General features: G+C 35.9%; 9 protein-coding genes and 1 non-coding gene across 15 annotated transcripts; 5 read left to right on the top strand and 5 right to left on the bottom strand.

The window, feature by feature from the left end:
• The first annotated feature begins 24,391 nt into the window (after positions 1 to 24,391).
• On the top strand, positions 24,392 to 25,671 carry LOC107624390 (large ribosomal subunit protein bL27c-like). Its single transcript, XM_016326888.3, has 3 exons — positions 24,392 to 24,740; positions 25,150 to 25,251; positions 25,343 to 25,671. Exons 1-3 carry the CDS (start codon positions 24,456 to 24,458, stop codon positions 25,517 to 25,519), a joined length of 564 nt encoding a protein of 187 aa, XP_016182374.1. The 5' UTR covers positions 24,392 to 24,455; the 3' UTR covers positions 25,520 to 25,671.
• A 1,111-nt stretch (positions 25,672 to 26,782) lies between these two features.
• LOC148581483 (uncharacterized) lies at positions 26,783 to 27,538 on the top strand. The gene is made up of 2 exons (XM_088492388.1): positions 26,783 to 26,994; positions 27,415 to 27,538. Exons 1-2 carry the CDS (start codon positions 26,783 to 26,785, stop codon positions 27,536 to 27,538), a joined length of 336 nt encoding a protein of 111 aa, XP_088348514.1.
• An 8,011-nt stretch (positions 27,539 to 35,549) lies between these two features.
• Positions 35,550 to 36,059, bottom strand: LOC107621823 (uncharacterized). Its single transcript, XM_088491163.1, has one exon. It carries the CDS (start codon positions 36,057 to 36,059, stop codon positions 35,550 to 35,552), a length of 510 nt encoding a protein of 169 aa, XP_088347289.1.
• A 1,711-nt stretch (positions 36,060 to 37,770) lies between these two features.
• On the top strand, positions 37,771 to 43,655 carry LOC107620976 (uncharacterized). 2 transcript variants are annotated; one of them, XM_021113843.2, is made up of 7 exons: positions 37,771 to 38,755; positions 40,541 to 40,659; positions 40,750 to 41,091; positions 41,322 to 41,368; positions 41,750 to 41,812; positions 41,939 to 42,071; positions 43,230 to 43,655. In XM_021113843.2, the coding sequence occupies exons 2-7, from the start codon at positions 40,581 to 40,583 to the stop codon at positions 43,244 to 43,246; spliced, it is 681 nt and encodes a 226-aa protein (XP_020969502.1). In that variant the 5' UTR covers positions 37,771 to 38,755; positions 40,541 to 40,580; the 3' UTR covers positions 43,247 to 43,655. The 2 variants fall into 2 exon arrangements, with proteins under 2 accessions (XP_020969502.1, XP_016178529.1); XM_016323043.3 differs by having other exon boundaries at positions 37,773 to 38,755; positions 40,551 to 40,659.
• Positions 43,656 to 45,478: 1,823 nt separating this feature from the next.
• Positions 45,479 to 47,051, bottom strand: LOC107623668 (mediator of RNA polymerase II transcription subunit 21-like). Its single transcript, XM_016326015.3, has 4 exons — positions 46,566 to 47,051; positions 46,384 to 46,461; positions 46,181 to 46,232; positions 45,479 to 45,779 (listed from the first exon to the last, which is right to left on the bottom strand). The coding sequence occupies exons 1-4, from the start codon at positions 46,770 to 46,772 to the stop codon at positions 45,703 to 45,705; spliced, it is 414 nt and encodes a 137-aa protein (XP_016181501.1). The 5' UTR covers positions 46,773 to 47,051; the 3' UTR covers positions 45,479 to 45,702.
• A 1,361-nt stretch (positions 47,052 to 48,412) lies between these two features.
• Positions 48,413 to 55,555, top strand: LOC107624232 (uncharacterized). 3 transcript variants are annotated; one of them, XR_015907605.1, is made up of 8 exons: positions 48,413 to 49,476; positions 49,649 to 49,819; positions 49,937 to 50,171; positions 50,314 to 50,536; positions 50,697 to 50,841; positions 51,022 to 51,290; positions 51,831 to 52,898; positions 53,038 to 55,555. XR_015907605.1 is itself a non-coding variant. In XM_016326713.3 (6 exons), the coding sequence occupies exons 1-5, from the start codon at positions 49,108 to 49,110 to the stop codon at positions 50,803 to 50,805; spliced, it is 1,107 nt and encodes a 368-aa protein (XP_016182199.1). In that variant the 5' UTR covers positions 48,413 to 49,107; the 3' UTR covers positions 50,806 to 50,841; positions 51,022 to 51,418. The 3 variants fall into 3 exon arrangements, 1 of the variants encoding a protein (XP_016182199.1); XR_015907604.1 differs by having other exon boundaries at positions 51,022 to 51,286; XM_016326713.3 differs by lacking the exons at positions 51,831 to 52,898; positions 53,038 to 55,555 and having other exon boundaries at positions 51,022 to 51,418.
• LOC107623945 (uncharacterized) lies at positions 51,791 to 55,445 on the bottom strand. The gene is made up of 6 exons (XM_016326354.3): positions 55,071 to 55,445; positions 54,769 to 54,983; positions 52,976 to 54,583; positions 52,747 to 52,879; positions 52,297 to 52,649; positions 51,791 to 52,207 (listed from the first exon to the last, which is right to left on the bottom strand). The coding sequence occupies exons 1-6, from the start codon at positions 55,339 to 55,341 to the stop codon at positions 51,983 to 51,985; spliced, it is 2,805 nt and encodes a 934-aa protein (XP_016181840.1). The 5' UTR covers positions 55,342 to 55,445; the 3' UTR covers positions 51,791 to 51,982.
• Positions 55,556 to 55,911: 356 nt separating the features above from the next.
• Positions 55,912 to 57,854, bottom strand: LOC107621562 (uncharacterized). 3 transcript variants are annotated; one of them, XM_016323592.3, is made up of 4 exons: positions 57,559 to 57,854; positions 57,050 to 57,155; positions 56,335 to 56,483; positions 55,912 to 56,208 (listed from the first exon to the last, which is right to left on the bottom strand). In XM_016323592.3, the coding sequence occupies exons 1-4, from the start codon at positions 57,697 to 57,699 to the stop codon at positions 56,194 to 56,196; spliced, it is 411 nt and encodes a 136-aa protein (XP_016179078.1). In that variant the 5' UTR covers positions 57,700 to 57,854; the 3' UTR covers positions 55,912 to 56,193. The 3 variants fall into 3 exon arrangements, with proteins under 3 accessions (XP_016179078.1, XP_016179077.1, XP_088365883.1); XM_016323591.3 differs by having other exon boundaries at positions 55,912 to 56,246; positions 57,559 to 57,844; XM_088509757.1 differs by having other exon boundaries at positions 55,912 to 56,249; positions 57,559 to 57,844.
• Positions 57,855 to 71,818: 13,964 nt separating this feature from the next.
• LOC148581484 (uncharacterized) lies at positions 71,819 to 73,324 on the bottom strand. Its single transcript, XM_088502241.1, has one exon. It carries the CDS (start codon positions 73,322 to 73,324, stop codon positions 71,819 to 71,821), a length of 1,506 nt encoding a protein of 501 aa, XP_088358367.1.
• A 638-nt stretch (positions 73,325 to 73,962) lies between these two features.
• LOC148581485 (small nucleolar RNA R71) lies at positions 73,963 to 74,071 on the top strand. Its single transcript, XR_015894706.1, has one exon. It is a non-coding gene; the product is annotated as a small nucleolar RNA R71 (small nucleolar RNA).
• The last annotated feature ends 70,108 nt before the right edge of the window (positions 74,072 to 144,179 follow it).

Below are 144,179 nucleotides of genomic sequence, written 5' to 3' on the forward strand. Positions count from 1 at the left end.
AAGTAGCCATTGACAACGGTGATGCCCAACATAAAGCTTGCCATGGAAAGGAGTATGAATGATTAGAAGAAGGCAATAGGAAAGCAGAGGTTCAGAAGGAACAAAGCATCTTCATACGCTTATCTGAAATTCCTACCAATGAATTACATAAGTATCTCTATCTTTATTTTATGTTTTATTCATCTTTTAATTATCAATTATCCATAACCATTTGAATCCGCCTAACTGAGATTTACAAGATGACCATAGCTTGCTTCAAGCCGACAATCTCCGTGGGATCGACCCTTACTCAGGTAAGGTTTATTACTTGGACGACCCAGTGCACTTGCTGGTTAGTTGTGTGAAGTTGTGAAAAAGAACTAAGATTATGAATGTGCGTATTAAGTTTTTAGCGCCGTTACTAAGGAATGAACGATCACAATTTCGTGCACCATTACACTATACATAACCACTTACTTTCCTTCTTGTGTGCATTATTCTCTTCCTATGATTGTAATCCTTGATTTGTTTGATTCTTTATGTCCATTATTTTGTGTATACATGCAAATACATGATTGAGGCCATTGTTCAAATAGCTCACTTACCCAAATAGCCTACCTTTTATCTTCCATTGTTAGCCAATTTTGAGCCTATGCTTAACCCATTTGTTCTTAATTGTAGCACATTACAAGCCTAATAAATGTCCCTTGTTTGGAACTTTGATTAGCTTAGGCTAGTGAGAGTGTGATAAACCACTATTTTATGGTTTATCTTATGCTCAATTGAGTGGATTTTATCAACTCTTTACCCACTAATTCATACTATTCGCATGATTTACGTTTTCCTTTCTAATTTTGTGCTATGATTGAAAACATGTTTCTTTGATCTTAATTTAGCTAATTTTAATCCTCTCTTATTATCATTCGATGCCTTGATATGTGTGTTAAGTATTTTCAGAGATTGCAGGGCAGGAATGGCTTGGAGGATGGAAAGGAAGCATGCAAAAGTGGAAGGAATACAAGAAACTGAAGGAACTGCTAAAGCTGTCCAGCCCGACCTCCTGGCACTCAAACGACCATAACTTGAGCTACAGAGGTCCAAATGACACGGTTCTAGTTGCATTGGAAAGCTAACGTCTGGCGCTTTAATTTGATATATAATTTGCCATAGCTGCCCCGAAGCCAGGTGACGCGAACGCGTGGATCACGCGGACGCGTGACCTGGCAGAAACGCAATCCACGCAAACGCGTGGACGACGCTTCCGCGTCACTTTTCCGCGACCTGTACGTACCAGAATACGCTGGGGGCAATTTCTGGGCTGTTTTTGACCCAGTTTTTGGCCTAAAAAACACAGATTAGAGGCTATAAAGTGGGGGAATGCATCCATTCATCATATCAGCTCATAATTCATAATTTTTAGTTTTAGATGTAGTTTTTAGAGAGAGAGGTTCTCTCCTCTCTCTTAGGATTTAGGATTAGGATTCCTCTTAAAGGAATTAGGCTTTCAACTTTATTATTTCAACTTATTATTTCAACTTCTTCTCAGGTTTAATATTCCTTTTATTTATTTTTCCAATTTAATTTATGAACTTTTCCATGTTAGATTTGAATATTCTATTTAATATAATTTGAGGTATTTCAGTTATAAGATTGTTTTATTTATGCTATGAATGCTTTCGATTTATCCAAATTATTTTCATTCGAGTAGATTCTCTTCCCTTTTGGCTCTGGTTAAGTAATTGGTGACGCTTGAGTTATCAAATAAAGCAGTGGTTGAAATTGGCAGATTAATAATTGATCTAGATCGCTCTAAAGCTAGTCTTTCCACTGGGATTGACTAGGACTTGAGGATCAAGCTAATTAGTCCACTTGATTTACCTTCATAGTTAGAGGTTAACAAAGTGGTAGAAAAATCCAATTCTCATCACAATTGATAAGGATAACTAGGATAGGACTTCCAGTTCTTATACCTTGCCAAGAGTTTTATTATTTATTTAAATTAATTCCTTACAATTTACTTTCTTGCCATTTACTATTCTTGCTTTTTGTCTTATACATTAAAAACCTAAAATTCTACCTTTTTCATAGCTAATAATAAGTCATACCTCCCTGCAATTCCTTGAGAAGACGACCCGAGGTTTAAATACTCGGTTATCAATTTTATTGGGTTTGCTTAAGTGACAAACAAAACTTTTGTAAGAAAGGAATTATTGTCGGTCTAGAAGTTATACTTACAACGCGAATTTATTGTGAAAATTCTAGATCGCGCGAGAGTTTCGTTCTTCAAAATGGCGCCGTTGCCGGGGAATGGCAAACGTGTGCCTTATTATTGGTTATTGTAAATATTTGCTTTTTACTTGTTTATTTGTTTTTATTTTTGCTTTTTCATAAATTAAGAGGTTATTGGTTTTTAATTAGTTATTAAAAATTTTTTTCAAAAAAATTGTTCTTCGTGTTCATCTTGACCTTCAAGTTGTTCTTAGTTGTTTTCTTCGTTTTGATCTAAAAATTTTAAGTTTGGTGTCATTTTATTGTTTTTCTCTTTCCTCATTAAATTCAAAAATATCTCTTCTCTTTATTTTAATTGGATTTTCGAATTTTTCTTTTTAAAAAAAATTCAGATTTTTATTTTAAAATTTTTTATCTTATCTTATCTTAGTTTTAAATTTCAAAATTCAAATCTTTTTCAAAAATTATATCTTTTTCAAAATCTTATCTTATCTTATTTCAAAATCAAATTTCAAATTTCAATATTTAAATTTCAAAATTCAAATTTCAAAATTCAAATTTTAAATTTTAAAAATCAAACCTTTTCAAAATTTAAATCTTTTTCAAAACTTTATCTTATATTGTTGACTTTTACAAAATTCAAATTTCAAAATTTAAAATTCAAAATTCAAAATTTAATTTTTTAAATTCAAAATTTAAATTTCAATAACCTTTTAATTTAAAATTGTTTTTATTTTTATTTTTAATTTTTATTTGTTACTATGAACTCTCACCCCTTTGGCTGAGTCTGGTTACAATTATGTTGCAGGAAGAGGAGATTACAATGAGAACAAGCATCAAGGTTGGAACAATCAAAGATGGGAGGAGCCACAAGGCTTTGATCAACCCTCTTGGCAACAACCCCCTCCAATGCACTATAACCAACAACCATTCTGTGATGCGTACCAAGATGATGACTATGGTGGACCCCCTTGTAGTTACCGACAAGCCCCGCCATATGCTTATGAACCACCTCCTCAACACAACTCTGGACCACCATACTCACAAGCCCCCTACTACCAAACATCATCACATGATTCTGATCCTTATCCACCATACCAACCACCTTATGAGCCATATGAACCATACATAAAACCACCCCAATTTTCCATTTTATGAGCGCAACAAGAATCAAGGGAGCAACTCGAGGAAACATTTGAAAAATTTCATGCCACACTTCACCAATTGAATCAAGCGATAAATAGACTACCTTCCCGACGTTCAGACACTCAAGGAACCCCCATGGCTTCATGTGGGTAATCTAATGAAGAACGCAGCATGAAGGAGAGACTAGAAACCCCACTGGACAGTAAGGAACATGACTTTGTACTGGAACAAGTGGAGGAAGCTGAAATTATCGAAGAAGAAGAAGAAGAAGTGATTGAAGACTTAGGAGATGCTGAACCCCATGGGAAAGTCAAGTTATAAAGCCTCCTTCAAAGATGTTTGAAATTGATGTTGAGGAGGGTGTACAACCTCCAATGCATATCATGGTTGAAGACTTTGAAGGGGATGATCAAGAGATGGATTCAATCATTGATGAATTCTTATCTGTATTTGAATCCTCTCCCATTGAACTTAACATGGATATTAAAGAAGAAAAAGCACAACCTCCCATGCCCTTGGTGAACAATGAAGAAGAGATCGAATTAGAAGAAAGCTACCAAGAGGAAGAGGTTGATATTGAAGACGCTTGCAAAGAGGTAGAAGTTGTCAAAGAAGAGCCCAAGGGAATGGAGCTGGAAATCACCTTGCCAAAGCTGTTGGAGACCTCTTTCCCAAAGCCATCACCATCCATTCCTTCATTCAAGTGGGTAAATCTCTCATCTCTAAGCTTAATTAGCTCACTTGAATATGCTTTGCTTGAGACAGATGGTCAACTTAGAGCTCTTTGTGGCATTAAGAGTAAGAGGAAGATGGTCAGTGGTAAGAATTATCCTGCAAGGTTCATTATGGTTGGAAGCTTTAAGTTTAAACGCAAAGGTTGGTGTAAAGCTCAACTGAATGGGTCTAGAAAGTTGTTTGGCCACTTTAGTGAGAATTCAGATTGCTTGCTACCCGGATAGAATCATAATGATCAACAAGAAGACGGGTGCAAAAGCAAGGTTTGGGACCCCGGAATTCAGTCTAGAAATCAACACTCTTGGGGCCTTGTCACTTGCTTTAACTTACTTGAAGGCTTTCTGCGCCTAGTTTGGGACCCCGGAGGCCATTGGAATCACAAACATTGGTGGAGATTCCTAGATGAGTTCAAGCACAAGCCACCATAACAAAGGACTCTCCAAATGTCCAACTTAAGGACAATAACTAAAAGTGCTAGGTGGGAGACAACCCACCATGGTATGATCGTTCCTTTTTCATTTTTTATTTAATTTTATTTATTTTCGAGTTTTATTTTATTTTATTGTATTGAACCTGGAGTTTTGCATAACATTCATATTAGCATTGCATTATGTATACTGCATTATTAAAAAAAAAAAAAAGAAACACGCACGCGACGCGGAAGCGTCGCTGACGCGTCCGCGTCACCAGTGCGTTGTAAAGAAAAGAAAGTAAACAAAGAGTCACGCGAAAGCGTGGCTGGAGGCGCGCTTTAGGAACAAACATGCCCACGCATCCGCGTGACCCATGCGGCCACGTCATTTGGAAAAATAGCCTCCCACGCGTCCGCGTCATTCACGCGAATGCGTGCTCCAACAAATCGACGTAAAAGGGGTGCATGGCTGAAAGTTGTGCTGGAGTAGGGCTGGATTGGCGCTAGACGCACAAGCCTTACCACGCGAACGCGTGCCCCACGCGTCCGCGTCATCCTCCAATCTTGGCCATTCACGCGATCGCGTCCACCATGCAAACGCGTCACCTCGAAAATTGGCAACAATGAGTTTTGAACAGAGAGTTGTGCAGGCGCGAGGCTGCCCTCGCGCCAGTAGCACAGAACGAGTCACACGTCTGCGTGACCGACGCGTCTGCGTCGATTCCTATAAGCGCAATTCGCGCGAACGTGTACCCCGCGCGTCCGCGTCGCTAGCGTTGCACAACCTATCCAGATCAGTGCCAATTATCTTATCTTTTCTTCTCCAATCCTAATTTTTCCTCCCTCCTTTCTTACTTACTTCTTCTTCCCTCCTTTCCCTTCTCATTCTTCTTATCTTTCATTTTATTTTACTTAATTCATTTGCATATTTCATTCATTGCATCTTAATTTTGTGCATATTTTTATTTTCTTTTTCCTTTGGTGTTAAAATTTTCTTATTTAACTGTTGCATCTTTTCTTGAATTATTTTAGGTGCTTAGAGACTTGTTTTATTCTGGTTAGATAATATTATTTAAATCAATGCCAATCTTTTATACCTGTATTAATTTTGCATTGACATGAATTTACATTACCTCTCCTTACCCACACTCTCCCTCATTGTTGCAAAATTTTGCACCACTGGTATGCCATGTGCTTCTATTGTTTTCTCACTTGCATGTTGTAGCTACCATATAATTGAGACCCTCATTATTTGGCATTAACTAACCCACGTTTTATTTGTTTTTTATCTTTGTTTTGGGGTTACTTTTCTTCCCTTTTTCTTTTAGGATGGCCACCAGGAAGAGAACCGGAAGACGTTTACATGGGAGAGACAAACAAGTTCCTACGCACATTCCTTGATAAGAAAAGCGTCAGTTGAAGCAACCCGTCCACTTGCACATCTTAGCATGCACCGAGGACGGTGCAATCTTTAAGTGTGGGGAGGTCGATACCGATCTCCATGGGTTAGTTATTTTCTTCTCAACACCAATACTCTATTTTCTTTGTTTGTTCATTGTTGCATTTGCATATTTAATTGCATGTTTGTTTAATTTTACGCATTTAATTACTACTTGGTTGAAGTAATATTTTCTTTTTCAAGAAATTTTTATAGTATTTCACTAATTTAAATTAAAACTTTTGTGTTAAATTTGTTTGAAGTTGTATTTGGAACATGGTTTTTGAGCTAAAGAACACAACCTGTGAGATTTTGAGCTTATTTATATGGTTACATTATTTAACCATAAATTTTTATTCTTGTGTGTTTACTTCTCTATGATTATGATCTATACTTTGTTCCATTCTATATGTCCACTATTTAGTGTATTTACATGCTTGCATATGATTGAGGCCATTATTTGAATTTTTACTCACTTATCCCAAATAAGCCTACCCTTTCAATCACATTTATTTGCCACCTTGAGCCTTTTAATCCCATTTATTCTATATTTTATCACATCACTAGCCTTAAGCAGAAAAACAAATTAAATACCCCAATTGAATCTTTGGTTAGCTTAAGATAGAGATTGTATATCAACTAAGTGTGGGAAAATTATGGGAACATGGGTTAACAAGGGAATGTATCATGTTTCTAATTTATTTGAATATTGGGAATTTGGGTACCTACTCATGTGAGACCAAAAAAAAATTAATTAAAAATCCATGTGCATTGATAAGTTATTTTTATTTTTCAAAAAAAAATAAAAAATAAAAAAAATAAGTAAATAAATAAGGGGACAAAATTACCTCAATGCTAAGTTAATAAAAAGATCAATGCACATGTGATAAAAGTAAAGAAATATAAAAAATTTGGTACATGAGTATGGGAATCATACAAAAGTGGGAATTATGGGTAGCTAGGCATGAATTTAAAAGTATATAGAGTATATGTATATTAGGTGAGAGCTTAGGTTAGTCAAAGATTCATATTATAGCTCACTTGGCCATACATGTACCCTTACCTTTACCTCAGCCCCATTACAACCCTGAAAAGACCTCATGATGTTTGTATTAATATACTAAATATTTGTTGATTGGTTAGATGAAGAACAAAGTTTAGAAAGCATGATTAGAGAATAGTAGAGTGATTAACCCTAGACACTTGAGAGATTAGAGTGATATACACTACCAGTGAGGGTTCAGTGCTTAATTCTATGTTCCCTGCTTTCACGAGCTATCTTCTTACAAGTTTACCTGTCTTTTATTGTATAATTTGAATTAGTGAAATCTGATTTATGTATGTTCTTGGAAGATTTATTTACTTTTAACCAAGTAGGTAGAAACATTCTGCATGTAGTTGCATTCATATAGATAGGTTGCATTTCATACATTCTATCATTGCTCTTCACCCCTTTATAGCTTCTCTTGAGCTTAGCATGAGGACATGCTAATGTTTAAGTGTGGGGAGGTTGATAAACCACTATTTTATGGTTTATCTTGTGCTCAATTGAGTGGATTTTATCAACTCTTTACCCACTTATTCATACTATTCGCATGTTTTACGTTTTCCTTCCTGATCTTGTGCTATTATTGAAAACATGTTTCTTTGATCTTAATTTAGCTAATTTTAATCCTCTCTTATTACCATTCGATGCCTTGATATGTGTGTTAAGTGTTTTCAGAGATTTCAGGGCAGGAATGGCTTGGAGGATGGAAAAGAAGCATGCAAAAGTGGAAGGAATACAAGAAATTGAAGGAACTGCTAAAGCTGTCCACCCCGACCTCCTGGCACTCAAACGACTATAACTTGAGCTACAGAGGTCCAAATGACGCGGTTTTAGTTGCGTTGGAAAGCTAACGTCCAGAGCTTTGATTTGATATATAATTTGCCATAGCTGCCCCAAAGCCAGGCGATGCAAACGCGTGGACGACGCTTCCGCGTCACTTTTCCGCGACCTGTGCGTACCAGAATACGCTGGAGGTGATTTCTGGGCTGTTTTTTACCCAATTTTTGGCCCGGAAAACACATATTAGAGGCTATAAAGTGGGAGAATGCATCCATTCATCATAATCATCTCAATTCATAATTTTTATTTTTAGATGTAGTTTTTAGAGAGAGAGGTTCTCTCCTCTCTTTTAGGATTTAGGATTAGGATTCCTCTTAAAGGAATTAGGATTTCAACTTTATTATTTCAACTTATTATTTCAACTTCTTCTCAGGTTTAATATTCCTTTTATTTATTTTTCCAATTTAATTTATGAACTTTTTCATGTTAGATTTGAATATTCTATTTAATATAATTTGAGGTATTTCAGTTATAAGATTGTTTTATTTATGCTATGAATGCTTTCAATTTATCCAAATTATTTTCATTCGAGTAGATTCTCTTCCCTTTTGGCTCTGGTTAAGTAATTGGTGACGCTTGAGTTATCAAATAAAGCAGTGGTTGAAATTGGCAGATTATTAATTGATCTAGATCGCTCTAAAGCTAGTCTTCCCACAGGGATTGACTAGGACTTGAGGATCAAGCTAATTAGTCCACTTGATTTACCTTCATAGTTAGATGTTAACAAAGTGGGAGAAAAATCCATTTCTCATCACAATTGATAAGGATAACTAGGATAGGACTTCCAGTTCTTATACCTTGCCAAGAGTTTTATTATTTATTTAAATTAATTCCTTACAATTTACTTTCTTGCCATTTACTATTCTTGCTTTTTATCTTATACATTAAAAATCCAAAATTCTACATTTTTCATAGCTAATAATAAGTCATACCTCCCTGCAATTCCTTGAGAAGACGACCCGAGGTTTAAATACTCGATTATCAATTTTATTGGGTTTGCTTAAGTGACAAACAAAACTTTTGTAAGAAATGAATTCTTGTTGGTCTAGAAAATATACTTACAACGCGAATTTATTGTAAAAATTCTAGATCGCGCGAGAGTTTTGTTCTTCAGAGTGTCCATCATTTTATTTTGGGGAAGTCGGGAATAGTGGGTAGAGATAAAAGTGTGTTTACGTTTTTGTTGAAAAATCATGGGAATTGGGTACATACTCATGTATTAATCATGTGTAAACCATATGCATTGATGTTCTTGTATATATTTTAGTTTGAAAAAAAAAAAGAAAATAAATAATAGAAATAGAAAAAGAAAGACAAAGAATTGCAATAAAAAGGGGACAAAATGCCCAAAGTGAAGTTCAATAATAAGCAATGCATATGTATGATGATCAAAAGGGAATGCATAAGTGTGTGAAAAAGTGAAGAATGGATAGCTAGGTTTGTTTAGAATTGTATAGGTTGTCATAAGTTAGGTGGGATGTTTAAGTTGATCAAAGATTCAAATCTCTAGCTCACTTGACCATATGCATCCTACCTTGACCCTAGCCCCATTACAACCTATGGGAAAGTCCTCATGATATTTGTATGCATGCATGAAATAATTGTTGATTGTTAGATGAAAAACAAATCTTGGAAAACATGATTAGGGGAGAATTGAGTGAATCGACCCCATACACTTGAGTGACTAGAGCGGATACACATCCGGTGAGGGTTCGATTGCTCAATTACATGTTTCCACCCATGATCATCTCTTTTCTTGCAAGTTTGTAAAATCCCTTTAATAATTCAATTCAATTATGGGTTTGATTTGACTGCTATGGCTTTAGCCCTTGTACTTAAATATGTTTTCTTGGAAGTTGACTTATTTTGACCAAGTAGTTGCATTCATGTAGATAGATTGCATATAAATAGGTGTATATAAATAGATTGTATTTAGTTAGTTTGCATTGAATAAATGTTGATACCCTTTGCTTCCTTCTTGATTTTAGCATGAGGACATGCTTAGTTTAAATGTGGGAAGATTTGAAAAACCCCGGTTTCGTAGTTTATCTTGTGCTTATTTTAGGGGATTTTATCACCTTTTTTCACATTTATTCAATGAAATAGTATGGTTTTATAATTCTCCCTTGAATTGTGCTTAAGTGTAAAAACATGCTTTTTAGGCCCTTAAATTGATGATTTTAATTCACTTTAATTCTATTCGATGCCTTGATGTGTTTGTTGAGTGATTTCAGGTTCATAAGGCAAGTATTGGATGGAAGAAATGAGGAGAAAAGCATACAAAGTGGAGAATGCATGAAGAAACAAAGATTAAGAATGCATCAATGGGCGCGCACGCGTACAAGGCACGCGCGCGCAAAAGTGGTTTTGCATAGAGACGCGCACGCGTACAAGACGCGTCCGCGCGGGTGAAGAAACAGCCAATCGACGCGCACGCACACATGGCACGTACGCGCCGATACTAGCATGTGACCCACTTAAAGGCAAAACGTTGGGGGCAATTTCTGAGCTGTTCAGGCCCAAATCTAACTTGTTTCTGAGTGTATTTCATGCAGAATTGAAGTCCAAGCAAAGGGGGAGCAATTGTTTGAAGTTTTTTTCATCATGTAGCTTAGTTTCTAGAGAGAGAAGCTCCCTCTTCTCTCTAGAATTAGGGTTCTTAGGATTAATTGCATCATAGATCCATGTTTAATTCCTTGCTTTCATCTTGTTTCTTCTACATTTTCATGCTCTAGTGATGTAATCTTCTTGTTCCCTCTTGTTAATTTTCCTTTTCATGCCTCTTTGTTTAGGATTGATGAACACATGTTGGATTTGGATTTTCTATTAATGTAATTGATGTTTGATGTCTTTTATTGTGAATTTGAGTTGTTGATCTTGTCTCCTTGCAATTTGTAGTTGGTAAATTTTACTATTTTTTGTCATTTATTATGCTTTCCTTTTATGCCTTCCAAGTGTTTGACAAAATGCTTGGTTGGATGTTAGAGTAGATTTTGAGCATTCTTGGCTTGGAAAGAGTAATTAGGCAATCTTGAGTCATGAAAACCCAACTTATGTTGGTGATCTAGAGTTGTTAGCTAGTATGATTTCCATTGACTCTAATCTCTTGCTAATCCAATTAGTGAGTTGATTAGGACATTTGGATTGAGATTAGCTAGTCTTGTTAGACTTTCTCTCATGGAAGATAACCTATATCTTCTTCCATCATTGGAGATGACGTAATAAGATAAATTCTTGTTAATTATTGTTATTAGTGACTAGGATGGAAGGCCTATGATCTCAATTCTTGCCATGAATGTCTCTCTTTATTAATTGCTTTTCTTTATTTTGTTTTCTTTAATTGATTGCTTGATTTACTTTTCTTGCCATTTATTTTCTGCCCCCTATAAATCAAACCCCATTGTTCCTTCATAGCTAATAAGCATACACTTCATTGCAATTCCTCGTGAGATGACTCGGAGTCCAAATACTCCGGTTAATTCTTATTTGGGGTTTGTACATGTGACAACCAAAATTTTTTATGTGAGAATTGCTTGTTGGTTTGGAGCTATGCTTACAATGAAGTAATTCCTTTCTTTAGGAAGAAAGTCTAGACCGATACGACAAATTCTCGTCTATCAAAAATCATATTAGACATTTAGTTCAAGGTATTGGATTCTAGATCCACCAATTTCATAGGAAAATTTTAAGAAGGATCTAAACTTTATCAAGGATTTTATATACCTAACAATACTATAATAGCAATGTTATTTTTTATTAGTGTTTTGCTTAAGCTCCAAATTATTCGATGTCATTTTGGGTGTTTTTGCCTGCCTTGTATTTTTCAAAGGAAAACAAAAATGGTCATTAAACATATATTTCTATCGTATAGTAATTTGGTATAACTGTATAATACTTCACAAAAAATGACTTAATCTTAAGATTTTTGATAGAAAAAGGTTAAACAATTAGAAATATTTTTCTGTGATAATAAATGTTGATTGGCACATAGTTTTTTTTTCTTTTTTTCCCCCTTAAAAAATCAAGTATTAATGTGTGTTTGATATAATTTATTGATAAAGTGTTTGTATTTAATTTTCAATTAAGAAAAATGTGGAACAACTCCAGACTACGTTTTTGTTAAGCAAAAATTTTATGTATCTCATATTAGTAGAAGTAATCAACTTCATAAGTCTGATTGTTAGAGAGAGAATTATTGCCTTTCAATCTTGATTAGTCCGTTAATGTAATCACTTTACCAACTTATTTAAGGGTTTTAATAATTGGTAGAAAGAGAGGACAATTGAGAGGAGAGAGAGGGGGAGTGGAAGATCGGTATAATTTTGTAATATGTCTCATAACAAATTCCTATAATAATATTAACATTATCAACTTTTAATACAGCATAATTAAATGTCAATTTGATAGAGTGGCTACAACAACCTCGTCGAGATGAAGAATTTAATAACTTAACAAAGGCTTTTATATATATACCCCTTGAAGAAATTAAAACATCGAGTGACCAATATTTACACACGAATAACGTTAACAAAAGTGAACGCCATTTACTAAAGTAGAATGTATATATATACATAGTTTTCAAAATAACATACATAATAATCATTTGTCTCGATCCGCAAAAATAAAGTTGGATAGAAAATATTATAAAACCAGAAGTACAAAAATACAATCCTGTTTCTCCAAAATAAAATCTCTACGAGGAAAGTATACAAATACATGTTCAACAGTAGAGAAATATGCTAAGTACAGAATAAACTTTAAAAATAAGCTCTTTTTCGCTTCGCCAACGAGTCTCGTACTCTCAGCGAGATGCGTCACGTCCTGTTATCTGAAAAATTAATAATTTTCACAACGGTGAGAACCCGAAAGTTTTCAGTAGGGTAATAGTTCTATATAGAGACTATGTAAAATTATATGGACCTACTAGGCAATCTTAGTCTCCAAACTCACAAAATTCAATCCTAGGATTTTTTCTAATCCAAACAGGGTTAAGTTACTAAGTCTCAGCCTTTGTCAACCGTCTCTAACCTCAATTCTTTCTAGCACTAAGTTATTATTTCTCACAATATCATTATTGTTCGTTTCAGTATCAATCCCTTTCGATCTCATCAGTCTCAAACAGTTATCATTAACAACGTTCAATCTCAACGGTATCAAATTATCATCATTATTATATTATTCACCGTTTTTAGTCTCATAAGTTTCAATAATCTCATTAGTCTCAGTAAATCTCAACAGTCTCAATAGTCTCAATACATTATCGGATTCTTATATTTCCACTCTCAAGTTCTTAATAGAATCAAATACAAACAAAACAAATAAGTCAATCACAACAGAGTGCAATTAATTCAAGTAGTACAAGTAGCAGATAGGTGAACAAGTAGGCAAACCAAACAATTATATACACCCAAATGACTGCAAACAAATGCACATGATACATGCCTATCCTACTGGCCATGAGCTCACGTGTTGGTTAAACTGCCAGAACCTGACACATTTGGTAGCTAACCTGGATATTGTCTCTCTGTTATGTATCCACACTCTTGGGATAAAGTACCCGCCACACTCTTGGGATATAATGCCTACCACACTCTTGGGATATAGTACCCGATACCTTTTCTGGGATATAGTGCTCTTACACTCTTGGGATATAGTGTCCGCCACACTCTTAGGATATAGTTTCCGCCACACTTCCCAAACAGAGAAAAACCGTGATGCAGTAAGTGTAAGACCCGGTTAATTAACGGCTAATTAACCCATAAATGAGAATTTATTCTAGAAAGCCAAAAATGTTATTTTTATGGCTTAATATGATAGAGGATATTGGGACGAGAATTTCGGTACCAATTTTATAGAAATCGGACCAAGATTGGACCGAACGTGCCAAACCGGGCCAACCGGACCCAAAGTGGGCCCTTGGCCCAACATAACTAAACCCTAAAATCCTCATTTCAGCACTCTCTCTCCTCATTTGAGACACTAAATACGCTGAAATGGAGGCCATGGAGGGAAGAACACTCTCTCAAGTTCTTTCTCTCATTTGATCTTCAAACCACCATAACTTTTGATCTAGAGCTCCGATCATCGCACCGTTTGCGGCCACGCGTTCATCGCGGAGAGCTCTACAAAACCCATGCAATCAATCTTGAGGTAAGCCACGTTTTGCTCTTCGAAATTCCAACCCTTGTTTTCGAGTTTCATGGATGAAATATTGAGATTTTGGGCTCTTTGATGTTATAGGACCCAACTCTCTTGAAGAAGAAGGTTAACCTTGTCTCCTTGGACCTTGGGTGTAGTAAGATTCTCAACCCTAGTGTAATTTGTTGTTCTATGATGTTTGGGTATTGAGATGTTGTGTATGGGTATGATGATTGTGGCTTAGGTTATGTGTATGTGAATATTGGAGCTTGATTGGTGATTTTGGAAAGCTTGGGAGGGAGTTTTGTGTGATAAAATCTGTTCTTGGAGGTGTTGAGACCTTGAGAGCTTGTGGACAAGTGGTTTGGAAGTGCTCCGGTTGAGCTTGGGAAATCGGCTAAGGTATAGTTTCGGTTACTCGTATCTAATATATAATGTGGTAGGAAATACTTAGGCTAGAGGCCCTAAGATAGGCATTGAATTGATGATGTTGTTGATTGGTTGAGATATATGATGTGATCATATATGTGATTATGAATATTGATGCCTTGGTTGTGTGATGTATGAGAAAATGCATGTTGTGATATATGCTTGATGAATGATTAAGGTTGAATTGGTGGGTGGTACCATGTTGATGGTGAGTATGATGATGATTATGTATAATGATGGTTGATTGGAAATGGTATTATTGGAAATTGGGATGAGGAAGGATGTATGATATGATATTGTGTTTGTTCTTTAGCCATTTGATTGAGAAGTGTTAAAATGGTTGGATGTGGTTTTGGAAATTTTTGGTAAAGTGTCAATGTGTGAGTTGAGGATGGCTTGATGTTGATTTTGGTACATTTTTATTGATTTCAAAGAAAAGGGATGAAATTGGCATGTTTTGATTGATTTTGAAAAGAGTTGAAAGCGGCTTGTTTTGAAAATGGCACTTTGTGGTTTTGTATGAAAACATGGTTTTTGGGCATACTTTGACGGGACATAACTTGGACTACGGATCTCTGTTTTGTGCCAAATTTGTTTAAAAATAAAATTTGGATCCGGGATGTCCATTCCGTTCGAAGAACGGGTGAAAAACGATTTAAAATGAGAAAATTATGTCCGTCGGAAGATTGGGGGTTGAATCTGTAAATTCTGCAGCTTTTAACTTAGAAAATTTTTAGCAGAAGGACCCTCCGCGCGTAGGCGCACTTGGCGCGTACGCGCTGTTCTTCAAGAAAGCACCATCCACGCGTGCGCGTGGTGTGCGCGGGCGTGTCGATGCGCTGCACCAAATGCCCAGCTATTTTCCCGAGAGTTGTGCCAGAGTTATGCCAGTTTTGTGCCTGGGGCGCAAGAGCACCCACGCGTACGCGTGGTTGACGCTCGCGCGTCGTTTGGCTATTTTTCAAACCGCGCGTCCGTGCGTATGACGCTTGTGCGTCGATGAGTTTCTGTGGCCATCCACGCGTGCGCGTGGAGTGCGCATACGCGTGGCCCTGTTTTCATCTCCAAAGTTGATTTTTGAGTTTTAAAAGCCAAATTTCATACTTCTAAGCCTCCGATCTCACCACTTATGTCTTAAATCATTATGATATGCCTAGAAATGAGAAAAGGGGCTAGTGAATGTGGTAACTTGCGAGTGAAGCAAGGGAAAATGGATGATCATTGAGGATCAAAGATGATTAAGTGAGATGCGGAGGATGGCGGTGGAAGTGCTTGTTATGCCATGGGCCGAAGTGCCGTAATTGTTAATGAAATGGCTGGTTATGGATTTAACCGTGAGCCGGATAGCTGGATTATTGCTGTGTTACAGTGGAGCCATGATTATGGCTAAGTGAAAATACATATATGCTGTTGAATGAATTGTGAATGTTTGCACTTCCACCATCGGAGATGAGGGTTTCCCTGGGAGGAAGCAGTGGCTAGCCACCACGTGCTCCAGGTGGAGACTTGAAGCTCTTTCGACCCTATGTCGTAAGTGTGGCCGGGCACTGTGAAAGGCCCGGATGAGCTCGCCCCCGTAAATATTCACCAGTGAGGGTGATGGATATGGATCATGATTATGATCAAGTTTATGATGAGTATAACTCGAGTTGGGGATGCGCGACAGAGGGACAGTCCAATGGTTAGCTACCAGGACTTGTCGGGTTGGCTCTATAACCGACAGATGATATCATCAGCCACTAGGGACAAGCATTCATCATATGCATACTATATGAATTGTCTGAGATTGCCTATGTGACTGCATATTACTTGCTAATTGTCTAAATGCCTTATCTGTTCCTATTTGTAAATCTCTTGTCTGATATAACTGTTTTTGCTATATTATACTCCTGCTGGTGGTTGGGAGGTCTGAAGGAATTGGAAAGATAAGTATTAGTTAGATTGAAGGATCTTTAGTCAGTTGCCACTTACAGTTTAGCTTGTTTATAAGCTTTGATATTATCTGGAGGAAGTTCTAGGATTGCCTTCGGCTTTTCTCTATTATTATGTATTATATATGTGGAAGCTGTTACCATGCTGGGGACCTCTGGTTCTCACCCATGCGGATTTTGTGGCTTTCAGATGCAGGACGCGAGGCTTCTCGTTGAGGCATGCTGGAGACTTCTGGATTAGCGAAGATCCTTGTTCTCGGGACTCTGTTTTGGTTTATATATCTTGTTTAGATACTTTTATCTCCATTAAATAATACAACTGTGATGACTCCTCTTATGGGAGATTTTTGGAGAATAGGTTCTCTGTTTTCGTGTCCCTTTGGGTTTCTTTTGGGGTTTCCTTGTTTTATTATATGTATATATTACTATGCTCGGACCGGTTATCTTCGCAACCGGATTTTGAGTCTTGATATTCCCGTTTTTGACACTCTTTGTATATATATGATCTCGCGTTAGCTTATCCCTGTTCGTTACGTTATCGATCGGAGTGTTGCGCGTTCAAGTTACGGTTTTTGTTTACCCCTTTTTCCACAAAGGCTCCTAGTTATAATCCTTATTCACACTACTATACGTACTAGATTTTTATTTTAGAGGTCGTAATACCTTGTCATCTCTGGATTATGACTTAAGCATAAGACTCTGTATGGTAGGGTGTTACAGTAAGAAAGAAAACCCTAAACCTAACTCGTCCACACTACTGCCAGAAATTGAATAGAAGGGAATCCTCAACCTTCCATCCAATTTTCCGATGTAACAAGAAAGGGAATCCTCAACTTCGCTTGTCCACCGCAACAAGAGAGGGAATCCTCAACCTCAGCTTGTCTATCCGTGAGGGAGATCAAACCACCATCCTCTCTGTGGGCAGGACGAACTACCATCTCCACAACATCAATCTTAATGTCTTTTCAATTAATATCACAACACAAGAGAAGAAATTCTCAACATCAACTTGTCTATTGCAGCAAGAGAGGGAATTTCCAACCTCAACTTTTCTATCTACTCTGGGATACAGTACCCGCCACACTTTTAAATCATAGTTTTCATCATAAATCTCATATAAATCCTCGCTTTTGATCTAAGCCTCAAGTCAATTCAATTCAATTCAATCCTAGTCATAATCTTAACCAGCCTCGTAAAACACAACTCATCATAACCCAGTTCACATACAAATATATGCACAACCAGAGGGAATTCTTAACCTCCCCAATACATGAGCAGGATTAAACCTCCGTCCTCACATCATACCGCAATTACAAAACAAGCGGGATAAAACCACCGTCCTTGCCTGGTGTAGGTGCCAAAATAATTATCAAATCAATACGCAAGTGGGATAACACCCAGATCTTACCAACCTAGCCATTCAGGCTAAAATTAATCAATATCAATGTCTTTTAGCACTTTTATAAATTATCAAATGCACTTATCCCAATTCATTATCAATTTTTCACACTTAGATTCATTAATTCCAATTCCTTATCAATTTATCAATTCCATTCTCTAGTGAGCGAGATAACACCACTGTCCTCACCGTGGATAGGATAAAACCACCATCCTCGCAGAGTAGTTTACGCACTGAGTAAGTGGGATGATACCACCGTCCTTGCCAGGCAAGAAATCAAGATCACATATTAAACCAATTTACAATTCCGTCCAGTCTGAAAAGATTCAGCATATAACCCCATTCATTTATTAGCTACTTCAATCTCATTATTCCGTGAGCAAGATGAGACCACCATTCTCACCGCGAGAGGGACAAAGCCACCATTCCCACAATATTTTATCCGATTAACTAAGTGTTTATCCAGGAATAGTTCAATTTAATTTGTCATATCACTCTCCAGTGTATTCAAGGCTTAATTATCGGTTATTCAACTCCATACAGAAGTTAAAGAGTGTTATAACCACGCTGGAAAGGAAGAACAGTCAAAAATAGAGTTTTGGAGAAAACAGGGTTCATGCGTACGCACGATTTGGAACACTCGTTATGAGTGGTGCTGGTGCGCACGCACAACTCTGTGCGTGTGCACACTAGTTAGTTTTGCTGATTTTCTACAAAGTCTGCAATTTCAAATTTTAACTTTTGCTACAAAATTTTGTTTTCCTCCGTTCTTAAATAGTTTTAAATCTCTCATTATCATCTTTAATTAAAGACAAAATTCACTCAATTTCGAGCTTCGAGTGCCAAGTTATGGCCCGTCGAAGTTGGTCAAAAATCCAATTTTATCAAAATTCTGCATAATGTTCATTTTGCTATTTTCTCAATTCATTTCCTTTCTAAACCAACACAAACCAATCTTTACACACCCTCTACACTCAAAATTCTCCTCCACCTCAATCTCAACAATTTTACCATCCAACCTTATATCCATCTATAATTACCTCATTTTCATTCTCAACCATATTTAACAACATAAACATCAACATGTAAATCATCACAATACCAACTACACAATTTAAGGCATCCGGCCAACATAACTCCATAATCAAACAATCAATCAATGAATTTTTCCACAAAATTATTCACCAACAATCAATTACCCAACAAATTCTCATCATCCCAACAACAAATCACATATGGCAAATGTCATCAACTTACCATAACTTACCAACTAGGGGATACTTACCCTATCACGGTCTCCGACCTATTTTCATATATTAATAGGTAATTAACATAACCTCTATCAATTCAATCATGCATACATACATCACAACACCATCAATTTTTACCAAGCATACCAAAATTTCAATTCTCAAATTCACAACATATCACATCATTCACACAATCATACACACTAAACCACATACCATCATCCACAATCATCATTCAACACTATCCTAGAGCATTTAACCTAGGTTTTCACATAATCTTACATAATATCTACCTGAAACTAAAAATCGTACCTCTTTGATGGCGGTTTCCTAACACTTGAGTTCTTTCCTCTCTAGATGGACCCAAGCTTTGGTCAATCCTTCAAGTTTCTACCAAGTGACCCAAAATTAGCCCAAGCGCTAATTCAAGCCTTAACAAAAGCTCCACAACCACACCAAATACCCAATACACACTAAAATCAACTAAGCAACTCTAATTTTACCAAATTTTACATATATTTAAACTAGGATTCACACGTATAGGAGAAGATTCAAAGAAAAAGAGTTTTTTTACCTTGAACCACGAAACCTTGGGTCAAAACCACTCTAGGACCCGAGGTAAGCCTCCCCTAAACACCAAAATGATAATGTTTTAACATTCACCTAACTAAAACTCGAATTTGAGGGAAAAAACAAAAATGAGGTAGATTTCTTGGGAGTACTCACCGCAAAAGTGGTATAGAATCAAAGAGAAATTCGAGAGCGACGCGTAGCCGCAAACAGTTCTTCGATCGGAGTTACAGTTTGAAAGTTATGTGAGATTGAAGATGGTGATGAGTAGTAAAAGTTAGGGCATCTCACTCTCCTTCTCTTCTCTTCATCATGACTCTCTCTCAATAATGGGGGGTGAGTGGCTGAATTGTATTAAGTGAGGTGCTTATGTATCATGGGCTTGAACCCAATGTGGGTTCGTTTGTGGTTCTTAGCCCTTTAGCCCTATCGTGGGCCAAAATCATTAAAATATGTGTTTGAATTTCTATCCCACAAACGTTTTCATCCCTGACCATTTGAAATTACTTTTAAATCTCTGACCTCTTAAAAAATTAGACATATGAATCCCTCCATTCATGTGGGTCCGTCAGACCTAATGAAAAAGTCTGATGTGACTCCCGTTGTACTGACTTAGCCGTTGCGAATGCACACGTGACGAAAAAGTTTTTAAAATGGGACAAATTAGTCCCTCTTCTTCGTCACTCTGTTTAGTGCAGGGCACTCGAACTCTACTTCCATGTTGCTCTCGAGCGCATGCCGACTTCCCATAGCACAAACCTCTCCTCTGAGTCACCAATCTCCAACGCACTCATGGTGGCACTGAAGTGTGCACAGGCACACCAGCGTCGCGGGTACCTCGAGCAACAGCAGCAGGCGTTCTTCACCATCAAAGTCAAGCTCAAGCAGCTCATTATATCCATCCTCGATGACTCAAGCGTCAGCAGAGTCATGCGCGAAGCAACCTTTTCCAGCCCCACGGTGTGTCCTCGCTCTTCGCCTTCTTCAAAGAACCTTTCTTCCCTTTCCTCAATAAACACCAAATCCTATCTCTTCCTATCTCTCTTTTCTTCCTTTCAAAAATAAAAAATTAAATCTCAACTATTCCCATTCTTCAATCTGTTATTTCTCCTTAGCAAAAATTGAAGTGCCACTTGGACGAAATCGTGGAGTGCCTTTACGCCGCCACTACCACGCCTCCTCGGTGTCTGAATTGCAAAGCAAATGCTGACGAAGTACACAATAGACAAAATAAATAGTCAAAGGACGAGGATTTGGATCCTTTGGAGGCTTATTCGATGATGAACAAAAGAAGATTCTAGAAATTAAGCACCAACTTGAAGATCCTCACCATATGTCGCTCTTGAAATTAAGAGGAATGCGAATCAGTTAAGGAAGCATTCCTCCACTGAAGTTCGCAGATTGGTGAAGCTTCTTGTCTAGTTTTGTTTTTTAAGTACATATGCTGAAGAATGAACGTTCATTCATGTAACAGATGAGTTGAGTCTTAGTTAACTTTTTTCCTTTTGTTTGCTTTGGATAAGAAATGGAAGGAATGTGCCTCTGACTCGGCCAAGTTCTCCCAAAAAGTGCCAAAAGGTTCATGCTTTATGTTTCCATGTTTGATTCGCTTTCAATTGTTATTATGTAAAGTCAACTATCATGTAACCTTGTGTCATGAATTATTCAGGATTCAAGAAATTGTTCATGGTGAATGGATTATAATCACAGTTTTGATTTATTTTGATTCGATTCAATATTGCTATCTATTTGCTTTATTTTGATTTGATAAGAATGTTTGTTGTTATTATTATTTAAAGAAGAACAAGAAGAAGAAACGGTAAAGAGGTGGAAGAAAAATAAAAATGATGGTATGTGAATGGAGGTGGAAGAAAGGAGAAGAAGGATTTATGTGTCTTATTATTTTGACAAAGAGGGACTAATTTATCCCGTTTTGAAAACTCTCCCGCCACATGTGCATCCGTACCACATACACATTAAAATTGTGCCAAACAACCTATGTATGAATTGTAATCTAAGTGTTTCTAAACCAAACACCATTAAAGTTTACAAAACTTGAAGCTTTACTTAATGGATAATGGAGTCTGTTCTGCTCTATATACACAGTATGAATCAACATAAACTTGATAATAACAATTTGCAAAGTAAATCAAATAAAATAAGATGAGAGATTAGTTACTTTAGCTCCGAAGTTGGCGCATAATCTAGAGGCACGAATGCCACCACTACTAGCTCCAATAACAAACAAGTCAAAGTCAAAATTAGTCGCCTTTTCTTCTAATGCACCAGTTGGTTCACCACCGATCAGCATCTTTCTGAGTTCTGACCATAGCTATATAAATCAATTAATCAATCTGCATCACCAACATCGTCGTTACGACTTAAAATAACAAGCTCAAATATTCTTTTTGGAAAAAAAATGTATATACTATTTTTAAAAGGTGAAGTGAAGTGAAATGGAAGAACTGCATACATCTAGAAAGAGTGTGTGAGGTAGATCGGAGATAGAAATGGGAAGTAAAACGCCGACTACATCTAAAAAGAGTGTGTGAGTTAGATCGGAGATAGAAATGAAAAGTAAAACGCCGACTGAGGTGTGTGTATGAAGAGAGTGAGCGATTGAGTTAGGTATGGCATGAGACTCATAAGTGGAACAGCAACATGAAAAGAGAAGAAAGAGAAAACACATCATATAATATGATTAAGTGGAACAGCAACATAAAAAGAGAAGAAAGAGAAAACACATCATATAATATGATTGATTACAAAAGCAAAAACTGTATTAAATGTAAAGAACCATTTTTTATTTTATAGAAAATATAAAATAAATATTACTTTATTTTTAGAATTTTTTTATAGATTATGCATTAGAAAAATAAAAAATAGTTAATATATAATTTAACGTACTCTTTAGTCTTTAGTCAAATTCTTAAATTAAAAGGTTTGACTAACAACTAGTTAAGGAAATAATAGAAAATATTTTATTAAAAATATTTTTTTAATTCTAATACATTTTTAATATATTAGATGTGTTAAAAGGTTTAACAATTACTTTATTATTCTTAAGATAGTTATTAATAAATTAAATAAATGTGATATTCAAGTGATTCAGATCATTTTTAAGTTTGGTGTATAATCCAAAACGATGAAATAATGAATGATAAGTTGATAACAAAGAAAATGAGAGAATATGAGTATATGAATCATAAAATTCCTGGAAAAATAGGTCTACCAAATTTGGCTTCAAACCCTTAATAAGTTAGGTACATTATTTCAGGTTTCGGAGTGACACTATTTAAGTTTTTCTTTCTTATTGGAGGTTATTTAGTGTTTTTCACAGTTTTTTTTAATTGATGTATTTTACATGTATGAAAAAATATAATTCATGAATGATGTTTTGTCAAAAAAAAAATTCAAAAAGTATAATCTGTGAGTGATATTTTAGAGAAAATACTCATTTTGGTCCCTAAAGTTACACTCGAACCTTAATTTAGTTATTGAAATTTTAATTGTCTCAATTTAGTCTCTAAACTTTTCAATTGACTCTGTGACAGAAATCACCGTAGAGACTAACGTGATTAAAATTTAAAAAATTTAGGGACTAAATTAAAGAAATTGAAATTTTAAGAGCTAAATTAAAGTTTGAGTATAACCAGTGGGCGGAGCTTGAAACAAAATTTTGGGGGGCCAGATAGAAGATAATTGTCAAGATGCTTTTGATATGGACTCCGTTTAAGATAAGCTCGTCTAACCTCATCTCTCTGATTTGGGTGATATTGTCAAATTTAAAGCCGTTTTCCAGGGTCTTGTTCCAAAGAATTAAGGTCAAACTCATCAGATGCAATTATTTGAACTTTTGGAGGTTGTATCTCACTTTTTTCGTGATTCATTAAAGTAGAAAAACCATCTACAGGTGTTGATATTATAAAAGTTATATGTTTTCCTTCTTAAATATTAGCCTTCCTCTTAAAAAATGCATCAATTTTTTTATTTTTCATGATTATTTTATATAAAAATTTGAATATATATCCTGTAAAATAGGTAAAAAAGAAGTTAGAATGACAAATAATAAAATTTATAATATTTATTAAATTTTTTTATCAATTTATACAAATATAATAATATCAATACTTATTGAATATTCTAATATTTTTTATGATATAAAAAATTAAATTAGATAAACAATAAAATGTAAAATGTAAAATAATACTAAATTACATAAATAAAAAATACCTAGCTAATTTTTTATATTTGAACTCAAAAGTAGAGAAAGTGTTGCTTATTGAATAGAGAAGAGCTGCGAAATACGAATACACTTAGTTAAGTCCAAATCTAACATGTTTTGAATATTTAAAACTAAAAATTATTGTGCAATAAAAACAAAGAGTTAAATCTCAATTTGGCCCCTAAAATTTAGTCCGATACTCAAAATGACCCTACAATTTTGTTTGCCTCAATTAGAACCCCAAATTTATAATTGTAGCTCCAACTTGCCCCTATAATCATCCCCGTCACCAGAATGCTGATTTACAATTTTTGAGAATTATACCTCCTCCTGATCCAATATTTAAAAAAATATTAAATCATAAAATATAAATGTAACGGATATATTAGCGTGTACACTGTATCAAATTATATTACTTATATATTTTGAAAAATACATAATTTAAAAAATTACATGCTTTAACAAAAATACTTATATATTATATTTTCTTGATAGTTAGAAATATATGAATGTTTTAAGTTTGATTACAGTTTTATTTATAATTTTTTTGGTCATTTTAGCAAACGTGAATGGACTTTGATGTAATTTTAACTTTTCCTTATCTTCTTCTTGGCTTAAATTGTGTGTGACTTGTGAGGTAATAATACAGTGTGGTGAGAACAGAGAAGAGAACCTGTGGCTGAACGATGGCGGTGAGTTTCAACCTGGCAACAGCATTCAAAGGCCTTTCTCTGTCGTCGTCTTCTTCTTCCTATGCTTCTGCTTCGCAGCTTCCCTCCTTTGTATCTCTCCCTCGCACACACATTCAGATTCGGCCTCCTCTCCCTCTCACCATCCAGAACGCCCACAAGAAGGGAGCTGGCAGCACCAAGAACGGCCGTGATTCCCCCGGCCAACGCCTCGGCGTCAAGATCTACGGTGATCAAGTCGCCAAACCCGGTTCCATCATCGTTCGCCAACGTGGTACTAAGGTACTATTGATTCCAATTTTCATTCTCTGTTTTTTGAATATGCACTCTATCTATTTGTTCTATTGCCTAAGCTGACTGAGGGGTTCGAATAGTGTTTATTATGTTTCATTTTTTTGCTATGTTTGATTGTTTGCTTTCTTCCTTACATAAACATTTGTATTTTATACAGAACCTTTCAAGTTTCAAGTGAATAGGTAGTACTATAGCTTGCTTACCACTGCAAAATCATGCTTCCTTAAACTTTGAAGCTTGATTATATATAAAAATTTGACCATTACCACGTTTTTGGCATTTAGAAATTTACGAGTAATATAAAATGTGTAGCATACTATCACTTCGAAGAAGAAGGAAAAAAAAAGACCATACAGGGTCATCTAAGTTTTGATTTTGTTTTGGACAATACTTTTAGTTTCATGCAGGAAAGAATGTGGGGCTTGGCAAAGACTATACCATCTTTTCCTTGATTGATGGAGTTGTGAAATTTGAGAAATTTGGGCCTGACAGGAAAAAGGTTAAGTGAAGCTTTTTACACCTTATGTTACTTAGAAAAATTATAGAGAGTACAAATTGAAGCTTAATTATTATGATTTCTTCTACTTCAGGTGAGTGTTTACCCACGAGAAGTGCAACCTGAGAACCCCAACAGCTATAGAGCAAGGAAGAGGGAGTATTTCAGGATGAGGCGCGAACGCAGAAAGGCTAGAGAAGCAGCAGTACTTCAACACCAAATGGTGCTAGCTTCTGTTCTTGATATTGCCATCACTAATCCAGTGTGCTGATACATGTGAAAAATTCCCCCTGTATCTGTGATTCCCTTATAGCATTGTATTCAGTTTTGTTTTGATTTTGAAATAGAAAACTAAATATGATTGTATGTGTTATTCACTTATTCTTGACATTTCTTTTTGTTCAATAATTTTCTGTTTGATGATGAGTTGTCATACTTCCCACCTTCACAAGCTAAGCTAGATTGATATACATTGATATCACTGAATCATTCTCCCGTCCCGTCTTTTCATTTTTTTCCCCTTCCCCCGGCGCCGGAACTTTGCATCGTGAAAAGATATATATTCTGAAATATATATAAAACTTATGAAATATGCACAAAAGTTAAGCTTATAGTACATTTATAATTTTTTATTAGTTTGCGACACATTATTTAAAAAATTCAAGTCACACATTATTTAGCCAATGAACTTCATATATTGCTAAAAGAATTATAAATACTCATGTATTGTATTAACTTTTATGTTTAGTTCTAAATAATTTAAAAAAGGAAGATGTTTAGCAATTTTGAACATGACATGTGCCAAAAAAAAAAAAAAACGAAGAAAAGACGCCCCTTATGTGGAGCTGTGGACTCTGGACAGATTATATTTTAATGGTTTGAGCAAGTTGCAAACGAAGAAGAATTCCGTTAGGAACCAATGGAATATTTGTACAATGTATACAATGGATTATAAGTTAAAAAATGAATATTAACCATCGGGTACCAGGGATAATAAATATCTCATGTCATGAAATCACTTATCCAAAAAGCTTAAGTTGATTTTTTGGGGTTTACCAGGATTTACCAAAGATTAAACTCTTAACCTTTCGAATCTAAAACTCTAATATCATGTTATGAAACCACCACTCATCCCAAAAGTTTAAGCTGATAGAAAAAATGTAACACTAATGGTTATATCTCTGATACTGAATCGGACATCCCTAAACCTCCATTATACACATTATATAAATATTCCATGAGCTCTTCATACTTCCTCACCGGAAAAACCTACCCCTTTTACAATTCCAAATTTTTAGAATAAATTATTATTTTTTATTATAAAATAAATTTAAATGTTTACATTTTAACCTCAAAATATTTAAACTAACTCATACACATAAAAATTGAATTAGTTCCATGAAATTACCCACAGATTATACTTTTTTTTTTCATTACAAATACACTTCTCTCTCTCTCTCTCTCATACATATCTAGTAGTTTTATCATTAAATCAATAAAGATGAAATTAAAGCTGCACCGTTAGCAACAAATGATGAGTTCATCGGCAAGAAAGGAAGAAGGATATGATGACGACGATGCATGCATGTATGCGATGTTGTTGTCAACTTTTCAAGTGTTCCCTTTCATATTGAATGCTGCTGTTGAACTCAACCTCTTTCAGATATTGTCTGAGTTAGCCACCAACGGTGCATACTCTTCCTTCACAGCACCCTCAACTCTACAACAGGCTGGACAAAATGCTTCGTGTGCTTGCCAGATTCTCACTTCTCAATTCGAGTGTCGTCGTCGACCATGGCGTTGGCGGCAAGGTTGAGAGGCTTTATAGTCTCTCACATGCTGCTAAATATTTTCTCAAAAATCAGTCATAATCTAGCTTTTTTCTCAAATCTCAACTGCCACCCAGCTCTAACAAGGGTTTGATGAGTGAGTAATTAATTAATTTTAGAGGGTCGTCAGAATTTATTGTTTTTGGCTATCAGATAATCATCAATGTTAAAAAATATGAGATAAAATATGTCGATGGATTACTAGATTAAAAAAATTAAACTAAAAAAATTGAATTGATAACTAAGTGATGGCAAAAAATAATAAATTCTGATACCTCCAATAATTAATTAATCTGATTGAGCTGCATTAATATATTCTTGAATTATAATTAATTAGGGTAAACATTAAGGATGCGATTGTTGATGGAGGAATAGAGGTGTTCAAGAAGGCTAATGGGATGTCGGTGTGGGAGTACATGGAGAAGGATGCAGAACTAGTCACACTTTCAACAAAGCAATGACAGGAATCTCTGCCAAACATACGAAGAAATATTTGGAAGCATATGATGGATTTGAAGGAGTGTCAATGCAGGTTGATGTTGGAGGAGGTACTGGACGCTGCCTTAAAATTATCCTCTCCAAGTACCGTAATATTAAGAGTGTGTGTGGATGGAAAGATTATAAATAATTTTTAAAAATTTTATGATAAAAATATTATATTTTTATGTTTGATTTAAAATTTAAAAAATTATTTTTAAATAAATTTAATTTTAGATAATTAAAATATTATATTTTAATTTTCATTTGTTTTTTAGTATAATTAATTTTTATGAGTTTTGTAATAAAATATATTTTTTAAATTTTTTAATAATTATTAAATAATTTTTATTTAATTTTAATTATAAATTAATATTTTATATATTATTTAATTATAAATTTTATTTTTTATTTTATAAATTATTATTTTATTATTTATGTATCATATTTATATAGTTGACAATTTAATGTTCCTTCATGTTGGAGGGAAGGAGAGAACAGAGAAGGAATGTGGGAAGCTATGCAAAGACTCTGGATTCACCACTTACCAAGTTGTTTGCCCTACTCTTTCTTTTTTCGGAGTCAGAGAATTTTAAATACAAGGATCACATACATGTTCTATTTATCATTTAGAACGTCATATAGTATGGAAAACATTTTAAGTATACCGGAAAATACTGGTGCACCAGTTGTTTTAACTATTGATTTTAATTAATATATATTATATATATTTTTTATAATTCAAATCAACGGTTAAAACAACTGGAGCACCGATACTCCCAGTCCACTTGAAATATTTCTTAGTATGACTCCTTTTGTTTACTTATAACTTTCTCTTCATTTATATTTTATAAATAAATATTTGTTATGCAACATTCCTTTTTGTTTTTGAACCTATTCCAACCCTCACATATGAGAGAATGTGTTAGCCATTATCATTTTAAACTTTTGATATTTGTAAATTTTTTTTTTTGAAATAAAAAAACTCAACACAACAAGGTAAAACAAAAAAAAAAAGAAACAAAACCTCTTAATGTTAAAAATAACAACCTCTAGACATCTTCGACATTACCATCAACCACAGAGTTCACTACCAATCCACTCATCGTAACTTGTAAAAGATCTGTTAATAATATCCACCACACTTGAACCTTGATTTTTGAAGATTATATCATTTCTTTCTAGCCAAATTATCCAGATGACCGCAAAAAAACCAACCAACCACTGCTTCTGTTCCATCTTTCTCACTGATATATCCATCCAACTTTCATAGTGTTGCTTGAGCGTACCTGGAATATTCCATATCCTTCCAAGAGCGAACAACCAAGCACACCACACCTGCCAAGTGAGCTCACAACCAATGAACAAGTGAAAAGCAGTTTCAACATATTTATGACATAAAACACACATGTTATCATTTTGGCCAATAACACCTAATCTACACCGTCGTTCCCTTATATTCACCCTACCAACCAGTGCAAATCAAGTAAACAACTCAACCCTTGGTGGGACGAATCCTCTCCAAATAGTACTAGTGAAGCTATAGCTTGTGATATCCGAGAGAAGTACCTCTGCCTGCAATACCTGTACAAATGAGTTAGTAGAATAAACACCCTTTTTATCAAATTTCCAAATCACTCTGTCCTCTCTCTCAGTTGTCAGTTTCACTGATTGCAGAACCGCATGAAGCTGGTTTACTAGTTCTAGCTCCCATTGAAATAACTCTCGTCGTCACTGGAAATTCCAAATCCACTCTAGCCCATCCCAGAACCCACAATCCCCCTATGACAGATCCTTGAAGATTTGAGACCGAGAAAAGTCTTGAAAAAATAACTTTCAGAACACTACAAGGTAACCAGCTATCCTCCCAAAAGCGAATTATCCTATCATCCCCTAGTTCCATAGCCAAGCCTCTAATCATCTTCTCTCTCACTTGTGGCTCCCTGATTTGTAGTTGACAAATATCCTTCCAAGGACCCCCTCTTGTAAGTACAAGCTGATCACAAATCATCTCAGAAGGATTCATGTTATTACAGGAACATACAATTTTCTTCCAAAGTGGACAATCCTCTTTCGAAGATCTCCACCACCACTTGAACAGGAGCGTTGTATTCCGAATAACCGCGTCACTAACTCCCAAACCTCCTGCCTTTTTGGGGGCCTGTACAACTTTCCATTTCACTACAGGCATCCTGTCCCTCCCATCCTCCTTACTCCACAAAAAGCATCTCTATAAGGATATTATTTTGTCTGCTACTGCCTTCGACATTTTGTACAAGCTGAGATAGTAAATAGGCAGGCTATTAAGAACAGATTTAATGAGAACCAGCATACCCGCTTTATTTAGAGACTTTGCTTTCCATAGACTTAGCTTTTTCTCTACTTTATCAATCACTGGTTTCCATGTCTTGACCAGCCTCGGATTCGCCCCCAAAGAAATGCCAAGATATCTGACAGGTAAATATGCCTCTTTACACCCCAACAATCGACACATCTGTCGTGCCCAACTTTTCTCACAATTAACCGGGATCAAGCTAGACTTGTCAAAATTGACACTCAACTCTGACATCATCTCAAAGCAGCGTAGCAACCACTAATATTTTCTGATCGTCTCTTCTTCAGAAGGGCAAAAAAGTATAGTGTCATCCGTAAACTGTAAATGTGACAACTCAATGTTATCCCTTCCAACCAACAACGGAGTAATACGTCCATTCCACACCGCCTGTCTAATTATCCTATGTAGAACATCCACAACAAGCACAAATAGAAAGGGAGAAAGAAGATCCCCTTGTCGTAGACCCCTTTCCATTTTGAAGGGCTTAGAGGGAGATCCATTTATTAGGACTGACATAGACGCAGAACACACACACTCCTTTATCCACTCCCTCCATCTACGGCCAAACCCCATCTTCTGCAAAACAATATCCACAAAACTCCACTTGACTCGATCATAAGCCTTTTGGAAGTCTAGTTTAATAATTGCGGAGCTCTTTTTCCTCAACTTCAGCCACTGCACAGTTTCATATGCAATCAAAGCCCCATCATGTATCTTCCTACCATGCACAAACGCACTCTGTATTTCTCCTACCAACCCAAGCATTATCATTCGCATCCTCCGAACCAGGATCTTTGATATAACCTTATAAACACATACCACCATACTAATTGGCCTAAGGTTCTTGATTTCTTTAGCTCCGACAAACTTTGGCGCCAGAGCCACCTAAGTAACATTCGCATTCCTGGGTAAAACAGCTGACTGAAAAAATCCTATCACGGCTGCAGTGAACTCCCCACCAACATCCTCCCAACACTTTACACTTCTTAATGAAACTCATATTATACCAATCATTGCCCGGTGCCTTAGTTGACTCACAATCGCAAACTGCATCCTTAATTTCCTCATTAGACGGCATCCATTCCAACTCTGCTGCCTCCTCCTCCGTTATCCGGTTAACTAGTCCATCGTGGAACCCTATCACCGATGAGGTCTCCTGATGATATAAATTCTTATAAAAGTCTCTGATAGCAACTTTAATCCTTGCTTGATTTCTTACTATCCTCCCATGAATAAGTAAGGACTCAATCCGATTGTTTCTCCTTCGAGCTGAGGCTAGATTGTGAAAATAGCGAGTGTTCTTATTCATATCCTTGGCATACCTGGATCGCGATATCTGCTTCCAATGTAATTCTTTTCTGATATACTATTTCTTACAAGAGCTCACCAACGCCCTCCTTCTTGCTTCCACAGTTCCATCAACAACCCCATTGCTAACCATATCATCTACTTTCTTTATCTCTTCTTCAAACTTCATAATTTTCATATCCATGTCCCTAAAATTCTCTTTATGCCATTTACCCAGCAGGACCGTCAAAGCCTTCAGCTTGTCAATGAATTGTACGTCACCCAAATTCCTCCACTCCTCCTTCACCATCCGCAAGAAACCCTCATGAGTAAACCAAGCATCCAGACTCCGAAAAGGTCTCGGCCCCCCTCCCAATCTTGTGATATCCACAATCAATGGACAGTGGTCTGATAAACCTCTCGGACCTTCTCTAAGCCTTATTTTAGGAAACTCTTTCAACTACTCCAAACTAACCAGAACTCTATCAATGCGGCTACACGACTAACCTCTAAACCATGTGAACATATGATCAGCAAGTGCAAGGTCCAAAAGCTCCATATCTTGAATCCAAAATTTAAACTCAGCTGCAGTCACTGTCAAAGTGGTAGCTCCTTTCCTCTCTTCCACTTGAACAACCTCGTTAAAGTCCCCCAAATAACAAAAAGGTACTTGACAAAGCCCAGATAAAAAGCTCAGCTCTTCCTACACGACAAGCTTCTCTTCCCTTTGGTGCACACCATACACTAAACAGAAAGTACACTTAAAATTATTTTTTAGCACAACGCCATCCGCACACAACCATCTCTCCCCTTTATAATAGTTGCTCCTCTGAAAAATCATTTCATCCCACATCAACAACAGCTCACCGGAAGCACCTTCCAACCCCACGTACTCCCATCCTACCACATTATTTTCCCACAGTTGCACTACATCATATTTGGTTACTACCTCTTTCTTTGTCTCTATTAAACCTAACATATTCAACTAAAATTTTCTCCTAAAACTCTTCACCATACTCAATTTTTCAACTCCCCCCAAACCCCTAATATTCCAAGAACTAAAAATCATTTTAAACCAATTGTACACACCTTTTTGCGATTTTTCGGCCTACTTCTTCTTGCCTTTTCCTTTTGTTTAGCTTGCTTTTTCTTCTGCGCAATTGCCTCGTTATGTGCTTGGAGTATAGCCATAATATCATCTTCCTCATTATACTGAACTGCTCCAGATTCCACTGCCAACTCCCATGCCTTCTTGTTTTCCTGCATTTCATCATCCCATTTGGTTTCAGAGGATTCAGTCTCAGCTTCGCTGTCTTCAGATATTCTTGCATCTTCCAAGTCCTCTGCAACCCTCCAAGTCTCACCAGTCCCTCCATCCTCCCTATCAAGCCGTCCTTGTATCGCATCTACCTCTTGGCCATCATCTTTTATCTCATTAGCCAATTCAATATTTTCTGAACAACAACCTGGACAATTTTTCTTCGAATGTTCATCCCCATTATTCCTTGCCTGAACTCCTGCATGACACCCTTCTCCCCAATGCCTTCCTTCAATAGCATCATAAGCATCGTACTCAGCTGCAAAACCCACTCCCAATCTGTCTTCTACTAAAACTCCGGTTGCCCACAGAGAATTAGCATCAGCAGCCCCACGTCCGCCCCTCCTACTATTGCTATTAATTTTCACCCCAGCCACCATCCCGGTCCTACCATAATCCTAGGATTCAGTTCTATCCGAATTAGCATCTTCATTACTTGCTGCAAAATACGATTGATCAGCCCTCGACACACCAGAATTGATTGACCTAACTGTTGTTCTTGCTATTTTCAAATTTAAAAAATTGTCTCTCCACTCATTCAAATCCTCATGTTGAATTACAACTTTTTCTTGTCGTTGATCCTCCTCTCTAACCGTCGTCACCATCAAATCTGCTGTTGCATCCCATTCCGACAGCCGCATATTACTGCTATTACCACCGTGGTGATTTTCAGGATCTCGCATAGCACATTTTCCTCCCATAGAGAACCCATCAGTGCCTTCCAACATATCCTTCATCACACAAGGCAGTAAGTCATCGACTTCAGTTCTCGCTTCCTTTACGAACACATCGAATCCAACCGTCCTTACAGTAATGTGTATCCATTCATAATGACCTCGAACATGCATGTGTCAATCTGCACTCGTCCAACACTAAAGGAGTGACATGATTTTGTTGCATCGTCACAATTCACCACCTTACCCCACTGTTCATCGATTGTACGAAACGCAGCTTCTGACTAAGCATGTAACGGTACTCTGAAGCACTCGAGCGACACCCTTCTAGTTTCGCATCGGTCATTCTCCTCCCTACCTCCACACCCTATGGAAAAACTTCAACCGACCGTTCCCATTAAGTACGAGCGCCGCTTCCATACTGTAAATGCTATCATTGTATGCCCCCATCTCACAAACCTTGACCACGTGAGGCCACTCCTTACAAGCTATCGCGTTCAACAAACCAAAGTCTGTCATCATGGTATTGATAACACTCTTCTGTAACCAGCTCAAATTAGGCTGTGCCACCGAGACGTCTATCTTTTTCATCCCACACTTTCCATGCATATCTTTACCAGTGTCCATGTTTTTCCGTTCTTCCAATTGTTCCCCTCCCAGAGCACTAGTTTTTCGACGTTCCACAACTCCATCATCAGTCCGCCAAATTGTAGTGTCCACAACCACCGCCTTCTTCCCCTGGTCAGTATCCCTTCTATACCTCGTCCCTCCCACAAAAATTTCCTGACCTCTCAATTGCATTCGATTCATTTCTGAAATTGCTTTCAAAGCTCCTCCCTTTGTGGTATATCGTACGAACGCAAAAAGGTATACCGCACCATTTCTCATATTCCTTGATAGATATATATCAATGATCCGCCTGTCCATGAAAATAAGCCAAACAATTCACGTTTCGATATATCTTCTGGTAGCCCATCCACAAAAATACTAAAGGATTCCTTCTCCAAACGGACATACTCTTCTCGGTTCCAAATCCTTGGATCCTTGACTTTGGATCATGACTGCCTAGACCTACCTAACTTGTGTTTCCCCAACCCACTCTCTCTTGCTCTCTTTCTCGTTCTCTCATGATCGGAGTACCTTGATATTCATAACCTTGTTTGTTGAAACAGAAACCTAACCCTGTTGCTTTTAATTCGAGTCATTGAGTGGCAAAAGAACCAGTACTTCGTTTAAGAGAAAAATAGATAGAGTTAACTAATTTATTTTTTAAATTTTATTAGAAACTAATTTGTTCGAAACCAAAATTATTGGGTATAATTTGGATATTATTACAATCATATTTCTATAATTAAAAAAGAAAAGAAAAAAACAACTATAGTGAGAGGTTAACATGTAAAGACAACAAAAGCAGACAAGCAAATTGAGTAAGAAAAAGAAAATACAAAATAATTACATTCTTTCAGGCTATAACAATGTCTCATTCCCTCTATTTCCATGCACCGTACAAATATAAGAAACCTACACAGATTAAGAACATTGTTTGCTTAATTATACAACTATCTACTTTTAATATAAAAACCTTTCTCTGTCCATGCATCCAATTAAAGTGAAAACCAACTATGTAAAAGCACTTCATATAAATCCTCAACTGTGGGTGGAAATTGGCATTAGTTGATACAATTTTGGAGGTAAAGTGCTCAAATTTGGTTTCCCACGGTATCCCCCAACCCGGCAGGTCAAGGACTAATCCGTCGCGGTACTGAGCTCCATTTAAGGGTTTGCCGCTGGCCAATGGGTTGCTGCATGCACAAGGCGGGATTCGAACCCCCGACACTTGCTTAAGCGGACTAGTGAGCTAACCACTAGACCAACCCAACTTGGTTAAAGTACTCAAATTTGATGCATATAGTATACAAAATAGGATTAAAACAAAATGTAGAGCCCATGGACAAGCCTTGGTCCAATAAGCAGGTAAAGTGTCCTGTTTCCAGCTATCATATTCATACAATAATGAAAGGAATGATAGGGGGGAAGGATTTATCATAATAATAATAATAAAAAAATGAATAATGGAAATTACATTATTGTGCTTATTTTCCTTCCTCTACCAAAACAAGAAGATTATAGTGCCACTTTAAAAGCCTAAAACTTCATCTAATTGGCTTGGCTAAAAGAGATTAGAACAGAACCAATAGGAACATATGTGACAAGAATTCTCTCTATAATTTATATTTACATTGCATTTGGAGAGGCATAGCTCTCTAGTGATAAGGATTAATCCCCTCACCAAAGACTAATAAAAGCCTTTCTAATGTTATACATGAATAAATGATCAATTTTATACCTGATTGACATAAATCACCACAGGAAAAGGATAATTATCTTACTCTCCTTCTTGGTTTCTTTTGATAGTTGTTAACAGAGAAGAGCTTCTTCAAGACCTTCACAATCACCACCATGCTAGGCCTATTGATATTCTTAGTTGCTGGAACTAGTGCATCATTATTATTATTGGCAAATCTTGAGGAAGCTGGAGTAGCACATCTGAATTCAACTTCTTCTCTTGAAGAAGATGTAGCAGAAGAACCAGTTGTTGAAGAACACATCAACTCCTCATTGAAATCCTCCCACAACAAGTCTATTTTCTCCTCTTCATCATCATCATCCAACAAAGTTCGTTGTTGAATTCTGGTCTCAACTGATGAGAAGCTCTTCCTTTGAACCTGAGATATCAGTTTTGCTCCAAAGAAATCACCATCTTCTTCTCCTTTGTTTTTTTGGTATGGATTAGGAGATGCTATTGGTGACAGATTCCACAAAAGAGGTGAATCAATGGCATGTGCATGAGTATCACTGATTCTAGGGAAATTGAATTCATCTGTATCCATGGCTTGGATAATCAGAACTCTAAAAGATTGAAAAGAAATTAGGAGTGGTTTTTGGTTAGGTTTGTGAAGGTGGGCCTTGAAGTTGTTTAGGGAGGGGTTTTAGTTCAACTGGTGCAAAAACCAAAGCAAGAATGATAAGTGTGCTTTCTCTCTCTATGATCTTGTTTAGTAACTCTCTCGTTACACAAGTCTTTCAAGCAAGCTTATGGCCATTCATAAGTAGGCCAGGGCCATAGATGTCTAAGCATAACAAAAGGCAACCACTCATTTCCTTTGGTTAAATTTGTTGAAAACAATAATTGATATACACTATATCTATAAAATAAAGTGAAGTAAGAATGAATAAAAGATGTATTTTTCCCATATTTATGTCTAATTCAAAGAGAATTTGAGTAAATTCACCAAATACTAGATGTGCACAGGACCTTGAAAGTGCATTCAACTCATGCATGTACTTTAACTTGCTTTGTTTGTTGGTTGGTTGGTTGGCAGAGTATGCATATACAATGACAGTAACAGTGGCTGGGAATGTATATAGCTTTGGGGTCATCCTGCTTGAACTGCTGACTGGAAAGTGGAAAGCCTGCGGTGACAGAGGGAACCGAATTGGTGAAGTGGGTTTTGCATAATTTGGTGAACAAAGACTACATTCTTGATTCCAATGTTAGCAAAACATCTCAAGCTGTGAGAAACCAGATGCTAGCAAGACCAAAGACGAAGAGTGTGCTAAGAATGCTTCTGAATGCTAGATAGATGAAGCCATCATATTATTTGTTCTGCAAGGTTGCAATGAAATAAATCTTCTAAGTAGAGAACTTTTCTTGTACAGTGAAATCATATTAGATCATACATACAAGTGTTGATATCATTTAGTTCAAGGTGTTGGATTTTAGATCCTCCAATTTCATAGGAAAATTTTAAGAAGGATCTAAACTTTATCATGGATTTTATATACCTAACAATACTATAATAGCAATGTTATTTTTTATTAGTGTTTTGCTCAAGCTCCAAATTATTCGATGTCATATTGGGTTTTTTGCCTGCCTTGGATTTTTCAAAGGAAAACGAAAATGGTAGTTAAATATATATATTTCTATCGTATACTAATTTAGTATAACTATATAAGACTTCACAGAAAAGGACTTAATCTTAAGATTTTTGATAGAAAAATGATAAATAATTAGAAATATTTTTCTGTGATAATAAATGTTGATTGGCACATAGTTTTTTTTTTCTTTTTTTTTCCTTAAAAAAATCAAGTATAAATGTGTGTTTGGAAAAATTTATTAATAAAGTGTTTGTATTTAATTTTCAATTAAGAAAAATGTGGAACAACTCTATACTACGTTTTTGTTAAGCAAAACTTTTATGTGTCTCATATTAATAGAAGTAAACAACTCCATAAATCTGATTGTTAGAGAGAATTATTGTCTTTCAATCTTGATTAGTCAGTTAATGTAACTATTTTACCAACTTATTTAAGAATTTTAATAGCTGGTAGAGGGAGAAGACGATTGAGAGGAGAGAGAGAAGGGAGATCGGTATAATTTTGTAACACATCTCATAACAAATTCCTATAATAATATTAACATTGACAACTTCTAACACAGTATAATTAAATGTCAATTTGATAGAATGGCTACAACAGCCTCGTCAAGATGAAGAATCTAATTATGATTCATATCAGATTATAAATCTAATAATTTGATAGAGTGGCTACCAAAGTACCAATCTCCCCTGTCAATAGAACCATTCCAGTTTTTTCATTCAGGTTTCTTCAAATTCAAACAGTTATCGTTTAAACAAATCCTGAATTTGATTTAATTCCTTTCCTGAAATCAAGAAACAGGCAAGAATGTTAGTTAACAACCTTGATCAAATTATAGAGCAATGCAAGTTTACCGAATAAACAAAAGAACAAGGAAAAAAAAATGCTAAAGTAGCTTGAAACCAGTTCATTATTCAAAATCGTTGCACTTGGAGAATCTTATGTTATATAAATTGCACACATGGCTAACCATTCAAAACATCTTATTAGATACTTCTATTCAAGATTAAACAGTTTTTCTAAATATGAGTATGACCAAAATGTTGCTGTTCAATAAGGCCTCTAGTTAACAACTTTACTAGCTAGAGATCTCTCCTAATCATATCTTAGTAATCAACATTAATTTACATTTTAGTACGATCTGAATAGAAAATAAGCAGAAAACTCGGATGAAAAGATTGAGATTGGAGATAACCTCCAGCTTCGAGTTGCTTCTGTAGTTCTTGGCCTATAGCATCATTCTCAGCCTGTAATATGACGTACAAAAAAAAAACGTTTGAAGTTATACGGCGCCGTTTTGATTTTTTTAAGAAAGGAATAAAAAACCTAGCCTTGCCTTTACTCCCTTACGGCCTCACCCCCTTCCCCCAACACCCCCTATCCCCTACCAATTCGGGAATCACTCTGAAGTCTGAAGTGAACTCTGAAGCAAAGTTAAATCTCCAAATCAAAACCCTAGGTTCTCCCTACAACGTTTCTGCCGCAGTGCTGCCGCCGTCCGTGCTGTCAGCGCCGTCCGTGGCCAAGCCCTCTCTTGTAGCTCGGCGTCCTTCTTCCCCCTGTCCTCCGTCCGTCCTCCGTGCTCTGTTTTGTTGGCTTGGAGCAGCTCGCCGTGCGCCGCTCGTCGTCGTCCGTGTCTCCGTCGAAGGTTAGTGTCACTGCTTTCACTTCTTCGGTTCTTGTTCGTGTCTCCGTCTTCTCTCCCCAGAGCCTGCCTCTGTTTGCTGATTTTTAAAGGGAAATTGTGAAATTGCTAATTTTTGCTGATTTTGTGCTGCTGCTCTTTCTTTACTTCCTGAAATTTTTGTTGAAAATTTCTTGCTGCTGCTAAAAATGAAAATCAAATCATTATTAAAATTTTTGTTTAGGGATTACTTGTTGCTGTTTTGTAATGTTTGTTGAAATTTCAGGTTTAGTGTGATTAGGATTACTTGCTGCTGTTGAAATTTCAGGTTCAGTGTGATTAGGGATTACTTGTTGCTGTTTTGTAATGTTTGTTGAAATTTCAGGTTTAGTGTGATTAGGGATTACTTGCTGCTGTTGAAATTTCAGGTTCAATGTGATTAGGGATTACTTGTTGCTATACTTGTTGCTGTTGAAATTTCAGGTTCAGTGTGACTAGGGATTACTTGTTGCTGTTTTGTAATGTTTGTTGAAATTTCAGGTTTAATGTGATTAGGGATTACTTGCTGCTGTTGAAATTTCAGGTTTAGTGTGACTAGGGATTACTTGTTGCTGTTTTGTAATGTAATAATGTTTGTTGCTGAATGATAATTTGTACTGCTGCTGTTTTTAATTTTGTGTATGATTTGTTAATTTCAGTTATGAATGATAGTATTAATCAAGAAGCAATTGCTGATAACAATGCATCTGTGAATAATAACTTGCCTACCAATCCTCCTATTTTGATTTTGTTACTTTCAAATTCGCTCCAGTCCATTTACAGGTTCAAAAACACGGATGAAGTTGCCTTTGTTAATAACTTCTATGTTTCTTTTGCTTTTCTGGGATTTAATTGATATATAGCTTCAATTCGGTCACTATTTTTCTTGCTGATCTGCTAATGGTTTGGTATTGCTTTTACAATTGCTGCTTTTACACTTGCTGCAGCCACTGCTGAATAGTTCCTGTGCACATGTGTGGACCATTTATTTAACATACATGGCAACTTGAGAGAAACCAGAGCCATGCATTTGATATAAGGCTTGCTTTTTAGATTTGTATATTTAGTATTTACAACCTAAGCAATTTCTTTCTGCTATTATTATTATTATTATTATTGCTTACTGTATCTGTTTAGTAGTACTTTTAATGTTTTTCTCGTTTTCAATTTGTTATAAATTTCTTTTGTACTCCATAATGTAATATATACTAAGGGCGTCTCCATGTTGGCATTTAATATTTAGGTTTTTTTTTTTTTTATTATTTAACTTTTGAGTTTGTATTTTGATAAGATCGTGTGAATTTGGTTGATGATATTTTATGTAGTGTTTTAAATTTCGAATATATTTTAAGATTTATATTAGACTATAATTATATTTTAGGATGTTTATTTATAATTTATTTATTATTCTATTCATAAATGATTTTTTCGGTTGAACCACCGGTTGGACCAGTAAACCAGTGAACTAGTAACTAGAATGGTTTGATGACCGGTCCGGTTCTCAGAACCTTGTATGAAATAAAACAGCGCCGTTTGGGAAATTTTTGAAAACCAGCCGAGTCCCTGTTCGGTTCGACTGACCGGCTCCCGGCCGGTTCGGCTGTTCATCGGCGGTTTTCAAATTTGGTGGTTATAGTTTTTAACTGAACCGCAAACCTCGTCGGTTCATGGTTTGACCGGACAGTTCGAACCGGTTTTCAGAACCTTGGTTTTTTGGCTTTTTCAAGTTTGTAGATTTGTAGCCCTTTTTTCTTACTATATTATTTTTAGTATATTAAAGGCAAAATTTCCAAGGCATAGAGCGAAGAAAATGGTCAAACAATCAACTCAATTGAAGGAACTTAAAACCCAAACGCAGCAACCTCAATTCAAGGAGCTTGAAATCGAAGGTACAGCAAAATCAAATAACAAATTTCTTGATCAGCATAAAGTTTTCACTATTTATTTTCATTAAAACTCTACCTGTGTGTTTGTGGCAGTGGAGCGTCAAATCAGTGCAATTAGGGTGGTTCGTGATGTTGAGATCGAGCGATTGTTGATGGAACTTCGTTTGGTTTGGTCATGTTTCAGTGAGGAACAGCTCCGGAAGCCAATGCTGCAGGTCTTCGAAGAAACCTTACCGAATCTCTCAATTGTGAAAGATGAAGGGAATGGGAAATTCGATGTGAAGTGGAAAGAGAGAGGGAGCAGAATGTCCACGACCTGTGGTGGTGTAGGAAGAGATTTGCACGCTTCTCTGTTCCAGAGGCTTTCAATTGCTTTTCCTTCGGAATGTCCTTCGGTTCCTCAGTTTGGTGGTTTTGAATACTCTAGCAATACTGGTAGTGTTTAGTTTTCTCTTTCGATTTAACTCATTTCATATCTGAATTAAAGTTTCTTAAATTGAATTAAAAAAATGGAAATGTGTGTTATGAAACATACTATTGTTCTATGCCCCTTAAATTGTTTGAGTTCCTTCAATTTTGAACGATTTTACTATAGATATTATAGTTCTTATACATTTTGGCATAGATTGTAGTTGATACCTGTTAGTTTACTTCTTTGTTGGCAGGGAGAACAGGATTTCTTGGTGATGAAAATCTCCATTTTAAGGACTTTGTATGTTCTCTATCTTCTCTGTGCACTTTGATTAATTGTATTTTGTAACATCCTATCCTTAGCTGGCTTGTTTGGGTCACTTACGCTGGACTTGATGCAACATAAAATTGGGGTAGCTGTGTAGGAGCAGCATTAATATAGCACTTCCATTCTCATTTCCATCATGTGCTGAAGCATCCATGAATTGATTTGAATGAGAAATGTTGCTATTCATTTAGGATCGTTTCATGTACAGATGGAAGAGAACTTACCCCTATTACTAGTTTCTTTTCATACGCTGCTAAATCTATTATGACTAACTTAAACATCTTGCAAATAACAACTAATTAGTGATTGCAATGTATTGTGATAATATGAATTGATTGAATGTCTGTTACATAGGTTTTTGAGGAGCCATGTGAAGCTCAGACTCTCACAAGTCAAGAAGGTCTTCAGACTCCCAATGTCCGTATTTTCTCCCTTTATTTTTTACCTTCTGTTTTTTATGGATGACTTTATGAACTCTAGTATTCATTGCTGAGGCTATTTTTTAAACAGCTGTGATTAATTTGGCTTTGTTGCCTTTTGCAGGTGAGTAGTCAGCGCTTGTCTGTTGGGATGACACCCAAAACCCTTAGGCTGCCGAAACCTGGCGAGATGCTTCTCTCTGTCCATGGATCACCTCTTGGTGTTTACAAGGAAAATAACATGGAAGCTATATATGGTATGAAGCAAATGTTCTATTTGAAACTATTGCTATATCTTGTTCATTTAATTTCCTTGTTGCATGAAGAGAAGGCGACAACTCCTTTTGTTTAACATCTGCATACTTTCCCAAAAATAAACTACGAAGATGGTACTCGAAAGTTTATGCCGCTAATAAAAATAACCTGGAAAGATAACAAATAAGCTCCAAAAGATTTAAAAAGTGAGAAAACTAACGGGATATTAGTTATATTTTTTCATAAAATACTTTAGATATTAGATTTCGATGCGATATTTTGTAAGCATTATTAGAAAAATGAGACTTTGTCATAGTTAAAATTTGGTGATTTGTCAAGGAATTATTTCGATGTTTTTTGTGAATGATTGAATTTAAAATAAAATGTACAAGTTGTTTGCTAAATACAAAATTCCTTTATCGTTTATGTAAAAAAAATATGATATTTTTGTTAATTTTGTCACGTTTTTTATCTTCTGAGACTTATTTGTCATTCGTAGAAATCTTATTTGGTTATTTTTCATAGTGATATGAGTTTTTTGGTGCAATTTCGGTAGTTTACCTTGTTCCTAATAGCATGTGAGCTATTTTTAGCTCAATTTGTTAGTTACTTTATAAGCTAAGCTCTTGACCCCGTGAGCTACTGAGCTTGAGCTAAAAATTTGAGCTCATTTATTAAATGAGTCAAACTTAACTTTGCTATGTTCCATGAGCAGGGTTGTATATTCATTTATCGGTTCACATAGATATGTAGATGCCTGAGACCTTGGCATAATATCACCTATATCATTATATATTATCAATAATAATATATAATATCTCAATTATTTGCATAATGTGTCTTGTAGAATAAATATGTTGAAAATAAGTATGTGCTTATAGCCAAAAGCTTAATTAATATCTAAGGGTTAATGTTCAAATGGTCTTTGAAATTTTACTTGTGCATCAAGATTCCATAATAAGATTAAGCTCAATAATAAATCAGTCAAACCATGAGTTGAGCTAAATATTATCAAGCTGAGTTTGAGCATTGTCAATTTTGGGGTCGACTTTGCGTATTTTCAACCCTTGATTTTGTTTTTGTTCTTGTTCTTTCACACTGAATGAAAATCCTGGAATCTTCCAGAATGCTCTAGTTATGATATCTATTATTATCTGCAGAGTCAGAAGAAGGTTAAATGCCTGCTAAAGCTGTTATGCGCACTGACAGTACCATCCTCTTCATCTCCTTAGAGGATGGCCATGTAAATTTGGTGGCCCCTAGTTCATCATTTTTCATTTAATGTTCTACAGTTTTAGATGAATGCCATTGACCATTCTACAAAGTTGCTTATACCATATAGTTTCAAATTCAGTGTTGGTTTATACTTGGGGAAGCATAATTGTTAGATTATTACATATTTACATTGAGGTTCAGTTATTTAGTCAGTAATGAGAATTATTCTCCTAAATATGTATGTTAGTATTGGTTTTCATTCTGTTAAGAGTAGTACAAACTACTTACAATGAGTATGTAAGTGATAGCTACGATTGATTGTATTGGTCAACCTCATTTTAAATTTATGCTTAGATTTTTCTCCCAGCCTACTCAATTTGTCTGAGACTCCGTGCATTGCATTGGCTATTGACATTTGTTAATCCTTCGTGTTATAAATTTTAATAATTTGAATTGTGTATTCTTTTTGCTAATAGATGTTTTATATTGTTATGAAAACCATCATGTAGTATTTAATCTGAAAGTAATAGCAGAAGCAATAGAATAATAGCAAGCGGCATACAATCCCATAAAAAAGAAAAGAAAAAGTTAGACGTAAGTTGATTGTGCAATAAATCTTTCTCCTTTTTCACCCTATCGACGTTTGCAATGTAGCATTTGGATTAAGTCCAAAGTAGTTTTTGAGATTGTCTGTTTGTACCGAAAAAGTTTTTGAGATTTTAATTACATTATAAATATCTTTAAGATTAAAAAAATTGTATTATTATCATTTCAACAAATATTTATTGTCAAAACTAAAGTAACGTCGTTTTGTCTAATCTAACAAGTAAGGATATGTGTTAAGTTACTCAAGGTATGATGTGTAATTCGACAGAGAGGGGATAGGAACCACGAGGTGCAATTTTTTTAATCTTGGAGATTTTTATAGCGCAATTAAAATTTCGGTGATTTTTTTCGGTGCAAGCGGCTAATTTTAATGACCACTTTAGAGTTTAACAGAGTTTACGTCGTAATATTTTCTCTTATGTTGCAAATAGTTGGTGTTTTTTTATCTTGAAGTGTTGGTATTCAATCCATGGTCTGACTATTGGCACACTCTTCGTTCAAAGATAAAGTCTAATGAGTTATATGTCATTATCCTGTTTAGTTGAAGATAAATATAGAAATTGAAATAAACAAAATTATTAAAATATTCTTACTAATAAAAAAATTAAAATTAGAATAAAATTCCCATTCGGTCATCCCACACGTTGAAAACAAAAGAAACAAAGAGAGAGCAGAGACTGAACGAAAAGATATGGAAGAAGAGGAAGAAAAGAGAGAAGAGGGGAGGGAGAGACGACGCGGATGGTAGGGGTGTTCGTGCAGTTTGGATCGGTTTTCCAGCATAGAATTTACAGATGAAAGATAGAATACCTAATAGCACAGATTTTGCTTAGTATGCCATTTTTGTACAGTGAAATCATATTAGATCATACATACAAGTGTTGATATCATTTAGTTCATAGTGTTGGATTTTAGATCCTCCAATTTCATAGGAAAATTTTAAGAAGAATTTAAACTTTATTATGGATTTTATATACCTAACAATACTATAATAGCAATGTTATTTTTTATTAGTGTTTTGCTCAAGCTCCAAATTATTCGATGTCATATTGGGTTTTTTGCCTGCCTTGAATTTTTCAAAGGAAAACGAAAATGGTCGTTAAATATATATATATATTTCTATCATATACTAATTTGATATAACTACATAAGACTTCACAAAAAGGGACCTAATCTTAAGATTTTTGATAGAAAAATAATAACCAATTAGAAATATTTTCCTGTGACAATAAATGTTGATTGGCACATAGTTTTCCTTTTCTGTTTTTTCCTTAAAAAAATCAAGTATTAATATGTGTTTGGTAAAATTTATTAATAAAATGTTTGTATTTAATTTTCAATTAAGAAAAATATGAAACAACTTCATACTAAGTTTTTGTTAAGCAAAACTTTTTATGTGTCTCATTAATAGAAGTAAGCAACTCTATAAGTCTGATTGTTAGAGAGAATTATTGCCTTTCAATCTTGATTAGTCAGATAATGTAACTATTTTACCAACTTATTTAAGGGTTTTAATAACTGGTAGAGGGAGAGGACGATTGAGAGGAGAGAGAGAGGGGAGATCGGTATAATTTTGTAACACGTCTCATAACAAATCCCTATAATAATATTAACATTACCAACTTCTAACACAGCATAATTCAATGTCAATTTGATAGAGTGACTACAACAGCCTCGTCGACATGAAGAATCTAATAACTTAACAAAGGCTTCTAAAAGGTTATACTGCAGACTATGATTCATGTCAAACTGGAGATAAAGTTGTGGCTACCAAAGTGCCAATCTCCCGTCAATAGAATCATTCCAGTTTCTTCATTCAGGTTTCTTTAAATTCAAACAGTTATCTGACGCTCGTTTAAACAAATCCTGAACTTGATTTAATTCCTTCTCTGAAATCAAGAAGCAGGCAAGAATGTTAGCTAACAACCTTGATCAAATTATAGAGCAATGCAAGTTTACCGAATAAACAAAAGAACAAGGGAAAAAAATGCTAAAGTAGCTTGAAACCAGTTCATTATTCAAAATCGTTGCATCTTATGTTATATAAATTGCACACATGGCTAACCATTCAAAACATCTAATTAGATACTTCTATTCAAGATTAAACAGTTTTTCTAAATATGAGTATGACCAAAATGTTGCTGTTCAATAAGGCCTCTAGTTAACAACTTTACTAGCTAGAGATCTCTCCTAATCATATCTTAGTAATCAACATTAATTTACATTTTAGTACGATCTGAATAGAAAATAAGCAGAAAACTCGGATGAAAAGATTGAAATTGGAGATAACCTGCAGCTTCGAGTTGCTTTTGTAGTTCTTGGCCTATAGCATCATTCTCAGCCTGTAATGTGAAGTACAAATATAAGCAGAATCCCAATGTAACAACTGATTCCCTCTTCAGATGAGGCTTTACATTATTAAGAAAAGCGAAAACCCTAAAATAATAATTAAAAAAAAAAAAAGATGAGACTGAAAAGCAGTTAGGTCGACACCTGTAGGTCAGCAATCCTTTTAATCTGCGCTTCTTCACCTCCCTCGGATATTGGAAGTGCCGCAACTAATGCATCAAACTGCAGAAAAGATACCAAAAACGTTTCAAGATTATAAGGAAGATTAGGGCAGCAAAGAAAACAAGAAGTAAGGAACCCTGTGCTTTAGCTAAAATGATGCATACCTGTTTAGCAGCCTTCACCAAACCAGCACTCATCAGCTTGGGCTGTTCAGAAAAGTTTGAGCCATCCTCCGTAGGATGAGGAGGTGGTTCAGGATAATGTGGTGAGAGCCGATTAGGAGGAGCATCCCTTTGCAAGGTCCCAATGGTATTGAAAGCAAGATGTGCAATCAAATTAACTTGTTCTTGTAATTGAGAAATTATATCCATTAAAACTGAAAATTCCTGGAGCAAAAGTTGAGACCTGGCAGAATCGAGCAGAGACAACCACCCACGCTGCAGTGCAGGCAGCAACAACCACGCACAGCTCGAGCACTCACTAGCGGAGGAGGGAGATGAGACGCAAGCACACGAGGCAGAGGATACGGCGAGAGGCACGGCGACGGCGGCGAGAGGCACGGCGACGGCGGCGAGCGTGCGGTGGCGGTGAATCTAGGTGAGCTGAGAGTGAGTAAGTGAGTGAGAGAGAGAGATGGGAGTGGGGTGGGTAGCTTCAGAACTAGGGTTTTTTTTTGTTAATTAAAAACGTCAAACGACGTCGTTTAGGAGCGGGGATTTAAAAAAAGATTCTAATAACCAAACCGGTCATCAAACCGTTTTAACTACTGATTTATTAATTTATTGGTTCAACTGATTTAAAAAATCGTTTTATAACAAATAAAAATATAAATACACACTGAAATATAATTATAGTTTAATATAAATTTTAAAATATTATTCAAATTAAAAGTATTACATAAATCACAATGTTATAATCTCATTCAAATACAAACTCAAAAGTCATAACAAAAAACAACCAAACATAAAATGCCAACATCTAAATTTGTCAACAACCAAACATAAACTGCCATATTTTATAAACATGGCGCAGAACCACCAAACAACTTCCACTATTCATCTACAAGGTACAATCCCATAACCATGCTATTAGTTATCAAATTAAAAAAATGAAAGTATAAAATATGTGTATAGATACATGGCTGCAATCACACTCCTCCACCATTCATATATGTTTGTGCATGTTTTCTGACATGATTGTAAATAGATTGAGAGGCAAGCAGTATGCAACTATTTGGGTTCTAAAATTGTATTTTATCTCCAATAAATAAATATTGATGCTGAATTATGTTCAAACTCAGTTCAACTTTTACTTTAGTCCTTACCTCCTTATTCCTTTAGTTCAATTCTTTAGTACTTCTACCAAATATAAAAAAAAAAGAAATAAAAAAAAGAAAAAAAAAGGGAAGAAAGAAGGATGCATAATCATTCATTTTTATTTTTAATAATTGCAAATATTTTAATTTTAAACAAAAAAAAGTGTACGGAATAATTCTAGTTTTGGGTGGCAAGTGGCAACCATTGATTTTGGGTTTTAGTTTCAAATATTCTGGCAAATTATTATGACCTTCACAACTGATAATTGTTCTGAACAACAATGTCCTTTTCAAGTGCTGGTTATTGCCAAACACATGAACTATCAATAGAGAAAAAACTGGGTTTAGTGAAAGTGACATTTCAACCATTTACTAGTGCTTCAAATTATTATGAGTTATGATTTGCCATGTAGAGAGATCCCATCATCCTTCCATCTATTAATTATTATTAATATATTAATAATAAATACAGTTATTAAAAGTTTTAGCTTCTAGTTCTTTACTCTTCCCTGCATTCCCGAACCATCAATAGCAATAAGCATTTAAGAACCATAAGATATTTTACCTAAAGTAGCACTCTAAAACTGTTTGAATTACAATCCAAATGGTATAAAGTTTAGAAAAATTTTCAAATGTTCTCACTATTACAGGCTTACAGCAACCCGCAGCAACCCATTGATCTCAACATAGATAATTAGACACAGTGATACACAATAAACAAAATCAACAGCAGAAAGGTTGGAATCAAGAATATCAGAATCAAATCACAGATTAACTGATTAACTAACAAACTAAAACCACAATTACAGTTACAAAAATAAAAAATACCTTCGAGGGTAGGGCTGCGCGATGGAACAGAGCTGACGCCGCTGAAGGACTGGAGCGCGGTGGAACAGAGCTGGCGCGGCGGGACAGTGGCTGCGCGATGGAGACACGAGGCGCGGCGGGACAGTGGCTGTGCGATGGAGGCACGAGGCGCGGCGGGATAGTGGCTTCGAAGTTCAATCGGTGGCGGAGACCACGGTAGTGGGGAAGGCCGCTTCCAGAAGTTGCGACGGCGGCGATAACAGGGCGGTGGCTGGACGGAAGTGAGGGAATGAGGAAGGAGGAGTGAGTGGGTGAGGTCGTGAGGCATGAAACAAAACGACGCCGTTTGGGAAAATTTTGAAGAACGGCCGGGTCCCCGTTCGGTTCGACTGACCGGCTCCCGGTCGGTTCGGTGGTTCATCAGCGGTTCTCAAATTTGGCGGTTATAGTTTTTAACCGAAACCTCGTCGGTTCACGGTTCGACCGGACGGTTCGAACCGGTTTTCAGAACCTTGGTTTTTTGGCTTTTTCAACTATACATCTAACTGTAGAAACATTGGGGACTGGGGAGAGGGTGAAAAGAAATGGTTACTACTACTATGTTGTCTGTCCCGAACATGAGAACACTGGAAACAAGGTTGGGGGCAGGGTCTTACCTTGCTCAACCTTGTTTTTGGTGCAGCTGCAACTTCAATCCCACAGTTTCATTGTCAGTAGTATCATGTAAAATTCAAAAGCCTGCCACAGGACTTACTACCAAGAAAACGAAGCTTAATTCTTCAGACTCATTGAATCAAACAGTTGGTGGGCACAACAAGGAGAAGAAGAAAAGAGTGTTCTTTTTAGATGTTAATCCACTCTGTTACGAAGGAAGCAAACCTAGCTTGCACTCTTTTCTTCGATGGCTCTCTCTTTTCCTCTCCCAAGTCAGCCTTACTGACCCTGTCATTGCTGTAAGACTCTGTAACATTCTCTTTCTGCCTTAAATTTTGGTTCTGCTGTTGCCCCCATGAATTGAATTGATTATGGTTTGTTTCAATATTTGTATATAAGGTTAAAACTACTTGACAAATTTCGTTAATCCAATTGTGATAACCCTTTGAGATTTATCTCATGATTAAGCAGGTTGTTGACGGAGAAAGAGGTAGTGAGCATCGTAGACAATTACTACCTTCTTATAAAGCACAGAGAACAAAGTTCATGAGACACTTATCATCTTCACAGAGACTTTCAAAAGGCTATGTTGGCAAGTCCTATCAAGTTATCAGCGATGTTCTTCGAAAATGCAATGTGCCTGTGAGTTTTTATTCTCATGAACAATATGCTTTGTGTCTATATATGCCTTAGTATTTGATTATTTACTTTACTTTGATTCAATCACATTATTCATTAGTGCAAGATGAAAGCATGCAGATTATAAAAGTCGATGGCCATGAAGCCGATGATGTTGTGGCTACACTTGCAGGACAAGTTCTCGATAAAGGATTTCGAGTGGTGATAGCCTCCCCTGATAAGGATTTCAAACAGCTTATCTCTGAAGATGTGCAAATAGTTATGCCATTGCCGGAGTTAAGAAGGTGGTCTTTCTACACCCTGAAGCACTACAAAGATCAGTATAATTGTGACCCCCAATCTGATCTGAGTCTTAGTGAGTACAACATACACCTAGCCATCGTTTGATATGTTTGACATATATATTCATTGACAATATGTGAAGTTCTTGTAACTGGTGATAAATCTTAATGTCATTATGTCTAATATTGTTATTAATGTGTGCTCTCGCTTTGTAGGATGTATTGTAGGTGATGAAGTAGATGGTGTTCCTGGTATCCAACATGTGGTCCCTAGTTTTGGTCGAAAGACTGCTGTAAAACTTATTAAGAAGCATGGATCATTGGAAAATTTATTAGGTGCAGCTGCAATAAGGACTGTGGGCAAACCATATGCACAAGATGCCCTTACAAAGTATGCCGATTACTTACGCCGAAACTATCAAGTTCTTGCCTTGAAAAGGTGCCACTGCTGTTTCCTTCTAAATCTTTTGTTCACGTTGGATTGTTGCTTTCTTGGTTTGAATGATAAGGATAATTCTTGCAAATGCATCCTCTCCTCCTATCTTCAAACATCCTCACTTTCTTCCTTTTTGACAACCAAAGATCACGTTTTGTAACAGAGATGTAAATGTTCAACTTTTGGAAGAGTGGTTAGTTGACAGAAACACAAACAATGATAAAATTGCACTATCCACCTTTTTGAAATATTTGGAAGGAAGTAAAGAGTGACTCACAATGACTGACTCAACGGTTGAATCCTTATAGGTATGTGCTTCAGAATATCTACCTTCAGATTCATATTTTTCCTTACTCTGGGCCAAAGAATTGGTTTATGGTAGTATTAATATTATTCACTTTTGCACTAGTAGATATATATAACATAACAAAATTACTGAGACATATAAGGTTTTACTAATAATTGAATGTGACACCTATGTTTCGCAGAAGAATTGGCATGCCAAAAATTTTATGTTGCATAGTTAGAGGGACTCCAATCTATGCAAATGAGATCAAAGCTGTGTTAAGCTAGCAAAGGACCAGCTAAACCTGAGTAGAGAAAGATTGAGTCACATTGTCTCGCACAAGATTGATCCTTGTCACCATATCAATGAACAATATTCAAGTAATAGGGAAGAATTTGAGGCTATTATTTAGGCAACACTAAACAATAAACATGATTCATTGAAGAGTCGAGACATTTCAATTTTCAGTGGGTATTACATGTTTCTCAATTTACTTGTGAAATTGCTTTAATTACCTTTGTATTTGCATTTTGTTGACAAAGATTTTCGCGAAGATCCTTTTATTTGTTATAAAACATAAAGAATTTCATTAGCAGCAAGATCCTTTTCGAAGCAATGACACCAATGTGTTCAAACACTTCACTTACCCTGTGCTTGGAAGATCAATTTTTCTAATGAGAAATTTGGAGGATAAAGAAATGTCTCTACCATGAATTGATTTGTGATTAATAACAATAACAATAGATCTGTGATATGTACCTTAAAAACAAATAACAAAGATTGGTGTTTACAAAAGTGAAATAAAATCACAAGACATTCGACCTGAATCGACTCATTTGAATTTCATTACCAAAACTACATAATTACTATAATATTCGTAATATATAATTAAAAATCATTATTGTATCTTTGTAAAATCACGATCTAAGAAAATTATTATGTCCTCTCATTTGGTAGACAGAGTCAATATATATGACACTAAATTTTATTCTCGAATTAACCCTGTGGCAGGATTTGAATCATTGCAAGATGGATAAAAATTTGTACATCAATTGGTTCTATAAGGTAATAGACTGCTAGAGAAATTGTGTCCATACAACAAGGAAAATAAGGACTAAACAAAACTGTTCAGCAGGCTGGACTGAACTCTAAAGTTGGGCGGATCATTTCCCATACTGAGAATTGTGAAGCAGAATGAGCTTCAATCCACTTGCAGCACCCTTTGATGACTTCCTCACCGGCAGACGACAGTACTTCTCCCTCAAAACATGATCATCCTGACAAGACCAAGTCTGCCCTCGAGGAGAGCTGTTGGTCCATAGGAACCTCTCTGAGAATGGATTCACCAGGCTCGCGCGAAATTCCTGCGCTGATTCACAGAGCAACCCCTGCAGTAACAATCATAGAGAATTTCATCCAAGAGAGTTTGGAAAATGAAGACAACCATGATTGCAAATATGAAAAGTGTATACTATACCTCTGCCATGCTTTTGATCTTCAAAGTGACATCCTCACTAAGCAGGACAAGTTGTCCATCATTTTGCCTTCTTTTATATGCAAGAGCAAAGTCAAGGATTTGATCTTCTGCCGTCGGTGAAGCAATTTCCATAATCGCAGCAGGAAAAGTCCAACTCTCTTCATTAAACTGAGTTTGAGGAGAAGCAGGTGGGGTAGGAGCAATCAACCTTTCTTCTTCCATTGAGCTTTGGACATGAATCCACCATCTTGTCTTCAACATACAGTCCTCAATCCATTCTAGTGCCAAGGAAGCGCCTGAGTTTCTTTTAAAAACGGAGTACTGTCTCTTCTTACTGTCCAGCTCCCTTATGACTGAATATTACAGAACGACAACCATATTTATGAGGATTGAAAAACAGCAAAATTTGAAGCAGTTAGTGAGGCAAAAATCTTGACAAAAATATATTACCCGATCTTGGGACGATTAATTGAGTTCCCTTGAGACCTTGTAAAAGCTGTAGAGCATTCCTTGATTCCTTGTTCATAAGAGTTGCAGTGTCCACAACCATATCCCAGCTCCTCTTTTGGTCCAAGCAAATATCCTGTTAATGCAACAGATGTGTAAGCATTCACTAAAATATATTTTTTTAATCAATCATAATAAGCATAAATGGATTATTCTCCTTATGTCTACTTACCGAATGGTTGATGTGCATGTCAAAAATTCGTCCATCCTTACCAACATCAATGCCTTTTGCAGCAGAAACAGGACAGGTGGTCCCTCCTGCATCTATTAGAAGTTGGAAGGGCACCCTTGCCACTCTGTTATCCAGTGTCATAGTATCTGTTGCCAGCTCAATATGATTGCCAAAGGGTTTTCTTCGCGACTTCGGTTCTTGGGCTAGTTTTGGAGTTGCGTTCTCTTTCTTTGAAGCGGCCATTATCTTTCTATTTGAACTTTTTGAGCACTGTGCCAACTCAAGACTGCCAAAAGGCTTTCTTCGTGATTTGTGCTCTGGGGCTACTTTTGGAGCTTCATTCTCTGTGTGTGAAGAGGGAATTATATTTTCATCTGGATAGATGTTGGCACTAAACAGGCTCTCTGAATTTTGTGAACATTGAGCTTTGGAACATTTAGTTTCTTCGAGAATACTCTTCTTTGCCAGATGATGCAGTCTAAGAGTATTTGGGCTGAGATTTTCCTGATCTGGAGCAAATAATTCTTCTTTCACCCCATCCAAAACAGAGAAAAGATCCTTCTGCGACCTTTGAGACTTGGAAGGCTTAACTTCTTCAAGCATGCCCATCTTTTTGGAGCATAGCAATTGAAGGGTATTTGGACTGAAGTTTTCCTTATCTGGAGTGAAGACTTCATCATCATTGTCTTCTTCCTCATCAGCACTAGCCTTGCTCCTTGATGCACTCTTGCTGGTTTGAATTTGGGGAGCATTGGCAGCTTTACCCCTTCTTGACCAAATATTACTATTTGTTGATTTTTTAGCCATTGCTTCTTTGCAACTTCCAAAGGTTTCCATATTATATTGGAGGGTCTTGTTATTCCTAATACTCAGAACAGTTTCTGAAGCCATTGACAAATTCTCCGACCCTAGCTGAAGTGACGAGGAGCAGATACCAGCAGTGTATTTGTTTCCAATATCTTCAAGTATCTCATCCAGTGAGAACTCTTCACCACATGGATCTTGTTTCTCTCCATCAGGTAGTGAATCCACACCAACTTCTTCAACTTCGATGTGTTTACAATTCGTATAAGGAATTACTTCCTCAACTGACCTGCATGTGTCGTCGTAACTGCACACTCCTCCTCCAGCAGATAAAATGTCAGTAACCTTTCCAGTATCTTTGGCTGTACACTCATACTCAGATTCTGTATGTACTATACCCTCGGCTACACATTCTTCCCCGAAAGATGCAGGATCAGTATTAAAAAGCAAGCAGGACCACTGGTTTTCACAGGACGACAATTGAGAAGGAATTTTGCCAGGTGGAGTGTAGAATCCCTGCATCTCAGTTCCCTGGCCAACAACTTTCACAGCTTTCATATCAGGTGGTGAATGAACCTCGATTATAGAGTCAGAGAGTTTATTTTCAACAGCAGAGCTTGGAAATCCAATCATTTCATCTCTGCATTGACTCTTCATTTCTTCCAACACAGGGGATGCGGCTAGAATGTCATTTTCTTTGGTAACTCCGAAATTCTCATCAAGGAATAAAGAGGAGATACACTTGAGAATTGAATCCACTGACTGAATTTCATCCTCTTCAACAGGAATACAATTCTTCAACATCTACAAAAATGCAGCAACATAAACTTCCAACAAGGATAAAAAAGACAAAGCAAGCCTTATTCCATAACACAAAGCAATGTTTACAAGGCTCAAAACAAGAGTGTGACACATGATATAATAAAAATTGCTAACAAAACCATAAAGAAATAAGCATACAGCAAGCAGAATATCACAAATAATTCTACCTGTTTTCCCTCCTCTTCCTCTTCTTGTTGTTCTTCCTCTGGAACCGCCTCAAGCTGGGACAGAAATAGGTTTTCCATATCATAGGCACGGTTAATGGGAATCCAATGTAGACGATAAACCCTGCTGGAAACCCCGATCTTGAGCGTGTCACCTGCCTTCATCTCCACGCTAGCTCCAGCTTCCACCTTCTTCCCAGAAACCCATGTCCCGTGAACTGCAAATAAAACGGAAAAGAGAGACCTGCCATCAAGCTTCTTCCAACGGATAAAAAGAAAAACAAAAAGACGAGATTAAGGAGTACCGGAAGATAAATCTTGAACGAAGAGAGATTGAGAGGAGGGTTTGGAGCGGATTTGGAGGTGGAATCGGCTGATGCTGGGGTGAGTGAGCATGAGATCGCAATCAGGGTGGCGACCAACCATCAGAACATCTTCGTGAGAGCTTCTTGAGGCTGACGGTGACGGGGGCTTGTTGACAATGAAGATGTTCTTCAGGATCGTGTTGTTCTTCAGCACTGTGAAAACTGGGATCTTTACCTCCTCATCTTCTTCAGCTTTTGATTTGGAAGCCATTCCTTCTTCTTTGACGGAAAGGGAAATGGGAGTAGACAAGAATGGGGGAATAGAGGGTTTTTGAATTTGATTTTTTAAATTACTCGACCGTTGAAGCTTCAAACGGCTATTGGCCAAATGCACGCGTTACACAATGATGATATAGACTGCAATTATTAGGCTATGGGAGATTGCGGATTTTAAAATTGTTCCTATATTTCAATAACAATTTCATTATTCTTTCGAGCATAACCAAATGCAATTATGCACATAAAAGGATTGAGCTGGTAGATCTTCTTCACTGAATCGCGAGTTGCTTGACTGTACAATTTAAACATGAACGAATTTTCACTCAAAAAACTAAAAGAAAAATTCTCAAGCATGCTTCGTATGACCGTCAAAATGTTCTTATACACCAACACACCATTACAAATTTACATACAGCATTTGTCCTACTCTTTTGATATCCCAAAAATTTTAAGAGCCAACCAATAGTCAAATTCCAGACGAAGTTTACACGGCACCAGTATTGAAGAAAAATAAGTGAACGGCTCTCAACAAGGAAACAAAAATAAATAAATAAATAAATAAAGGAAATAGTTCTCGTCCTTGATTATCCATGGTTATGATGAACACGAGCTAAAAGGGGTAAAATTATACCCCCACTTCCCCTTTGAATAGTGTAGTAAGTATACATGAAAAGGTATATTACAATGATAAGAAAAACAACAACAAAAAATCCATCTCTACGACCATGTAATCTGATCTCCTCACTGAGACGAAATTCCTTAGAGTTTAATCCGGAAGGAAAAAAAAGATAGTATGAACAACTATTCCTCCTTATTACGAGCAATGCTTGCACGATGTCTTAGTTCAGCTCTTTTCCACCTAACAATCAAGTAACACAAGGAGAAGAGTGTGTTGATCTGCTAGAGACAAGATACTTCAAGTTAATGTATTGAATAAGAAAAGAGGACCATCATTTAAATGAGTTACATGATGGAAAATACTAACCAGAATTATCATAGCAATGACAAGAAGGGGTCCCGACCAAAGAACTGAGATAAATAGTCCATTTGGATCAAAATAGTTTTGACTAGAGAAGCTTTTCGAGTTCATCCTCAGAACAGTGTTAAGCCTCTCAGCGAGATATACACTGGCCACTGCATTAGAACATTCTCTCGGTAAGAAAAGATACATAAAGACGAGAAATTCAGGAATATCTTCAAGACTGCCATTCAACTGCACAAAGAGATGTGTCAATGAATATAATAAAGATGTTTAAATGGTATTACAAATCCCGGAGAAATTCATTGATATCTTCAAGATTTAGTGACTTCCAATGATTCACCTACTTAACAACTTGTTACAAAATTGTCATACTCCCATGTCCTAAACACATTGCTGCATTCTAGCTACATTCATTTTGTAAATCAAAAAATCAAAACGATATTTCATATCAGCATCTCTCACCAGTGGTTACTAGTTAAGATCATCCTAAACAAATATATCTAGTTCCGTAGGCCCTCTTCCTTATGTGACAAGTTTAGAAATGTTCACAATGATCAAATCAAATACGACAAGAGAGAAAAAGGATTTGCACACATGAATTCAAAAATCAAAATCAAAATGAAAACAGGAATCTGAAAACTTCACATAAAAATTGCATATTATGAAGAGGAAAGAAGCTATAGCTAACTACATGAAAAGTAACAGATCATATTCATACATGTGAGAAGGAACAAACACATCTGGAAGTTAGTTTTCCTCCTGGTGATGATAGTCACAAGAAGCAACACTATGTGGAACCCACCCAAACCAATCAACCATGGTTCCTGAAACACAACCAACCAACCGTCTTAACTAACTGGATAGAAATAATAACAGAATTAACAAATCCATATTTCACATTATTACATGACCCTTATGTGATTTTAGCTAGAGTATGGTTAGCAATTAATAACATATTGTTAGATGATTATCGGATTGATTAGTTAAGCTATTCTTGTAATGAACTTGTTAGTCATAGCCAATATAAATAGCGAGGCAACTAACAGAATCAGTTTCAGATTGCCAATTTCACTTCATTCATTTTTTCATCTTTCTTTCTTACTGTGTTTTCTGAAAACATCTCTTTTCTCTCTTCCTCTTACAACTTCCCACATTCTTAACACACATTATTAATTAATCAACACGCAAATCCACACAGATTTAGAATTCAATTGTGAATTAACTTACCTTCCAATCAATGGCGTGGAAGAAGCCGATGAAGTTATCGTAGGCGGGGAGGAGGCCGGCACGAAACTCGGAAGACAGCTTCTGGACGAGATCCGCCATGAGATCCATGTGCTCCTCCACTGCAGATTTCACCTCCTCCATTCTAACTAACTTCAAAGCTATCTGTGAAATCGTTGAATCTGCATTACAATTTGGAACTATAACAATTAGAATCAACGACAGCAACAACCGCAACTGAAGCTAGACTCTTCTCGTGAATCTTCGCCAAATCCCCCAACCTTCTCCAGCTTCTCATTGTGGGCCCGTAAATGGGCTGGGCCCAATATAAATTTTGGTAACCGAAACAAGACTAAAAGAAGGCATGCTTTGTCATGGACCCCAATAATAAAGTGTGAATAAATATAAAAGAGAAGGTGTTTGCTACGGTACGATGATAAATTTATACGTACCGATACGTTTAAAATATGGACAAATAATAATAAGACGTGTGGAATTTATTTTTCATGTCAGCATTTAATTTTTTTTTTTAAATATATAGTATATCACCACTTTTACTAAAACACCTTTTTAATTAAATAAAAATAAAAAACATTTATTTATTTAATTTTATAAAAAGACTTAAACATTCTTCCTTTATTTGATTAGACAAAAATATCCTTTTAAATTAATCAAATTTTAAAATTCAATTAATTCTAATTTTATAGTTTCAAATAATTAAAATAATAAAACAAAAACATATTAAAAAAATAAAAATCAAAATTATTCTTCATCTGTGTTAAACATATTAAAAAAACAAAAAATTAAAATTGTTCTTCGTTTGGGTTCAAAAACCTTCTAATTCACGCCTCTGAAGAGATATGAGGGGTTTGATCTAAGGTTTTTCGATTTTGTCGTTGGTCTCTCTTTAGCAGTCCATGCCGATTGTTCGAATCTAGGGTTTTCAATTTTTGCTGTTGTGGGAAAACTCGACCTCGAATTGATGTTTCTTTCCAGAGAGAATTGTGGGATCAATGAAGATGGAGAAATATTATGCATGGGTCCGGTCCTGAGGAGTGGAAACACAGCCGGCACATGTGGCCTGTACCTTCCAACGCCACCGCTGTAGCCCCTGATTCTTCACCGTCTGAATATATATGCAAAGACAGAGAGAGAGGATAGGAAGAGGAGAGAAGAAGATGAAGAAAATTGAAACCTTCAAAGACTTGAATGAGAAGGTTTCTGAAACCAGACGAAGAATAATTTTAGTTTTTTGTTTTTTTAATATGTTTAACACAGATGAATAATAATTTTAATTTTTTGTTTTTTTAATATGTTTTTGTTTTATTGTTTCAATTATTTGAAATTATAAAATTAGGATTAATTGAAATTTAAAATTTGATTAATTTAAAAGAGTATTTTTGTCTAATCAAATAAAGGAAGGATATTTAAGTTTTTTTATAAAATTAAATAAATACATTTTTTTATTTTTATTTAATTAAAAGGGTGTTTTAGTAAAAGTGGTGATATACTATATATTTAAAAAAGAAAAAATTAAATACTGACGTGGAAAATAAATTCCACATATCTTATTGTTATTTGTCTATATTTTAAACGTATCGGTACATATGAATTTATCATCGTACCATAGCAAACACCGAAAGGGAAACTATTTAAGGGTAGAAGATCATATTTTAGGAAAGTTTTCAAATGGTCCAGAGCACTTTTTTGGAACTCTCATGTTCCATGTAAAGTGTCCATTGAATTTAATAATTAATTAAACAAAGGGTTGTGATTTTCTATGTAACATGTGTTTATAATGGAAAGCATTGTGAGGTGTGTATCAAATTTTGCGTTTCACGAGGTATGATTTATGGAAATTACATCCTGCTGCCTCTTGACACAAGCTTCTCTTGTTGGTGGCGTGGCTTGGTGGCTTAGTCGTTCGTTTTTTGGATGGCTTACCTTATGTTTTCCATTTTTTTTTGTCATGACCTTTTGTTTTGGTTGCTGATTTCTTTATTGAACGGTTAATAGACATTTTTGGTACATGATTTTTCTTATATTAATTTAAGGATAATGAATAATTTTTAAGTGCATCATTTTTGTATGATTTTTGGCTAGCATTATTTTATGAGATTACAAACTCTGAAACCATAATTGTTAAATTTACAGTCTTTTTTATTTTTTTTTTTTGGTTTATTATTTAGGCTGAGAAATCCGACTCACAGATAACAAATGGAACTAAGTCTTATACATCTATTTAGTATTAATATAGTATAGTAAAAAAACGTGCCACATTCTCTTTTCTTTATAAAGTAGTATTTTTGATTTTTTATATTTGGAACAAATTTTAATTTAGTCTTTAACATTTTAAATACTATTTTCATTTCAAAAAATTTTAAACAGATTTAATATAGTCTTACTATTAAATTTAACACTAATAGTTAATAAAATGACTGATATAGACGTTAATAATATTACTAATTAAGTCATATCTTTTTCTATATATTAAAAAAATATATATAGTCAAAATCTTTTTATAACATTTTTCTCATTTTTTTGGTACAAAATTTTAAATCTTAATAATCAATTATGAACGCTTCAAAATCAAAAGAAAAATTTTTTATATTAGTGACGGTTGGTGGATCGATATTACTTATATACTGAAATCGAATGTTATTGGCTATTCAATATGCGAATTGTTTGTGTCAAATTTAATGGTAGGACAACATTAAACCTGCTTAAATATTTTTTGGGATTGAAATAGGAGATTTAAATTTTTTTTTATTGAAGTATGACGTTTGAAACGTTAAGGACCAAATTAGGATTTGGCCAAAACATTGAGAACCAAAATAATATTTTATCCCATTAAATAAACTAAATAAGGTTCTCTTGGAGAAAATAATATTTGATCCCATTAATAACTTTTTTCATGTTTATTTGTACTGAACAATTCAAATAAAATTTATTAAAATTTTTAATTTTTTATTCTTTTTTAATACTAATTTTTTTTGCTTGAATACTAATTTAAATGTGTTGGTTTTTATAAAAATAATGTGTTAATTTCAAATGAACAATTTTAAATTATATCGATTTTTTTAGAAATTAATAATTTTTTGTTCGTGTATGTTACTAATCTAAAATAATGTTTAAAATTTTAAACTTAACTAAAACAAAAAAAAAGATACGAAAATTTAGTGCAACTATAAATATGGAGAATCGAAGAAGGTAGAAACCGTATGTGAATAGTATAAAGTTATTGATAATTATTTAAATTATCAAATGAATAAAAAAATATGGTTATTAAAAAATGTTATATGAATCTCCCCAATCACTTCTCTAAGTAAATCGAATGACCTAGACTAGATTTAGCTCTCTATATAAATCTAATCACCCTGTTTTGATTTATGCATGTGTAAATCTAATCACTATGTTTAGATTTACTAGGATAGCATGCACGCATGCATAAATTGAAACAACCTGATTAGATTTACTAGGATAACATGCAAATATGTATAAATCGAACTAGACTGTTTTGATTTATATAGAAAGCTAAATCTAGTCTGACTCATTTAATTTACATAGAGATGTGATTAGGGTGATTCACGTTGCATTTATGTGATTATATTTCTGCAATAGTCCGACTTGTATATAATTTTAATACTTATTATGCTTTTTTTAATTTAAAAAAAATAAAAAAGTTAATATCTCTATGTGTTATATACTTATATATAATATTTTAGATAAATTATTTTTTAAAATATTTTGATAAAAAATATATTATTGTTACGTTGGGTAACCAGAGATTGATGGGCTAGACTCATAAGGTTGGCCCAATCGGGTGAATGAGGAGGCTTTTGATCCGACTCCCGGTCAAGAGTCCTCGTCCGACTTATGTATGTGCAAGGGAAGGGGGGTGGTACCTGGAAAGACACTCCGATGCCTAAGTCAGCAATGGTCTAAGCAAGTTTAAGAGTATGGGACTTCTAATTACCTGAGGATTGTCAGTGTACTTATAATGGTAAACCCATAACTACCGTTGGGATGGTTCCACCTTTTAAGGAGGATAACCGTCCCTTTATCTTAGGGAGGTTGAGATTTGACTTGGGGAGTGGGTTGAAAGATTTTAGAGACAGTTACTTATTTGAATGAGTGTTATCTGTCCGTTAACACTCTTTACCGACTTCCTAGCGTTGGAACCGACCTCCTATGCGAATGTCAGTTGCGGGGGAAGGCCAACCTTACTGATGGGGCCTTCTTAAGGTGTTTGGGTCTGGGCCTGGACATTGGGTTAGGGTATGAACAATTATATAATAATATTTTTAACAAAAGTAATTAGTTAATAAATTTTGAATATAACAATCTAATTATTTGTCAAGTAATATAAAATAATTTTTTAAGAGTAAAGTATCGTTTTTGTCCCTAACATTTCAATCGTCCTATTTAAGTTCCTAACGTTTTAAAACTGACTCAATGTTGTCCTGCCGTTAGGGATCCGTTAACAGAATTGATAGCGGGATAAAATTGAGACATTTTTGAAACGATAGGGACTTAAATATGACGAAAACGTTGGGGACAAAAATAATACATAGAAATAAATTTTAATTTTATCCTTTAATAATATCAATTTTTTACTATACATAGTATTCAATTATTTTTTAATCACATCTAAGTAAATTATACTTAATCATATTACTTTCATTTTAAATAAATTAATTTTTTTTATAATTTTACTCTTAAAGATTTTTAGTTATCATGAAATGTTTGTAGAATGACTAGTATATAAACTTGCAGAAAAGAAAAAAATAATATATATATATATATATATATATATATATATATAAAATATAAATTATACCTTTTGTCTTTAATGTATCAAAATTCTTTAAAATTATAAAAAAATAATTTAAAATAAAAGTAATGTGATTAAATGTAATTTATTTAGATGTAATTATAAAATAATTGAATACTATATACAGTAAAAAATTAATATTATTGAAAGATAAAATTAAATTAAAATTTATTTTTGTATATCGTTTTTGTCCCTAACGTTTTCGTCCTATTTAAGTCCCTAACGTTTCAAAATCGTCTCAATTTTGTTCCGCCGTCAATTCTGTTAATGGATCCCTAACGGCATGACAACATTAAGTCAATTTTGAAACGTTAGGGACTTAAATAGGACGATTGAAATGTTAGGGACAACTTTGGGACTTACCCCAAACGTTGAGGACAAAAACAATACTTTTGGGGGATTGTTTTACATGAAAACGACAACGTTTAAAATTTTTACAAACAAAATAAATATCACTACCGGGTCTGGGTTCTTTATTATTTAGTAATCCAAGTCCATCTAATATGTTTCTTGGGTTGGTAAATAAATGGCCCATCAGCTTCCAGCCATTAGAGCCATACATTCTGACCTCAGTTTTCTATTAGCTTCAACCATGAAGCACAAAGCCAGTCTGTCATTTTCATAATTTTACTATATAACTAAGGACATTTTAGACTTTTTATTCATCACTATATGATAAGGATTTGACTGCTAATCAGATTGTACTTGCTATATTGCTGTACCAAAAAAGTGATTGGTACATGTGAAAGTTTTCCCATACTTTATCCTCTAAAGTAAAATTCAAACTTTAGAGGATTCAAATTCGAACTATATAATATAGGAAGCTTTTCACCTGTTCCAGTGTACTTTTTGGAATATGACTATTCTATTATTTGTAACCAACCAAATTTAATATAAAAAAAATACAAATGGTCTAGATTTAAGAAAAGAAAATTTTGTGGACATTTACAAAGAAATTGTTTGGTAGGCATGCAACCCTTACATCCTTTAGACAGTTTAATTGATTTGAAAATGGCTCTTTTATCCAAATTAGCTTCAAGTTAGTTTGAGTAGATATATTTAAAACTGCATCATTGGGCGAGTTAGATTTTGTAAAATTTTTATTCTTTTATAAAAAATGAGCTTACATATTTGCAATAGAAAATAATACTTTACTAGGTAAGTGTTATTAATTTGTTTTATTGAAAAAAATGATATATTAACTGGAATTGTCACTAAATATATTTTTAATTTAATTAATTGAATGTAAAATAAGTTAAAAATATATATTTTTTAAATGACTAGAATAATAAATAGGACAATTTTAATACTAATATAAACTAAATTTAATTGCTCAAGTAAGCACTACTATAATAATATTAATAAAAATTTGTACAAGAATAATATTACTTATATTTTAATTTTATCAACTAAACTCATTTTAAAGTATAAGTATTAAATTTAATGTGCTAGATTTTTAAGGATAAAATAGAATTTCATAACAAATTAATTTTATCTATATTCATTAATTAAAGAAATAAATTTATTAAAATCTTTTTCAAAAAATTAATTAATGATAAATCTTAGGAAAAAAGTTAATCTCATCATTCTTGTTAACTAAATTATGATATAGGATAATAGTATAGATAGTTTCATGAGCAAAACTTATTAAGAATAACTTAGAAATTGACAATAGATAAATAATAAGGATTGATAGAAAAAATAAATAATAAATTTTGTGCATCATTAACATTATTGGTAAAAAATATTTATTAAAAAAATAAAATATTAAGTCATTAATTAACAGTGAAAGATATATGGAGGCTTAATTTGGTAAAAGGGTTTACGATTTTGGTCTCTAAGGTAGAGGCTGAAAATTTATTTTATCTTCGACCTGTTTTTCGCTACAAAATGGTCCCAAACGTTTAACTTAGTTTTAAAATCATCATTTTTTACCAAAATTTTAATTTTTATTACCAAATTACTCCTATATATATATATATATATATATATATATATATATATATATATATATATAAAAGAAAAACGGGTTAAAGGTTGGGGAACAGGAAAAGAGTTAATCACGCTGGGGAGGTGGGTTTTTAATGGAAGAAAAGGGGAAAGGGAAGGTAGGGAAGAAAAGGGGAAGGGAATCCACCACCGCTGTTCTTCACCACCGAGCTGCTCTTCGTCGTTCGGTCGCTGGATCTCGTCGTTGCTCCTCGTCGTTCGGTCCCGCCGTTGCTGCTCGACGTCGATGCCAGCAGATCCGTTCGATTCCATTTTTAAAAAGTGTAGCATTTATATTTGCTAAATTAAATTAAAAATTATTTTTAATAAACACGAACAAAAACAATTACGTTTGGTAAAATTGTTTTTAAAATTTAAAAATACTATAAAAGACATAAATTTAAACGATAAATTCGAAAATTAGTTAATATATGAGGTTATATTAAACTTTTAAATTTTGAAAAACAAAAGCTAAGTTTAAAAAGCTCCACCTTAGTTGCTTTCAAAAGTATTTCGATCTTTTAAAAGTTATAAACATAAGCACATACTCTTTTTTTATTTACCAAACACAAAATGAAGAGTTTGTACTTTTAAAAAGTATAAACACCTCTTCAAAAAACTTTACTAAACCAAACCGTAGTCAAATTTAAAAAAAAAAAAACTAGAATTATAGACTCACAAATTTTGTAAAGCCATAATGAATTAATTTTTTTGTATATAAGAAACCATTTTAATAAATAAATTTAAAATTAATATTAAATATATTTTCATTAATTTTATTAACTAATTGCTTACACGTGTAAGTTAATGATAATTACTTATGCTGCTTATAATTGATTAGATGAAAAATTTTAGAATCATAATTGTCTTAAATTAATATTATTTTGTTTGACTCTTTTCTCCTATTTTATTTTATGATAAAATTTTGTTTAATATTTTAAAAAATAATGATAATTCTTATCAAAAAATAAATGAGCACATATAAACTTTTTTGTTGTGATTTTTTAGAATTTATTTAGAATAATCATCTTTTAATTTAGATTTTAACAAGTATTATTGTTAATATTTTTTTTCATACCCCATGATAATTAAGAAAAGTAAACGAAGCGAAAAGATCTTAATATTAGTAAATTAAAGATGGACGAAGAAAATATTAAATGAAAAAAATATATCAACTTTATTATTAAGATGTATGTGTAATATTTTTTACTTATATTATGTGTTAGTTTTTCAAGGTAACAATATTTAATTTTACCTTTAATATATTATAAATAAGGAGATAAACAAAAGCAAAGAAATAGAAAATTTAAAAATAATGAAAAAAAAAAGAAAAAAATCATTTTTAATTATAGAGATCTATTTAATATTTATCACCATTTTTTTTCTATTTCTCTTTGTTTTTATTGTTTAAAATAATATAGTAAAATATAAATTTCAATAATATATTATAAAAATATTTTTAAATCGATATATTTATACTATATTTAAATACTATTATATAAGAAAGAAGTCATTATATGCAAGGTAAGTATAATTGTCTTTTTAGTTCATCTATACCTATTAAAGAAAAATAATATTAATATTAAATATATTGAATAACCTAAAAAAAATTAATGTTATACATTTAAGTATTTTTTTTAACCAAGTATAACTAAATTAGTTTAACATAACAAAAATCAGTTATAGTTAGTATTATTCCAAATCTTATTATTTAACTTGTTAGACTTGGTTCATAAAAAAATTTGAATGTGTACCATTACTAAAAAAATATTCTATTTGGATTAGAATTTTTTTTTTTGTGAAAAAACACTTTTTAAAATAATAAAGTATTTTTATTAAATTTTAAACATATTTGATACATTTGAAAGAAAAATTTTTACTAAAAAATATTATTTGATTTTTCTAAAAACCAATAATACTTTGATTTTTTAAAAAATAAAAGTAAAATAAGTTTTAATTATTTTATTTACTAGGCATATCATTTATCATAATTAATACTTACAATTTATACCTTTAAAGTAGAAAATAAATTACTCAAATTGAATAATTTTATTTGGACAATGAAGAAGTAAATTGTAGTAACATAATGTTATCATATTTGCAAATATTAAATTTAAGTCTTTATAAATTTAATAATTTGTCATGTATCGTGTATGAAATAAGATTAAAATTTATTATTTTAATTTTTTTCAATTAAAATCAATGTGTCAATTATATAAATTATAATTTCTCAAATTAAGAAATAATATATAAAATAGATGCATAATTATTTAATCAATATACAATAACATGGTATATATAATTTTTGGAATATAAAAAAGTATTGTTTCTTTTAATAAATTTGTTATTTTTATACGTTTAGCTCAAATTAATGCAAGTAATTTTACTTTTAAGCATCTTATAAACAAAATCCTTTTTTTTTTATATGAGATTTCACAAACAATATAACTCATAATAAATAAAGAAATAAAATTTCTGCACATGACTTCCCTATACAGGAGTGCAAGTTTTTTTAAGGTTCAAGCTAATATGTTATCTTTTTGTCTTTTTAGTTTTTACTTGATTGAAGGACTATTTTCGTCTTTTTATGAATAACTATAAAACAAAAAATCAACCTGCAACTTAATACATGAAATATTAAAGTTCCAATAAAATAAGTGGGACACCTGAAAACTTTTCTATAATATATATATATATATATAATATAACAATGCTAATTCTAAAATATTTTATTTCACAGTGCATAATACAGTTGTTGTCTTGTTGAGATATGCTTGAAAATTTTCTAATACCATTATTTTCTGTGTTGCACATTTAAAAGTATAATTATGCTAGGTAACGAATTATCCGGCCACTATATATTCTTTTATCTTCTCTGTAAAATAAATGAATAATGTGTTACATATACGTGCATAAGTATTGACCAATGCGGATCTGGTGTTTAACTATTTATTTTTCCCAAAGGTTCCACCGGCGGATTTAGAGGGCAAGTGGGGTTATGGCTCCAGAAAATTTTGAAATTTTTATATATTATATGATGATGTATTTAATTTTAAAATTGAGTTATTAATTTAGTGATTAATTAAAAAAATTTATTTTATGATTTGAGTTTAAATTCTAATTATTATATTTTGAATATTAATAGTGTATTAAATTTTTTTAGACTAACTATTTTTTAATCAATAAATCTGTTTTAATTGTTCTTTTTATTCTTTACTTTTTTATTAATCATTTGTTTTGATAAATTCTTTTTTATTGTTCCTTTTAATTTATAATTTTTTTAATTTTTAAATTTATTATCATATAAAAAACACTTTAATTTTTATAACAAATTCTAATTAAATAATAAAAAGTATATATTTCTAAAAATTAAATTATTTATTTTTTATGATATTGAAATAATAATATATTAAACAAATTATATATTAGTATGAATATTTTACATATTTGGTTCACTAATTTATTTTAAATTCATATATAAAAAATATTAGAATAACTTATCTATATTATTTATGTTACATTCTGTTGCGGCCCAGCCCAACTGGCCTTATGGCCGACCTGGCCAACGTGCTGCCTCATTGGATCCGGGCGACCAGTTTACGGAGTACCACACAACCGGATCTTGACCCAGGTACCTCTCCTCCAGGGAGCCAGCTCACTTGGCAACAGCTGGCAAAGGAAAACTTCGCGGAAAGTGGGTCTGTCTTTGAGGGGCCCACCTCTGACACGGTATATATGGCGAGGGACCTACCCCTCCCCCAAGGTACGTCACCATATCCTACTCTCTGCTACCTGCATACTTCCTGACTTGGGCGTCGGAGTGTCATTGTAGATGGCTCCCCCCCAATCTACACGAAGAGCTCGAGAGGTCGTTCGCTCGCACATCACTTCCATCAGGCCCATATTCAAGCTTATCCCCACCAATTCCCAGGGATCTATCCCGACCTGTCCATAACCCCGAGGTATCGAACATTGACGCTGTCTATGGGGATTCGCTGACATGGACTTTATTCTGGGTACTGTGGCGGTGGACGACGGAGGCAACCCACGCGAGGAGGAAGGCAGGGTCAAAAACTTGTTGCGGTATTTTACAACCACACTTACTAGCCGGCAAGTGCACCGGGTCGTACCAAGTAATACCTTACGTGAGTAAGGGTCGATCCCACGAGGATTGATGGATTAAGCAACAATAGCGTTTGATAGGATTAGTTAGACAGACAGAAAATAGTGTTGAGATGCAATATAAAAGACATTAAACAATATCAAAAATATTGAAGAAAGGCAAGTAATTAAGATGGGAATAATATATGGAGAAGATAGTTAAGGTTTCAGAGTTATCTATTTTTCCGGATTAACTTTTCTTACTAACTAATTTAATTATGCAGGATTTAATTTATGGCAAACTGTATGTGACTAGACCCTAATTCCTTAGACCTTCCTAGTCTCCCCTAAAATTCATTAACTGTCAATTCCTTGGTCAATTAATTCCAATTAGAGGGTGATAATCAATTTCTAGTTTATATGCCACAAAAAATCTAATTATCCAAGAGGTAAAAGAATTATATGTCACGTTTCCTATTAAATTCAGATAATTAAAATTTAGGAGAAATAGTTTTCAAGCTGTTGTTCAGGTAAAGAGGTTTTCCAAGTTTTACAAGAACTCAAATAGAAAGAGGGTCATACTTCCGTTCCACCCAAATTCATAAAATAAAGAGCGAAAATAATTCTTAAATATAAATCCATACATAAATTAAAATAGTAAAAGCAATAAAATCAATCCATAGAAATAGACAGAGCTCCTAACCTTAACAGTGGAGGTTTAGTTGCTCATGAAAAAGAGAAAATAAGGATTCAGGTCCAAATGTACAGAGTTTCCATCTGATGGCATCAGATTCCTTTTTATAACTAATCCTAATAAATTTAAAATCTAATATTTAAAATTAAACTTAAAATAGTATCTCTTTCTAATTTAAGATTTGAATTTAAATTCGAATTAATTAACAAGTCTTCAGCTGATGGGTGGGACCACTTGATTTGTCCATTCTGCAGCTTCTAATCTGTGATTTCTGGGCTGGAAACTGGGTCAAAACAGCCCAGAAATCGCCCCCAGCGTTTTTCTACTTTTTCTGCACGTGGCGCATGTGACGCGTCCGTGTCGTCCACGCGTTCGCGTCATTTGTGTAGATTCCAGTCCACGCGTTCGCGTTAGGCACGCGATCGCGTCATTGCGATTTCCTCTATTCCGCGCGGTCGCGTGAGCCATGCGTCCGCGTCGGTATTCGCTGGTCATCTCCTTGGCTTCTTCTCTTTCTCTGCAGAAACTTCATCAAATTCCGCCAAATGCTACCTAAAATAAACAGTATTGTACAAAACTCAAAATAGCATCCATAGTGGCTAAAATATAATTAATTTTTAATTAAATTCAACAATTTAGATGCAAATTTACTAGGAAAAGATAGACAAGATGCTCACGCATCACAACACCAAACTTAAACTGTTGCTTGTCCTCAAGCAACCAAAACTAATATAAGCTTAGCATGTGAATTTGCATGAGAATAAGAGTTCGATTAAGCCCATGTCTTCTCTTATAGTTGGGTTTACAACTGCAATCCTGAACAGTTTTGGCATCTCACTTTATCCTTTGAAGTTCAGAATGATTGGCATCCATAGGAACTCAGAATTCAGATAGTGTTATTGACTCTCCTAGTTCAGTATGTTGATTCTTGAACACAGCTACTTTATGAGTCTTGGCTGTGACCCTAAGCATTTTATTTTCCAGTATTACCACCGGATACATAAATGCCACAGACACATAACTGGGTGAACCTTTTCAGATTATGACTCATCTTTGCTAGAGTCCCCAGTTAGAGGTGCTCAGAGTTCTTAAGCACACTCTTTTTGCTTTGGATCACGACTTTAACCGTTCAGTCTCAAGCTTTTCACTTGACACCTTCACGCCACAAGCACATGGTTAGGGACAGCTTAATTTAGCCGCTTAGGCCAGGATTTTATTTCTTAGGACCCTCCTATCCATTAATGCTCAAAGTCTTGGATCCTTTTTTTTCCCTTTGCCTTTTAGTTTAAAGGGTTATTGGCTTTTTCTACTTGCTTTTTTTTCTTTTGTTTTTTTTTTTTCGCAAGCTTTGTGTTTTTCACTGCTTTTTCTTGCTTCAAGAATCAATTTTATGATTTTTCAGATTATCAATAACATTTTTCTTTTTCATCATTCTTTCAAGAGCTAACAATTTTAACATTCATAAACTTCACTATCAAAAATTATGCACTATTCATGTCATGCATTCAGAATCACAGAAAACACCACCACATTTAAGTAAATAAGACTATTCTTCAATATAGACCCACTTTCTCATGCAATATATCACTCCTGTATTTTTGATTTGAAATTAGGCTCAGTGAGTAATACATGAGACATTTTTTTTTCAGAATTAAAGCAATAGTAAAACTAAACTAGTCCTAGGATTCTAACTAATAAAGGATCATGCAACAAATAAAGAAAAATAACAAGAAACTGGAACATAATATAGAAAAGAGGGAAGGAATAAAAATGAAAGGAACTCAACCACCTTAATTATCCTAGCGGTCATTTTATTCTTCAGGTTGTGTTCCTCCGTGAAGACGATTCGCCTCCCTTTTGTACTAGAAAACCTATAAGCGCAGCGTCAACACCAAACTTAAAGGTTTGCTTGTCCTCAAGCAAATAAGAACTGAAAATAGAGGAGACAAATATTAAAATGAAAAAAAAATAAAAGGATAAGAAAATAAGAGAGAACTAGGATTGGGAGAGAGAGAGAGAAAGAAAACTGGGCGGCGCAAGCGACGCGTTCGCGTGCAGCACGCGATCGCGTACGACGCGCATTCTTCATAATGACGCGATAGCGTCAGGCACGCGTTCGCGTGGATGGCCATATATGCTACTGACGCGAACGCATCAGTCATGCGTCCGCGTGACCAAATTTGTGCTTTTAGCACACTTCTTGCCCCAAGCTGGCACAAATCTCTGCCCAAACGCTCTTTTACGTCGAATTTGCAGGTCACCCGTGAATGACGAAAATTACAAACGACGCGAACGCGTGAGATACGCGATCGCGTGGGATCGTTTGTGCGAAAGGCTCCATTCTGGCGCCACTCCCGCGCAACTCTCTGTAACTTTTTATTTTTTTTTCTTGCACCCCTAGATGACGCGTTCGCGTCAGCGACGCTGGCTCGTCGGGTGCTTTTTTTTTTTTCATAAATATAGCTTGAGGTGTTCGGTTCCTGGAAGAACATAGCTGCATGATCAGAAAATTAGTAAGAACTCAAAAAAATAAAATAAAATAACTAAGAAAACTACTACTACGAAAAATAGCTAAGGATACGAAATTATCGGGTTGCCTCCCGACAAGCGCTTCTTTATCATCACTAGCTTGACGATCATCTCCTCTAAGGAGGAGGATAATAGGGGCTCAGCTCTTCACCCCTTACTTTGAACTTCTTTCCTGTGTCTCCATAACGTAGCTCAATATGCTCCAGAGAGAGGATTCTGATTACTGTATAAACCCATGCTGGATTGCTGGTCAACACCACCTTCATTCCTGGGGAGAAACCTTCAGTGGGGATCTTTTTGTTTCTCCATCCTCTGGGTATTTTTTTCTTTTTGGGGACCTCCTCCTTGGTGAATGATGCAGTTTCAACACCAAACTTAGGTTTGATGTCAGGCGGAATTTTATCGGTTGTCGCCACAGGAGGTTTGAGTTGCAAATTCTGCTGTGCATCATCAGGGGGTTCTTGAAGGTTTGGATCAATAAGCTCAGCCTGCATGCACCTCTCTTCTTCACCTGTTGAATGTACATCTTTGAAGACATGAAAGACCAGTTGCTCATTATGCACTCTAAGCACTAATTCACCCACTTCTACATCAATTAGAGCTCTTCCAATGGCTAGAAATGGTCTTCCTAGAATTATAGAGGCATTCTCATCCTCCCCTGTGTCAAGAATCACAAAGTCTGCTGGGAGGAAGAACTTTCCCACTTTAACCAAGATGTTTTCCACTAATCCATATGCAGGCTTCATAGATTTGTCTGCCATCTGTAATGCTATCTTTGTGGGTTGTGCCTCTTGAATTTGCAGCTTCTTCATCACAGATAAAGGCATTAGATTTATGCTTGCCCCTAGATCACATAGGGCTTTCTCAAAGGTTGTGCTCCCAATGGTGCATGGAATTTGAAAGCTCCCTGGATCTGCCATCTTCCTTGGCAAGTTATTCTGAATGACAGCACTACATTCCTTAGTCAGGACTACTGTCTCATCTCCCTTTAAACGCTTTTTCTTTGACAACAGCTCCTTCATGAACTTGACATAGATAGGTATTTGCTCCAAAACCTCAGCAAAAGGAATATTGATTTGTAACTTTCTGAATATTTCCAAGAACTTTGAAAACTGCTTGTCCTTGGTCTCCTTTTGAAGTTTCTGAGGATACGGCATCTTAGGCTTGTACTCAGGAGCCTTTGGCAGTGTAGGATAAGTGTCAAGAGAGTCTGGGAATGGGTTGTCTGCACGCTTTGGAGGGGCATGCTCTACTTCTTCCTTCTTCTCATCTGGAGCTTCCTTTTCAACTAGCTCTTCATTGGCCTTGGTTTCAGAGCCAGCTACTTTACCACTTCTCAATTGAATAGCCTTGCAATCTTCTCCTGGGTTCACCACTGTATCCTCTTGAAATGTACTTGCAGACTTCTCAAGTATTTGCTTGCTCAGTTGGCCCACTAGCACTTCTAAGTTTCTAATAGAGGCTCTGGTTTCCTGTATAACTTGTGCTTCCGTACTTGCCACTTGTTCACTTATTACGGTGATAGCCTTGCATTCCTCTCTTGGATTTGGAATTGTGTTACCAGGAAGGCTATTAGTGGTCCTCTGATCAATTTCATTAACCTTTGTGGCTAATTGACCCATTTGAATCTTCATGTTCTTGATGGATGCTCTAGTTTCCTGTTTAAAACCTGTCAATATTGCTTCCAAATCATTGTTCTGCTGGAAACCGCCCTGAGAGCTATTGTTGAAGTTCTGAGGTCTCTGAGGTTGGTCCCTCCACCCAAAGTTTGGGTGATTTCTCCATCCCTGGTTGTATGTCTTAGAATATGGATCATTGTTGGGATTTCTAGGACCACTCCCCATGTAATTCACCTGTTCAGAAGAGGGTTGAGCATAATCATAATTATCATTTTGCATAAAGTTACCTGCCATGTCATAGGAGACTTCCTGTGGTGGATTTTGGGTGTTGATAGCTGAGACTTGCATGCCACCCATCTGTTGAGTAAGTAGATTTATTTGCTGAGACATCAGCTTGTTCTGAGCAAGAAGAGCATTAACAGCTTCTACTTCCAACACACCTCTCTTTTGAGAGGTCTCAGAGTTCACAGGATTTCTGTTAGATGAGTAGAGATATTGGTTGCTTGCAACTAATTCAATCAGCTCAATAGTCTCCTCTGGTGTCTTCTTCTTGTGCAATGAACCGCCTGCAGAGGTATCTAAGCTCATCTTTGACATCTCTCCTAAGCCTTCATAAAAGATATCCAGTTGGGTCCACTTGGAGAACATGTTAGGAGGGCATTGCCTAGTCAGTAGCTTGTATCTCTCCCAAGCTTCATAAAGAGTTTCACCCTCCTTCTGTCTGAAAGTCTGAACCTCCAACCTGAGCTTATTCAGCTTCTTTGGTGGGAAAAATTTAGTGAGAAATTCAGTAACGACCTTTTCCCAAGTATTCAGACTCTCCTTTGGTTGGGAATCTAGCCATTGCTTTGCTTTATCCCTCAGAGCAAACGGAAAAAGCATGAGTCTGTACACCTCTGGATTCACTCCATTTGTCTTCACAGTATTACATATCTGCAGAAAATCAGATATGAACTGATTTGGATCTTCATGAGGAAGTCCATGATACTGGCAATTCTGTTGCACCAAGGTGACCAATTGTGGCTTCAACTCAAAGTTGTTTGCATTTATAGGAGGTACCACAATACTTTTTCCATAAAGATCCGCAGTAGGGACAGAATAAGAGCCAAGCACTCTCCTCTGTTGATCATCCCCATTCAGATTTACCACATTGGCATTAGCATTATTATTTGCCATAGTGGATTCTGCAGCCTTGCAAAGTCTTGCTTGTTGTAAACGTCGCCTGAAAGTTCTTTCAGGTTTAGGATCAAAGTCTAAGAGATGTCCTTTGTCTCTGTTCCTACGCATAAACAACCAGAAGACAAGAAAAGATGGGACTCTCTACGTCCGAGTGTAGAGAAGTTCCTGTGAGGTAACCTGTGTAAAATAATAAAATAAAAAATACTAAATAAATAAATAACAAAAATTCCAAAATTTAAAAGGAAAAATAAAAAGAAAAATTTAAAATAAAATTAACTGAGTGACACCAAACATAAATTCAGAAATTGAGAAAATAAATCAAAATATATAATTTTAATTTTAATTTTAATTTAATTTAATTTTATTTTATTTTATTTTATTTTTCTTTTTTTAATTAATAAAAATAAAAAAAAAGAATGAAAAACGAAACAGGGGAGGGGGGATATAAACGTAAAGGAAAAGAAAAAAAAATTTAACGTAAAAGAAAAGAAAAAAAAATTAACTTAAAAAAAACGCAAAATAAAAATTAATAATAAAATAAATAAAAAAATTATCTAATCTAAGCAATCAAACAACGAATAGTTGTTAATCACAGCCAATCCCCGACAACGGCGCCAAAAACTTGATGCGGTATTTTACAACCACACTTACTAGCCGGCAAGTGCACCGGGTCGTACCAAGTAATACCTTACGTGAGTAAGGGTCGATCCCACGAGAATTGATGGATTAAGCAACAATAGCGTTTGATAGGATTAGTTAGACAGACAGAAAATAGTGTTGAGATGCAATATAAAAGACATTAAACAATATCAAAAATATTGAAGAAAGGCAAGTAATTAAGATGAGAATAATATATGGAGAAGATAGTTAAGGTTTCAGAGTTATCTATTTTTCCGGATTAACTTTTCTTACTAACTAATTTAATTATGCAGGATTTAATTTATGACAAACTGTATGTGACTAGACCCTAATTCCTTAGACCTTCCTAGTCTCCCTAAAATTCATTAACTGCCAATTCCTTGGTCAATTAATTCCAATTAGAGGGTGATAATCAATTTCTAGTTTATATGCCACAAAAACTCTAATTATCCAAGAGGTAAAAGGATTATATGTCACGTATCCTATTAAATTCAGATAATTAAAATTTAGGAGAAATAGTTTTCAAGCTGTTGTTCAGGTAAAGAGGTTTTCCAAGTTTTACAAGAACTCAAATAGAAAGAGGGTCATACTTCCGTTCCACCCAAATTCATAAAATAAAGAGCGAAAACAATTCTTAAATATAAATCCATACATAAATTAAAATAGTAAAAGCAATAAAATCAATCCATAGAAATAGACAGAGCTCCTAACCTTAACAGTGGAGGTTTAGTTGCTCATGGAAAAGAGAAAATAAGGATTCAGGTCCAAATGTACAGAGTTCCCATCTGATGGCATCAGATTCCTTTTTATAACTAATCCTAATAAATTTAAAATCTAATATTTAAAATTAAACTTAAAATAATATCTCTTTCTAATTTAAGATTTGAATTTAAATTCGAATTAATTAACAAGTCTTCAGCTGATGGGTGGGACCACTTGATTTGTCCATTCTGCAGCTTCTAATATGTGATTTCTGGGCTAGAAACTGGGTCAAAACAGCCCAGAAATCGCCCCCATCGTTTTTCTACTTTTTCTGCACATGGCGCATGTGACGCGTCCGTGTCGTCCACGCGTTCGCGTCATTTGTGTAGATTCCAGTCCACGCGTTCGCGTTAGGCACGCGATCGCGTCATTGCAATTTCCTCTATTCCGCGCGGTCGCGTGAGCCATGCGTCTGCATCGGTATTCGCTGGTCATCTCCTTGGCTTCTTCTCTTTCTCTGTAGAAACTTCATCAAATTCCGCCAAATGCTACCTAAAATAAACAGTATTGTACAAAACTCAAAATAGCATCCATAGTGGCTAAAATATAATTAATTCTTAATTAAATTCAACAATTTAGATGCAAATTCACTAGGAAAAGATAGACAAGATGCTCACGCATCAGTGGCCACTGGGGCTCCCACTCGTGAGCGTACCAGATCCCCCCGCGGCAACCCGAGAGACGACCCTTTGGAGGAACAGGTAGTGATAGCGCCAGAATAATACAAGAACTGCGCCACAAGGTGCAAAACCTAGAGCGAGAGGTGGCTAGTAGGGAGCGTTATCAGCCGACTCCTAGTCAAGAGCGCTCCCGATCTCCTCAAAGGGGAGAAAGAAGTCTCCGACGAAGTCACTCCAGGCACACTCCGAGCCCCCGGACAGAGTCAGAAAGCCAGGAAAGTAGGGAAGTGCCCCGGAGACGACGAGATCCTGTGATTTACTCCCGATCGTCGACAAGAGATACCGTAGAACGAGAAGACAGCAGGGAGCGAAGGAGGAGAAGCCGACCACATCAAGAAAACAACAGGGAAAGGTCAAGGAGAAGCCGACCACACAGAGAGAACAGCAGGGAAAGACCGAGGAGAACTCGACGACTGGTGGTCATGGGGCGACCCCTTTCCACCACTCAATCCTCGGAGTCCGACTACCGGAGCACTTTGACAAGTCGACAGATATGAGGTATGATGGGACTCAAGATCCCCAGGAGCATCTAACGGCCTTTGAAGCCAGGATGAACCTGGAAGGGGTAGGCAATGAAGTAAGGTGTCGCGCTTTTCCCGTAACTTTAGCAGGACCGGCGATTCGTTGGTTCAATGCCCTCCCTTAGGGCTCCATAACTGCCTTTGCCGACATCACTCGTGCCTTCTTGGCTCAGTTCACCACGCGTATCGCTAAAGCAAAACACCCGATCAATCTGCTAGGAGTAACACAAAGAACCGGCAAGTCGACTCGGAATTACCTGGACAGATTCAACAACGAGTGTTTGGAGATTGACGGCCTAGCCAATTCAGTGGCCAGCCTGTGTCTGACCAACGGGTTATTGAACGAGGATTTCAGGAAACACCTTACCACCAAGCTCGTTTGGACAATGCAGGAAATTCAGAACATAGCCAGGGAGTACATCAATGATGAAGAAGTAAGCCAGGTCGTGGCAGCCAATAAACGGCAGCCTGCCTACTCCAATACTCGCCCATCCGGCGGCGGGGAAAGGTTGAAAGAGCACTCCAAAGACGGAGGATCAGCTAAAACCTTCAAGCCGTTTTCCCGGGTAGGAAAGTTTACCAACTATACCCCACTATCAGCTCCAATTATCGAAGTCTATCAGCAGATCACCGACAAGGGCATCTTGTCGAAGCCCCAACAACTCAAGGATAGGACGGGAGGAAACAAAAACCTCTATTGAGATTACCAAAAGGGCTATGGCCATAAGACCTAAGACTGCTTCGACCTCAAAGATGCCCTGGAGCAAGCCATCCGGGAAGGAAAGTTGGCTAATTTCTCCCATCTTATAAGGGAACCGAGGAGGCGGGACCATGACCGATCAAACAAGGACAAAAGCCACGCCGTAAGACAAAGACGGGAGCCCGAGGAGGATAATGAGCGTGGCCTCACTGTGGTAAATGTGGTGATCGGAAGAGACGTCCCCCCTAGATCGAAATCAGCTAGCAAGAAGGACGCCAAGGTCTTAGCTATGTCCTCTGGCTCCACGCCGCCCTCCCGGAGGGTACCCTCGATATCATTCGGCCCCGAAGATCAATGGTTTGACGAGGTCGCAGAGAACCCTCCGATGGTGATCACGGCCAGGCTGGGCACCGATCTAGTAAAACGGATCCTGGTGGACACGGGAACTAATTCCAACATCATGTTCCGCAATATATTTAATACTTTGGGCCTACGGAACACCGACTTGAGGGGCCACCAACACGGCGTGGTAGGCCTAGGCGATAACTTCATCAAGCCTGACAGAGTAGTTTCCCTCCCGGTTTCCATTGGCGGAGGTCGGGGGAAGAGGTCACTAATGGCGGAGTTTGTTGTCTTAAGGGACTCCACGGCCTACAACCTCATCTTGGGGAGGAAGACCATCAACGAGTTTGGGGCGGTAATTTGCACCAAACTACTGCTAATGAAATTTGTTGCTGATGATGGATCAGTGGGGACCATCAGAGGAGATCTGGAGACGGCGATCGCATGTGACAACGCCAGCCTCTCCCTAAGGAAGAAGTCTAGAGAAGCATCCGGTGTCTTCCTTGCCGACCTGGATGCCAGAGTTGATGACAAACCCAGGCCGGAACCGGAGGGGGACCTTGAAAAGTTCAGGGTCGGCGAATCGGATGAGAAGTTTACCTTTGTAAACAGAAACCTACCCCATGACTTGAAAGAACCCCTGATGGAGATTATCAGAGCTAACAGTGACTTGTTTGCCTGGACTCCGGCCGACATGCCGGGTATAGACCCCCAGTTCATGTCGCACCAGCTAGCCGTGAGACCAGAGGCAAAGCCAGTGGCCCAAAGAAGGAGAAAAATGTCCCAAGAAAGGTCAGAAGAGGTGGCCAAGCAAACGGCCAGCCTACTAGAAGCGGGCTTCATTCGGGAACTCGACTACTCGACTTGGCTGTCGAATATGGTTTTGGTGAAAAAGCCCAGTGGGAAATGGAGAATGTGCATGGATTATTCTGACCTTAACAAAGTATGTCCCAAGGATTCCTTCCCCCTTCCCAACATCGATGCTCTTGTTGACGCGGCGGCGGGTTACCGGTATCTGAGTTTCATGGATGCCTATTCTGGGTACAATCAGATACCGATGCACCGGCCAGATGAAGAGAAAACGGCGTTCATAACGCCAGGAGGGACATACTGCTACAAGGTGATGCCGTTCGGACTAAAGAAAGCAGGGGCTACATACCAACGGCTGATGAACAAGGTCTTCAAAGACCTCATCGGCAAGACGGTGGAGGTATACATAGACGACATCTTGGTCAAGACTGCCAAAGCCGAGGACCTCATCGGCGACCTGGAAAACGTCTTCACCTCTCTTCGACGACACGATATGAGGCTCAATCCGCTGAAGTGTGTGATGGGAAGCAGAAGCTGGTGAATTAAAAATTTATTAAAATGATTACGTTGCAAGTATAGTTCTTAACTCACCGAAAATCTGTCTATCAATTTAGAAATATGTCACAGAGAGTTTAAATTAAAATTACTGGGAGTTTTAAGTCCCAGGTCGTCTCCCAACGAGTTGCAGAAAAGTGTGCTGTTTTATTAATCAGATGTTCCAAGAAGTTGAGCTAAGTAAATTAGAATTTAAATTGAGAAATTTTAAATAATATAAATAAAAGCCTTGACTGGGAATTGATTAGTTAGAATCTCTATCATTGATGGAGTGATTTTTAAGATTGATTTATAATTAACGGTTACTCTGTTTGGTTATCCTTTACTAGGTAAGGGAAAGTCAAACAAGTTGGACTGCCAAATCTATTCACGAGTTACAACCCACTTAGTTCAAAGGGATTGGCGTTGGTGACAAGATAGCAATCCAACATTTAACCCAACTATAAAATTCTCTTTCAATCCTTCTAACTCAAGAATTCCTTTTAATCAACTCCCTATCAAGTAATGAAACTACTCACACATTGTAAATAAAGAATCCATGGCACATAAAAGGGAATTAAAGGAAGACATGATTATTGGAATTGAAATTGAATTAAAGAGAAATAATCCTTGCATTGATTAATCATAAAAGTATCTGAATGACAAAATTGAACATAACAAAGAACATGGAAGAATAAAACCAAGTTAAGAGAACAAACTAGAATGATGAAGTCTTGATGAGGAAATAAATCTTCTCACTGTTCCAATGCTAAGACCAATTGAAAATTAAAATCCTAAAAACTAGAGAGAAAAACCTAAGAGAGTGAAAAACTAGATCTAAAACTACTGAATGAATGTGTGTGTTGTTTCTGCATATTCTCTGACTCTAGTCTGCTGTTCCGGACCAAAAACTGGGCCGAAATAAGGTCTAAAATCGCCCCCATCGAATTCTGCAGATTATGCAGATCGCACATGTCACGCGATCGCGTCGTCCATGCGGACGCGTCGCTTGCGCTTTTTCCTCTCCACGCGTTCGCGTCGTCCACGCTACCGCATCGCTTGCGCTTTCCAATCCGCGCGGCCGCGCAAGCCATGCGGCCGCGTCACTGCGATTTGTGCTCCTTCGCGTGGTCGTGTGAGCCATGCGACCGCGTCACTTCTCACTGGTTATCTCCTCAAATTCTTGTGTTCCTTCCATTTTTGCTAGCTTCCTCTCCAATCTCCATCTCATTCATGCCCTATAAGGCCTGAAACACTTGACACACAGATCACGGCATCGAATGGAACAAAGGAGAATTAAGAGTAAATAATTAAAGTCTCTAGGAAGCAATTTTTAAACATGTACTGAATTTAGGAAGGAAATCAAAATGCATGCTAAATTGATGAATAAGTGGGCAAGGATCATGACAAAACCACACAATTAAACACAATATAAACCATAAAATAGTGGTTTATCAGTGTGCCTTCGCCGTCAAAGCCAGAAAATTCTTGGGATTCATGATAACCCAAAGAGAAGTGGAGGCCAACCCGAAAAAGTGTGAAGAAATCCTACAAATGAAAAGCCCGGAAAGTGTGAAAGACGTCCAGAGGTTGGCGGGCAGACTCACCGCGCTATCCCGCTTCCTCGGTGCGTCGGCGGCCAAAGCTCTGCCCTTCTTTAACTTGATGAAGAAGGGGATCGCATTCGAGTGGATCCCGGCATGTGAGGAGGCTTTCAAACACTTCAAAGAGATAATCTCGGCACCACCTGTCCTCGCGAGGCCTAAGAATGGGGAAGTGCTGTACTTGTACTTGGTGGTAACCGATGAGGCATTGGCAGCAGTCTTAGTGCGAGAAGAGGGGAAGACCCAGCAACCAATATATTTTGTGAGTAAAGCACTACAAGGAGTAGAGCTAAGGTATAGCAAGCTGGAGAAGGTGGCATATGCGCTCCTAACCTCGTCGCGCAGGTTGCAGCAGTACTTTCAAGGACACCAAGTAATCGTCAGGACGGATCAGGCAATCCGACAAGTACTCCAGAAACCCGATCTGGCGGGTAGAATGATGACTTGGGCTGTCGAACTATCCCAATACGACTTGTAGTATGAACCCAGGTACGTGATCAAAGCTCAAGCCATGGCTGACTTCCTGGTAGAGGTCACAGGGGACCCTTCCAGGACTCCGAACACATGTTGGAGGCTCCACGTGGACGGAGCATCCAACCAAACGTTCAGAGGAGCATGAATCATCTTAGAAAATCCAACTGAAGTTGTATACAAGCAGTCAGTCAAGTTCGAATTCCCGGTGTCGAACAATCAAGCAGAATACGAGGCCCTGCTAGGCGGCCTAGCTCTGCAAGGGAGGTCGGAGCTACGAGGCTGGAAATATGTAGTGACTCACAGGTCGTGACGTCGCAGATCAATGGGGCCTACCAAGCCAGAGATTCATTATTGTAGAAATACCTGAAGAAAGTCAGAGAGTTGAGGAAGTCACGGTCCAACACGTCCCGAGAGAGAGGAACACACGGGCAGATCTCCTATCAAAACTGGCGAGCACAAAACCAGGGATAGGGAACCGATCTCTCATCCAAGGTTTGATAAAGGAACTGGCAGTAGCTTTGCATCTAACTCAGGCAGAACCCTCTTGGATGAGCCCAATCGTTGATTTCTCGGAAAGGGCCAAACTCTCCACCGACGAGAAAGTGGAAAGGACAATAAGGCGAGAAGTGGCAAAGTATGCAATCATACAGGACCAATTATTTAAGAAGGGGCTTAGCCAACCCCTGTTGAAGCACCTACGTCCCGACCAAACAGACTACATGCTCAGAGAAGTCCATGAAAGATGTTGCGGTCATCACATCAGAGGGAAGGCCCTAGCCAAAAAGCTCGTCAGAGCAGGTTATTACTGGCCCTCTATGATGGAAGATTCTAAGGAATTCGTTAGAAGGTGCAAAAAATGCCAAGAGAATGTCAATTTCCACAAGTCACCAGTGACCGAAGTGAGTCTAATAACAGCTTCCCAACCTTTCTCGCAGTGGGGAATCGATTTGTTGGGACCCTTCCCAATGGGGCCGGGGTAGGGCAAATACCTAATATTGGCCATCGATTATTACACCAAGTGGATAGAGGCCGAGCCGCTGGCTAGCATATCCTTGGCAAACTGCCGGAAGTTCATGTGGAGACAGGTAATAGCCAGGTTTGGAATCCCGGAAGTCGTCATCTCGGATAATGGAACCCAGTTTGCTGACAAGAGATTCGGGGAATTCCTCGCTGGTCTGGGAATACAGCAAAAGTTCTCGTCAGTTGAGCACCCCCAGACTAACAGACAAGTCGAAGTGGCGAACAAGGTTATCTTGCAGAGCCTCAAGAAGCGACTTGACCAGAAAAAGGGAACATGGGCAGACAAGCTAGCATCGGTCCTCTAGTCTTATTGCACGACCCAGTAGTCGTCTACTGAGGAGACCCCTTCCGACTCACATATGGGGTAGACGCAATAATACCCGTAGAGATCGGCAAACCGAGCCCGCGGCTACTCCTGGGCAGAGTCGAAGAAGCCGTGGAAAAAGACTTGGTGGATGAAGCCACGGAGATGGCCTACTTGTCGAAGACGGCATTGAAGCAGAGGATGGCCCTGCGCTACAACGCCAAAGTACTCAAGAGAGAGTTCGAGCAGAACGACCTGGTCCTACGACGTAACGACGTCGGGTTACCGACGCCTGGGCAAGGAAAGCTGGCGGCGAATTGGGAAGGCCCGTATCGGGTGAAGGAGGTGCTCGGCAACGGCGCCTACAGATTGGAATAGCTTGATGGCAAAGAAATACCAAGGACTTGGAACGCGGTTAACCTAAGGAGATTCTATCCCTAGCAGCTGAGGCATGCTAGGCGACCAAGCACCCCACCGGTTTAACCGGGCGAGTAAGATCTGTATTGCTGTATGTGGGATCATTTGTCCTATGATTATTGTTTATCCTATGTCTTTTTTGCACTGCATTTATATTACTCGGCATTATCATGCCCACATTATCATGCCCATTGATTTTATTTGAAACTCATCATATTCTCTTTTCACACTTAAATAATTAAAGCAAAACAAAACGACACCCCAGGACTGATCACCCCGGGAATCCAAAATGTTAAAAGCCATAAGACAGCTCCAACGACTACCAAGCAAAACGATTAGCTACCAGTAAAATGATAAGAAATGCAGACGGTAGACAAGCAATTAGTTACATATATGCCAAAAACGGCAACCAAGTTTACCAAAACAATACTTGTTACATATACGCCAAAAAATGGCAGTTAAGTTCGCCAAAAGTATATAGAAATCTACATATTACAGAAATCAAAGTACAAAGGCAAGACCAAATCACTTCTTCGGGATGTCGACAATCTTGCCATCCTTGATAGTCTTGAAGACGCTAACAACGGAGGTGTCGAAGTCGGGAGCTAGCAGCTTTACTTGAGCCATGAGGGCCTCCTCAGTCATCAAGATGGCGTTCTTCCTTTGCTTCACGGTCTCCTTGTACTTCTTTTTTAATTCAACCGCCTCATCCTTAGCCGCAGTTGCCGAGGCTAGGGCCTCATCACGCTCTTTTTCGACCTCTTTTACCTTGCCCTGGGCAGCGTTGAGCTGACCCTCCAGAGTCATCTCCCGCTCAGTAAGCCGCACAATGGCGGCATCAGAAGTCTTAACCTTCTCTGCGGCAGTAGCCAGCTACTCCCGAAGTGATTCAACTTCAGCCTTGTATTTGTTGTTCGCTTGAATAGAGGACTCAAGCTTGTTCTCCAAGGAATACGTCCCCGCCAGAGCAAACTCCACCTTCCTCCCTATAGCAGCTCCCCGGAGCAGTGTACGATACATCCACCTCGCCTGCGCAGGGAGATCCCCACCATGGAAGAAGTCTTCCATGCTCGGGAGCAGTTGGGAATCGATAAATTTCCCAGCATCGAAGTTATTCTCCATCATGGTAAGAACTCCCTCCGATCTAGAAGACGGTTTTCTCTTTCTCGGGTTGTCCACTATCATCACGTCCAGGTTCTCCACCTCGATCTCTGGCTGAGGTTTCGGGCCACCACTAGTCCCGATCACCTCACCCTGGGAGGGCTGGGATTGAGCTCCGGCCTTGAGGGTGTTCTGAGAAGGCTCCTCCTGGTTATCAGTGGCCTGGTTCTCGTGGCCGGTTCCTTGTCGCTATCGCCAGCAAGGAAGGTGTTAAACAAAGCTTCAAGGCCAACTTGCTCGCCAGCCATTGACACTGGTGCAGAACACGAAAACTCGTTAGTCGTTGGGCCAGATAATCAAACAAGCATAATAACAGAAGCAAAAAAAAAAAAAAAACACCATTACTCATGTATATAATTCCTAGCTACATCCTGATCACCCATAAGAAGATGGGGATTAACATGATTTTTTCCAAATATAGCCAACAAGACGTCAGCAACCCTTTTATTCTCCGAGGTCAATCCCTTATATGTAACTTTGGTAAAGGCGTTGGCTCCCGCTCCGAAACTCCAATAGGTCGGGATGCGGCGTTCTCCCTCCAACGTCAACCAAAATGGGTGACAGCCCTCCATTGGACGAACTTTGAAATATTTATCTTTAAACCCATGGTAAGATTTCTCAAACAGACCAAAAATCCTCCGACACTGGGCAGACCGGAAAGACATAAAGCCCTTCTTCGCCTTCCCCTCTTTAGAGGGATTTGTCAAAGTAAAAAAGAAACAAAAAGACTTCGACAGAAATCGGCAGCTCCAAATATTCACAGACCATCTCGAAACAGCGGATCAAAGCCCAGCTGTTCGGATGCAATTGAGATGGCGCTACGTCACACCGGTTGAGTAGCGCCATCTGAAAGGGGAAAAAGGGGATGCGAACTCCCAGTTGGGTGAACATTGCCTTATAGAACCAGATCCAATCGGCAACTTGGGGGGCGTGCATATTTAGTTGATAGATCCGCTCATTTGGGGCAAGGACGAAGACCTCGTAATGGGATTCCTCATCGGTCCCACTGCAAAGATACTCGGCTTGCCGAAACTCGATGAGCTCTACTAGATCCATCTGGTTGGGAGAATCCTTTACGTCTGAAGTTACCCAAGCATACCGGTGGTAAGGTACTCTTGCAACGGGAGCTCGTGCAACGGGGTGTGAGGCCATAGGACGCTGGGTCATACCTACAGTGGGGGCACCACTCAGTTAGTCTAAGAGACTGGGAGGTCGGCACTAATACATGAAAGCTACAGTTTGCCTACCAGAAACTTAGAGTCAAGCTAAGCCTAAATCTAGTCAAAACAACGCCTAAAAAACTAACATTTTGGAATGGTAACCCCACTAATGCATCTACCTACTACTAACGTCATTTAGCATGCAATTCAACCCAAAGGAACACCATGCATACAGAAATGGCACGAATAGCAAAACAAAGCTATACAAGTTAGAAGAATGAGAAATAGAGCGTACCTGGATAGTAGCGTTGGTGTGAAGGAGTCGAAAGGATGAGGGAGGCTTGAGCAAAGGGGGAAGATCGCCGCAGTGAATTTGGAATGGAGAAGGAGAATATTGAAAGATTGTGATGATAGTAGAAGTTGAAAAACTGAATGAGAAACTGTAAAGGAAACTGACGCATAAAGAAGCGCAAAAGACAGGGGTAGAATAGTCATTGCACACGGGATTTTGAATAACCCATTATGAGCATTAAACCCATTAGAATAGTCATTGCACACGGGTAGAATAGTCTAGCTGGCCTCATGGCCGACCCGGCCAACGTGCTGCCTCATTGGATCCGGGCGACCGGTTTACAGGGCACCACACAACCGGACCTTGACCCGGGTACCTCTCCTCTAGGGAGCCAGCTCACTTGGCAACAGCTGGCAAAGGAAAACTTCGCGGAAGGTGGGTCTGTCCTTGAGGGGCCCACCTCTGACACAGTATATATGGGGAGGGCCTACCCCTCCCCAAGGTACGTCACCATACCCTACTCTCTGCTACCTGGATACTTCCTGACTTGGGCGTCGGAGTGTCATTGCAGGTGGCTCCCCCCAATCTACACAAAGATCTTGAGAGGTCATTTGCTCGCACATCACTTCCATCAGGCCCATATTCAAGCTTATCCCCACCAATTCCCAGGGATCTATCCCGACCCGTCCGGAACCCCGAGGTACCGAACACATTCTTTATAATAATAACGGATAAAAATTAAAATTTTGGTTATTATGAATAATATTAAATATGCTAACGAGTTATAGTTCAAATGGTATAGTCTCCCTATATTCACCTAAAAGGTCGTGGGTTCGAGTCTCCCTATCTTTAGTAAAAAAACAAGTGTAATTACCCGTGCCATGCACGTGATAAGACTGAAATTATAATTTTAAATTATTTTTTAAAATTATTTTGAATTATAATAATTTGATTAATAAAAAAGTAACATGTTATGCATTGTTTGTTTTTTTTAATCTAGTGTTAATTGGATTAACTCTAAAATAGTTATTAATCGGTTTTAATAATCTACTTTCTTCAATAAATCAGACATATATATTGAATGTGATCATAAATAATATAGTAATAGTTAAATCTACCAACAAATATATTAGCTATTATCACACTATAAAACAAATTAAATATAAAAGCTATTAGTACTTATAAATCTATAAAATCGCACTGTCTTTGATTCGTGCAAGGGTTTACTTATCAAATAAACTTAAAATATAAACAAAAAAATATTCATAAAATGGACCTAGCATCACTTGAAAGAATCATGAAAAATAATCAACTTACCTTATTATCCATGAGAACCATTTCTATGGAAGCTAATCGTCTTGTTCTTATCAAATTTAGATGAGACTTTCCATAACCTTATATATTAATTTTGTTAAATAATTCTATATATATATATATTACAGTAGTTTTCCTTAATATATATACATATACATAAATAATTCTATACATATATAAATAAAAAATATATAAATTATATTTTGTTAAACTCTATGTTATAAGTTATTAAAAATATTTAAATCACATATATTAATTATTTTTTACTATAATTATTTCGTTTTATATATATGATTATTTTTTATTCTACAATCGTGTAATAATTTTTTATTTTTTATATCCATATATATTCCTCAATTCTGACCCATTCATACGTATATTAACAGTTTTTTTCTAATAATGATGTTTTAATTTTTTGTTTTCCTTTTTTTCACGTATCTTTCTTGTTTTTTTTAAAATAGTGATGTTTTAATATTTTTTTCTTTTTCTTAAATATATTTTTCTTAATAATTACATTACTAATCTAAAATATAAAAAAAAGTGATACATATATCCAAGAAAGAAAATAAACTTAAAAATCAGAAAAAAAGAAAATTTATATTAAAAATATAAAAATAATATATTCAAAAAGAATAGTCGTAATATATAAATTGAGTCAACAATTTAAATTTCTCTAAAACTAATTTAATCAAATACCAATATTAGAAATAAATTACTTAAATAATATTTAATCTATTCTAATCCTTAGACACGTATAGATTAGAGTCATTCTCATAACGACAACTAACTGAAACAACATCGTAAGTTCGAATATTTAGAATTCGTGTAAATTCAGATCATTCCCTTGTTCTTTGAAAACCTTCTGTATCTCTGATAGAGTTGAATCGCAATTCCTTTTATGAAAAAAGAGTTACGGAGATGGCTTTGATGTGTTGGAGACCAAAATTCGGAAGTCACTATTTATATTTGAATGTGACACCTATTAAACCCGAAAGGCAAAATAAAATAGTATCTTTGGTTTTATTCTCATTTAATTCTAAATCAAAAATAATAATGATTTATTTAATTCAACATTTATGATAATAAAGACCATTATATAAGTCATTTAATGTAAAATAGCTTAATTTGCGATTATAATTAATATATATATTGTCCATAAATAGATTAGAAAATAATAATTTAGTAACAAAATAATCATTCAATTTGAATTACAATTAATCGATTGGTAGAAATTATAATAAATTGTATGATATTTAAATAATTAACCAAATTAATTAGTTGATATAATTAATTTATTATAATAAATTAAATTTAATGAGTTAAAAAAATAAATAAAAAACACCATCAGAAACATGCCACGACAGTTTTATGATTAAGTACAGAAATTTAATTTTTATATAATAGAATAGATATTTATAGATTATTATATTAAACACAGACTGAAAAAAAATAAACTAAACAAAATAAAAGCATCAATGGTAAAATATAACCTAAAAATTACTTAAATTCAAAAAGAACCTTGATGAATTATAATAAATCTATGTATGAGAAGTAAAAGTAAAATAAACAATTAAAAATAAAATAAAAAGATCAATTAAAAATAAGTAAAAGAAGATAGAAAAAATAATGTGAAGAGTAGATAAAAAATGTAGAAGAGGTCTGTGGTGGCTATATTGTTTTGGTGGCTAAGGTGGCCAAGCTCAATAAACCAATTCGGGATTGACATCTGTTACATTTAAAGAAAGTGAATGTAGGCTTTGACCCTTCTAATGATGATAACTCTACTAACTAAAGGAAAGTAAAATATTTCAACTTTAAACTATAGTAATTAGAGAAATTTTATGGTGGCATTAGTTTTGGTGATTAAAAATAGTAAAAGTTTGATTTATAAATAAAATATTAACACATAAAAAAATTAAATTTAAAATAAAAATAGTTTTTTTCTTAAAATTTTTTATATATGATTATTTTTAGTAAAATTATTTCTTATAATTATTTTTATAATTATAAAAAATAATTTTTAAAAAATAACATAAAAATAATTTTTTAATTGTATTTATAATTATTATTTTATTATTATTTTTATTTATAAAAAATAATTTTTTATAATTATTTTTAAAAAATATTTTTTTATAATTATTTTTACTAAAATGATTTTTTATAATTATTTTATTATTATTATTATTATTATTATTATTATTATTATTATTTTTAATAATTTTTAAAAACAACACCAAAACTATTTTTTAATTATTTTATTTAAAAAAAATAAATTTTTTATAATAATTATTATTATTATTATTATTATTATTACCAAAATTATTTTTTTTGTAATTTTAGGAAACTAACACTAAAATGATATTCTCTCTCATAAATTTTTATGATTATTTTTAAACTAACACCAAAAGAGAGAATATCATTTTGGTGTTAGTTTTTCAAAATTACAAAAAAAATAATTATAAACAGATTATTTTAGTAAAAATAATAATAAAAATAACTAAAAATACTTTTAGTATTATTTTTAGAAATTATTAAAAATAATAATAATAAAAAATAATTAAAAAATAAAAATAATTATAAAAAATTTATTTTAGTAAAAATAATTATAATAAATTATTTTTCAAAAATAAAAATAATAATAAATAATAATTATAATTATAAATATAATTAAAAAATTATTTTGTTTTTATTTTTTATAATTATAAAAGTAATTATAAAAATTATTTTGATAAAAATAATCATAAGAAATTATAAAAGAGAGAAAGAATCATTTTGATTTTAGATTTAATTTTCTTGTCATGTCATGTGTTAGTATTTTATTTGTAAGTCAAACTTAAGCAATCTTTAGTCACCAAAACTAATGCCACCATAGAACTCCCAAAAAATGTATTGCAATAGAAAATTAATATAATTAATTAATACAAAGGATGAAAGAGAAAAATTAAAATATGATCTTATTAAGAAAATTTCAAAAACAATATTTTAGAAAAGAACCTATTGATCAACTTTAATAAAAATATTACAAAAAATTTAAATTGTCTTTAAATAAAATAATAATACCCTTAAAAATTATTAATCAAAATAAATAAAAAAAATTAATATAAAACAAAATCATAGAAAAATATTAGCAAAGTTAAGATAAAAAAAAATAAAAAATTACAAATACTTATCTCGATCAAATTAAATAATAAATTAGTTATAATTAATTTGTTTTAATGAATCAAATAAAATTTAAAATAATTTGATATTTACTCTAATTAAATTAAATATTTGAAGTTATGATTAATGTAATTTAATGAATCAAATAAAATATTAAATGATGAAATATTTATCCTAATCATATCAAATTACATAATTGATTAGTTATAATTAATACAATTGAATGAATCAAACACATTAAATTGAAAAATAATTTAGTTAATTTGTATTTTAAGGACACATTTTAAAAATATTTATTTTTAACAACTTTTATAAAATATTTTTTATAATATTTTTAACCTATGGTCTAAAGGCACAGTTATAATAACCCATTAAAAAGTATTTAATTAGTTAATATAAATAATTAGTATAATTGATTTAATTCAATAAATTAAAAAAATAAATGTGAAAGGAAGAGATAAAGAGAAAGTAAAATTATAAAAACGTATAGCTATTAAAAAGCAATAAAAAGGTCTCTTTTAGTTTTTTATTTATTAATTATTAATTTATTATAATTAATTTCACAACATTTATTATACGTTATTCATCTTATAAATTAATACAATCAATTAATTGATATCAATTATCGATAACTAATTATAATTGATATAACTTATTTCGCTATACTATTTAAAAAAATAATTAAAAATGCACGTCTCAATTTTTTGTTAAAGTAGAATAAAATAAAATACATAAATTGAGTAGATATAAATCTGAAAATGATAAAATTTTATTAACAACTCAAATAAATTAGTACCATAAAACTAAATTTAATATCTATTTTAAAAATAATTACTGACCTTTTATTCTTTTAATTATTAATAATTTAAATAAAGTAATACCCTATAACTTATTTTGTTATCTATTTTAAGTAATTACTAACATTCTATTTTTCTAATTATTTACTTGTCTTATTTATCATTTATGCTTTCAATCAATTATATTAATAAACAAATAAACTAAATTAATTCCGGTTATTCTTGGACTATTTAATAATTCAATATAATCTTTTTAATTTGGGATTAACTACTAATAATAGAAAATAAAAAAATTTAGAGTAATTCAATATTATGAACATTAATTATATTGTGAAATAACCTAAAATCATAATGCAATTTATTTTTAAAAAAATAATCAAGTATTATTGTTAATTATGAAATAACCTAAAATCATAATGCATTATATTTTTAAAGAAATAATCATCCATTAATATCTATAAATAGAAACTATCATCAAAATGCTTTGATTAAAAATGTGAGGGGTTAATTACCATTTATTATTAATAATATATCAATTATATCAAAAAGTAAAAATATACTTATCCGCATTTACACCAGTAGAAGAATTACCATCATGAGTAAAATTTTGTAAAAAAAAAAAAAATAAATAAAATTGCATACATAGTGAATTTAAAAAATAAATATCGTTAAGTAATTATGCTTTTTTTTAATAAATAGTAAAAAATTAAATATCATAAACTATATTCTTTTAAAAGTAACCCTTTTAAATTGTTATGTTTGGCATAATTTATTTGTATATCATTTAAATTGATATTATTTTTAATTATAATAATTATTTTTCCTTAATAATTATTGTTAGAATTTAATAATTTTTTGTGACTTACAATAATTATCTATAAAAAAAACATATATCCAGAAAAAGTTATTAAATAAATTTATTTTTTTGTCCTATTTTCACATTAAAAAATTTTTTGTTCTGTCTTTTTTAATTATTATTATGTTATTAGATTTGTTAAATAATGTTAAAAAAATTCTTTAAAAATAGAAATAGCGATGGCACCTTGAATAATTAATTCAATAGAATTAAATTTAAACGAATAAGATGATTCAATCAATTATATAAATAATAGCATATTTATAAATATTAATAATAAAAATAATCTCACTAATGTAAATGATCAATACAATAATTATATGAAAAAATAACTAATCACATAATTGCATAATTTTCTAGATCCTATATATAGTTGAATTTAATGGCCAAATAAAAAAAATATCTATATGATAATATCCTAATATTTTAGCATACTATAAATCATATTATAATTTTAAGTCAACTCCTTAAACACATTATAACATAAACCATCTGAAAAGATACACAAAATTAACGAATATCACATGGATCACAACATACACTCTAAATTGTCACGATATTTCAAATAAAAAGAGCATCAATACAGAGAAATCAATTAATATAACTAAAATAAAGAGCAACAAAGAGACACACAAAAAATAATAATAATAAAAAGAATTAATAATAATATTAACATATAAACCACATACACGAACAATGTATATATTAATTGTGAATCACAAAAATATATATATGTAAACAATCGGACTCTAGGAAAAGATAAAAAATAAAATCTCTCCTAGAATCCTAGAATCTCGTTTTCCCTATTTTGATTTCTACTGTGCCTAATATTCTCCAACTATTTTTCTTATATTACAACAATAAAAAACTAATAATTATTTTCTATTGTAGGACATTGAAATCTGAAAATAGTGACATAATCATATTGCTCTTAAAAACAGCATAAAGATGGCACATTTTTTTTGTTAATCAGAAGTTAAAAGAAAAAAAAAGTATGTGCCTAATAATAAGCAATTAAAATAAACAAAAATTTAAAAAAAAAAAAATTAAATGTATAAATAAAGATAAAAAACAAAAAATAAATAAATTACAAAAATTATACCCTAAACACCAGAGAGAGGGAAGGAGAGAGGGAGGGAGGGAGGAAGAGAGAGAGAAAAGAGAACGAATGAATAAAAAAACATTTGATCTTGTATAAATAGATGGTATTGAAAAAAATAAACTAATTAAATTAATTCATATATTTCATTATCATATTTATTATTGATTAAATAATTTGATATTTATTCCAATCAGATCAAATAATTAATATAATTAACTAAATTAATTAATTGATATAATAAATTATAATTAATTAATTCATATAAATTATAATAAATGATGATATTTGAATGTCTAATCAAATTAATTAATTGATATAATTAATTAATTATAATTGATTTGCTTTAACGAATTAAATGAAATAAATCAGGAAACACCTCAAGAGTATGCCACATCAGTTTCATCAAGTACAAAAATCCAATTTTTATATAATAGAATAGATAGATAGAATAGATAGATAATAAAGATATTTTCTTAAATTAGTATAATTATGCATTATTCATTAAATATTAATTGTAATATTGTAATATAATTATAATAAAAATATTTTTCTAAAATAAATTTATTTAGAGAAATATAAATTGGTTATTAATAACTGGTGCTACTATCATATTATTATTATTATTATTATTATTATTATTATTATTATTATTATTATTATTATTATTAAAATGATTAAAAATATTTTCGATTGATAATTGATAAGTAGTTTAATAATGCATTAAATATTGATTTTATATAACTATAATAATGATATTTTCCTAAATTAGTATAATTATGCATTATTACTTAAATGCTAATTATAGTATAATTATAATAAAGATATTTTTATAAAATAAACTTAGAAGAGAAAATAGTACATCCATTTTAGCGGAAAAATAGATTCATGAGGAATCGACACCTCACTTCTATTAGTTGGGGAAAAACCAATTTTAGTATATTAAGTAGATATATATATTAAATATAAAATTATTATTTTTTAATAGAATTTTCTATTTTAATATAGCACTTATTAATAATTTTTTATTAAAAATAATAATAAAAATTAATATCATCAATTATATAATATAATATTTAATTTTTGGTTTTCTCTTTAAAAGATTTCTGGATTCGCTATGTTCCATGAAATCAGGGACGAATCTACTTATATTCCATTACAATTTAAAATTTTTTTGAATAGTGCATAATAATAATATTTATTTATCCCCGTTAAATTATTAAATTTGGCCCCACAATATTTTTTTATTCAACTTTTGACACTTGATAGTCAATTTAAAAATTTCATATTAGATGTGCATTATAATGATAAATTCTCAAATTTAAATGAGATTGGTGTTCTTTCTTAAAAATCGACTTAAAAAATATTATCTATCCATTGGTATTTTTTTTCTTTTGAAATTAGTTTTAATTTTTTCCATAACGATTACACTAATTGAATGAACTCTTTCAACTATGAATATCATTAAGATCAGAGCTAATTATATGAAAGGTGGGTTTTAAATATTTTTAAATAATTGTCTAACAATATATATATATATATATATAAAAGAGACATTTTGATTATATTGTCAATGAAAAATTATTCAATTTTTTTAAATATGAAATATAAAAAAATAAAATTCTAAATTATATGTTATTATTTAAATTATTATTTTAGTTTTTTAATTTGTAATTAGATATTCTGAAAACTAATCATATTTTATAATAATAAAATATAATTATACCAATAATTATGTTACGTATACATAAAAAATAATTATTTGTATAAAATAAATTTTAAAATATAAAATATACATTGAAAATAAGTTAAATAATATATATATATATATATATATATATATATATATATATATACAAATTTATAGTAGATAATTTGATAGCTAATTTTTTATATAAAAATAATATTTTTATTATAAAAATTATCATATTATATATATTTTATCTTCACTATTAAAATTTTATGAATCCGTCACTCGTCACTGTACGAAATTATATTGATTCAAACCCACTTAATATAGTAACATGTATTTGGTATCTAATGATATCCAATATCCGTTGTACAATACGTATATGCACAAGTAGATGAGGTCAATTCTAATTTTTAAAGGCATCTTTGACTCTACTTGAAAGAAAATTCTAGTTTAATATTGGCAAACAAAAAGAATTAACTAGCCTGTTGCACGATCAAAATAATTAATTCCCATGTTACTATAGTTATAAAAACTGGACTGAATTGGCCGAAAAATTAGTGAATCAGTCACTTGGCCGGTCCAATTAAGCAATCTGATCAGCGACCGCATAAGGTAAAGAACCAGAAAGAATTAGGTTAAACATCTAGTTTTGATGAAAATCAACAAATCGGTGTTTGTGTAACTCGACTGGTTCGAAAATCTCCTTTTTTTTTCCTTTACCAAATCGACATTGTTTTGATCGTTTTAAATAAAAAGAAGAAAAAAAGAAAAGCCCTAACCCTAATGCCTAATGCCCTAAATGGCTACCCCTCCCCTGGAGCTCGAAGACTGTCTTTCTTCCTCACCTCATCACATCATAGTCTCTTAGTCTCTCTCAATCTCACTTTAGAATTGATGATTGTCGGCCGTCTCCTCTGCTTCGTTGTCGGCTTTGGTGTGTCTCCGACAACATCGCGTCTGTGGCGCCTGTGTCGTCGCGTCTTTGGCTCACAAGCAACCTGCCTCGTTGCATCTCCTTGCTTCGCATCTCTCGTCGTCATCATCACGTCCTCTCCATCGCTGCTGCCTTCCCCTAGCTGAAGTTTGCTTCGCTGTGCTCATTCAGGTTGATCTCATCACTTTTGTGCATTCGTGAAGTGAGAGTAAAACCCATTATCTCTGTTTGTTTTAGTTATTTAATTGGATTTTAATTTAATTAAGGGAATGAGTAACTAATTAATGATGTTAAATTATTGATTATGAATCTGTTTATGTTATATTGTTAATTATAACTTGTTAAATTTGTTGATTAATGCAAAATCTTGCCAATTTCAGTAGTGTGATAAGCACTAAAAATATTATTGCATAACTTCAAGAGGTTATTCCAAATAACACTGGAAACACATAACTAACTACCGTAAAGCTATTTGTTCATAAGTGCAAGAAAAAGTGTCAATAAATAAGTCATATTTCTTTTTTTTTTTTGTCAGGTTTATCGGCAGAAAAGTCTGACGGTAAACCCATTTAGTGGAACTATCTTCGTTTTGTAGGTTACCAAGATAGATGGCAAGGAAGGGTATCACGTGCTTTCTGTCGAGGTGCCTACTAGTCTTAAGTGGGTGGACCCTCAAATCCTCGGCGTTGTACCCTTGTCTGATGAAGCCTCCTTGAAATGTTGGGAAGAGGGAACAAGTCCTTGGGACACGTCTTGTTGAGATCTGAGTAATCAACACATATCCTCCATTTTCTATTCGCCTTCTTCACAAGCACCATGTTTGAGAGCCATGTGGAGTAGTTGAGTTTCCTGATGAAGCTGGCTTCCAACAAGCTAGCTGTCTGTCTGGCTACCTCGTCGATTCTTTCTAACAACATTTCCCTCTTTTGCTATACGACTGGTTGGTGTAAAACCCGCAAAATTAGTAAATAGAATTTTATAGTTTAATGAGGTAGAATTAATTAAAATAAGAATTTTGAAACTAATTTTAAAAAATTTAGCCCAAGATTGGCTTGAACGGGTCGAACCAGACAAATCGGGCCCGTATTGGGCCTAAAGCTCATTAAAGATAGTTAAGGGAGAGAGAGAGTGCAAAACGGTGGGGGAAAGGGGGAAAACCTCAAACCCTTGCCCGAATACAGTTCACTATAACTTTCAATTCGAAGCTCCGATTGACGAGCCGTCAGCAGCCACGCGTTCGTCTCGAAATCCTCTTCGAAACCATTCTAACCTTGAGGTAAGGCTATGATGAGCGGATAATTTATACGTTTTTTGGCATTATTTTTAGGTAGTTTTTAGTATAATTTAATTAGTTTTTAGTATATTTTTATTAGTTTTTATTCAAAATTAACATTTCTAGAATTTACTATGAGTTTGTGTATTTTTTTGTGATTTCAGATATTTTTTGGTTGAAATTGAGGGACCTGAGCAAAAATCTGATTCAGAGGCTGAAAAAGGACTGCAGATGCTGTTGGATTCTGACCTCCCTGCACTCGAAGTGGATTTTCTGGAGCTACAGAAACCCAATTGGCGCGCTCTTAATTGTGTTGGAAAGTAGACATCCAGGGTTTCCAGCAATATATAATAGTTTATACTTTGCCCGAGTTTTGATGACGCAAACTGGCGTTCAAACGCCAACTTCCTGCCCTATTCTGAAGTTAAACGCCAGAAATAGGTTACAAACCAGAGTTAAACGCCACAAACAGGCTACAACCTGGCGTTTAACTTCAAGAGAAGTATCTACATGTGTAAAGCTCAATGCTCAGCCTAAGAACACACCAAGTGGGCCCCAGAAGTGGATTTCTGCATCATTTACTTATTTTCTGTAACCCTAGCTACTAGTTTAGTATAAAAACTACTTTTAGTGATTTATTTCACATCTTTTGATCATTTTTGAGACTATCATTGTATCACTTTTGATCTCTTGATCACATTTAGGGGGCTGGCCATTCGGCCATGCCTGGACCATTATCACTTATGTATTTTCAACGGTGGAGTTTCTACACCCCATAGATTAAGGTGTGGAGCTCTGTTGTTCCTCATGAATTAATGCGAAGTACTATTATTTTTCTATTCAATTCAAGCTTATTCTTATTCCAAGATATTCACTCGCACTTCAACCTGATGAATGTGATGATCCGTGACACTCATCATCATTCTCACCTATGAACGCGTGCCTAACAACTACTTCCGTTCTATCTGCAATAGCTTTAGCGTGTATCTCTTAGCCTCTATTCCGAAAGATCAGAGTCTTCGTGGTATAAGCTAGAATCAATTGGCAGCATTCTTGAGATTCGGAAAGTCTAAACCTTGTCTGTGGTATTCCGAGTAGGATCTGGGATGGGATGACTGTGACGAGTTTCAAACTCGTGAGTGTTAGGCGTAGTGACAGATGCAAAAGGATCAATGGTTCCTATTCCAACATGATCGAGAACCGACAGATGATTAGCCGTGCGATGACAGCGCACTTGGACCATTTTCACTGAGAGGACGGACGGTAGTCATTGACAACGGTGATCCCCCAACATACAGCTTGTCATGGAAAGGAGTATGAATGATTGAATGAAGGCAGTAGGAAAGCAGAGATTCAGAGGGAGTAAAACATCTCCATATGCTTATCTGAAATTCTCACCAATGAATTACATAAGTATTTCTATATTATTTTATATTTTATTTATATTTTAATTATCAAAACCCAATAACCATTTGAATCTGCCTGACTGAGATTTACAAGATGACCATAGCTTGCTTCAAGCCAACAATCTCCGTGGGATCGACCCTTACTCACGTAAGGTTTATTACTTGGACGACCCAGTGCACTTGCTAGTTAGTTGTGCGGAGTTGTAAAAAAGAATTGAGATTATGAACATGCGTATCAAGTTGTTGGCACAGTTGAGATCACAATTTTGTGCACTAGACTACTGTATTTTTTCTCCCAGTTTCTCCTCCTTCAGTTTCAAAAATATTAGGTTCTGAGAATTTAAGAATTGAATAATTTTGATGGTTTAGATGAACTCTGGCAATGGAAAATTATCGGGTTTTTACCCAATTGCTTGTCGGTAATGGTAAGAAACTCATAACTCTTATGAATCCTTTAATTAAATGAGATTGAGTAGTAAAATTAGTGGTTGTGTATGTAATTGTGTGAAATTAGGTTGTGTAAATGTGAATTGGAACAATAATAATGATGTTGGAGGCAAATTAAGTGATATTGGTGACACTTTGGACACTTGAGGAGTAGAGGTATTTTGTGGTGCTTCGGCATTAGGGAGAGATCGGCCAAGGTATGGTTTTGGTTTCTCGTAACTAAAATATAATGTCTTGTGAAAACTTAGTCTAGATGACCATATATAGGATAAGTTTGAATTGAAGTCGGTTGTTGATTTGATTAATGAACATAAGAGTACTTGTTGTTAGTGTTGTTGAGTTGAGTGGTTGGATTATATGTTGTATGAATGATGTGTTTAATACTGTATGTGAGGATTGGTAAATAATAAGGATGATATTATTGGAATGTTGATGTTATTGATGAATTGGGATTGGTTGGTATTTATGAAGCTTGGCAAGTTAAGGTTGTTGTCGGTGAAATAATGTAAATTTTGTGAAGAAAGGTTTGAAGTAATGAATGATGATTTAGGAAGTTTGGAAATGAGGGTTTGTAAATGAATGTGATATGTGAACCCCGGGTAGTAGGCAGTGGCGTTGTCCACTTGTTCTGGGTATAAGATGAGAAAGGAAAATTATGAAAATGATGACATGATTACGAATTATACTTAATGTTTGACTTGAGATTGAATGAATTCTTGAATGAGATACCTGGGTAGTAGCAAGGACTGTGGTTCGTCCCGCTTGCTCCAGGTCAGTAATTAAGATACCTGGGTAGTAGAAGGATTGTGGCTCACCCCGTGGTGTACGGAATTATGATCACACTTTTCACAACTCCGGTACAACTAACTAGCAAGTGCATTGGGTCGTCCAAGTAATAAAACCTTACACGAGTAAGGGTCGATCCCACAGAGATTGTCGGCTTGAAGCATGCTATGGTCATCCTGTAAATCTTAGTCAGGCGGATTCAAATAGTTATGAGGTTTTGATAATTAAAAGATAAATAAAACATAAAATAAAATAAAGATACTTATGTAAATCATTGGTGGAAATTTTAGATAAGCGTTTGGAGATGATTTGTTGCTTCTAAACCTCTGCTTTCCTATTGTCTTCTTCCAATAATGCGTGCTCCCTTCCATGGCAAGCTATAAGATCCTCTCGGATGAAAAATACCAGGTACGGTTTCTGCACGGCTAATCAACTGTCAGATTTCTCGTCTCGGATGAAAAATACCAGGTACAGCAACCACACGGCTAATCATCTGTCGGTTCTCACTAGCGTCGGAATAGGATCTCTCTATCCTTTTGCACACTGTCACTACGCCCAATATTCACGAGTTTGAAGCTCGTCACAGTCATCCCTTCCCAGATCCTACTCGGAATACCACAAACAAGGTTTAGACTTTTCGGATCTCAGGAATGCTGCCAATTGGTTCTAGCCTATACCATGAAGATCCTAATCTCACGGACTCGGTCCGTGGATTAGAGACTCAAGAGAGTATACTCCGGCTGTCGTTCAATGACTACGTTGAACATCATGTAGACCGCTTGTGGTTGTCAAGCACGCGGATCTCGTCTAAGCGAGTAACGAAGATAGTGGGTGATTGTCACGGGTCACCCCTTCATTCTGACTTAACTGAATTAAGTACAAGAGTATATCTTGGAGAAGAAGTAGGTGTGAATTGAAAGAAAAACAATAGTACTTGCATTAATTCATGAAGAACAGCAGAGCTCCGCACCTTAATCTATGAGGTGTAGAAACTCCACCGTAGAAAATACATAAGAGAAAAAGGTCTAGCATGGCCAAATGGCCAGCCTCCAAAACGTAACCTATGGCATAAACACTCAAGGTTCGATGCGAATACAATCGTAAAAAGTACTATTTATACTAAACTAGTTACTAGGGATTACAGAAAATAAGTAACTAAGTGCAGATAGTGCAGAAATCTACTTCCAGGGCCCACTTGGTGTGTGCTTGGACTGAGCATTGAGCTTTACACGTGCATAGGCCTTCTCTTGAGTTAAACGCCAGCTTGGATGTCAGTTTGGGCGTTTAACTCCAGCTTTGGTGCCAGTTCTGGCATTTTACGCCAGAAAAAGGTCTTTGGTGGGCGTTTAGACGCTAGTTTAGGCCATCAAATCTCGAGCAAAGTATGGATTATTATACATTTTTGGAAAGCCCAAGATGTCTACTTTCCAACGCAATTCAGAGAGCTCCAATTGGGCTTCTGTAGCTCTAGAAAATCCATTTCGCGTGTAGGAGGGTCAGAATCCAACAACATCTGCAGTCCTTTCTCAGCCTCTGAATCAGATTTTTGCTCAGGTCTCTCAATTTTAGCCAGAAAATACTTGAAATTACAAAAAAATACACAAACTCATAGTAAAGTCCAGAAATGTGATTTTTACATAAAAATAATAAAAATATAATAAAAAGTAACTAAAACATACTAAGAACTATGTAAAAATAATGCCAAAAAGGGTATAAATTATCCGCTCATCATCCCGCTTGCTCCAGGTCACTGTTTATGATGCCTGGATAGTAGCAGTAGTAGTGGATTATTCCACTTGCTCCAGGTTGAGCTTTTAAACACCCGCATGGATAGTAGCCACAGTAGTGGTTATTCCACTAGCTTTGGGTTAAGCGGGTAGTAGCAAGGAAGTTGTAGCTCAAATCCACTTGCTCCGCAATGGGTGTTTCAGTCTATGGTTAGCTACCAGGACATGTCGGATTGGCTATATAACCAACACATAATATCATCAGCCATAGGGCAGGCATTCATCATATGCATTTGTCTGTTTTGTTTGAGTTTGTATTTCTAGGGATTGCCTAATTGATAATCTATGCTTACCTGCTATAATTGCTACCTGCCGTATTTGTATTCTACTTGTGTTTACTTTGTCTGTATTATTTGTCTGTGTAGTTCTACTAGTGTTTGAGGATTATGGAGGAAGGGGAAATAGTCGAGAGTTTTAGTTAGAGTTTAGTTAAATTGAAGAACCTTAGAGAACCACCCTATTTATGGTTTCTGTTTTAAATCTTTAAGTTTTATAATCTGTTGTCAGAAGCTCTAGGATCGCCTTTGGCTTTCTCAGGACCTCATATGTTAGTTATGTGGACACCGTTACCATGCTGAGAACCTCTGGTTCTCTCCCCATACATATGTTGTGGTTTTCAGATGCAGGTCGAGACGCACCTCGTTGAAGCATTCTGGGAGCTTCTGTCAGCGAAGGATCCTAGTCCTTTGTGTTTATGTTTTGGTTAAGTTGTACATATAGATACTATTATTTCTCCACTATGTATATTTTATGTTTTTGTCCCTCCTAAAGGTCGACTTGGAGAAACAGGTTCTATAAATTGTATTCTGGGTCTTTTGGAATCTTATATATGTGTGTGTGTGTGTGTGTGTGTGTGTGTGTGTATTTGCTTTGGCCGGCTCTAGCTTCGCGAGCTGAGTCAGAAGCCTTGCTATATGTATCTTTGGAATTCTTCTCTCATATTTATCGCTTACGTGAGTGATGCGATTTTCTGTTTAATGCTTTGCTTAACTCTTCTTCACAGGCTTCTAGTTAAAATTCCTTTCAAATATTATTATAAATATATTTTTACTTTTAGAGGTCGTAATACCTTGCCACCTTAGCTTTATGACTTAAACATAAGACTTTGTGTGGTAGGGTATTACAGTTGGGCCTCCAGCTTCACGGCCAAGCGGTGCGACATGAAGTCAGGGTCTATCCCTGACATGTTAGCTAGAGTCCAGGCGAAAAGATCTCCATTTGCTCTAATGGCCTCCATGAGCGGTTCCTTCAATTCATGGGGGAGGTTTCAGTTTACGAACGTAAACTTATCCTCTCTATCCCCTACCCAAAATTTCTCCAGGTCTCCTTATGGTTCAGGCCTTGGTTTCTCGTCAACCCTGGCCTCTAGGTCCGCCAAGAACACCCCGACTGCTTCATTTGATTTCTTTCTGAGTGTTAAGCTGGCGTTGTCATAAGCAACTGCCGTTTTTAAGTCTCCCTGTGATAGTGTATGTATTAGTTGTGGTAGTGTATTAGGCGTGATAAGTGTATTACTGTGATGGTGCATTAGTTAGTTAGTAGGTGTGTGGTTCTTGGTGTGCCACCTGGCAGGGAGTCCAACTATTGTTGCAGTTACATATTGCAGATATTCATTCATTGTAATGATTCATTCATTCCATTCAAATATACACAACTGAAAACTCATCTTCTCTGTTTTCTCTTTGCTCTCTCTTTCTTTCCTCATTCATCTTCTTCCCTCTAAGCCTGGTACCTTTACCCTGGATTAACCCCACAGATCTGTTGTCCACCACGAATTTTATTGTAAGGAGCTTCGTACAAATGATGGTCGACAGTTGGTTGATGGTCTTTCTGCCAAGGATTACGTTATATGCCGTAGAATCCCTTAAAACCACAAATTTGCCATTGCCGACTTCTGGCTCTCTTTGGAACCCACACAGATTGGGCAGGTGACAGATCCATCAAGCTTGATGTAGTTGTCTCCCAATCCTATGACCCCATGACGGTGGTCCATGAGGTCACTCTCCTTGAGTCCTAGGACATCGAACACGTTTCAGAACATGATGTTTGAATCAACCCCTTTGTCCACTAAGATCCGTTTGATTAGGCCAATCCTGATCTTCGCCGTGATTACCATTGGCGGGTCCTCAGGAAGGTCATGGCATCAATGGTCTCCCGAGCTAAATGATATCTCAGGGAGTTCCCTGAAATGGACATTGGAGCTTCCCGAGGACACGACTAACACCCTGGCGTCCTTCTTCGCCACTGACTTCGACTTAGGTGGGGCATCCCTTCCCACCACTACATTTACCAACATCGTTGGAGTAGTGTCCGGAGTAAATTGTGAGAACTCAGCTCGCTTTCCTTCTCGGATGGCTTGTTCCAGTGCATCTTTCAAGTAAAAATAAACTTGTGTTTTGTGGCCAAAACCATTGTGGTAATCACAGTAAAGGCTTTTGTTCCCCCCGTCCTATCCTTGAGCTGCCTTAGTTTGGCTAGTATACCCTTCTCTGTGGTCTGTTGGTAGACCTCGATAATGGGAGCGGTTAAGGGGGGTATAGTTAGTGAACTTATCCACCTGGAAAAATAGTTTAAATAATTTTTCGGATGTCCCTTCTCTTGCCGCTTCTCTTGGCTTTTCGGTATTGCCGGGCTGACGGGCTGGATGGCCAACTGGCTGCCGCTTGTTGGCAGTTAATACTTAGCTGACCTCTTCGTCATTAATGTATTTCCTTGCAACATTCTGAATCTCTTGTATCATCTAGATGAGTTTGGTGGTGAGGTATTTTCTGAAATCTTCATTCACCAGACCATTGGTCAGGTACAGACTTGCCACTGAGTCCGTCAGGCCATCAATCTCCAAACATTCATCATTAAATTGGTCGAGGAACTTCCTTGTTGGTTCGCCAATACATTGGGTCACTCCCAATAGGTTGATCAGGTGCTTCGCTTTGGCGATCCGAGTGGTGAATTGTGCTAAGAACTTTTGCGTGATATCAACGAAGGCCGTAATGGATCCTTACAGAAGGGAGTTAAACCAACGAATTGCCGGTGCCTCCAAGATTACGGGAAACGCATGGCATCTAACGGCGTTGCCTACGCCTTCCAAGTTCATTCTGGCCTCAAAGGCCGTTAAGTGTTCTTGTGGGTTTTTGGTTCTATCGTACCTCATCTCTATTGGCTTGTCGAGGTTCTTCGGCAACCAGACCTTGAGGATGCCAAAGTAAGTGTCCGTACGACGAGGCAACTAATTAGGGCAAAGATGACGTACTTTGGGGGAGGGGTAGGTCCCTTCCATTTATACCTTGTACTCGGATGGGCCCTCTAACTTGGACCCATCCATCTCAAAACTTCTGCCAACTGTCCAGGTCTTCCTCAGGAGGTAGATACGCGCGGGTATTTTTACGCGTATGGGTCGAGGACCCGTCGAGTTAGTAGCCCGCAAAATGGATCCCGAAACAACTTTCATTATAACCATTGCACGACACTAGAATTAATAATAAGAGTTCAGATACTGATCTGTTATTAGAATACATGAAGTTATGCATAGGCATTGGAGCACTGAAATGAAGTTAGTTTAAAGATCAACTAATTCAACAATAAATACAACAAAAAAAAGATGTTGTAAATTTAGAATAGTTAGAACTATGGGATAATTTATGTAATTTGCTATATAAAGACATTATTTCTTTCTCTTAGGGTAGCTTTTTTTTTTCTTTTTTTCTATTTAAAAAAATAATGCTTTAACAATAATTTAGAGTTTATCTCAAATCTTATTGCAACCAAGTAAATATTCATTAGTTAATTATATAATTTTAACACCAATATTATTGTTAGCTCGAAATAATAATTTTTTTTTGTAATAAATAGTAAAAAATACTCTAAAATAAAAAAGTTGATCAAATAATAAAATAAAGAGTTGACTACACTTAAATTAAGATAGTAGAATATATATTTTATAAAAATTACAAAATTAATGATGATTAATCCCTTAGATTTTTTTAAATAAATAAAATAAATATTTTATTTATCGAAATAGACAATTTGTAGCACTTTACCAAAATGCATCTTATGTCTATGTCTTATTTCGTTTACACTGTAAACGAAAAAGACATGAAACAGGAAAGGTGTATATTTCATTTATAGTGTAAACGAAATACGTGTAGTAGTAATTTATTTACACTGTAAACGAGATACTTAATGACAAATTTTCAGCAGTTATAAAAGGATGTGCAACTGATGAACGGATTTTTTTGCTAGTAAAGAATTCAAAATAAATTTCGGTTGCAAGTATAGTTTCTAAACCAACAATAATCTTTTCATACAAAAATTTGGTTGTCACTAAAACAAACCCAATAAAAATAATAACCGAAGTATTCAAACCTCGGGTCATCTCTCAAGGAATTGCAGGGAGGTGTATTTATTATTGGTTATGAAAAAGTATCTTTTTGGGTTTTTGAAATAAGGAACAAGGAATTTAAATGACAAGAAAATAAACTAATAACTGAGAAAGCTCTTGGCAAGGTATGAGAATTAGAAGTCCTATCCTAGCTATCCTTATCAATTGTGACATCAATTGTCCATTGCTCCCACTTAGTTAACCTCTAACTATGAAGGAAAGTCAAGTGGATGAATCAATTTGATTCCTCAAGTCCTAGTCAACTCCTAAGAAAAGACTAGCTTTAGAGGGATCCAAATCAACTAGCAACTTTCAATTATCAATCAACAAAGGAGTTTGATAACTCAAGAGTCTCCAATTACTCAACCAAAGCCAAGAGGAGAGAAATCTACACTAAAATCCAATCAAGCATTCTATCAAACACTTGGAAGGCATAACATAAAAGCATAGCAAAGCAATAAGAGATAATAAAATCCAAACAACCAATTAAAAGCATAAACAACATAGATTGAAGAAAGCAATCATAAATATGAAATACCTCAAATTGCATTAAAAAGGGAAATCAAATCTAACATGAGAATTCATAAACTAAATTAGCAACATAAAGAGGTCAACAAGAGAAATAGATAAACTAAAGTACTAGAATAAATAAAAGTAGAAGAGAAAACTAAATTAAACTAAAATAGAAATCTAGAATTGAGAAGAACTAAAAGGAACCCTAAAACCTAGAGAGAGGAGAGAGCCCCTCCCTCTATAAAACTACATCTAAAACCTAAAATTATGTGAATGAGAGTTGTGTGAGTGACTGCCTCATTAATTCCCCCACTCTGCAGCCTCTAATATGTGTTTTTTGGGCTTAGAACTGGGCCAAAAGGAGCCCAGAAATCGCCCCCAGCGTCTTCTGCAATTTCTGCACGTGGCGCATGTCACGCGTACGCGTACGTCATGTGTACGCGTCGATGGTCTTCTGCGCAAGGTCACGCGTACGCGTCATGCACGCGTGTGCGTCACCTAACTGCATGGCCACTATGACAAATTGCATATCATTTTGAAGCCCCGGATGTTAGCTTTCTAACGCAACTAAAACAGCCTCATTTGGACCTTTGTAGCTCAAGTTATGATCGATTTAGTATGAAGAGGTCAGGCTTGACAGCTTAGCAATTCCTTCAATTTCTTGTACTTCTTCCACTTTTACACGCTTCCTCTCCATCCTCTAAGTCATTCCTACCCTATAAACCCTGAAATCACTTAACACACATATCAAGGCATCGAATGGTAATAAGAGAGGATTAAAATTAGTAATTTAAGGCCAAAGAAGCATGTTTTCAATCAAAGCACAAAATTAGGAAGGAAAATGTAAAACATGCGAATTATATGAATAAGTGTGAGTTTAGGGGATAAAATCCACTCAATTAAGTATAAAATATACCACGAAATAGTGGTACATCAAATCTCCCTACACTTAAACATTAGCATGTCCTCATGCTAAGCTCAAGGAGACAAAGGAATGAATGAGGGAAAGTAAGACTCATGTAATACAACCTATGTATGTGAATGCAACTATATGCTAAGATGTTTCTATCTACTTAGTTGAAAGTAAACAAGTTCTTCAAGACAGATGATAAACCACTATTTCATGGTTTATCTTGTGCTCAATTGAGTGGTTTTTATCAACTCTTTACCAACTTATTCATACTATTTGCATGGTTTTACATTGCCTTCCTAATTATGTGCTTTGATTGAAAACATGCTTCTTTGGCCTTAAGTTTCCTATATTTAATCCTATCTTATTACCATTAGATGCCTTGATATGTGTGTTAAGTGATTTCAGAGATTACAGGGCAGGAATGGCTCAGAGGATGGAAAGGAAGCATGCAAAAGTGGAAGGAATACAAGAAGTTGGAGAAATTGCTAAGCTGTCCAGCCTGACCTCTTCGCACTAAAACAGCCATAACATGAGATACAGAGGTCCAAATAACGCCGTTCCTGTTGAGTTGGAAAGCTAACGTCCGGGGCTTCGATTTGATATATAATTTGCTATAGCTGCACCGAAGTTAGGCGACGCGAATGCGTGAATGACGCGCCCGCGTCGCATCTGCGAACTTCAATCCACGCTAACGCGTGGATGACGCCTCCGCGTCACTTTGCCATTCACAATTTTAGGATTTTGATGTAGTTTTTAGAGAGAGAGGTTCTCTCCTCTCTCTTAGGATTAGGATTTAGGATTTCTCTTAGTTTTAGGAGTGACTCTCAATCCCAGGTTCAATGTTCTTTTGCTTTATATTTATCTCTTACTTTCAGATACTTTAATGCTTATATTAGTTATGTTGCCTATTTGGCTTATGCTACATTCATGTTATGATTTTCTTAATTAATATTATTTGAGGTATTTCAGATTTAAGATTGCTTTGCTTTATTTATATTGATGCTTTTAATTTAATTTAGAATTTTCCCTCTTGGCTTTGGTTGAGTCATTGGAGACACTTGAGTTATCAAACTCATTGTTGATTGAAAATTGGAATTCTTCAAGAATTAATTCGAGTTCCAATAACTCTAACTTTTCTCAAGGAAAGACTAGGATCTGAGGAATAAAAATTAATTCATCCACTTAACTTACCTTCATAGTTAGAGGTTAACAAAGTGGGAGAAAAATCCAATTCTCATCACAATTGATAAGGATAACCAGGATAGGACTTCCAGTTCTTATACCTTGCCAAGAGCTTTGTTATTTATTATTTTAACGACTTGTTATCTTACATTACTTGCTCCTTCTTTCCAAAACCCCCAATTTACAAGACTCATATAACCAATAATAAGAACACCTCCCTGCAATTCCTTGAGAAGACGACCCGAGGTTTAAATACTCGATTATCAATTTTAAAGGGGTTTGTTACTTGTGACAACCAAAATATTTGTATGAAAGGACTTTTGTTGGTTTAGAAACTATACTTGCAACGAGGATTTATCTGCAAATTTCTAGACCACGCAAAAGTTCTCTCATCAAAATGGCACCGTTGCCGGGGAATTGCAAACGTGTGCCTTATTATTGGTTATTGTAAATATTAAAAAAAAATTTATCTTATCATTCTTATTTTTAAAAAAATCAAATATTTTTTTTAAATCATATATTTTTCAAAAATCTTTTCTTATCCTTTTTCAAAAATTATATCTTTTTCAAAATATTTTTTTATTAGTTTTTATTTTTATTTTCTCCTGCTACTATGAACTCTCACGCCTTTGGCTACGAGTCTGGTTATAATTATGTTGCAGGAAGAAGAAATTACAATGAGAACAGGCATCAAGGTTGGAACAATCAAAGATGGGAGGAACCACAAGGATTTGATCAACCCTCATGGCAACAACCACCTCCAATGGACTATCAACAACCACCACCATATGCCTATGAACCCTTTTCCTCAACATGACTTTGGACCACCATACTCACAAGCCCCTTTCCACCATTCACCTCCATATGACCCTAATCCGTATCCACCACACCAACCACCTTATGAGCCATATGAACCATATATAGAACCACCCCAATTCCTACCCAATTACTCCCAAGAACCACCACCTCAATATTTGCCATCTCCATATCCATCAATCCAAGAGCCTTATGGTCCTACTTATGATACCCAAGCGGAACAAGAATCAACGGATCGTCTCACAGAAACAGTGGAAAAACTTCAGGCAACCCTTCGCCAACTGGATCAAGCAATAAATCAATTAGCTTTTCGACGTTCGGACACTCAAGGAACCCACATGGCTTCATGTGGACAATCTAATGAAGAACGTAGCATGAAAGAGACATTAGAAACTCCAATGGATAGTAAGGAGCATGAATTTATACTGGAACAAGTGGAGGAAGCCGGAATTATTGAAGAAGAAGAAGTGGTTGCAGACTTAGGAGATGCTGAACCTCCATGGGAAAGTCAGGTTATAAAACCTCCTTCCAAGGCGATTGAAATTGATGCTGAGGAGGGTGTACAACCTCCAATGCATATCATGACTAAGGACTTGGAAGAGGTCGATCAAGAGATGGAGATTAAAGAAGAAGAAGCACAGCCTCCCATGCCCTCGGTAAGCAATAAAGAAGAGATTGAATTAGAGAAAAGCTACCAAGAGGAAGATGTTGAAATTAAAGAAGTTTGCAAAGAGGTGGAAGTTGTCAAAGAGCACAAGGGAGTAGAGCTTGAAATCACCTTGCCAAAGTTATTGGAGACCCCTCCCCCTAAGTTTCCATCATCCTTCACAACATTCAAGTGGGTAAAATTCATATCCCTTAGCTTTCTAATTCCACTTGAATATGGGCTACTGGAGACGGATGGTCAACTTAGAGCTCTTTGTGGCATTAAGAGTAAGAGGAAGATGGTCAGTGGTAAGAATTGTCCTGCAAGGTTCATTATGGTTGGAAGCTTTAAGTTTAAAAGCAAAGGTTAGTGTAGAGCTCAACTGAATGGGTCTAGGAAGCTGTTTGGTACCTGCAGTGAGAATTCAAATTACTTATTACCTGGCTGGAAAAATACAAATTCCAACAAAAATGGGTGTAAAAGCAAGATTTGGGATCCTGGAATCTGCTCTGACATTTGTCACCCCGGGAGCCTAAGAATCTGTTTGAAGCTTCTTAAGGGCTTTACATGCCTAGTTTGGGACCCCGGAGGTCACTGGACGTACAAACACTGGTTAGGATTCCTGGATGAATACAAGCATAAGCCACCATAACAGGGAGCTCACCAAATGTCCAACTTAAGGACTCTAACTAAAAGTGCTAGGTGGGAGACAACCCACTATGGTATGATCGTTCCTTTTTCATTTTTATTTAGTTTTATTTGTTTTCGAGTTTTATTTTATTTTATTATATTGAACCTGGAGTTTTGCATCACATTCATATTAGCATTGCATTCTGCATTTTTCATGCATTAAAAAAAAAATCGCATGCGACGCGACCGCGTCACCCACGCGTCCGCGTCGCCAGTGCATTGGGAAGAAAAGAAAATTGAACAGAGAGTCACGCGAGAGCGTAGCTGGAGGCGTGCCAATGACACAAATTGTCCCACGTGACCACGTCGTTGACGCGACCGCGTCATATGGGAATAATGGCCTCCCACGCGACCGCGTGCCCCACGCGGCCGCGTGACCAGGATTTCGACGTCAAAGTGGTGCACACCCGAAAGTTGTGCTAGAGTGGTGCTGGACTGGCGCTGGACGCGCAGTCCCGCTCACGCGATCGCGTGCCCCACGCGTCCGCGTCGTACCCCAATAATTGACCACTCACGCGATCGCATGCCCCATGCGATCGCGTCATCCAAAATTTGGCATTTAATGATTTTGAACAGAGAGTTGTGCGAGTACGAGGCTACCCTCGCGCCATTAGCCTAAAACGGGTTACGCGACCGCGTGACCGACGCGACTGCGTCATTCAGTTTAAGCGCAAGTCGCGCGATCGCATGCCCCACGCGACCGCATCGCTTGCGCCGCACAGTTTTCCTAGTTTGCCAATTATCATATCTTTTTCTCCCCAAATCCTATTTTCTCTTTTCCCTCCTTATTTCTTCTCCCTCCCTTCCTCCCTTCTTCCTTCTTTCTCACTTTTTACTCTCTCTCACCCCATTAACAAGGTTTTTCTTTTTTTTTCTCCTTCCCTCCTTACTTTTCTATTATTCTTCTTATTTTTATATGTTATCCTCTTTTTCTTTTCTTTTTACTTTCATTATTCATATTTTCTTTTTCTTTCTTTTTTCTTTTTTACTTGGTGTTATCAATTTATGTGAGTCATTATTCATTATTATATGCTTGTGGATTGTTGTAAATTTGTTTGACAATTATATATTACTTTTTAAGGGATTACTTGCATGTTCAAATTCTTATTTTCAAGAGCTTCTTCTACATGCATGCTATGTGTTTGTGAAAAAGCCCATTTGGCATTATGAACTTCTTTACATTTTTCTACTCTAATATTCAATGCTTGCTTTTCACAAATTCCGTTTACTATTTTATTCATTGAATTTAATTATCAATACAAACGTGATGGTTAGTTACGAGTGATAACATATTTTAATTGGACATTGAATGCTTGATCTATGCTACTCATGCCTTTGCCTGCATGCCAATAAACCCCTTGCATTTATTTGTCCCCATATGCACTTGCTATATTTCCATTGATGACTTTTTCCATGTGGTCATAACCATGTGTTAACGTAATTCTTCTTTATTGTGCATTGATTATCACTTACACCACCCTCTTCCTTGCTCTACCCCTGTAAATTTAATTTACTTTCTCTTTCCTTTTTCAGGCTGGCCACCGAAGACGGAAAAAGGGAGAAACTTCTAAAAGGGGAGACAAACAAGTCCATCTGCACAATCCTTGGAGAAAAGCATCAGTTGGAGAGACCCGTCCACTTGTACATCTTAGCATGCACCGAGGACGGTGCAATCTTTAAGTGTGGGGAGGTCGATACCGATCTCCATGGGTTAGTATTTTCTTCTCAACACCAATATTTTATTTTCCTTGTTAGTTGTTGCATTTGCATGTTTGTTTGACTTTTGTGCATATTTTACCACTTGGTTAAAGTAATATTTTCTTTTTTTAAGAAACCTTTTATAGCATTTCACTAATTTGAATAAAATTTAAATGTTACACTTGTTTGAAGAAATATTATACTGAAACATGGTTTGGAGCTCGAACACACAAAACCTGTGAGATTTTGAGCCTATTTGAATTGGTTGCATTTTATCAACCAAAAATTTTGTTTTAGTGTGTATTTTTTTCTCTAAAATTGTAATCTTTGTCTTGCTTAATTCTATATTTCCATGGTTTGATGTATACATGCACTTATATGATTGACGCCCTTGTTTCACTTAACTTACATACCTATATGGCCTTAACCTTTTCATTATCCATTGCAAACCAATTTTGAGCCTATTTTACCCCTTTGTTCTTTACTTTAGCACATCATTAACTCTAAGCGAAAAATAATAATGTCCTTAATTTGAATCCTTGGTTAGCTTAGACTAGTGAGAGTGCTCATGAATTAAGTGTGGAGAAATTGGGATTGAAAATATTTGGTTTGAGAATTGAGTATGTTAGAATTTTCTAAAAATGTGAAAGAAATGTTTAGGACATGTTCATGCATTCAATAATTTAATCATATGCATTGAAAAAAAATATATATATAATAGAAAAAAGAAGAAGAAGAAAAAGAGAAAAAGAAGAGAAAAAGTGCAAATAAGTAAAAGGAGACAAAATGCTCCAAAGTAAATGGTGAAAGAAATGCATATGTATTGTACTTGAAATTAGAATGCATGAATATGTGAAAAACATAGTTAATGGACAGTTAGGTTTTGTATTATGATTACATGGATTGTCTAAGTTAGGTGAAAAATTTAAGTTAATTAAGGATTCAGATTTTAGTCCACTTGGCCAAATACAATCCTACCTTGACCCTGACCCCATTACAACCCTTAAAAGACCTCTTGATATGTGTATCTGTGCATTAAATTTTTGTTGATTGTTAGATGAAGAGCAAGCTTAGAAAGCAAGGATAGTAGAGAATTGAGAGAATCGAACCTTAAACACATGAGTGATTAGAGTGTATACACTTCCAGTGAGGGTTCGATGCTCGATTCTTTGTTCCCGGTTTTCATGAGCTATTTTCTTCTTGCAAGTCTATTTGTACTCTATTTTGTAATTTGAATTAGTGAAATCCAGTTCATATTTGTTCTTAAAAGATTTTTTTACTTTTAAACAAGTAGGTAGAAACATTTTGCATGTAGTTGCATTCATATAGATAGGTTGCATTTTATATATTTTACCATTCCTCTTCATCTTTATAGCTTCTCTTAAGCTTAGCATGAGGACATGCTAATGTTTAAGTGTGGGGAGGTTGATAAACCACTATTTCATGGTTTATCTTGTGCTCAATTGAGTGGTTTTTATCAACTCTTTACCCACTTATTCATACTATTTGCATGGTTTTACATTGCCTTCCTAATTATGTGCTTTGATTGAAAACATGCTTCTTTGGCCTTAAGTTTCCTATGTTTAATCCTCTCTTATTACCATTAGATGCCTTGATATGTGTGTTAAGTGATTTCAGAGATTACAGGGCAGGAATGGCTCAGAGGATGGAAAGGAAGCATGCAAAAGTGGAAGGAATACAAGAAGTTGGAGAAATTGCTAAGCTGTCCAGCCTGACCTCTTCGCACTAAAACAGCAATAACTTGAGCTACAGAGGTCCAAACAATGCCGTTTCAGTTGCATTGGAAAGCTAACATCCGGGGCTTCGATTTAATATATAATTTTCTATAGCTTCCCCGAAGTTAGGCGACGCGAACGCGTGAATGACGCGCCCGCGTCGCATCTGCAAACTTTAATCCACGCTAACGCATGGATGACGCCTCCGCGTCACTTTGCCGCGACCTGAACGTACCAGAATATGCTGGAGGCGATTTTTGGACTGTTTTTGACCCAATTTTCAGCCCAGAAAATATAGATTAGAGGCTATAAAGTGGGGGAATGCATCCATTCATCAACAAGCTTTCATATTCACAATTTTAGGATTTAGATGTAGTTTTTAGAGAGAGAGGTTCTCTCCTCTCTCTTAGGATTAGGATTTAGGATTTCTCTTAGTTTTAGGAGTGACTCTCAATCCCAGGTTCAATGTTCTTTTGCTTTATATTTATCTCTTACTTTCAGATACTTTAATGCTTATATTAGTTATGTTGCCTATTTGGCTTATGCTACATTCATGTTATGATTTTCTTAATTAATATTATTTGAGGTATTTCAGATTTAAGATTGCTTTGCTTTATTTATATTGATGCTTTTAATTTAATTTAGAATTTTCCCTCTTGGCTTTGGTTGAGTCATTGGAGACACTTGAGTTATCAAACTCATTGTTGATTGAAAATTGGAATTCTTCAAGAATTAATTCGAGTTCCAATAACTCTAACTTTTCTCAAGGAAAGACTAGGATCTGAGGAATAAAAATTAATTCATCCACTTAACTTACCTTCATAGTTAGAGGTTAACAAAGTGGGAGAAAAATCCAATTCTCATCACAATTGATAAGGATAACCAGGATAGGACTTCCAGTTCTTATACCTTGCCAAGAGCTTTGTTATTTATTATTTTAACGACTTGTTATCTTACATTACTTGCTCCTTCTTTCCAAAACCCCCAATTTACAAGACTCATATAACCAATAATAAGAACACCTCCCTGCAATTCCTTGAGAAGACGACCCGAGGTTTAAATACTCGATTATCAATTTTAAAGGGGTTTGTTACTTGTGACAACCAAAATATTTGTATGAAAGGACTTTTGTTGGTTTAGAAACTATACTTGCAACGAGGATTTATCTGCAAATTTCTAGACCACGCAAAAGTTCTCTCATCAAAATGGCACCGTTGCCGGGGAATTGCAAACGTGTGCCTTATTATTGGTTATTGTAAATATTTAAAAAAAAATTATCTTATCATTCTTATTTTTAAAAAAATCAAATATTTTTTTTTAAAATCATGTCTTTTTCAAAAATCTTTTCTTATCCTTTTTCAAAAATTATATCTTTTTCAAAATATTTTCTTTTTATTAGTTTTTATTTTTATTTTCTCCTACTATGAACTCTCACCCCTTTGGCTACGAGTCTGGTTATAATTATGTTGCAGGAAGAAGAAATTACAATGAGAACATGCATCAAGGTTGGAACAATCAAAGATGGGAGGAACCACAAGGATTTGATCAACCCTCATGGCAACAACCACCTCCAATGGACTATCAACAACCACCACCATATGCCTATGAACCCTTTTCCTCAACATGACTTTGGACCACCATACTCACAAGCCCCTTTCCACCATTCACCTCCATATGACCCTAATCCGTATCCACCACACCAACCACCTTATGAGCCATATGAACCATATATAGAACCACCCCAATTCCTACCCAATTACTCCCAAGAACCACCACCTCAATATTTGCCATCTCCATATCCATCAATCCAAGAGCCTTATGGTCCTACTTATGATACCCAAGCGGAACAAGAATCAACGGATCGTCTCACGGAAACAGTGGAAAAACTTCAGGCAACCCTTCGCCAACTGGATCAAGCAATAAATCAATTAGCTTCTCGACGTTCGGACACTCAAGGAACCCACATGGCTTCATGTGGACAATCTAATGAAGAACGTAGCATGAAGGAGACATTAGAAACTCTAATGGACAGTAAGGAGCATGAATTTATACTGGAACAAGTGGAGGAAGCCGGAATTATTGAAGAAGAAGAAGTGGTTGCAGACTTAGGAGATGCTGAACCTCCATGGGAAAGTCAGGTTATAAAACCTCCTTCCAAGGCGATTGAAATTGATGCTGAGGAGGGTGTACAACCTCCAATGCATATCATGACTAAGGACTTGGAAGAGGTCGATCAAGAGATGGAGACTAAAGAAGAAGAAACACAGTCTCCCATGCCCTCGGTAAGCAATAAAGAAGAGATTGAATTGGAGAAAAGCTACCAAGAGGAAGAGGTTGAAATTAAAAAAGTTTGCAAAGAGGTGGAAGTTGTCAAAGAGCACAAGGGAGTGGAGCTTGAAATCACCTTGCCAAAGTTATTGGAGACCCCTCCCCCTAAGTTTCCATCATCCTTCACAACATTCAAGTGGGTAAAATTCATATCCCTTAGCTTTCTAATTCCACTTTAATATGGGCTACTGGAGACGGATGGTCAACTTAGAGCTCTTTGTGGCATTAAGAGTAAGAGGAAGATGGTCAGTGGTAAGAATTATCCTGCAAGGTTCATTATGGTTGGAAGCTTTAAGTTTAAAAGCAAAGGGGTATAGGCTAAAGTCTTCGTGGTATAGGCTAGGATTATTATTTTTAGTATGTTATTAGTATATTTTAATTAGTTTTTAAATAAAAATCACTCTTCTGGACTTTACTATGAGTTTGTGTATTTTTCTGTAATTTCATGTATTTTCTGGCTAAAATTGAGGGACTTGAGCAAAAATCTGATTTAGAGGCTGAAAAAGGACTGCAGATGCTATTGGATTCTAACCTCCCTGCACTCAAAGTGGATTTTCTGGAGCTACAGAAGCCCAATTGGTGCGCTCTCAATTGAGTTGGAAAGTAGACATCCTGGGCTTTCCAGCAATATATAATGGTTTGTACTTTGCCCAAGATTTGATGGCCCAAACAGGCGTTCTAAGTCAGCTCAAGAATTCTGGCGTTTAACTCCAAAACTGGCACAAAAGCTGGAGTTAAACGCCTAAACTGGCACAAAAGCTGGTGTTTAACTCCAAGAAAAGTCTCTACACATGGAAGTGTTAACGCTCAGCCCAAGCACACACCAAGTGGGCCCGAAAGAAGATTTCTGTATTAATTACTGATTTCTGTAAACCCTAGGCTACTAGTTCTCTATAAATAGGACATTTTACTATTGTATTTTGATACTATCAATCCTTTACTCATACTTTGATAGACCTTTTCACGTTTGGGGCTGGCCTCACGGCCATGCATGAACCTTATTTTTATGTATTTTCAACGGTGGAGTTTCTACACACCATAGATTAAGGTGTGGAGCTCTGCTGTTCTTCATGAATTAATGCAATTACTACTGTTTTTCTATCCAACTCAAGTCTATTTCTTCTCCAAGATATTCATTTGCACCCAAGAACATGATGAATGTGATGATTATGTGACGCTCATCACCATTCTCACCTATGAACGCGTGACTGATAACCACCTCCGTTCTACATGAACAAGCTTGAATGTGTATCTCTTGGGTTTCTAATCTCAGATTGGAACCTTCGTGGTATAGGCTAGAATTATTGGTGGCCATTCCTGAGATCCGGAACGTTTAAACCTTGTCTGTGGTATTCTGAGTAGGATCTGGGAAGGGATGACTGTGACGAGCTTCAAACTCGCGATTGTGGGGCGTGTGACAGACGCAAAAGGATCAATGGATCCTATTCCGACATGATCGAGAACCGACAGCTGATTATCCGATGTTGTGACAGAGCATCAGGACCATTTTCACTGAGAGGACGGGATGTAACCATTGACAACGGTGATGCCCAACATAAAGTTTGCCATGGAAAGGAGTATGAATGATTGGAAGAAGGCAATAGGAAAGCAGGGGTTCAAGGGGAACAAAGCACCTTCATACGCTTATCTGAAATCCACCAATGAATTACATAAGTATCTCTATCTTTATTTTATGTTTTATTCATCTTTTAATTATCAATCCTCCATCACCATTTGAATCTGCCTGACTGAGATTTACAAGATGACCATAGCTTGCTTCAAGCCGACAATCTCCGTGGGATCGACCCTTACTCACGTAAGATTTATTACTTGGACGACCCAGTGCACTTGCTGGTTAGTTGTGCGGAATTGTGACAAAGTGTGATTCACGTTTAAGAGCTCCAAGTCCTTTGGCGCTATTGTTGATGATCACAATTTCGTGCACCATCCTTCAAGAGATAGCTTCTGGCGCTTCAGTTCTTTCAGTTCATGCCCTTGCTCTTCTTCTTCCCTAAGCAGTTTGCAGAGCATGCTGTTTTGATTTTGCTGTTCTTCCTTCAGTTGATCCATAGCTTCTTGCAACTTGGTGATAGATGCTTCTAGGTGCCCCCAGTATTCAAATTGAGGAATTTCTGGGAGAAACTCCTGTGCTCTCCTCTTGATGGGGTCGTCCTACGCTTGTCCTTCCATTGACTTTTTGGTGATTGGTTGCTCAACTGAGATATACTCATCTACTCCTATTTTTACTCCAGCATCTTTACATAACAGGGAGATCAAGCTTGGATAAGCCAATTTGGCGTCTTTGGAGTTCTTGTTTGCAATTTTGTAAAGCTCACAAGAAATCAGTTGATGAACTTCTACTTCTTTTTCCAGCATAATACAATGAATCATCACTGCTCTTTTGATGGTGACTTCAGAGCGGTTGCTAGTGGGCAGTATAGAGCGCCCAATAAAGTCCAGCCAGCCTCTGGCGACTGGTTTGAGATCTTCTCTTTTGAGTTGGTTTGGGACACCCTTTGTGTTGGTTGTCCATTTGGCTCCAGGGAGGCATATGTCCTCTAGGATTTTGTCCAAGCTCTGATTTGGTCTCATCATTCTCCTATTAAAGGAGTCTGGGTCATCTTGCAGTTAAGGCAGCTTGAAGATCTCCCTTATTTTGTCAGGGTGGGTGTGAACAATTTTCCCTCTGACCAGAGTTCGATAGTCATAGAATGCGGTTCCAGCTATTCTCTGCCTGTCTGTCTGCCACAGATTAGAGTAGAATTCCTGAACCATGTTTCTTCCCACCTTTGTTTCAGGATTAGCTAGGACTTTCCAGCTCTTGTTTCGAATTTGCTCTTTGATCTCCGGATATTCGTCTTCTTTCAGATTGAATTTAACTTCCGGGATCACTGACCTTCGACCCATTATTTTGTAGTAAAGGTCTGAATGTTCTTTGGTTAAGAACTTCCCTTGATTCCAAAGTAGTTTTGGAATATTCTCTTTCTTGCCTCTTGAGTTGGTTTGTTTTCCCTTAGGAGCCATGATCTTGGTGGGTATTGGCTTAGTGATCACGGATAAACACACCAAACTTAGAGGTTTACTTATCCCCAAGCAAAAGAAAGGAAAAGAGAGGGATAGAGGGAGAGCCAAGTTCGAATTGTGGAAGAGAGGGGGAGGCCGAACGAGGATTTAAAGGGAAGAGGGGTGGGTTTTCGAAAAATTTTGAAAAGATATGATAGAAAATGTGATTTAGAAAAGATAAATATGATAGGAAAAGATGTAATTTAAAATTGAAAAGATATGAAAGATATTTGAAAAAGATAGATTTGTTCTAAAAATATTGTGAAGATTTGAAAAAGATATTGATGAGTTTGAAAAAAATTTTGAAAAAGATAGATTTGTTTTGAAAAAGATTTGAGAAGAAGTTGAAGAAGAATTGAGAAAGATTTAATTTTAGGATTAAGATATTTTTTTAAAAAATTTTTGGAAAAAGTTTGAAAAATGAAAATATGGAAACATGTTTATGCAAGAAAAATGGATGGAGATATGAAATTTTGAAAAAAAATCAAGTTGGGAACAAAAACTTCCTCCCCTCCACAATCTTGGCGTTAAACGCCCAACTGCTGCTTGTTTTGGGCGTTTAACGTCCATCTGTAGCCTGTTTTGGGCGTTTAACGCCCAACTGTTGCTTCTAGCTGGCGTTAAACACCATAAATCTTTCGTCACTGGGCGTTTTTCTGAACGCCCAGGATGCTGCAGGTATGGCGTTAAACGCCCAGTAGATGCTTCTTTTGGGCGTTTAACGCCCAAATATACTTCTTACTGGCGTTTTCTTGCCAGTGAGCTCTTTTTCCCTATTTTGTATTCTGAATCCTTCTGTAACCCTGTGAACTTATGCAATTGATTCTTTACCTTGAAGATTATTTATATTAAACTTTTATAATTAATAATAAATAAATAAATAAATAAATAAATAAATAAATAAAAAGCTTTGCTAATGGCTGGGTTGCCTCATAGCAAGCACTTCTTTATTGTTTTTAGCTGGATCTTGCTGAGCTTTTAATCTAGCCTCAGCCTTGAGCACTCTTGCTCAACATTGCCTTCAAGATAATGCTTGATTCTTTGTCCATTAACAATGAACTTCTTATTAGAATCAATGTCTTAAAGCTCCACATAGCCATATGGTGACACACTTGTAATCACATATGGTCCCCTCCACCGGAATTTCAGTTTCCCGGGGAATAGCCTGAGCCTAGAGTTAAACAGCAGAACCTTCTGTCCTGGTTCAAAGACTTTAGATGACAGCTTTCTGTCATGCCACCTTTTTGCTTTCTCTTTGTAAAGCTTGGCATTTTCGAAAGCAGTGAGTCTGAATTCCTCTAGCTCATTCAGCTGGAGCAATCTTTTTTCTCCAGCTAATTTGGCATCAAAGTTTAGGAATCTAGTTGCCCAGTAGGCTTTGTGCTCCAGTTCCACGGGCCGATGACAGGCCTTACCATACACAAGCTGGTATGGAGAGGTCCCTATAGGAGTCTTGAATGCTGTTCTGTAAGCCCACAGAGCATCATCCAAGCTTCTCGCCTAATCCTGTCTACGGGTGCTTACAGTTTGTTCTAGGATTCTTTTTAGTTCTCTATTAGAGACTTCAGTTTGCCTGTTTGTCTGTGGATGATATGGAGTAGCCACCTTGTGACTAATTCCATATCGGACCATAGCAGAGTAAAGCTGTTTGTTGCAGAAGTGAGTGCCCCATCACTAATTAGTGCTTTAGGGACACCAAACCTGCTGAAGATATGTTTCTAGAGGAACTTCAGCACTGTCTTAGTATCATTAGTGGGTTTGGCAATGGCCTCTACCCATTTGGATACATAGTCAATTGCCACCAGAATATAAGTGTTTGAGTATGATGGTGGAAAAGGCCCCATGAAGTCAATACCCCATACATCAAACAACTCAATCTCCAAAATTCCTTGTTGAGGCATGGCGTAACCATGAGGCAGATTACCAGCTCTCTGGCAACTGTCACAGTTACGTACAAACTCTCGGGAATCTCTATAGAGGGTAGGCCAGTAGAAGCCACATTGGAGGACCCTGGTAGCTGTTCGCTCACCTCCAAAGTGGCCTCCATATTACAACCCATGGCAATGCCATAAGATCTTCTATGCTTCTTCTCTAGGCACACACCTTTGGATTATTCCGTCTGCATATCTCTTAAGAGATAGGGTTCATCCCACAAGTAGTACTTTGCATCAGTAATTAATTTTTTCTTTTGTTGCCTGCTATACTCCTTGTGTATGAACCTTGCAGCTTTATAGTTTGCAATGTCTGCAAACCATGGTGTTTCCTGAATGGCAAACAAATGCTCATCCAGAAAGGTTTCAGAGATCTCAATAGAGGAAAAGGACACCCCTTCTACTGGTTCTATCCGGGACAGATGATCAGCCACTTGGTTTTCTGTCCCTTTTCTGTCTCTTATTTTTATATCAAACTCTTGCAGAAGCAACACCCATCTTATGAGCCTGGGTTTTGAATCCTGCTTCGTAAGTAGATATTTAAGAGCAGCATGGTCAGTATACACAGTCACTTTGGTTCCTACTAAGTATGATCTAAACTTGTCAATGGCATAAACCACTGCAAGCAATTCTTTTTCTGTGGTTGTGTAATTTTTCTGGGCATCATTTAAAACACGGCTAGCATAATAAATGACATGCAGAAGCTTGTCATGCCTCTGCTCCAATACTGCACCAATGGCATGATCACTGGCATCACACATTAGTTCGAATGGTAATGTCCAGTCTGGTGCAGAAATAACTGGTGCTGTGACCAGCTTAGTTTTCAGAGTTTCAAACGCTTGCTGACACTCTGTGTTAAACACAAATGGCGTGTCAGCAGCTAGCAGGTTGCTCAGGGATTTTGCATTTTTTGAAAAATCCTTTATAAACCTCTTATAGAATCCTGCATGCCCCAGAAAGCTTCTAATTGCCTTAACATTAGCAGGTTGTGGTAATTTTTGAATTACTTCCACCTTAACTTGATCCACCTCTATTCCCTTGTTTGAAATCTTGTGCCCAAGGACAATCCCTTCAGTCACCATAAAGTGACATTTTTTTCATTTTAAAACCAGGTTAGTCTCTTGGCATCTTTTCAGAACCAGTGTCAGGTAATCAAGACAGGAGCTGAATGAGTCTCCATATACTGAGAAGTCATCGATGAAGACTTTCAGAAATTTTTCCACCATATCAGCGAAAATAGAGAGCATGCATCTCTGAAAGGTTGCAGGTGCATTATACAGCCCAAATGGCATCCTTCTGTAGGCAAATACTCTAGATGAACATGTGAATGCTGTTTTCTCTTGATCCTGGGGATCTACTACAATTTGGTTGTAACCTGAATAGCCATCCAAAAAGCAGTAATAATCATGACCTGCTAATATTTCTAGCATCTGGTCTATGAATAGTAAAGGAAAATGATCCTTTCTGGTGGCTGTATTGAGCCTTCTGTAGTCAATACACATGCGCCACCCTGTAACTGTTCTTGTAGGAACTAGTTCATTTTTTCATTATGAACCACTGTCATGCCTCCCTTTTTGGGGACAACTTGGACAGGGCTCACCCAGGGGCTATCAGAAATAGGATAAATAATCCCAGCCTCCAGTAATTTGGTGACCTCTTTCTGCACCACTTCCTTCATGGCTGGATTTAGCCGCCCTGTGGTTGAACCACTGGCTTAGCATCGTCCTCCAATAGGATCTTGTGCATGCATCTTGCTGGGCTAATGCCCTTAAGATCACTTATGGACCACCCAAGAGCTGTCTTGTGTGTCCTTAGCACTTGAAGTAGCGCTTCCTCTTCCAGGGGATTTAAAGCAGAGCTTATGATCACCGAAAAAGTGTCACCTTCTCCCAGAAATGCATATTTCAGGGATGGTGGTAATGGTTTGAGCTCGGGTTTAAGAGATTTTTCCTCTTCCTGAGGAAGTTTCAGAAGCTCTTTCAATTCCTCTGAATCCTCCAGATCAGGCTGAACATCTTTAAAGATGTCTTCCAGCTCTGATTCGAGACTCTCAGCCATGTTGATCTCCTCTACCAAAGAGTCAATAAGATCAACTTTCATGCAGTCTTTTGGTGTGTCTGGATGCTGCATGGCTTTGACAACATTCAACTTAAACTCATCCTTATTGACTCTCAGGGTTACTTCCCCCTTTTGGACATCAATGAGAGTTCGTCCAGTTGCTAGGAAAGGTCTTCCTAGAATGAAAGTAGCACTCTTGTGCTCCTCTATTTCCAACACTACAAAGTCAGTGGGGAAGGCGAATGGCCCAACCCTGACAATCATGTCTTCAATCACGCCTGATGGGTATTTAATGAAGCCATCAGCAAGTTGGAGACATATCCGGGTTGGTTTGACTTCTTCAGTTAAACCAAGCTTTCTGATAGTGGATGCAGGTATTAGGTTGATGCTTGCCCCAAGATCACATAAAGCTATCTTGGTGCAATTATCCTCTAATATGCATGGTATCATAATGCTCCCGGGATCTTTAAGCTTTTCTGGGAAGCTTTTCAGAATGACTGCACTGCATTCTTCAGTGAGGAGAACTCTTTCAGTTTCTCCCCAATCCTTCTTATGACTCAAGATCTCTTTCATGAACTTGGCATAAGAGGATATTTGCTCAAGTGCCTCTGCAAACGGAATCTTTATTTCAAGAGTCCTGAGATAGTCTGCAAAGTGGGCAAATTTCTTATCCTGCTCTTCTTGGCGGAGTTTTTGAGGATAAGGCATTTTGGCTTTGTATTCCTCAACCTTAGTTGCTGCAGGTTTATTTCCTACAGAGGTGGTTGGAGAAGCCTTTTTAGAGGGGTTGCTATCAGCACTTGTGTGTGTCTGATCCCTCACTGACGTTTGGATGCCAGGGTCAGAAGCTTGATAACGCTAGAACTGAGCTTCCATTGGGCATTTGATGCCAGCTCCTTGCCTGTTTCTGGCGTTTGAATGCCAGAGTTGTTCCTCTCTGGGCTCTTACTGTCCTCAGAGGGATTTTGGATAATATTTTGCTCATCCTCTGTCAGTTGTTCTTTTCTTGGCTTTCTGCTGCTCTGAAGTGAGGTATTTAATGTTTTCCCACTTCTTAATTGAACTGCCTGGCACTCTTCTGTTATCTGCTTTGATAACTGCTGTTTTATTTGATTCAATTGTGCTTCCATATTTTTATTAGCATTTTTAGTGTCTTGTAGCATCTCTTTGAATTCTGCTAGCTATTTTGTTAGAAAACACAATTGTTGATTAAGTTCAGCAACTTGTTCTGGAGGACCAAGTTCAGTAGACACTGCTTTGGCTTCTTCTTTTATGGAGGACCCACTACTTATGTACAGATGCTGATTTCTAGCAACTACATCAATAAGCTCTTGAGCCTCTTCAATAGTTTTTCTCATGTGTATAGATCCACCAGCTGAGTGGTCTAGAGATATCTGAGCTCTTTCTGTAAGCCCATAGTAGAAGATGTCTAATTGCACCCACTCTGAAAATATTTCAGAGGGGCATTTCCTTAGCATCCCTATGTACCTCTCCCAGGCGTTATAAAGGGATTCATTATCCTCTTGTTTAAAGCCTTGGATGTCCAGCCTTAGCTGTGTCATCCTTTTTGGAGGGAAATATTGATTCAGGAATTTGTCTGATAACTGTTTCCATGTTCTTATGCTTGCTGTGGGTTGGTTATTTAACCACCTCTTAGCTTGATCTTTTACAGCAAATGGAAACAATAACAGTCTGTATACATCTTGATCTACCTTCTTGTCACGTACTGTGTCAGCAATTTGCAAGAATTGTGCCAGAAACTTAGTAGGTTCTTCCTGTGGAAGACCGGAATACTGGCAGTTTTGCTGCATCATGATAATGAGCTGAGAATTTAGCTCAAAACTGCCTGCTTTGATGGGAGGTATACAGATACTACTCCCATATGCAGCAGTAGTGGGATTAGCATATGATCCCAGAGTCCTTCTGGACTGTTCATTTCCACTTAGATCCATGATGGATAAAATGGAATTGATATGAATTGCAAAGAAAATATATTTTTGTTTTTTATTTTATTGAAGTAGAACAAACCAAATTATTAAGATAAATAAAAATAATAAGATAAAATAAAATAAAATAATTAGAAATTAAAATGTGAATTTCGAAAACTTAGAGAAAAATAAATTTGGAAGTGAAAATAATTGCTTAATTGAGAAGATTTGAAAAACTTTGGATATGATTTTTGAAAAAGATTTTGAATTTTGAAAGGAATTGATTTTTAAAATAAAAATCTGAATTTTTAAAAATAATTTTCGAAAATTCAATTTAAAATAAAGAGAAAAGATATTTTTGAATTTAATGAGGAAAGAGAAAAACAATAAAATGACACAAGACTTAAAATTTTTTAGATCTAATGCTCCTTGTTTTTCGAAAGTTTTGGAGGGAAAACACCAAGGAACACCAAACTTAAAGATTTTAAGATCAAACCACAAAGAAGCATCAAGAACACCTTGAAGACTCACAAGAACATAAAAAGAACACCAAACTTAAAACTTTTTAGAAAACTAAAAATAAGTTTCGAAAATAAATATGAAAAATAACAAGAGAACACCAAACTTAAAAGTTTGACATGAGATTTAATCAAAGAAAAATTGTTTTTGAAAAAGTTTTAAAAGGAGGATTCCCAATTACCAAGAACATAAGCATAATGCTCTAGCCAATTGAGTTATAAATTTAAAGTGTTTTTTTAAAAAAAGTATTTAATGTATATAAATTTTTTTGAATACTGATAATTTGAAAACGCACAAGAAAAACAAGAAAAGACACAAAACAAGAAAAACTAAAGATCAAACAAGAAAAATAGTAAGAACAACTTGAAGATCAAGAAAGAACAATGAGCACAAATTTTGAAAATTTAAAGGAAAATAAAAGCATGCAATTGACACCAGACTTAAAATATGAATTTAAACTCAAACAGAAAAACTCAATTATTAGTTTATAAAAATTTTCGAAAAATTTAAAAAGAAAAAATAAGGATTTAAAAAATTTCAAACAAAAACAATAATAGAAGACGCAATTTTAGTGACTCTAAACTAAAAAGATAAATTTTTCCTAATCTAAGCAACAAAATAAATCGTCAGTTGTCCAAACTCGAACAATCCCCGGCAACTGCGCTAAAAACTTGGTGCACGAATTGTAAATCACACTTTTCACAACTTGTACCACTAACCAGCAAGTGCACTGGGTCGTCCAAGTAATACCTTACGTGAGTAAGGGTCGATCCCACGGAGATTGTCGGCTTGAAGCAAGCTATGGTTATTTTGTAATTCTTAATCAGGAAATCAATGATAAGAGTGATTATATTTATGAAGAGTAAAAAGCATAAATTAAATAGTACTTGTTATGCAGTAATGGAGAACAGATTGAGGTTTTGGAGATGCTCTGTCTTCTGAATCTATGCTTTCCTACTGTCTTCTTCTTCACGCACGCAGGTCTCCTTCTATGACAAGCTGTATGTTGGTGGATCACCGTTGTCAATGGCTACCATCCGTCCTCTCAATGAAACTGGTCCAAATGTGCTGTCACCGTACGGCTAATCATCTGTCAGTTCTCACTCATGTTGGAATAGGATCCATTGATCCTTTTGCGTCTGTCACTACGCCCAGCACTCGTGAGTTTGAAGCTCGTCACAGTCATCCCATCCCAGATCCTACTCGGAATACCACAGACAAGGTTTAGACTTTCCGGATCTTAGGAATGGCCGCCAATAATCCTAGCCTATACCACGAAGACTTTGATCATGAACCAAGAGGCTACGAGATACACACTCAATCTAAGGTAGAACGGAAGTGGTTGTCAGGCACGCGTTCATAGGTTGAGAATGATGATGAGTGTCACGGATCATCACATTCATCACGGTTAAGTACAAGCGAGTATCTTAGAACAGAAACAAGCGTGATTGAATAGAAAACAGAAGTAATTGCATTAATTCATCAAGACACAACAGAGCTCCTCACCCCCAATCATGGAGTTTAGAGACTCATGCCGTAGAGATACAATGTAAAACGTGAAAATGTCATGAGGTACAAAATAAATCTCTAAAAGTTGTTTAAATACTAAACTAGTAACCTAGGTTTACAGAAAAATGAGTAAACTATGATAGATAGTGCAGAAATCCACTTCCGGGGCCCACTTGGTATGTGCTGGGACTGAGACTTGAGCTTTACACGTGCCTAGGCTGTTTCAGGAGTTAAACGCCAGGTTGTAACCTGTTTCTGGTGTTTAACTCCAACTTGTAACCTGTTTCTGGTGTTTAACGCCAGAATAGGGAAGAGAACTTGCGTTGAACGCCAGTTTACGTCGTCTAAACTCGGGCAAAGTATGGACTATTATATATTGATGGAAAGTCCTGGATGTCTACTTTCCAACGCAATTAAGAGCGTGCCATGTGGACTCCTGTAGCTCCAGAAAATCCACTTTGAGTGCAGGGAGGTCAGAATCCAACAGCATCTGCAGTCCTTTTTCAGCCTCTGAATCAGATTTTTGCTCAGGTCCCTCAATTTCAGCCAGAAAATACCTGAAATCACAGAAAAACACACAAACTCATAGTAAAGTCCAGAAATGTGATTTTTATTTAAAAACTAATAAAAATATACTAAAAACTAATCAAATTATACTAAAAACTATGTAAAAACAATGCCAAAAGCATATAAATTATCTGCTCATCAAGAAGTTAAAGAAATGAAGAAGAAGAAATTAAGAAAGGATGAGGAAAGAAGGAGAAAGGATAGAAAAAATGAGAAGGGAATGAAAAATGGGATGCGACGCGTACGCGTGCATCACGCGTAAGCGTGAAAACTGAATTAGCCATGCGACGCGTAAGCGTCGCCTACGCGTACGCGTGGGTGGCCAAACATGAATACTGACGCGTGAGCGTCGGTCATGCGTACGCGTGACTACTTGCGCGATTCCAGCGCCATGGCATCACAACTCTCTGTTCAAGCACCCTTTTACGCCAATTGACAAGCCCACACGTACGCGTCGCTGACGCTTACGCGTGGATTGGCGAATACGTAGAGGACGCGTACGCGTGGGGTGGCTTGTGCGCCACGCACCCCTCCCGTGTGTCTCCATCGCAACTCTCTGTTCATTTGCGCATACACATACGACGCGTGCGCGTCTTAGACGCTTACGCGTCGATCCCTTTTTTTTATATGCAAAATAAAAGTAAATATGCAGAATTGGAAACTAAAACTGATAGAAATAAATTAAAACTAATAAAAAGGAAAGATCATACCATGGTGGGTTGTCTCCCACCTAGCACTTTTAGTTATTGTCCTTAAGTTGGACATTCTATGAGCTTCGGGTCATGGTGGCTTGTGCTTGAACTCATCTTGAAACTTCCATCAATGCTTGGACTTCCAATAAGCTCTAACATCTCCAAGTGAATTCACCAAGCCTTGATGAAATTCTTCACAAGCTTCGAGCTCCCAAAGTTGATCCTCTTGTATGTCGGGATCCCAAATCTTGTTTCTACACCCATCTTTAAGTTGATCATCTTGATTCCATCCGGGTGGTTTAGCCTTGGAATTCTCATTTAGGCACCCAAGCATCCTCCTAGACCCAATCAATTGAGAATTATACCAACCCTTGCAATTAGGCCTTGAGCTTCTAACCATAACGAACCTAGGATGGTGTTGCCAACCACTCACCATCTCCCTTTTACTCTTAAAACCGCAGATAGCTCTAAGTTGTCCATCCGTTTCAAGCAGACCATATTCAAGGGGGAAGGTAGACTTTAAGGATAAGAATTTTACCCACTTGAATGTTGTGTTGGATGGTAATGGCTTGGGGGAAGGTATCTCTAGTGGTGGCCTTGCCAGTGTATGCTTCACTCTCTTGGGCTCCTCTTTGATGATCTCCACCTCTTGACAAGCTTCTGCAATATTAACCTCTTCCTCTAGTTCAATGGGAGAGGGTTCAATTGTAGGTAAAAACTCATTAATTATAGAACCCATCTCATGATCAACCTCCTCAAAGTCTTCAACCATGATATGCCTTGGAGGTTGTACACCCTCCTTAACATCAAATTCAAACGTCTTGGAAGGAGGCTCTATGACTTGAGTTTCCCATGGAGGTTCCGCATCTACTAAGTCCTCAACCACTTCCTCTTCTTCGATAATTTTGGTTTTCTCCACTTGTTCTAGTATAAAATCTAACTCCTCCTTGATAACTTTCACCTCTTGATAACTTTCTTGAATTCCCCCTAATTCTTCAACTACTCCTTCATCTTCAAGGGTCTCTCCTACCTCCACTTTTTGGGCTTCCTCTTGCTTCTCTTGAAGTATGTATGTGTGAACCCGATCTATTACGTCCCTAAGATGATCTCTTCTCTCTTGTTCCATGTCAATAGCATAATTGGGATCATGTTGCTCTTGGATTGATGGATATGGGTGAAAAGTAAGTGCACCAGAGGTTGAGGGTTGAGTATTGGGGGTAAAAGATGGATCCACACGGGATATAAGAGCTTGGAGAGCAGAGGTGAGACCAATGAGAGCAGAGGTAAGTGTGGTTTGAAGATCCTGTTGCCCTTGGCGAATAACACTAAAGGTATCATCTATGGGAGCTTGGAGTGGATAGGAGGATTCATCTATTGGGAGAAAAGATTCATAATACGGAGGTGGTTCTTCTTGACAAGGGTATGGAGATGGTGTATATTGAGGTGGTGGTTCTGCGTATGGTTCATATGGTTCGTATGGTGGTTGGTGTGGTAGATAAGGGTTAGGGTCATATGTAGGTGAATGGTGAAAAGGGGCTTGTGAGTATGGTGGTTCAAAGCTATGTTGAGGAGGGGGTCCATAGGCATATGGTGGGGCTTGTTGGTAACTACAAGGGGGTCCACCATATCCATTGTCTTGGTATGCACCTTGGAATGGCTCTTGCTCATAGTAAGTTGGAGGAGGATGTTGCCGAAAGGGTTGATCAAATCCTTGTGGCTCCTCAGCTCCCATCTCTGATTGTCCCAACCTTGATGCATATTCTCATTATAGCTTCCATTCCCTACAACATAATTTGAACCAAACTCATAGCCAAAGGGGTGAGAATTCATAGTAACAAAAGAAAGTAAAAACAAAAACTAATAAGAAACTAATGAGAATAAACTCCTAAAACTAGAAATAACTAACAAAGAAATGAAAAAGCAAAATTATTCACAATATTCACAATAACCAATAATAAGGCACACGTTTGCAATTCCCCTGCAACGGCGCCATTTTGATGAACGGATTTTTTTGCTAATAAAGAATTCACAATAAATTCCCGTTGCAAATATAGTTTCTAAACCAAGAATAATCCTTTCATACAAAAATTTGGTTGTCACTAAAACTAACCCAATAAAAATAATAACCGAAGTATTCAAATCTCAGGTCATCTCTCAAGGAATTGCAGGTAGGTGTATTTATTATTGGTTACAAAAAAGTATCTTTTTGGGTTTTTGAAATAAGGATCAAGGAATTTAAATGACAAGAAAATAAACTAATAACTGAGAAAGCTCTTGGCAAGGTATGAGAATTAGAAGTCCTATCCTAGCTATCCTTATCAATTGTGACATCAATTGTCCATTGCTCCCACTTAGTTAACCTCTAACTATGAAGAAAAGTCAAGTGGATGAATCAATTTGATTCCTCAAGTCCTAGTCAACTCCTAAGGAAAGACTAGCTTTAGAAGGATCCAAATTAACTAGCAACTTTCAATTATCAATCAACAAAGGAGTTTGATAACTCAAGAGTCTCCAATTACTCAACCAAAGCCAAAAAGAGAGAAATCTACACTAAAATCCAATCAAGCATTCTATCAAACACTTGGAAGGCATAACATAAAAGCATAGAAAAGCAATAAGAGATAATAAAATCCAAACAACCAATTAAAAGCATCAACAACATAGATTGAAGAAAGCAATCATAAATATGAAATACCTCAAATTGCATTAAAAAAGGAAATCAAATCTAACATGAGAATTCATAAACTAAATTAGCAACATAAAGAGGTCAACAAGAGAAATAGATAAACTAAAGTACTAGAATAAATAAAAGTAGAAGAGAACTAAATTAAACTAAAATAGAAATCTGGAATTGAGAAGAACTAAAAGGAGCCCTAAAACCTAGAGAGAGGAGAGAGCTTCTCCCTCTAGAAAACTACATCTAAAACCTAAACTTATGTGAATGAGAGTTGTGTGAATGAATGCCTCATTAATTCTCTCACTCTGCAGCCTCTAATCTGTGTTTTTCGGGCTTGGAACTGGGATAAAAGGAGCCCAAAAATTGCCCCCAGCGTCTTCTGCAATTTTTGCACGTGGCGCATGTCACGCATACGCGTCATGCACGCGTGCGCGTCATCTAACTGCATGGCCACTATAGCAAATTGCTTATCATTTTGAAGCCCCAGATATTAGCTTTCCAATGCAACTGGAACCACCTCATTTGGACCTTTGTAGCTCAAGTTATGATCGATTTAGTACGAAGAGGTCAGGCTTGATAGCTTAGCAATTCCTTCAATTTCTTGTATTCCTTCCACTTTTGCATGCTTCCTCTCCATCCTCTAAGTCATTTCTGCCCTATAAACCCTGAAATCACTTAACACACATATCACGGCATCGAATGGTAATAAGAGAGGATTAAAATTAGTAATTTAAGGCCAAAGAAGCATGTTTTCAATCAAAGCACAAAATTAGGAAGGAAAATGTAAAACATGCGAATTATATGAATAAGTGTGAGTTTAGTGGATAAAATCTACTCAATTAAGCATAAAATATACCACGAAATAGTGGTGCATTAGCAACCCTTTGTATTCTTCACAAATATTTCATTACTTTTTCTCTACCTTTTTCTTTTGAAAATAAACTAAAATGTCCAATAGTAGTGGATATTTGGTTGTAAGTGTGTATCCTAACTGTCATATGAGAAACAATGATAATAGGGATGATATTTGAGTGCGAGAATCTCATTGTATTACGTACCCGGCGAGTAAGTTCTTTGTTTGAGTTGAAGAGTCTGATATTGAGTATCGTCGGTGGTAGCGGGAGAAAAGAGATCGAAAGGGTGAGGTATAGGATACTAGCACCGATAGGAAATGGAGTTTTTTGGTTTTGTCTATTTTGGATCCATGGCGACGAGCATATGCACCTGATGTTTGACATCTATGGGAGAATCATCATGGAACAAGTGATGCAACTTTCTACGGAGGTTGGTAATGTCGGTAGTGGTGGATCTGGGCAGTTAGACTTTGTGCAGGATGACCCACCTCTCGCACCACCACCGATACACGTGACTAGTCCAGTGGAAGACATGGATGTTGATGGTGAGGACTTAGACGAGGAGTATGTTGCAAATAGCAACGAGAGCGGTTCTTTTGAAGATGATGATGAGGAGGAATTTTTACCGGAGACTCCGGTCAAGCCATCACATCGGTATCTTCTGGCTGCCCCACACCCAATTCCAACCTTGTCACTATCGTACATTGGATCTGGACACGATGCAAGAGAAAAATCTATTTTCCAACACGGGTGAAGACGATTACAACTTAGATGGTGGTGTAGAGTTTTGGGTTGGCCACAGATTTAAAAGCAAAGATGTAGTGCTGCAGAGTGTCTAGAATTACAGCATTTGCAGAAGTGCTGAGTACCAAGTTCTAGAGTCGAATCGATTGAAGTACCATGTGCATTACCGACAATATGAATTAGGCTACCCTTGGAGTCTTCGTGTTGCTCTCTGACAAAACTCTCGGATATTGGTAAGTTTAAGTTTATTGTGTTATGTATTATCAATTATCATTGTTATACTTGCTGTACATGTCAATCATGGTTGTTCTATTATGTTAGGGAAGTGCATAGGATAGAAGGAGTGCACATGTGTTTATCCCCTACCATGTCTCAAGACCACTGCCAATTGGACAGCATTCTCATCTGCCATGTCATCCTGCCATTGATACAATTCAGCCCATTCATCGAATCTCTGTCCTACAATGTGTAGTTAGGCAAAGCTATCACTTTAAACTGTCGTTTAGAAAGGTCTGGATGGCAAAGCAAAAGGCAATTGCGCAAATATACAGTGATTAAGAGAAGTCAACAATAAGGTGTCTAGGTTGCTGCAAGCACTCGAAAGTTGTTGTCCCGGAATGATATGTGAGATCAGTGTTGTACCGTACTATGATGGGCACCTCATGGTGCGTGATTGCAACATGTTTGATAAGGTATTTTGGGCCTTCCCTGCTTGTGTGGAGGTTTTTGTGCAGTACCAGCCGTTCATCTTCGTCGATAGCACGCACCTGTATGGCAAATATGGTGGTGTTTTGCTTATTACGGTAGCACAAAACGGTAACAGTAATATCCTTTCTGTGGCCCTTGCAATTATTAAGTTTGAGACGACGGTGTTATGGTCTTTCTTCCTTACTAATCTGAGGCGACACGTCACCCCACAGGAAGGCCTGTTGATTATTTCTGATGAATCTCAGGCGATCAAGGCTGCACTGAGAGCAGACGATAGTGGTTGACATCCTCCTAGAGCATTTCATGCTTACTATTCTGGAACATTATGGCAAACTTCATGTCTCGTTTCAAGTCTGCCGAGAAAAAATAGTATCTTATAAATGCTGCTTACAGTCCAAGCAAGGCTGGGTACGAGTGGTACATGGATGCATTGAGGAGTTTGTCGCGGAAGATGGCGGACTGGGCTGGTAGGTTCAACAAAGAGATCTGGCTTTAACACTGCGACAGCAGCCGCCAGTTTGGGCACATGACGATGAACCTCTCCGAGTGCATGAATGCTGTACTCAAGGGTACACGCTATATACCGATTTCAGCCATCATGCGATGCACCTATGAGAGGCTACAACAGTTGTTCGTCAGGAAGGGATGGGAGGTAGAAGCAGAACTAGTGGCGGGTAATCAATTCTCACAATGGCTAATAGATGCTATTAAGAAGAGCAGAGAGAAAATCTCGAAGATGCGCCACTCACTATGACAGACGGGCTTCAGTGTTCCTGGTTGAGGAGTTAGATCCTCTTGAGGGGTGGTCGCAAGGGTCGTTCTGTGTTCTATTGACGGCTAGCACATGTGACTGTGGCCTTTTTCAGTCACTTCATTTTCCATATCGGCATGTACTTGCCGCCTATGCCACCTGTGCCGCCGCTAGTGTTGAATGGGGCCCATACGTCCATCTGGTGTGTACATGCAGTAGGAAGTGTTCAAGGTGTATGAGGCAGAATTTTTTCCGATATCAGCGCTCTACAAATGTCGTGATAAAGGAGTTATCAAAACACGAAATCCCTGAGTGGCACGGCGTCGCCAAAGCCAGCCTCCCTCAGGTAGGGGATAATGACGTCTGGTAGTGGGAGTGTGTGACTGACTCTCTTAGGAAAAAGTAGATGAGACCTCTGGTAAATAATAAAAATCCCGAATAAAAAATGTGTAAACCTATAAAACTATAAAATTTTCAAAGTAAATAATCCTACCAACAAACATTTACATAACAAATTAATTTGGATTATAAGTAAACTAATTTAACAAATAACTACGTATATCTACATTGTAAATTCATTTAAATAAAAACATTTACTTAAGTAATGAATAACTAAATTAATAAACATCTATGTAGTATAATTTAAATAAAAAATATCTAAATAAAAATTTGTTACCAAATTAATAAACGTCTTTATAATTTAATGTAAATAAAATTAGTTAGTTAAATAATTAATAGCAACATTCATTTTCCATCTCATTCATAAGTTGGATTATGTAAAAATATTTACTTAAATAACTAATAACAAATACACCATCAACTTAATAACTTAAATTAAGTCTTAACAAATTTAAACTAAAAAATCAATTAGTTAAATGTTGACTAAATAAAAACATTCACACCTTCTTACATAATTAAGTTTACCAAAAATTTTTAATAACCCTATTTTAATAACTAAAGTCATAGAAATATGCTTAATAACCTACATTAAAGGAAAACAATTCTAAATAAATATTTAACTACGAAATTCATGTTAAAGTATGCCTAATATCACATCATATCACTTAAACCGTTCCTAACAATATATTCATACGTCTAACATCTACTGCATACTACTTCTGTAAAGATACCCTAACTATGGCAACACATTTATGTTTTAACATAAACATAAAACGAAGAACAACACCAACCTTAAAGTCGGTTGTCCCCGCAATGTGCCACATCGCCTTAATTCGGTTGATGCCCGCATCATGATTATCGACGCTTGTCATAATCTTGAAGTAAGTCGTAAATTTGAGTAGACAAGGGTAAAAGTGGGAGACAAGTTGAAGAAGTGGATAGTTCAAGGTACAAACAGTCGCTGTGGACAAAATGCATATATATAGGCGCCGTCCAGTTTTATTTCGTTTACAGTGCAAACAAATTAATACTACACGTATTTCATTTACACTGTAAACAAAATAAGAGCATTACACACCACGTGTACAAACGTGATACGACCACGTCATTCTTTGCCTTATTTCGTTTACAATATAAACGAAATACGTATAGTATTAATTCGTTTATACTATAAGCGAAAGCAGACATAGAATGCATTTTGGCAAAAATGCTGCAAATTGTCTATTTCAATAAATAAAATATTTATTTTATTTATTTAAAAAAATCCTTAACCCCTTACTTTATTAATATATCAATATTTTCACTTTAGAGATCTAAATTCGTATATTTGTATTTCTCTTTTTTTGTTCGGAAGGAAATTATTTTAGATATAGAGAAAAGAATGGTGTTTTGCTTAAATATTGATATTTGGGGTGTTTTACAGAGTTGTGAACGTGTCAGAAATGCATTTCAACACACATGTTATGTGTTATCCTTGTGCAGGTAACGTGTTGACGTGTTAGCGATGCAGCAACACGCAGATAACGTGTTGCCTACTGTCTCCATGTAAGAGGCAACCTTGCTCCGGAAACAGGTGATATTTATGGCTTTAAATCCACCCCTGGTGTATAAAAATGGAGGAGTGGGGCTAGGCTGCATATCATTTTCGTTCCCCTTCACTATCACCGTACACTATGCATTTTCAGCTCATCAAGCTAAGGTGCATTGATCAGTGGCTTCAAATACGCAAATGTCATGTGTCTTCATCCAAACAACACACAGGTTGCGTGTTAACACCGCTACGCCATGTGTCATCCATGCAGCAGCATGCAATATGCGTGTTTTCCGTTTCTCCTTGCAAGCGGCAGACCCCACTCCGGGAACAGCAGTCATTTATGGTGAAGGTTGAGGGTTGGTGCCGTAGGTGTATAAAATAGTGGTGGGACTGGGGCTTCATTTCATTTCATTGTTGAGAGTGGTGGGGTAGTGGAGTGTTGGGGATTGGGGTTTCATTCAGTGGGTTGTATATTTTGAATTAGTTTTAAGATTGAGAGTGAGATTAGAATATTTAAAATGGTACGTAATTATACGTCTCCTGATGATCATGTTATCAATTATTTGGGACATCCTAATTATGTATTTACTTAATTAACACAAGTTTAATAGTTTGTTATTATTTATTTTAGATAATATTATTCTAAATGTATTGTTAAATATTAATATAAATAAATAATATAATTGATCATAATTTTTTTTCGAAATTAATCCTATGTTGTTTTTTTCTATTCTTGTGCTGTTAGTATGTATATATTTTTTTATTATTTATTAGAATATGATATTTTATATTCTTAATAATTATTAAAATTAATGAATATTATTCTTTTTATTCTTTATTAGAATATGATATTTTTGTTAATTTTTAAATTAATAAATAAGACACGTATTTTTTTTAATTTTTTGGTATAATATTATGGTTATTGTTATGTTATGTAAATTTTAATGATTAAATTGAGAAATAATAAAAATATTTATTATTAAAATTCGAATTTCATGTGGTTTTTTATTTTATTTTTTGTTTCAACATATTAGGATTATAAACATATATTTTGCTAGCCAATAATATATAATTATATGTTGTTTTGTGTTTTAATATTATTTTTATTTTATTTTTTGTTTTAATTAATAAAATGATGTTATAAATGTGAATAATAAGATATTTGAATTTGTTTAATTATTATTTATTTTATTTTCTGTTAAAAATAATTATTAATTTATTCTTTTTGCTCTTTATTAAATTAATTCTTTTTGTGGTTGAACTTTACCAGGCTAATAGGAATCTTTTTTTCCCCGTAAGCTTGACTAGCCAGAGACATGGCATCCGGTGGTTGACGAAGCTTTACGAACCACCGGATTCTACTAGCTCTCGAGAGTTAGAGTGATCATAGGGCATTCCATGATGCTAGTTGCTCTTGTGAAAAGGTGGCGGCCGGAGACACATACGTTTGTAATGCCAGTGGGTGAGGTTACAGTGACATTGAAGGGCGTGTTACACTTATTTGGTCTACCGATCGACGGAGAGGTTGTGACTGGTTGGACCAATAGTAGTTATGACTTCTTGGTCACCCAGAGCCTCGCGATATTCGGCAGCAAACCCCAAGTGAGAAATTCCTCCAAGAGCTACATAAATCTTTCATGGGTTCGCCATATTAGAGACACACAGCCTTTGGACACATGGGAGTCTGTTATACGCTATGTTAGGTGTCACATCTTCTGTCTGCTGGGTACCACCCTCTTCGTGGATAAGTCGACGGTTATGTCCATGCGAAGTATCTACCATTGCTCCAGAATTTTGATCAGATCAGCAATTACAGTTGGGGGTCAGCTTGCCTCGCGCCCTTTACAGGTCACTATGTCATGCATCACGATACGATTGTAAGGAGATGGAGGGGCCACTTGGTTTGTTGTTTACTTAGGCGTGGGAGCGTATGCCTTGGTTGAAGCCCATTCCCCGACACCAGCTTACGCCGACTGAAATACCAGTGGCACGCAGGTAACCGTCATTATTTTATTGGAATTTGACTTGTATGTTATTTATGGTTTATTGGCAAGACGTAATTCAAACTATGTGAATAATGTTCTCTGTTGCAGATGGAGTCATTATTCACGGACCCGAAAATGGCTGTCTATGACTCAGGCGAACATTAGGAACACAATCGACTTTATGGAAGAGATGAGTATGGGTTTTGAGGTTTTCTGTTATAATTTATGGTATTATTAATAATCTAATACCCCTTGAAATATTTTGCAGTTTGTTTGGAGGTCGTATGTCGGCATCATCATTCCTGTCGAACTACACGCACACCTTGAGGTCTGTGACATGGTGGGGCCATTGGTGTCATTTTAGTGTGTCGAATGGCTTCCTACGGACCGAGTGGTTCGCAATACGGATATACACAATCCCCCCTCTGGTAACACAAGCAATACCAGTTGATACACATTGCTATACTCTTTGGGGAGTACAACACCATGACTGGCGTAAGATTCATGACGAATGGATACAATAATGGGGTAACCGCCGCAACAGTCATCTGAGAGATCGGGGTCTGCAACCAATTGTCGACTTCACCCTGTCTGCCGATTATCGAAGTGGGTATATTGGATCATACGGGATGTACCTAAAGCTGTCAGATGTCATTCCTCAGCAGCCACCGCAGCAGCTACCCCAGTATCCACCGCAGTAGCCATTCCAGCATCCACCCCAATAGGCCAGCACAACCTTATGCAGTGTTTCAGCCATTTTATTATCATCTCACATAACTATCTTAGCACAACAAATCGAATCATGGGTAGCCCAGCCATCGCAGCACGCATAATAGACATCAGTCTCATCACATATCACATCACAGCTAGCACAGAAATCTTGGATTCGAGTTGGTAGACATTTCCCCATTCTCACCACAGACATTTAGGGACTACGATATCATCCGTCGATTCCTTGACAGCGGTGGTTGATGAGCGGATATTTTATACATTTTTTTGCATCATTTTCATATAGTTTTTAGCATGTTTTGTTTAATTTTTATTAAGTTTTCAAAGGTTTTAGTGTAAAATTCACATTTTTGTATTCTACTTTGAGTTTGTATATTTTTGTGCAATTTCAGGTAATTTCTGGCTGAAATTGAAGAGTTGGAGCAAAAGCCTAATTCAGAGGCAGAGAAAGCACTACAAATGTTGTCCAAATCTGACCTCCTTGCATTTGAAAGATCTTTTCTGGAGCTATAGAACTCCAAATGAAGCATTCTTAATGCCAATGGAAAGCTAATATCTAGAGCTTTTCAGAAATGTATAATAGTCCATACTTTGTTTCAGAATTGGAGGCCTAAAACTGGCGTCCAACGCCAGCCTCCTGTCCTATTCTGGCATCCAGTGCCCAAAGGAGAAGAGACCAGCGTCCAACGCCTATAAAGGACCCCTAGCCAGCGTTCAACACCCTAGAGGCCTCTTAGCACATGGATCTCATCAAAACTCAGTCCAAACACTCACCAAGTGGGCCTCAGAAGTGGATTTTAACACTAAAAGACTATTTTACCCTTTTATGTAATCCTTAGTCACAAGTTTAATATTAAAAGGAGAATATCACACTTGTTTAGGATCTCTTCCAGCATATTTTGTTTTTCACATTGTATTTTCTATCAGTATGAGTTTCTAAACCTCCTAGGTTGAGGGGAGGAGCCCTGCTGAGTTTTATGGATTAATAAAAGTATTACTATTTCTTTTCAATTGGTGTTTGATTGTCTATTCTAAGTTGTATCTTCGTTCTTCATTTTAAGACCGCGTGCCTGACAACCACCCGTGTTCTTCTTGGGTTCATGTGACTACGTAACTAGAAAGCATTGAACCACTAGCTTGATTATACATCTCTTAGACGGCTAATCCACGACTTCGTTGGGGGACTTCTCGAGACATCAGTTCAGCCGAGGTATGGGGAGATTAGAGTCTTTGTGGTAGAGGCTAGAACCCAAAGGCGTAGCATTCTCTGATCCAGAAGATCCGACCGTGTCTGTGGCATTTTGAGTAGGATCATTAAGGAGAATGGACTGCAGGAGCTTCACCCTCAATCAGAATGGATCCACACTAACCCTGGGGTTCAAATCTGGAGGAGCATTGGCGACCTCTCAACCGGCGTTAATCACATACAGCCTGCCATAGAAGAAATCATTCATAGTTAAAGAAGACAGTAAGACCGGAATTAATAATCCAAAAGAACAAAGCATCTCCAAGCCTTAACCATCTTCTTATAATCAAACCTTGTAATTCCATCTTTATTCCTTTTATGCTTTTAACCAAATCCAACAATTCTTCTATCCGCCTGACTAAGATCTGCAAGATAACCATAGCTTGCTTCAAATTACAATCCTCGTGGGATCGACCGTGACTCACTCATGTATTACTTGGACCACCCAGTGCACTTTCTGGTTTAGTTGTGCGGAAGTGTGGGATTCTACGCACCAAGTTTTTGGCGTCGTTGTTGGGAATTGTTCGAGTTTGGACAAACTAAGGGATTATCTTGTTGCTTAGATTAGGTACTTTTTACTTTTTGTTTTGAATCTTTTATTTTCTTTTCAAAATTTTTTTCAAAACCTTTTCTGCTTTTGGCTATGTATTCACTTTTGATTTTCTTACTTTGAGTCTTACCTATTTCTTGTTTTCTTTTTCAAAATTTTTTTCAAAACTTTTTCTTTTCTTTATTAATCTTTATCTTTTGTTTGAATATTTTGTTCTTGTTCTTGTTAAAGTTTTGAATTTCTTGCTTTCTTTTTCCAAAAATTTTCAAAAATAGTATCTTTTGTTTGAGTCTTGTGCCAATCCTTAAGTTTGGTGTCTCTTTATGTTTTTCCTTTTCAAAATTTTGAAAATTATATGCTTTGATTTTAAAAATTTTTAAGTTTGGTGTCCCTTGGTCACTTTGGTTTTCATCTCTTTTAACCTGTTCTTGGTTTTCTTTCTTGATATTCGAATTGTTCTTGGTAATTTTTCTTGTGTTTGATTTCAATTTCTTTAAATTTGATGTATTTTGGTGTTTTTCATGCAAATTTCGAAGAATTGTGTTTTTGGTTTTCAAAATTTTTAAGTTTGGGGTCCTTTGCATGTTTTTGCTTTCTTTGAATTCCTTAAGTTTTGTTCTTGGTGTTCTTCTTGATCTTCAAAGTGTTCTTGTTTTTCTTCTTGTTTTGATATTAAAAGTTTTAAGTTTGGTGTATTTTGGTGTTTTTCTTTTTAAATTTTTGAAAATTATTACTCTTAGATCTAAAAATTTTAAGTTTGGTGCCTTTTGGTTGTTTTTCTCTTTCTTCATTAATTCAAAAAATAAAAAATATCTTTTCTATCTTTATTTCAAAATTATTTTCGAAAATTTCAACCAAAATTTCAAATTTTAATTTCAAAATCATTATCTTATCTTATCTTAATTTCAAAAATCAAATTTCAAATTTTATCTTTTTAAATTTTATCATATCTTTCTTTTAATTTGATTCTATTTTATCTTATCTAGCATTTAAAATTTAAAATTCAAAACTTTTTCAAATCATTATCTTATCTTATCTTAGTTTTAAATTTCAAAATAAAATATTTTCAAAAAAAAAATCAAAATCAAATCTTTATCTTATCTTATTTCAAATTCAAAATTCAATTTTCAAAAATCTTATCTTATCTTATTTCAAATTCAAATTCTAAAATTCAATTTCAAAATTCAAAATTTAAATTTCAAAATTTAAAATTTTCAAATAAAACCTTTTCAAAAATCAAATCTTTTTTCAAATCTTTATCTTATCTTGTTTCAAAATTCAAAATTAAAAATTTAAATTTCAAAATTCAAAATTTCAAATTCAAATTTCAAATTTTAAATTTCAAATCTTTTTAAATTAGAAACTAACTTTTTTATTTTGATTTCAAATATTTTTAATTTAAAACTTATCTTCTCTTAACTTCCCTATCTTATCTTTCTTACCTAACCTATCTTATCTTCTTTTAAATTTTAAAATTAAATCTTTTTCAAATCTTTTCAATTCTTATCTTATCTTGTTGACTTTTTCAAATTTTAAAATCAAATATTTTCTAATCTTCTATCTTATATTGTTTTCAAATCTTATCTTGTTAGTTACTTGTTTTCTCTCTCTTCTTTTTCAAAACTTCCTAACTAATTCCTCTCTCTTCTAATTTTTGAAAATTCTCTTCTTTCGCTTTCTTCTTTTTCAAAATTTATTAATTAATTTTCAAATCTTTTTAATTAATTAGCTTTTGATTTTCGAATTAAATAAATAAATAAAATAAAAACAAAAAAATATTTTAATTCTTGTTTATCTTTTTACTTCTAATTTTCGAATTCTTCTCCTCTCTTTATTCGAATTCTTCTTCTCCTTCTTCTATCTTCATTCTTCTTCCTTTTTTCTTCACATCTCAGAGGGAGTCCTCTGTTCTTGAACATAGAGCTCCCATTCTCCTTTATTCTTCTTGGTTTATGACCAGGAACAGAGATAAAGAGCCTCTCTTTAATCTTGATCCTGAACCTGAGAGGACTTGAAGGAGGAGCTTACAACAAATTAAAGTACAACATTCCAGAAGAAACCTTTCTGAAAATTTTGAATAAGAGGTAGAGAACATGGCAGCCGAACCTAATCATGAAGGAGAGGCAAGAAAGGTTCTTGGTGACTTCACCATGCCTACCTCTGATTTCTATGGCAGAAGCATCTCTATACTTGCGATTGGAGCTAACAACTTTGAGCTTAAGCCTCAGTTAGTCTCTCTTCTTCAACAGAATTGCAAGTTCCATGGACTTCCATTGGAAGATCCACATCAGTTCCTAGCTGAATTCTTTAAAATCTGTGACACTGTTAAGACCAATGGAGTGAATCCTGAGGTCTACAGACTTATGCTCTTTCCCTTTGCTGTTAGAGACAAAGCTAAAATATGGTTGGATTCTCAACCTAAAGAGAGCCTAAACTCTTGGGAGAAGCTAGTCAATGCTTTCTTAGCCAAATTCTTTCCTCCTCAAAGAATGAGCAAAATCTGAGTGGAAGTTCAAACATTCAGACAAAAAGAAGGTGAATCCCTCTATGAAGCTTGGAAAAGATACAAGCAACTGATCAGGAGGTGTCCTCCTGACATGCTCTCAGAATGGTCTATCCTAGGAATTTTCTATGATGGTCTGTCTAAGATGTCCAAAATATCATTGGATAGCTCTGTAGGTGGATTACTTCACTTAAAGAAAAATGCCTGCAGAGGCAAGATAACTTATTGAGATGGTTGCAAACAACCAATTTATGTACACCTCTGAGAGAAATCCTGTGAACAATGGGGTCTCTCAGAAGAAAGGAGTTCTTGAAGTTGACACCCTAAATGCTATATTGGCTCAGAACAAGATCTTGACCCAACAGGTTAATATGATCTCTCAATATTTTACTAGAATGTAAGCTGCAGCTGGCAGCACTCAAGAAGCTTCTTCTGAAGTAGAAGCTTATGATCCTAATCAACCCACCATGGAGGAGGTGAATTACATAGAAAAATCCTATGGAAACACCTACAACCCTTCATGGAGGAATCATCCTAACATTTCATGGAAGGATCAACAGAAGCCTCAGCAAGTCTTCAATAATAATCAAGGTGGAAGGAACCAGAATAGGTTCAACAGCAGGCCACCATTCCCATCTTTTCAAGGGAATATGGAGACTCCTAAGAAGAGCCTTTTTGACTTAGTCATTCTAGTCTCCAGCCTCTCTAAGACCACTCATAGTTTCATAACTGAAACAAGATCCTCCATCAGAAATTTGGAGGTACAAATTGGTCAACTGAGCAAGAGAACTCCTGAGACTCCTCCTGACACTCTTCCTAGTAACACTGAAGTAAACCCAAGAGAAGAGTGCAAGGCCATCA

This window comes from Arachis ipaensis, chromosome B10 (genome assembly GCF_059453495.1).
Source record: "Arachis ipaensis isolate K30076 ecotype BB chromosome B10, ASM5945349v1, whole genome shotgun sequence".
Taxonomy (NCBI): Eukaryota; Viridiplantae; Streptophyta; class Magnoliopsida; order Fabales; family Fabaceae; genus Arachis; species Arachis ipaensis.

Bases quoted from the DNA above. Each gene is read 5' to 3' on its own strand.
- LOC107624390 (XM_016326888.3), top strand. From the start codon at position 24,456: ATGGCGGTGAGTTTCAACCTGGCAACAGCATTCAAAGGCCTTTCTCTG. The intron at 24,741-25,149 runs GTACTATTGATT...CAATACTTTTAG, and splicing joins TTCGCCAACGTGGTACTAAG to TTTCATGCAGGAAAGAATGT. The intron at 25,252-25,342 runs GTTAAGTGAAGC...CTTCTACTTCAG, and splicing joins TTGGGCCTGACAGGAAAAAG to GTGAGTGTTTACCCACGAGA.
- LOC148581483 (XM_088492388.1), top strand. From the start codon at position 26,783: ATGAGTTCATCGGCAAGAAAGGAAGAAGGATATGATGACGACGATGCA. The intron at 26,995-27,414 runs GTGTGCTTGCCA...ATAATTAATTAG, and splicing joins CAGGCTGGACAAAATGCTTC to GGTAAACATTAAGGATGCGA.
- LOC107621823 (XM_088491163.1), bottom strand. From the start codon at position 36,059: ATGGATACAGATGAATTCAATTTCCCTAGAATCAGTGATACTCATGCA.
- LOC107620976 (XM_021113843.2), top strand. From the start codon at position 40,581: ATGGTCAAACAATCAACTCAATTGAAGGAACTTAAAACCCAAACGCAG. The intron at 41,092-41,321 runs GTAGTGTTTAGT...CTTTGTTGGCAG, and splicing joins TGAATACTCTAGCAATACTG to GGAGAACAGGATTTCTTGGT. The intron at 41,813-41,938 runs GTCCGTATTTTC...TGCCTTTTGCAG, and splicing joins AAGGTCTTCAGACTCCCAAT to GTGAGTAGTCAGCGCTTGTC.
- LOC107623668 (XM_016326015.3), bottom strand. From the start codon at position 46,772: ATGGATATAATTTCTCAATTACAAGAACAAGTTAATTTGATTGCACAT. The intron at 46,462-46,565 runs GTATGCATCATT...TCTTTTCTGCAG, and splicing joins TGGTGAAGGCTGCTAAACAG to TTTGATGCATTAGTTGCGGC. The intron at 45,780-46,180 runs GTTATCTCCAAT...TCTTGATTTCAG, and splicing joins AAAGCAACTCGAAGCTGCAG to AGAAGGAATTAAATCAAGTT.
- LOC107624232 (XM_016326713.3), top strand. From the start codon at position 49,108: ATGGTTACTACTACTATGTTGTCTGTCCCGAACATGAGAACACTGGAA. The intron at 49,477-49,648 runs GTAAGACTCTGT...ATGATTAAGCAG, and splicing joins TTACTGACCCTGTCATTGCT to GTTGTTGACGGAGAAAGAGG. The intron at 50,172-50,313 runs GTGAGTACAACA...CTCGCTTTGTAG, and splicing joins CCAATCTGATCTGAGTCTTA to GATGTATTGTAGGTGATGAA.
- LOC107623945 (XM_016326354.3), bottom strand. From the start codon at position 55,341: ATGGCTTCCAAATCAAAAGCTGAAGAAGATGAGGAGGTAAAGATCCCA. The intron at 52,880-52,975 runs GTAAGTAGACAT...TTGCATTAACAG, and splicing joins ACATGCACATCAACCATTCG to GATATTTGCTTGGACCAAAA. The intron at 52,650-52,746 runs GTAATATATTTT...TGTAATATTCAG, and splicing joins ATTAATCGTCCCAAGATCGG to TCATAAGGGAGCTGGACAGT.
- LOC107621562 (XM_088509757.1), bottom strand. From the start codon at position 57,699: ATGGAGGAGGTGAAATCTGCAGTGGAGGAGCACATGGATCTCATGGCG. The intron at 57,156-57,558 runs GTAAGTTAATTC...GTTGTGTTTCAG, and splicing joins TCCACGCCATTGATTGGAAG to GAACCATGGTTGATTGGTTT. The intron at 56,484-57,049 runs GTATGAATATGA...GTTCTAATGCAG, and splicing joins GTGTTTGTTCCTTCTCACAT to TGGCCAGTGTATATCTCGCT.
- LOC148581484 (XM_088502241.1), bottom strand. From the start codon at position 73,324: ATGGGTCAATTAGCCACAAAGGTTAATGAAATTGATCAGAGGACCACT.